Source organism: Oncorhynchus mykiss, chromosome 8 (genome assembly GCF_013265735.2).
Source record: "Oncorhynchus mykiss isolate Arlee chromosome 8, USDA_OmykA_1.1, whole genome shotgun sequence".
Taxonomy (NCBI): domain Eukaryota; kingdom Metazoa; phylum Chordata; class Actinopteri; order Salmoniformes; family Salmonidae; genus Oncorhynchus; species Oncorhynchus mykiss.
Genome location: NC_048572.1, coordinates 24,912,397 through 25,056,575, shown reverse-complemented (window position 1 = coordinate 25,056,575; position 144,179 = coordinate 24,912,397). Strand labels below are relative to the sequence as shown.

At 42.0% G+C, this 144,179-nt stretch overlaps 2 protein-coding genes across 2 annotated transcripts; one reads left to right on the top strand and one right to left on the bottom strand.

Moving 5' to 3' along the window:
* Positions 1-46,276: 46,276 nt before the first annotated feature.
* Positions 46,277-64,041, top strand: LOC110529665 (opsin-5-like). Its single transcript, XM_021612083.2, has 6 exons — positions 46,277-46,417; positions 51,774-51,893; positions 58,284-58,454; positions 58,631-58,965; positions 59,132-59,376; positions 59,583-64,041. Exons 1-6 carry the CDS (start codon positions 46,285-46,287, stop codon positions 59,647-59,649), a joined length of 1,071 nt encoding a protein of 356 aa, XP_021467758.1. The 5' UTR covers positions 46,277-46,284; the 3' UTR covers positions 59,650-64,041.
* A 13,090-nt stretch (positions 64,042-77,131) lies between these two features.
* Positions 77,132-114,490, bottom strand: LOC110529664 (patched domain-containing protein 1). Its single transcript, XM_021612082.2, has 3 exons — positions 113,041-114,490; positions 110,126-110,606; positions 77,132-82,648 (listed from the first exon to the last, which is right to left on the bottom strand). The coding sequence occupies exons 1-3, from the start codon at positions 113,638-113,640 to the stop codon at positions 80,967-80,969; spliced, it is 2,763 nt and encodes a 920-aa protein (XP_021467757.1). The 5' UTR covers positions 113,641-114,490; the 3' UTR covers positions 77,132-80,966.
* Positions 114,491-144,179: the final 29,689 nt, after the last annotated feature.

Below are 144,179 nucleotides of genomic sequence, written 5' to 3'. Positions count from 1 at the left end.
TAGATCTGAATGAATGAAATATTCTTATTAAATACTTTTTTCTTTACATAGTTGAATGTGCTGACAACAAAATCACACAACTTATCATTGGAAATCAAATTTATCAACCCATGGAGGTCTGGATTTGGAGTCGCACTCAAAATTAAAGTGGAAAACCACACTACAGGCTGATCCAACTTTGATGTAATGTTCTTAAAACAAGTCCAAATGAGGCTCAGTAGTGTGTGTGGCCTCCACGTGCCTGTATGACCTCCCTACAACGCCTGGGCATGCTCCTGATGAGGTGGCGGATGGTCTCCTGAGGGATCTCCTCCCAGACCTGGACTAAACATCCGCCAACTCTTGGACAGTCTGTGGTGCAACGTGGCGTTGGTGGATGGAGCGAGACATGATGTCCCAGATGTGCTCAATTGGATCCAGGTCGGTGGAATGGTCGGTGGGCCAGTCCATAGCATCAATGCTTTCCTCTTGCAGGAACTGCTGACACACTCCAGTCACATGAGGTCTAGCATTGTCTTGCATTAGGAGGAACCCAGGGCCAACCGCACCAGCATATGGTCTCACAAGGGGTCTGAGGATCTCATCTCAGTACCTAATGGCAGTCAGGCTACCTCTGGTGAGCACATGGAGGCTGTGCGGCCCCCAAAGAAATGCCACCCCACACCATGACTGACCCACCACCAAACCGGTCATGCTGGAGGATGTTGCAGGAAGCAGAACGTTCTCCACGGCGTCTCCAGACTGTCACGTCTGTCACATGTGCTCAGTGTGAACCTGCTTTCATCTGTGAATAGCACAGGGTGCCAGTGGCGAATTTGCCAATCTTGGTGTTCTCTGGCAAATGCCAAACGTCCTGCACGGTGTTGGGCTATAAGCACAACCCCCACCTGTGGACGTCGGGCCCTCATACCACCCTCATGGAGTCTGTTTCTGACCGTTTGAGCAGACACATGCACATTTGTGGCCTGCTGGAGGTCATTTTGCAGGGCTCTGGCAGTGCTCCTCCTTGCACAAAGGCGGAGGTAGCGGTCCTGCTACTGGGTTGTTGCCCTCCTACGGCCTCCTCCACGTCTCCTGATGTACTGGCCTGTCTCCTGGTAGCGCCTCCATGCTCTGGACACTACGCTGACAGACACAGCAAACCTTCTTGCCACATCTCGCATTGATGTGTCATCCTGGATGAGCTGCACTACCTGAGCCACTTGTGTGGGTTGTAGACTCCGTCTCATGCTACCACTAGAGTGAAAGCACCGCCAGCATTCAAAAGTGACCAAAACATCAGCCAGGAAGCATAGGAACTGAGAAGTGGTCTGTGGTCCCCACCTGCAGAACCACTCCTTTATTGGGGGTGTCTTGCTAATTGCCTAGAATTCCACCTGTTGTCTATTCCATTTGCACAACAGCATGTGAAATTTGTTGTCAATCAGTGTTGCTTCCTAAGTGGACAGTTTGATTTCACAGAAGTGTGATTGACTTGGAGTTACATTGTGTTGTTTAAGGGTTCCCTTTATTTTTTGAGCAGTGTATTTACTCATCAGTAAATGGAGACCGAGTAAGAATACTGACACAGCTGAATTGATCGGTCCACATCTTATTATAACGAGGGAGTCTATCGGATGAATCAGGGCTGACTGATAACATTTTGATTTGATTTGAACACCTTATAGGGAAGATGGATAGGAAACTGAGTTCTGCAATGACAGGAAACGTATTTTACGCGTGTGCATTCTCTACGGATCGTTAAGCATGAGCCTGACAGAACCATACGCTACCTGCATATATGACGACATTGGACAGGTCGAACCTAGTCAGATGTCAGTGTTGGCCCTTGGAACACTGCTGTTCTGCAGAGAGAAAAAGTGTGAGAGACTTACTCTGTCAGAGGCTAGAGTAAATTTCACTGAACCGTCACAATAACATCATATGTCTTAGCACTGCCAGAATGGTAATTTCCTACACCTTTTCGCAATCTGAACTTTGACTCCTCTGTCTCTTATGAAAGCATTTTCTGCTCTCTCATCATTCAAGGATGATGTAAAAGATTGTCTAAATATGGTGGTCAGTGCAAGGAAGGTCAGTGAGGGTGACGCCTAATTGATGCAGTAGAGTGGGTAGTAATTGTAGCTTCACTTCCAATTGGCTTGTTGACCATGGAAGAGACATAGTCACTTTTGCCATAGTGATTCATGAGCATCAAGATGTGGTTTTACAGTGCGATGGTCAACGGCCTTCTAAGTTCTGTTGATTAGTATATTGCGATCTACAGTTGAAGTCAGAAGTTTACATACACTTAGGTTGGAGTCATTAAAACAAGTTTTTTAACCCCTCCACAAATTTCTTGTTACAAAACTGTAGTGTTGGCAAGTCGGTCAAGACATCTACTTTGTGCAAAGTAATTTTCCAACAATTGTTTACAGACAGATTATTTAATTTATAATTCACTGTATCACAATTCCAGTGGGTCAGAAGTTTACATACATTAAGTTGACTGTGCCTTTAAACAGCTTGGGAAATTAGAAGCGTCTGATAGGCTAATTGACGTCATTTGAGTCAGCTGGAGGTGTACCTGTGGATGTATTTGAAGGCCTAGCTTCAAACTCAGTGCCTCTTTGCTTGACATCATGGGAAAATCAAAAGTAATCATCCAAGACCTCAGAAAAAAATGGTAGACCTCCACAAGTCTGGTTTCCTTGGGAGCAATTTTCAAATGCCTGAAGGTACCACAAATGCCTGAAGGTTCATCTGTACAAACAATAGTACGCAAGTATGAACACCATGGGACCACGCAGCTGTCATACCACTCAGGAATGAGACTCGTTCTGTCTCCTAGAGATGAACGTACTTTGGTGCAAAAAGTGCAAATCAATCCCAGAACAACAGCAAAGGACCTTGTGAAGATGCTGGAGGAAACAGGTACAAGAGTATCTATATTCACAGTAAAACGAGTCCTATATCGACATAACCTGAAAGGCTGCTCAGCAAGGAAGGAGAAACTGCTCCAAAACCGCCATAAATAAAAGCCAGACTACGGTTTGCAACTGCACATGGGGACAAAGATCGTACTTTTTGGAGAAATGTCCTCTGGACTAGTGAAACAAAAATAGAACCGTTTGGCCATAATGGCATCAGTCAGGAAGTTAGAGCTTGGTCGCAAATGAGTCTTCCAAATGGACAATGACCCCAAGCATACTTGAAAAGTTGTGGCAAAATGGCTTAAAGACAACAAAGTCAAGTTATTGGAGTGGCCATCACAAATCCCTGACCTCAATCCAAAATTCACCCAACTTATTGTGGGAAGCTTGTGGAAGGCTACCCGAAACATTTGACCCAAGTTAAACAATTTAAAGGCAATGCTTCCAAATACTAATATAGTGTATGTAAACTTCTGACCCACTGGGAATGTGATGATAGAAATAAAAGCTGAAATAAATCATTCTCTCTACTATTATTCTGATATTTCACATTCTTAAAATAAAGTGGTGATCCTAACTGACTTAAGACAGGGAAATTTTACTAGGATTAAATGTCAGGAATTGTGGAAAAACGGAGTTTAAATATATTTGGCTAAGGTGTATGTAAACTTCTGACTTCAACTGTACTACTCCGATATTTCGATGAAAAATACTGCCCAAAAAATTGGAACGTAATGTCTGCCAGAACACTAACATCATAAGATACTTGCAATTGACTGTGCCATTTGACTGTGATATTTGTCATTTGTACAGGTTTTTCACCGAATACAATAATACCATGTTTGGTCGCTCTCACCACTCAATAGATTGACATGGTAGTTAATTGAACAGACTTGTTTAATTTTCTAAGGTGCCCATAGAAGTGTTGCCAGCCTTAACCATCTGTGTTATTGATATTTCATAACAAGCAGCCTGTTTCATAACCGGTAGCTAATGCTCTATGGAAGAGGAGGCTATTATGATAATTGTCAGCCAGGATTAAGCTGGGTGCAATTTCTTTCATTCTGAACACGGTTGTGGGCATTCATTTAGAGAAAGAGGGTCATGTGGGACAGTGTGCAAGATCTAACATGACATAACTTGTTAGGTTGAATTACTAAGAAAAATGTTGAATAAGTCATTGTAAATAATAAGAATCTTCTTATCAGGTTTTGTTTTGAGTTGTTTCTCCTTTCTAGCTCATAAACAGTTGAGTATCATTTAATTGTCTTTTTGATGTTACAGTAGAGGCTGAGCCGACTGCTTTCCACATGTTCCATGTTGTTCCTGTGAGAATCAGCTGACATTACATTTGATAGACCCTCTGGTTCAAAGCGTGTCACTCCACTGTTCTTAGCAGCATGGTCACTGCACACACTGACTCAGAGCACCACCCCGCTGCTTGGAGAGTGCATGCTGCTACCTCTCAGGATTGAGTTATTGGATTTTGGAGCTTTTGTCCATAAACAGAATAACTCTTTATTCCGCCAGGACTGAAGTTCACTGAATCTCAGCCCGGTCATCTGGAACAGCTGTGGAGGAGTTCGTATTATGTTCATGCCAACTGTTGTTCACTAGGTTTGCCTCAGTTTGACAGTTTCTGATGAAGTGTTTGGGTGTACAGGGTTCACAAACAGAGGGCTGATTGGTCTCTAGCCAAGGGACACCGTTGCCTTTCAAGGCCAACCCATTCTGTTATAAAATGTTTGGATTGCCTGTCACTTCTCATTAGTTCAAGTTCATGCAGACAGATATAAAATATGAAATTCTACTTTTAGCTCTCACAAAGAATGCAATGTTTCTGTCTAACTGTAATGATAGAGTAGCTCGATGTTATAGGGATGTCTGTAGGCCACGTTGTGTATGTGTGTAATCTGTTCACTACCATATTGTCTTGTTCTAGTTCCCCTTTGAAACATTTTATTCAAATGTGTCCCTCTGGCCTGGTGTGTGACCAACATGTTTTCTTATCTGGGCGATCATACAAGAGCAAATTTCACTTTTAACATTCGCAAAGGATGTCATGTTTCTCTCAAACTGTACTGTTGAAGTGATGTGTGTATGTAGTGTGTTTATCTCATGTATGTCATTTGTTTTCTAACATACAGTCTCACATTATAGTTCTCCCTTTTGCTCTAATTACCCCTCTGGCCTAGTGTGAGTCTGGACATCATTGTTTCCTATCTGGACAGACTAAATATGTCATCCCCTTGGGGCCATTTCAGTCAACCCCTTTTCTTCAGTCTTTTCAACCCAGTTCCAGCATTTCGAAAAGGATGACAAGAAGATTGAGGATATTTATACAGTATATTTATTTCCGGCATCCTTTGCTAAGTCGTGTATTCATAGCTGTATGGAGAGCTTGAAGGTTAGTTAGATTGAGCAGAGAGTTGACGAGAGGTGTGTTACTTGTAGCAGGCAGTTTACAAAGTGCATATGATGGATGTTGTCCACTCCATATATTCAAGGGAATAGAACAATGTTTGACGTATGTGATGTTTGACTTATGCATGTGTCTATTTCTTGATAGTTTCTTTGGATTTGTAGAAGGCAATCTCTTGGAGTAAAATGTTTTTCTTCGAGATGATTCCACCCTCTCACCATCCGCTCCACCCACCTGGTCCCAAGGCCCGACTCCACAATGTCCTTCATGTTTTGTATCCAGTCCTTGAAGTCACAGCAAATACTTGTCTGTGTATGTTCGTTACTTTATTTCAGCTTTAAATAAATAATCAAGCATAAATGCAACCCCCGAAAGGATTGCGTTTGAATTCATCACTTTTGCAATGTGTTCCATTATGTGACATAATTGAGAGATTAATTGATTTTGTGACAGACATTCCAAACTAAACTCAGGGCCTATCCAACTGTTACAGACGAATAGGCCCTGTGGTAACCTGTGTCTTGTGTTTGCTACGATAAGGTGTTGCACCGAAGAAAAGAAGACAGAGCACGTGTTGGAAGTTATTTATTGGATGATTGCTTTTATAAAAACAGAGGAGTACTGGGATACAGTCCACTGTAAATCTAAACGCATGAAACTGGATTCAGAGCTGGTGAGATAGCAGAGAAGTTTGAATAGACTCAAGTCCTTAACCCCTGAAGGACACAGAGATATGTTTACACTCTTACTCTGGTGATGATGATGATGATGATGATGAGTTTAGGGCATCCGACCTCCATGTTGTGTGGATGTACAATAACAGTCAAAAGTTTAGACACACCTACCTACTCATTCAAGGTTTTTTTATTTTATTTTTTATTTTTTTTACTATTTTCTACATTGTATATGAAGACATAAAAACGATGAACTAACACATATGGAATCATGTAGTAACCAAAAATTGGAACAGAAAAGTGTTAAACAAATCAAAATATATTTTATATTTGAGCTTCTTCAAAGTAGCCACTCTTTGCCTTAATGACAGCTTTGCATACTCTTGGCATTCTCTCAACCAGCTTCACAAGTGTGCCTTATTTAAAGTTAATTTGTGGAATTTCTTTCCTTCTTAATGCGTTTGAGCCAATCAGTTGTATTGTGACAAGATAGGGGGAGTATACCGAAGTTAGCCCTATTTGGAAAAAGTCCATATTATGGCAAGAACAGATCAAATAAGCAAAGAGAAACAAGCAAAGAGCAAATAAACAGAGAAACATAAATAAGCAAAGAGAAACATAAATAAGCAAAGAGAAACATGAAGGTCATTAAATCTGGAACATTTCAAAAACTTTGAAAGTTTTTTCAAGTGCAGTCTCAAAAACCATCAAGCGCTATGATGAAACTGGCTCGCATGAGGATCACCACAGGAAGGAAGACCCAGAGTTACCTCTGCCGCAGAGGATAAGTTCATTAGAGTTACCAGCCTCAGGAACTGCAGCCCAAATAAATGCTTCACAGAGTTCAAGTAACAGACACATCTCAACATCAACTGTTGAGGAAACTACATGAATCAGGCCTTCATGATCGAATTGCTGCAAAGAAACCACTACTAAAGAACACCAATAAGAAGAAGAGACTTGCTTGGGCCAAGAAACATGAGCAATTGACATTAGACCGGTGGAATTCTGTCCTTTGGTCTGATGAGATTTTTGGTTCCAACTGCCTTTGTGGTTCCAAACTGCCTTTTTTTGTGTTTTTTTTTTGTGGTTCCAACTGCCTTTTTGGTTCCAAATGTCTTTGTGAGACGCAGAGTAGGTGAACGGATGGCCCCCTCCAGTGATATGAGCAGAAGCCAAGGCAAGGCATGCAAAAATATGCAAGGTGTATTTGTCTGTTTAGGGACGGCCCCAGGCTGCTTATCAACATGAAGGATTGTAGTAAGAGGATGATATGTAGAACAACACGCAACATATTGCGTACAATATTATGCTCCACTTCCTAGTTGAGTAACTATTTGTAGACAACAATATATAATACATAGACTACACAGGACAAGATATTGGTAAGGGATATTGATGATTGGTGATTATATTTGGCCCTCATGTTTTCTGAGCATTTTCAGTACATAGAATACTGTAAAAACTCCAGGAAATGAGCTCCAAGTGATTTTAAAATAGGAAATCTGGTCCCAAATATTCCCACACATAATAGACACGTGATCGTATACCAATGTAAGCAAGGTTTGAAATTATTATGTTTTAGTCAAACATACAGTGCCTTGCGAAAGTATTCGGCCCCCTTGAACTTTGCGACCTTTTGCCACATTTCAGGCTTCAAACATAAAGATATAAAACTGTATTTTTTGTGAAGAATCAACAACAAGTGGGACACAATCATGAAGTGGAACAACATTTATTGGATATTTCAAACTTTTTTAACAAATCAAAAACTGAACAATTGGGCGTGCAAAATTATTCAGCCCCTTTACTTTCAGTGCAGCAAACTCTCTCCAGAAGTTCAGTGAGGATCTCTGAATGATCCAATGTTGACCTAAATGACTAATGATGATAAATACAATCCACCTGTGTGTAATCAAGTCTCCGTATAAATGCACCTGCACTGTGATAGTCTCAGAGGTCCGTTAAAAGCGCAGAGAGCGTCATGAAGAACAAGGAACACACCAGGCAGGTCCGAGATACTGTTGTGAAGAAGTTTAAAGCCGGATTTGGATACAAAAAGATTTCCCAAGCTTTAAACATCCCAAAGAGCACTGTGCAAGCGATAATATTGAAATGGAAGGAGTATCAGACCACTGCAAATCTGCCAAGACCTGGCCGTCCCTCTAAACTTTCAGCTCATACAAGGAGAAGACTGATCAGAGAATCAGCCAAGAGGCACATGATCACTCTGGATGAACTGCAGAGATCTACAGCTGAGGTGGGAGACTCTGTCCATAGGACAACAATCCGTCGTATATTGCACAAATCTGGCCTTTATGGAAGAGTGGCAAGAAGAAAGCCATTTCTTTAAGATATCCATAAAAAGTGTTGTTTAAAGTTTGCCACAAGCCACCTGGGAGACACACCAAACATGTGGAAGAAGGTGCTCTGGTCAGATGAAACCAAAATTGAACTTTTTGGCAACAATGCAAAACGTTATGTTTGGCGTAAAAGCAACACAGCTGAACACACCATCCCCACTGTCAAACATGGTGGTGGCAGCATCATGGTTTGGGCCTGCTTTTCTTCAGCAGGGACAGGGAAGATGGTTAAAATTGATGGGAAGATGGATGGAGCCAAATACAGAACCATTCTGGAAGAAAACCTGATGGAGTCTGCAAAAGACCTGAGACTGGGACGGAGATTTGTCTTCCAACAAGACAATGATCCAAAACATAAAGCAAAATCTACAATGGAATGGTTCAAAAATAAACATATCCAGGTGTTAGAATGGCCAAGTCAAAGTCCAGACCTGAATCCAATCGAGAATCTGTGGAAAGAACTGAAAACTGCTGTTCACAAATGCTCTCCATCCAACCTCACTGAGCTCGAGCTGTTTTGCAAGGAGGAATGGGAAAAAATGTCAGTCTCTCGATGTGCAAAACTGATAGAGACATACCCCAAGCGACTTACAGCTGTAATCGCAGCAAAAGGTGGCGCTACAAAGTATTAACTTAAGGGGACTGAATAATTTTGCACGCCCAATTTTTCAGTTTTTGATTTGTTAAAGAAGTTTGAAATATCCAATAAATGTCGTTCCACTTCATGATTGTGTCCCACTTGTTGTTGATTCTTCACAAAAAAATACAGTTTTATATCTTTATGTTTGAAGCCTGAAATGTGGCAAAAGGTCGCAAAGTTCAAGGGGGCCGAATACTTTCGCAAGGCACTGTATATGTTTGGGTTTCTTGCAGTCAATATGCAGTCTACAAATGATTTGTAATTATTAACTGGGTGGATCAAGCTCTGAACGGTGATTGGCTGACAGCCGTGGTATATCAGACCGTATACCACGGGTATGACAAAACATGTATTTTTACTGCTCTAATTATGTTGGTAACCGGTTTATAATAGCAATAAGTCACCTTGGGGACTATATACCATGGCTAAGATCTGTATCCAGGCACTTCGCATTGCGTCGTGCATAAGAACTGCACTTAGCCGTGGTATACTGGCCATATACCACACCCCCTCAGGCCTTAATGACCATCCGCTCAAGAAAAACATCTGCCCGTGGCTGAATCCCTGTAATAGGTCCACTTCTGACCTCTGGCAGTCTATTGCTTGAGCTGTTTGCCTGTGGCTGATCTTTGACCTCTATACTTATATATGTAGCGAATGAGGAGGAATATCCAGGAATGGGGTCTGGAACCAGTGACACTATGTGGGTTTACAGGTCAAGCCCACCATGCACCACAAAGGTCAAGATCCCTTGGCAAAGGTGATGTTTATTATTTTCATGGTTTACTGCCATCCCCTAACCTTCGCTATGGAAACACTTGAAAATAAGTCTCCCACTCTCAGAAAAAGCATTGCACCGCTTTAATCTCAAGACTCCTGTGGTCTGTTGGTAGTTGGCGGCAGGTTCCCCAGGGGTTAGAGTGTTAGGCCAGCAAGGTAGCTAGTTTCAATCCCTAATGCAACAAGGTGAACAATCTGTCAATCTGCCCTTGAGCAAGGCACTTAAAACCAGTTAGAGCTCTAGGGGCGCTATTTCATTTTTGGATAAAAAACGTTCCCGTTTTAAGCGCGATATTTTGTCACGAAAAGATGCTCGACTATGCATATTCTTGACAGTTTTGGAAAGAAAACACTCTGAAGTTTCAGAATCTGCAAAGATTTTGTCTGTAAGTGCCCCAGAACTCATTCTACAGGCGAAACCAAGATGATGCATCACCCAGGAATTAGCAGAATTTCTGAAGCTCTGTTTTCCATTCTCTCCTTATATGGCTGTGATTGCGCAACGAATGAGCCTACACTTTCTGTCGTTCGCCCAAGGTCTTAGCAGCATTGTGACGTATTTGTAGGCATATCATTGGAAGATTGACCATAAGAGACTACATTTTCCAAGTGTCCGCCTGGTGTCCTGCGTCGAATTCGGTGCGCAATTGCCAGCTGCTTCTACTTTACCATTTGATTCAGGGGAGAAAGCATGTGTCCAAGAACGATGTATCAATGAAGAGATATGTGAAAAACACCTTGATGATTGATTCTAAACAACGTTTGCCATGTTTTCAGTCGATATTATGGAGTTAATTTGGAAAAAAGTTTGCGTTTTGAGGACTGAATTTATGGATTTTTTTTGGTAGCCAAATGTGATGTATAAAACGGAGCTATTTCTAATACACAAGGAATCTTTTTGGAAAAACTGAGCATCTGCTATCTAACTGAGAGTATCCTCATTGAAAACATCAGAAGTTCTTCAAAGGTAAATGATTTTATTTGAAGGCTTTTATGTTTTTGTTAATTTTGCGTGCTGGATGCTAACGCTAATGCTAACGCTAAATGCTAACGCGAAATGCTAACTCTAGCTAGCTACTTTTACACAAATTATTGTTTTCCTATGGTTGAGAAGCATATTTTGAAAATCTGAGATGACAGTGTTGTTTACAAAAGGCTAAGCTTGAGAGATGGCATATTTATTTCATTTCATTTGCGATTTTCATAAATAGTTAACGTTGTGTTATGCTAATGAGCTTGCTGATAGATTTACACAATCCTGGATACAGGGTTTTTTTCATAGCTAAACGTGACGCAGAAAACAGAGCGATTTGTCCTAAACAAATAATCTTTCAGGAAAAACTGAACATTTGCTATCTGAGAGTCTCCTCATTGAAAACATCTGAAGTTCTTCAAAGGTAAATTATTTTTTTGAATGCTTTTCTGTTTTTTTGTGTAAATGTTGCCAGCTGAATGCTAATGCTAAATGCTACGTTAGCCATCAATACTGTTACACAAATGCTTGTTTTGCAATGGTTGAGAAGCATATTTTGAAAATCTGAGATGACAGTGTTGTTAACAAAAGGCTAAGCTTGAGAGCTAGCATATTTATTTCATTTCATTTGCGATTTTCATGAATAGTTAACGTTGCGTTATGGTAATGAGCTTGAGTCTGTATTCACGAACCCGGATCCGGGATGGGGAGATCAGAAAGGTTAACCTTAACTGCGTCAAAAACATACTTCCATTTCATACCTCATAAATCTACAGGTTACACACATGCAGTAAAACAGGACAAATATAAGCACCCACAATTTTAGTTAAGGAGCAAGACGTCAGAGCAATATGTTTAGGAAATACCTTTTTGTGTAAGAAAGCCATGAATAGTTGCCAATTGACTATGTTGTTGTGTTCATCTTACGTAAGGAAGATAGCACCTTGTTTTTCCTTTGTTGCATTTGTTCCTCTCTTGTTTTTTGAAGCAGGACATGTCCGATGGTACTGAGAGAGGAGAGTATATCCCTGTGGCATGAATACTATTCTGCACCACCAGGAGTTGTTTACTGAAGGAAATTGGTCCTCACAAGTCTATTCATTATTTTGGTTGTACCCTTATTTCATGGTCCACCTCTGACCTCTGACAGTGTGTTGCTTGAGCAGTTTGACTTGTTATTATCTTATACACTGCTATTAGATAATACATTATTGTTGTTGTTATTATTATTATCACACTGGGTGCATTTAGTAAAATACAGATGAATCTTCAATTGTGATTTAATTGAACTCGCCATCTGCCTCTAGTGTGTGTGTGTGTGTGTGTGTACGTACGTACGTGCACGCGTTTGTGCTGATTTTGATAGCGAACACTTTGGATATGCTGTTAACAAACAGTCATTAAAAATGCAAATGCGGCTGGCACCACATATGCTTGCTTTGTCTCTTTCCTTAGTGTAATTATCATTTCAGAACAGTTCATGTTATCTGGCCAAATGCTTTCAACTGTAGCGCTGCCAAGGCTGGACTTGGGGATTGTGTTTAGCTACCATGAAACATATCAGTCAGCCAGTATTCATACGCCTGAGTAAATGGCATGTAACTGAATTCCTCCATGGGTATGCACTTCAGTCAGATCCCCTTGAATGCTTTATAATCCTGTCCAGTGTTTTGGCATATAATGTATTTTACAAGGGCCTCCAGCCAGCTCACCTTTAGCTTTGATGTTGAGGAAATGTAGGTCATATGTAAATAGCCTTCGCCAATTACAGGGTAGATATGGAAAGTTTGAAAGACATTTTTATGGAAACTATGCACCAGTGTGACAGAAATCTACTCTAGCATTCTAGCATGATGAGAGAAATCGACATTTTAATGTTTCATGTCTGTTTTCATCGTGAATCATTGGTATTCATATTGTTATGGATGATGACATGTTGAGACCTCGGTGTTCTTTCCTCTCTTTCTCTTTGCCCTTAAATGTTATTTTTTAATCAATCCCGACATCGCTGGTGAGAGCAACCGGAAATTCAAACTGATGAAATAATACTTTACCTGATAACTACAATCATTTATTGCGTATACCAGAAGACGAAGACTGTCATTGCCATATCAACCTTTCATATCCATACTGAGGAACCTGCTAATGTTCCTCCTGCTGGAAGAGAAACCTGCAAAGCCATATGCATGTGATGAATGCATGCCAACCACACACTATACCCTTATCTCCGACACTTTAACTTTCTCTCTCGCTCTTCCACTGCACACACACACCTTCAGATATGATGTGTTTGTTTCTTTTCACCTTAAAGTGACTGTTATGTGGATGATGTTAACAATATTTGTTGGTCTGATGTGATTAATAAGGAGCATCCAGATGCTGTACTTGATGAATTTATGAAATTGCTTCTTCCAATTATTGATAAACATGAACCTGTTAAGAAACGGACTGTTAGAACTGTTAAGGCTCAATGGATTGATGAGGAATTGAAAAACGGTATGGTTGAAAGAGAAGGGGGAAAAGGAGTGAGTAAAAAGTCTGGCTGTACATCTGACTGGCTGACTTACTGCAAATTGAGAAATTATGTGACTAAACTCAACAACAAAAAAATAAGAAACTGTATTATGAAGCCAAGATCAATGATATAAAGTTTGAGGTAATTTAAATTAAATTATGGGCAGAAAGACATTCAACTCTATCTTTTATCGAATCAGATGGCTTATTCATCACAAAACCATTTGATATCGGCAATTATTTGAATGATTACTTCTTTGGCAAATTGGGCAAACTTGGGCAAGAAATGCCAACAACGAAGAGTGAACCATCGTATTCATGCATATAAAAACAAATATTGAAAGAAAAGCATTGCAAGTTTGAATGTTGTAAAGTTAGTTTGGGAGAGGTGGAAAAAGTATTGTTAAAGATCAATAATGACAAATCTCCTGGCATTGACAACATAGATGGAAAGCTACTGAGGGTGGTACCTGACTCTTAAGCCACTCCTATCTGTCATATCTTCAATCTGAGCCTAGAGGAAAGTATTTGTCCTCAGGCCTGGAGGAAAGTCAAAGTAATTCTGCTACCCAAGAGTGGTAAAGCGGAATTTACTGGTTCTAACAGCAGACCCCTAAGCTTGCCGCCAGCTCTTAGCAAACTGTTTGAAAGAATTGTTCGACCAAATGCAATGCTATTTCTCTGTAAACAAATTAACAACAGACTTTCAGCATGCTTATAGAGAAGGGCACTCAACATGTACTGCACTGACACAAAAGACTGATGAGTGGTTAAAATAAATTGATAAGAAGATTTTGGGAGCTGTACTGTTAGATTTCAGTGCAGCCTTTGATATTATTGACCAAAACCAGTTGTTGAAAAAACACACTACTGATCAAAAGTTTAGAACACCTACTCATTCAAGGGTTTTTCTTTATTTTTACTATTTTCTACATTGTAGAATAATAGTGAAGACAAACTATGAAATAACATATGTAATCATGTAAAAACAAAAATTGTTTAACATAGACACTCTAATGTACTTGTCCTCTTGCTCAGTTGTGCACCGGGGCCTCACACTCCTCTTTCTATTCTGGTTAGAGCCAGTTTGCACTGTTCTGTGAAGGGAGTAGTTCACAGGGTTGTACGAGATCTTCAGTTTCTTAGCAATTTCTCACATGGAATAGCCTTCATTTCTCAGAACAAGAGTAGACTGACAAGTTTTAGTAGAAAGGTCTTTGTTTCTGGCCATGTTGAGCCTGTAATCAAACCCACAAATGCTGATGCTCCAGATACTCAACTAGTCTAAAGAAGACCACTTTTATTGCTTCTTTAATCAGGACAACAGTTTTCAGTTGTGCTAACATAATTGCAAAAGGCTTTTCTAATGATCAATTAGCCTTTTAAAATTATAAACTTAGATTGACCAACACAATGTGCCATTGGAATACAGGAGTGATGGTTGCTGATAATGGGCCTCTGTACACCTACAGTGCCTTGCGAAAGTATTCGGCCCCCTTGAACTTTGCGACCTTTTGCTTCATTTCAGGCTTCAAACATAAAGATATAAAACTGTATTTTTTTGTGAAGAATCAACAACAAGTGGGACACAATCATGAAGTGGAACGACATTTATTGGATATTTCAAACTTTTTTAACAAATCAAAAACTGAAAAATTGGTAGTGCAAAATTATTCAGCCCCCTTAAGTTAATACTTTGTAGCGCCACCTTTTGCTGCGATTACAGCTGTAAGTCGCTTTGGGTATGTCTCTATCAGTTTTGCACATCGAGAGACTGACATTTTTTCCCATTCCTCCTTGCAAAACAGCTCGAGCTCAGTGAGGTTGGATGGAGAGCATTTGTGAACAGCAGTTTTCAGTTCTTTCCACAGATTCTCGATTGGATTCAGGTCTGGACTTTGACTTGGCCATTCTAACACCTGGATATGTTTATTTTTGAACCATTCCATTGTAGATTTTGCTTTATGTTTTGGATCATTGTCTTGTTGGAAGACAAATCTCCGTCCCAGTCTCAGGTCTTTTGCAGACTCCATCAGGTTTTTTTCCAGAATGGTCCTGTATTTGGCTCCATCCATCTTCCCATCAATTTTAACCATCTTCCCTGTTCCTGCTGAAGAAAAGCAGGCCCAAACCATGATGCTGCCACCACCATGTTTGACAGTGGGGATGGTGTGTTCAGGGTGATGAGCTGTGTTGCTTTTACGCCAAACATAACGTTTTGCATTGTTGCCAAAAAGGTCAATTTTGGTTTCATCTGACCAGAGCACCTTCTTCCACATGTTTGGTGTGTCTCCCAGGTGGCTTGTGGCAAATTTTAAACAACACTTTTTATGGATATCTTTAAGAAATGGCTTTCTTCTTGCCACTCTTCCATAAAGGCCAGATTTGTGCAATATACGACTGATTGTTGTCCTATGGACAGAGTCTCCCACCTCAGCTGTAGATCTCTGCAGTTCATCCAGAGTGATCATGGGCCTCTTGGCTGCATCTCTGATCAGTCTTCTCCTTGTATGAGCTGAAAGTTTAGAGGGACGGCCAGGTCTTGGCAGATTTGCAGTGGTCTGATACTCCTTCCATTTCAATATTATCGCTTGCACAGTGCTCTTTGGGATGTTTAAAGCTTGGGAAATATTTTTGTATCCAAATCCGGCTTTAAACTTCTTCACAGCAGTATCTCGGACCTGCCTGGTGTGTTCCTTGTTCTTCATGATGCTCCCTGCGCTTTTAACGGACCTCTGAGACTATCACAGTGCAGGTGCATTTATACGGAGACTTGATTACACACAGGTGGATTGTATTTATCATCATTAATCATTTAGGTCAACATTGGATCATTCAGAGATCCTCACTGAACTTCTGGAGAGAGTTTGCTGCACTGAAAGTAAAGGGGCTGAATAATTTTGCACGCCCAATTTTTCAGTTTTTGATTTGTTAAAAAAGTTTGAAATATCCAATAAATGTTGTTCCACTTCATGATTGTGTCCCACTTGTTGTTGATTCTTCACAAAAAAATACAGTTTTATATCTTTATGTTTGAAGCCTGAAATGTGGCAAAAGGTTGCAAAGTTCAAAGGGGCCGAATACTTTCGCAAGGCACTGTACATGGGGCATGCACATTTCTAAGCACTTGCATATCACTGTCTGATGTCATTGATGGATGCAATGTGACACTTATTGAAAAAAGAAGAAAAGTCTGCCATGAGGAGGAGGAGGAGCAGGAGGAGGAGGAGCAGGGGGAGGAGGAGCAGGGGGAGGAGAGGAGGTGGAAGACCGAAGAAGAGGGGGAGGAGGAGGTAAGGAGAGAAGAGGAGGTAGAGGAGAGGAGGACCGGAGGTGGAGGGGGAGAGGGGTTTGAAGAGAGGAGGAAGAAGAGAAAAGGAGGAGGACAGGAGGAGGAGGATGCACATTTTCAACTATTGTGGTGGCAGCATCATGTTACGGTTATGCTTGTCATCAGCAGGGACTGGGGAGTTTGTCATGATCAAAAGATATATGAAAGGAGCAAAGCCCAGGTAAAAAGTTAGAGGAAAACCCGCCTTAGTCTTCTGAAATCCTAACCCAGGATATAGTTGTATTTTTCAACGGGATAGTTACACAATTTGAATGCCAAAGACACACCAGAATGGCTTTCCAATAGGTTGTTAGTGTCCCTGAATGGTCCAGTCTCAGTCCTGACATAAATCTGTTTGAAAATATTGCTTTTCATCAATAATTCCCAACCAAATTTACTGAGGTTGAGCATAAGAGTTGTGCAAGGTTGGTAGAATATTTTTCAAACTGATTCACAGCTGTAATGGCTGCCAAATGTGCTTCCACCAATCAAGACATCTTCATGTTTTACTTTTTATAAATTTGGAAAATGTTCTATAATTTTTCTTTCACTTTGAAAGTGTGGAGAAGGTTGTGTAGATTGGTATACCTTCACAATTATTTGGCAATCATTTATTCGAACAACACAATTTCCATCATTGTTTGTCTCAAAAAAGAACGTTTTACAAAATAAAAATCCACCCCTACAGCTGTCCTTTTCCATTACATATGTCGCCACTTTGTGTGGCAACGTTGCTTTTGTTGAATATACCTTGGTCAATGGAAACCTGCTTTTGTACAGTTTGTGTGTCGCTTCTTTGGCCTGAGCTATTGTTTGAATTCGAGACCAGATTTCTCTCAATTTGTCAGTGTCAGAGTAGCCACTCATTTCGATCAATTGTGAGGTATTAAAAAATATTCAGCTAATATTCAGTCTTCTGCAATGCAAATTACATACATTTGCATGAAATTCATTTTTTAAATTATGTTTTTTATCCAGACCCTGCTAAAAAAAAAATCTCCATGTGTGGAAATCCTAAAATCGCCTCTGCTGTACTATATGAGGGGCATACGGTAGGATATTATAGTGTGCTGGGAAGGGGACCTGATTTGATGACAGCCTTGAGGGATTATGTGGATGAAAAGTCCTACGATGCATTCACCTTAGTGGAAGGCTTTTTATAAAGATGCTTGAAGAGACTATTTCCATTATTGGTAATGTCGGAGGGTTGAGCCACTTACAAAAACATCCCACATAATGCACTGTAAGTGCACATACCGTTGCTATAGCGCCTCACTGTATACTTTTCACAGATAACAGCCAAGGGATAAGTATACTGTCTAACCGTGACTGACACTAAGTACAATACTTAGAGAACAAAAATATATGCAACAATTTCAATGATTTTACTGTTACAGTTCATATATGGAAATCTGTCAATTGAAATTCATTCATTAGGCCCTAGTCTATGGATTTTACATGACTGGGCAGAGGCGCAGCCATGGGTGGGCCTGGGAGGGCAAAGGCCCAGCGTGCCAATTCAGCGTGCCAATTGTGTGACATTGTGTTGTGCGACAAAACTGCACATTTTAAAGTGGCCTTTTATTGTCCTCAGCACAAGGTGCACCTGTCATCAAGGCAAAGGGTGGCTACTTTGAAGAATCTAAAACATCAAATATATCTTAAGCAAACAAAAGGTAGTAGGCCTGTGCTTTTTGCTATTTAATTTAACAGAAGGTAGGCCTATGGCATATGCATACCCTCTCATAACCCTTCAATTTGAGTCCTGGTTTTAACTTCACTGACACAAAGGTAGATTATTTAAAGAGTGGATGGTGGGTACGGAAATTGACCAACAAAACTATGGATAGCATCCTAGCCTAATTTCATCCGCCAAAGAGGTAGTCCTTCCTCTTATTTCTAATTTGGGAAGAAATAGGCTCTAACACAAAGTACCAACAGAAGTCCCAACACCGTATCACTGTTACACCTGACGATCAGCAGAACATGGGCTTTTCTTACAGTATTCTCCCTTTACACCAAATCAGAACCGTAGGATAAATAAAAGGGGCATATAAGCAGACAACAAAACCTCTTACAATAGTCGATGATGACATTTCTCTAAAACAGGCTATAAGCTACATGTGCAACACCAAGTCAGAACAGTAGGCTAAATTATGAGGGGAAAATGGACCAAATTTTTAGGGTGAGGCACATTGGCTACTAACAGCTTACTACACAACATACACTTAGTATTACTTTCTTAGCTACTGTATACATACAGTTGAAGTCGGAAGTTTACACACTTTATGTTGGAGTCATTAAAACTTATTTTTCAACCACTCTACAAATGTATTGTTAACAAACTATAGTTTTGGCAAGTCGGTTAGGACATCTACTTTGTGCATGACACAAGTCATTTCTCCAACAATTGTTTACAGACAGATTATTTCACTTATAATTCACTGTATCACAATTCCAGTGGGTCAGAAGTTTACATACACTAAGTTGACTGTGCCTTTAAACAGCTTGGAATATTCCATAAAATTATGTCATGGCTTTAGAAGCTTCTGATAGGCTGATTGGCATACTTTGAGTCAATTGGAGGTGCACCTGTGGATGTATTTCAAGGCCTACCTTCAAACTCAGTGCCTCTTTGCTTGACATCATTAGAAAATCAAAAGAAAGCCCAGAAAAAAAAAGACCCCAGAAAAAATGGTAGACCTCCACAAGTCTGGTTCATTCTTGGGAGCAATTTCCAAATGCCTGAAGGTACCATGTTCATCTGTACAAACAATAGTATGCAAGTATAAACACCATGGGACCACGCAGCCGTCATAGCGCTCAGGAAGGAGACGCGTTCTGTCTTCTAGGGATTAACGTACTTTGGTGCGAAAAGTGCAAATCAATTCCAGAACAACAGCAAAGGACCTTGTGAAGATGCTGGAGGAAACAGGTACAAAAGTGTCTATATCCACAGCAAAACGAGTCCTATATCGACAAGTTAAAGCTTGGTCGCAAATGGGTCTTCCAAATGGACAATGACCCCAAGCATACTTCCAAAGTTGTGAACAAAATGGCTTAAGGACAACAAAGTCAAGGTATTGTAGTGGCCATCAAAGCCCTGACCTCAATCCTATAGAAAATGTGTGGGCAGAACTGAAAAAGCATGTGTGAGCAAGGAGGCCTACCAACCTGACTCAGTTACACCAGCTATGTCAGGAGGAATGGGCCAAAATTCACCCAACATATTGTGGTAAGCTTGTGGAAGGCTACCTGAAACGTTTGACACAAGTTAAACAATTTAAAGGCAATGCTACCAAATACGAATATAGTGTATGTAAACTTCTGACCCACTGGGAATGTGATGATAGAAATAAAAGCTGAAATAAATCATTCTCTTTACTATTTTTCTGACATTTCACATTCTTAAAATGAAGTGGTGATCCTGACGGACCTAAGACAGGGCATTTTTACTAGGATTAAATGTCAGGAATTGTGAAAAACTGCACACAATACCTTTTTGGACTCACCTTGTTGTGCTGTGCTCACTTGAACAGGAAGGTGTCGCGGCTGTCCTTCCTGGGGAAATATTGTCATCAAACTTTTTCATCAAAGTCTGGCATGGCATTCTCTGGATTTATGGTGTTTCAAGACAACTGGGAACTCAGGAAAAAACAAGGTCAAATTGTGACGTCAGTGTATTTGGTCCCATGTATTCCTAGTATGCTATGACTACATCAAGCTTGTGACTCTACACACTATGATCTTTGTCTCTCTGTATACTTTCTCATGGTGCATTCCACTTTAATGTAGATGTGTTCAAAAACATCTTCCATTCTTACTTACTTCCTTTCCTAAGTCTCTTTCTTCCTTCCTTCCCTAGCTTCCTTTCCTCATTCCCTAGCCCCTTTCCTCGCTTCCTTTCCTTATTTCCTTTCCTCGCTCACATTACTTTTTTAGACAGTCAACTGTATTCTTAGTCAGCCTCTTTGCTCTTGTCAACCTCTAGTCCACCAGATTCCTCAAGACCATGCAAGACCTTGGCCCCACAAAAAAAATAATTCATCAGACGCACAATTGTGTGATGGGGAGGATGTGTCCATCTGACACCAAGGATAGACACATCTTCCTTGTCTTTCCTCCTTCTCCGGGTGGGCAACAATACCTCACTCACTCATGTTTCAGTATCAGCTGGTGGTGAGAGAGATGGGGAGGATGTGTCCATCTGTTGCATAGGAAAGACATATTTTCCCTTTCTCACCTTCTCCTGGTGGGCAACATTATACACATACCTCACTCTAATCCACCTTTTTGTGTAATAGTGAAATGCCCCTTAAAATGTCTTTCAGCGCTAATTTGGGAAATGCTCACCAGGCAACAAAAAAATCCTGGAACAGCAAACCCTCATCCTAACCCTCATAGCAGAATGCTGCAGAGTATGTGATCGAACAAGGCCTACTGCTGTTGAAAGATCAACAAGGTCTCCAGAGCCTGGAAACCAAACTTCAGGGGTCTGACTTCAAACTGAAACTAGCGAATTTCATTCCACTTTGTATCCAAAGCTCCTTTGGAGAGATTCAATTTCACAGCATTACATTCACCCTGTTGCTACTGCACTTTCACATATTTGCTATCACTTGTGCTCTTGTTCATTAGCTGCTGTCCGGAATAATCTGAATAACATCTAAAGCGCCCGACAGCGAAGTGGAGTAGATCATGAAGAGGTGGTTGCAGCAGGCAGCAGACCGGAAAGGAGAGAGAAGGAGATGAGCCAGGGGTGTGGAGGCACTTGTGCCATGATAGACATGGGGAGAGGGGTTTATTTTGAGGGTGGATAATGGTATGGAGTGAGTATGTCCTAGCTGGTGGAGGGAGAGATGGGGAGGATGTGTCCATCCATTGCAGAGGAGCGACACAAATTTCCTGTCTCCCCTTCTCTTGCGGGGAATCAATATACACTTACAGTACTTCACACATCTAGGGAGATGGAGAGGATGTGTTCACCCAACAATGAGGATAGAAACATCTTCCCTGTCTCTCCTTCTCCTGCGGGGCAACAATAACTCACTCATTCATGCTTTATTACCAGCTGGTGAAGGGAGAGATGTGGAGAATGTGTTCATCTGATACTGAGGATAGACATCTTCCTTATCTCTACTTTCAGCAGCTAGGAAAATACACACTAACCCAACACCAGGTATAATGTTCAGATTTTGGCCTCCTGTTGCTTAAGTGTCATTTGAGTATGTCTATCCCTTCTCCCCTTCCTACTGGGATCACAAGTAGGTAATACGACACAACAGTGCAAAAGTCCTAATACAGTAATATATTTTTTATTTCACTAGGCAAGTCAGTTAAGAACAAATTCTTATTTACAATGACAGCCTACACCCGCCAACCCGGATGACACTGGGCCAATTGTGTGCCGCCCTAGCCCAATCATGACTGGATGTGATACAGCCTGGATTTGAACCAGTGCCTTAGACAGCTGCGCCACTTGGGAGCCCAAGTTAAAGGGAAAGTTCACCCAAATGCCCATACCCTGTAAGCAGTCTATGGACAAGGTATGCCAGCATACCTTACTTTGGTTTTGTTTACCTGGCCACTGTTTCAAATGTAAACATTTTAGCATTTGTGGCACCAATCCAATGCAAGTCAATAGTACCTATATTAGAATTGTTTTGCACTTCATGTCAGAAACGGTCTGTTTTTCTATGCTTCATGTTTTTTGTTGCAACTTTTAATAAACCAGTCTTTATTGCTACTGCTCTTCTCTTTTGTTTAAATGCAGCAATTAATAGCAAAGTATTTTAATGTAATTTGGGGAGTGGCTGGTTTAATGTAGCCCCATATCAGATCTGAGTGGCAGCCTGTATCTGGCCCACCTTTGGATAGGGGACCTACACGGGAACTCAGCCGTAACTTTCTGCAGTATGTGGGCCAAACCTTTACAATCATTTTGCACTATAGCCCACTATATCAGAGCTGGCCACACAGAGCTGGGCTTTTTTCTAATTTGATCGGTCTGCAGTGTGTGGGGCCAGATCTGGGCCACTCCATTTGAATCTGATGGTTATGCAGTATGTCCACCAGCTTCGGGCCAGGGACATAGGGCCAGAAAAACACAAAGTATGTGGCCCACATCAGAGCCCAAGTAATTTTGCTAACTAGAATGTAAGGGAATTTTGTATTTTTTCACCCAACTTTTAACCTAAATCCAATGACATGGTGACATGTTTTATTGATTTCTTGCTGAATTCATGTTATTTGACAACTCAACCAAATGAAAAATCAAAACTTAACGTTTTGATCAGCAAGAGTAGAGCAGGGCCCGATTTCCCGATAGCGTTGGTACTCAGGCGAACCAGTGTTTTAAGGATGCATCTTTCCTACAAGTGCCGAAAACATGTGGTTTAAGCATGTGTTGATAACATAGAAAATGATAGAGGCCTCTAGTAGAGGTTGACAAGGAAGTGAAAATTCATTCATTCCTGTCCAGTCTTGTCCTGTCAATTATTTTCCTGTACTGTCCTGAATTTCTTGGCCTTTCCCAATAAAAATCACCCCCGTCCCATGCTCATTTTTGCGCACAGAAATATATACTGTAGGTTATTGTGTTTGTTTAGGAAGTATTGAAATTTAATTCAGCAATGCAACATGTGACTGTGATATGTGGTTGCCTTATCTATGATCTTAGTTATATGTACTGACTTTAGGCCAAGTCACTCTGGATAAGAGCATATTCTAAATGAACTAAATGTGTACTAAACAAAATAATGAGGAGTATTTCTGTCTGTAATAAAGCCTCTTTGTGGGGAAAAACTTATTCTGATTGGCTGGGCCTGGCTCCCAGGGGGTGGGCCCATGCCCTCCCAGGCCCACCCATGGTTGCGTCCCTGCCCACTCATGTGAAATCCATAGATTAGGGCCTAAGGAATTTATTTAAGTTGACTGATTTCCTTCTATGAACTGTAACTCCGTAAAGGTTTGAAATATTTGATTGTATTTTCGTTCCATGTAGATTGATTAAGCTGAAGGGTGAGGACCTAGACTCCAGCAGATTGGTCTGCTCAGAACAGCACTGGCATAAAACTGTAGCCTACAGCTGAGCTGTGCGCAGACATTAACATTTAACAACACATTAACATTTACAACGTTAACATAATTATTATTTATTTTTTAAACTGTGCTTCAGTACTGCATAAGTCAGTCTATTTTTTTTCTTTTTTTCTCTTCAGCTCAGATGGTAGGGGTTTAGTTAAATACACAAACAATTGGGTTTGACAGTAAAGTTGTTTGGAGCAGAGCAGCTATGCCGCTTCAGGCCGCTTATCCAGCTCTCCGGTAGGTAGCCTATTTGATTAAACCGCAGCATGGAAAAAATAGGGGTAGGATTGTAGAGAATCGAAGGACCATGAATGTAATGAGAAATGTTAGGTGCTGGCTTAAGGCCGGTAGCAACCACTACAGATGACCAGTCAGAACAAGGATGAGGTGGATGTCCAGGTTAAGGGGAGTTTAATTTGAGACTCTGCAACAGGAGCTGGTTGAAGCACAGCTGTGGGAGTGGCGAGCTAAAGCTCCATGGCAGGAGCCGGTGTAGTAGGCCCCACTACTAACTTAAGCTCCATTGTCGAAACAGACTGGATCTGCATGCCTGGGGTTGGCTGGAGCACAGTGGTAGGGTGCTCCGCCAGGGTGAGCTCCAGTAGCTCCTCTGGCCCTGGAGAAAGTTGTAGCACCGCCGTGATGGACTCAACAGCATGGGTCCGATCCGAGAGACAGGGGATAATGGTGAAGCTAATGTGGAATGGCTCTACGTCTCGAGCATCTTCTGATGTCTGGCGTCAATGAGCTGGTCACGATGGTGCAGCAGAACATAATTCTGGCTTATCTGTTGTAGTATCTGTTGCATGACGATCTCTGAGATGAGGCCATCAACTTATTGGGCAGCTTAGTTGCACATGTCTCTGCTCTCCCCCTCTAAGACGTCTTTCAGTTGCAAGAGTAGAGAACTGTTGAAGGACTGGGTGAGACGGTCAGACTACAACTGGCAGTGTCCATCAGGTAAGTACTGGGGACGGTGGTCAGGTGGACTGTAGGAACCTTCCATCTTCCGGACTGCTTCAATGAGCTCATCAATCTCGTCACACTGGCTGTGTAAACGCAGTGAGACCTCTCCGGTTATCACTGGCAGTCCACGCTCATGTCCATGCTGATCTCGGTGATCTCTGGTCGAGGTTTAACACTGATCCTGAGTATTTCTGGTCGAGGTTCGACAGTGATCTTGCCGATCTCTGGTCGAGATTAGCCTGAGGTGGGAACCCTGTGAATTAGCAACCAATGAAAAGGCTAAGGCTCTGTACTCTATTCTGCTGATCAGCCAGGGTGGTGACTTGGACCGGTGATGAGTTGTTGAAGAGGAAGAAGGCCACTTTAACTGCAGTATGTCCCATCTCAAGTGATCAAGAAAACCCTCTAACTACTCTCCCTCATAGGAGTGGTATGTGGATGTGTGTGGTAGTCTGTGCCTTGACTCGTAGCCATCGCCGTAATTGTCGAGATATTTTGGCAGTTGAGATGGTCGGTGCGGACGGTCCACATCTTGTGGAGAATCTTTTATGTTAACTGGCATGCTTGGGCTGTAGCAGTTACTGGATCTGGCTCGTAAAGACCATGAAAAATAGGGGTAGGTTTGTAGAGAATCGGACCATGAATGTAATAAAAAACCTTAGGTGCTGATTTAAGGCCGGTAGCAACCACTACAGAATGTCCGGTCAGAACAAGGATGAGGCGGATGTCCAGGTTAAGGGGAGTTTAATAGAAGAATATGTCCACATTCATACACACATCTGGCCACTCATTGTTCAGATAACTGAGAATCATGTCCGGTGTGACAACCCTCCCACTCTGTCTGCCGTATTCTCTCTTTGTTCTTGTTTCCTTATTAGGATGCTGGTGGGCGGAGTTGGGAGAGTCGTCAGCTACATGGGAAACACCTGGGCCTGGTGTGTCCCAGGATAAATACACCACTTCCCCATTCATGGAAGAGACTCTCTCCATGCAGACACCTTTATAGATTTTGTTGTGTATCTTGGTGGTTTTTGGTTGTTTGCTTTGGCACTGTTCAACACCCTGCATTATCACATTAATGCATGCAAAACACTCACTTACACTACTGATTACACACACCATTGTATATTGTACTTAGTTGACTTTATTTAATGATTACTTCCACAGTATTCCCTCCTGTTGACTGAAAACCCCTGTCCACGTTGTCTCCCTTTTGTTACGGGCTTTGACCCGGTTCGTGACACCGGTGAGAACTAACATTAATTACGTTTGTTTAGATGCACGCACAATTAAACATCAGACAAACAGGGGTTCAGTCAACAGGAGGGAATACTGTGGAAGTAATCATCAGGATAGGGAAAGCATCTTTCTGACCACACAGCGTGTTGGGGTCATAGACAAAATTAAACTGAAGTCCCGGGAATCAAGGCCACTGATGTGGTGATAAGTATTTGGTGTGACCTTGACTATTAAGACACCAACAAAAGTGTGGGTCCTCTGAAATGGGAGACTAAGCTGCCCGACTAGAACTAACCAGAAGGGATGGCTAGAATTAGCTGACAATCTGGTCGTTTTAACAAGCCATCTACTCGGTTTCTTTATTGTCAAAGACAACTCCAGCTACTTTTGCTAATATATCCCTCTTTCCTTGGCTCTAATATTAATGTTAGTGATGGGTCCTTGGCTGCAACAAGACATTGCAATTCCTCTATTGAAAGCTCCATTTGGCCTACTGACATAGATTGGCATCTGTTGTAACCTATAGTGACTGGCTACAACTGGAGCAAGGCACAACAACAGCCTCCACTCTTCTGGGAAGGCTTTCCACTAGATGTTAGAACATTGTTGCTGGGACTTGCTTCCAGTTGGCCACAAGAGCATTAGAGGGGTCCGCAATGTTGGGCGATTAGGCCTAGCTCAGTCGGCATTCGATTGGGTTTGAGGTCAGGGCTCTGTGCAGGCCAGTCAAGTTCTTCCTCACCGATCTAAACAAACCATTTCTGTATGGACCTTGCTTTGTGCACGGGAGCATTGTCATGCTGAAACAGGAAAGTACCTTCCCCAAACTGTTGCCACAAAGTTGGAATCACAAATGTCTAGAATGCTGTAGCGTTAAGATTTCCCTTCACTGTAACTAAGGGGCCTAGCCTGAACCAATAAAAACAGCCCCAGACCATTATTTCTCCTCCACCAAACTATACAGTTAGCGCTATGTATTGGGGCAGGTAGTGTTGTCCTGGCATCTGACAAACCCAGATTTGTCCGTCAGACTGCCAGATGGTAATGCGTGATTCATCGATCTAGATAACATGTTTCCACTGCTCCAGAGTCCAATGGCGGTGAGCCTTAAACCACTCCAGCCGACGCTTGGCATTGCACATGATCTTAGGATTGTGTGCGGCTGCTCGGCCATGGAAACCCATTTCATGACACTCCCAAGGCAGTTTGGAACTTGGTAGTGAGTGTTGCAACTGAGGACAGCTGATTTTTACGTTTCCACTTCACAATAACTGCACTTACAGTTCACTGGGGATGCTCTAGCAGGGCAGAAATTTGACACGCGAAATCGAGTGCTGTTTAATGTGCCAAAGTGGTTTTTGCGATAGTCACATCCATCCACTGAGGAGGACAGGCAGCATCTCTGGTGCACTGGTGCTACAAACATAATCCTAGTGATCATTGGAGATGTATGTGAAGATTCCACACTGATATCACAGGCTTGGTTCACAAGCAGACAAATAAGGGGGAACATGGCGACATCACTCTTCATTTCCACCTTATAAGGCCTACGCTACAAGGAGGGTGGAGTCTGAGTGATACAGCATTGTGAAAATGACTCAGTCACGTCACAAAAGGTGATTAAGGAAAGCTCTCTTTCATCTAAGCTTCATCTGCTAAGCATTCAAATAGATCGTTTTTTCTGCATGCATGATGTTTTTAGAGGGCAAATCCACAATAACGGAATTGCACTGAGACTCAGATTTTTCAACTTAAAATGTATGCCAAACAAAAACCATTGATTTTAAAGTTTAATAAAACATACAACTCTATGCACAAGGACTACTTTTAACAATTTTACAATGAACATTTTGCAAAAACACATTTACTGGAAAATCTGTGCAGATGCAAACTTTGGTAACAGAATTTTGGAAAAATCTCCCTCCGTTTTTGATGTGACCATGTTTTTCCAAAACTCTGTTTAATATCTGCTCTGAATTAAGATGTCTGCAGAAACAATGGGTGTCAGCTCTGACATGACACCTCGATTTTGAAAACATTGATTTTAGTTATTGAACTTCAGTAAGTGAAGTGGTGACAGAATCGCGGTAACGGAATTTAATCCTGGGTCCCTGATCTGTACTGCACAGAAATTCATAATTATGGATATGAATGTCATTCTATTAATAATGGTGATGTATCTTAAATAGTTACACAAAGGTAGAAATATGCAATATCCTCCTTTGCATATTTGGGTATTCTTCTGTTTTAATGAGCTCCGACACCAAACAAGACCAACTTTGGACTGGACAAAATCTGGAAAAAAAAAAAAAGTCTGTGTTTCACATGTTTGGACAATCAACAGTACAGTACAGCATAGTACAGTATAGTTCAGTACCGTACATTAGAGGTCAATACAGTAGAGTACAATAAAGTTAAGTATAGTTCAGTACAGTAGGTCCATACAGTAGAGTACAATAAAGTTAAGTATAGTTCAGTACAGTAGGTCAATACAGTAGAGTACAATAAAGTTAGGTATAGTTCAGAACTTTATCGTATACTAAACTCTCGTGTGCTCCATTGTGTACTGTACTGAACTCTACTCCACTCTATTCTACTCAACTGTACAAAACAGGACTGTACTGTACTTTACTCTACTTCTCTTTGCTGTACTGTATTGTACTCTACTGTGCTCTTCTGTACTGTAATGTTTTGAACTATAGGTTACTCTACTTTTCATGACTGTGCTGTACTGGGCTGTACTGTACAGTGCTGTCCAAACTTGTGAAACATAGACCAGTTTGGTAACTGAATTTCGAGTTTTAATGACTTAATAATTCATAGTTGACTTCTCAGACCATGATACCTCCTCTGGGAAGTTTGAATACATGTGTTTTTGTTTACTTGATGCAATGATGGTTATGCTTTCTGACTCTGCTTCCTTGAGCTTAGTGCAACATCTAAAGTAGAACTTGGTTGATATGATGGTTAAGAAAGTGTAAGAAATGGGTCAAGTGAGCTCCATGCAGCATTGAGAGAAATGTCATGTGCCTCTTGTTTGTTTCTATGGCCTCCTTGCAATATCCTATATCATATGTGAGCACCTGCTGTATGGTACTTCATATAGCCTGCTCTTTTTTTTTTACATTACATTGGCTGAGTGAGATGGGTGGTGCTCAACCCATGCTTAAATGAACAGACTTCAGTGTGCATTCAAGTATGTGGCATAACTTGGAGCTGCTTGGATAGGCTACTCAACTCATTCAGAGATTAATGAATGAAAAAATCTTCGATTGCAACTTGATTCACCTTTTGGGATTATATAGAGAATACACCTAATGACGCCATATTTTATCTAGTTATATATATGGATTTCAATGGCATCCAAATAGGAGCCTGCGCGATTTCCTGTTAGCCCAATCGAGATGCGATGTGTTGAATTCCGTAATGAAGTCAGCACATGTCACTATTGTAAATTGCGGAACGCAATGATTCTGCTGTGGTCGATTTACTCGCCGCGGTAGTTTGCAGGCGCATCACCAAAGCGCTCCACTGAGGATCCCCGCCACTGACTAGTGGAATTTCTGTCCATCGGCTATATTATCACAAGAACATTTACAAAGTTTTTTCATTTTTTTTATTGGTAATTTTGTGGAAGGAGGCAGTCGGACAGTATTATTTTGATGGAAAGTGAACAAAACTAAAGGGATGACTGAACACTTGTAAGGTAAGTAATTTCAAAAAGACTCACGTTGTTATTTTTATTCTATATTATACGATTATGGTTGCGTGTCTTTGTGGAGAACTTTGATTTATTTTCAAAATCAGAATTTTGACAAAATATTGACATGAATGTGAAATGTAGTCAAGGGTAGATATTACATTTCCGCTAACAATGTTGTACTGTAACGCTGGTATAAAGGATTTGGAGACGGGCCAGAATACACAATAGGGGTTTTTAATACACCCAAAACAAACACGTATCCTGGGCTGTACCCAAACGAAAGAGCGAGGGTAACCTCGTTGAACGACACCCGTAAAGCACGTAGCATAACAGCGGCACCAACACATAGGTACTCACTCACATGTACAACGGACATGGGAACAATAATCGACAGGACAATGGTGAACAAAGGGCACACTTATACAATTAATAATCAACTGGGAATAGGGACAATGTGTGCGTATTGACAGTTCCGGAGGGATCCGTGACATGAACAGTAGGCCTAGGCTACGCCTAGATCAGACCGACAGTGAGGCGTTTTGGGTACACCAGAAGAACATTCATTTCCAATGGACCATTGCGTTTGCCTTCCAGAATTGCGTAGCAGAGGGAGTTGCAGTGCGTTCTGTGTTCTGTGTGATGCATATGCATATGCATCAACTTGTATGCGTGGACGTGATAGAAATAGTAGCAAAAGGTGAATGTTCAACTTTTGTTGCACACATAACAATTTTGAATTACATAATGGAAAAGTTTGACTGCATAATTTACTAAGCAGCGTTGATGCAGTTGTTTTGTCAGTCTGATCGAGGAATATCATTGCTCAATGCGCTGTCAAGAATCGGGGAATGTGTTGCATCGATTTAGGCCACATCATTATCACTTCTGCAACTATCTCTAGGCTAGTCTAATAACACCATATGAGAGCAAACAAGGCATTTTATAAGCTATAAGCTACTATAGTATATCCATTGGGATTTATGTCATCGTGCATAGGACTATCCCACTGGGCACAGACATCAGTTCAATGTTTAGTTTTGGTTAAGTTGTCAACTAATGAGAATTTAGCATGAAATCAACAACAAATGTCACCACATCATTGGATTTAAGTTAAAAGTTAGCAAAAAAATATATGAAATGACCTTACATTGATGACTGATTGTCAAACAAATCACTTCAAAAAGTAAGCTACCTGTGCATGTTCATCCACTCCAAAATAATTCCAGTGTTCGAACAGTGCACTGTGCACCAGCCTTTTGATGAATGGAAAGTCACATCTGTTACAAAATAGCAATTGTGATTAGGTCTACACTCCTCTGGCCTGAATTACTTAATGCGTCTCGCTGACAAATTACCTTTTTTATAGAAATAAAAATTGGAACACCTGAAAAGGGGCAATCCATCCACTATATACAACAAAATAATCACGCTACACGTTAGCACCTTCGTTCTGATACTGCTTGGAAAAGCAATGCAGAAGTTGGAGAAATCCAACGCATGAGACACACTGCATGCACGGCAACCTAATCCAGCAGATGAGTCGCAGTGGTGCAGAATCCCTCCCATTGAAATGAATGGACTTCCACCGGAACACATACAGTTTGACGCAGTCGGTGTGCTTGAGACTTATACATAATGCATTCATGCATAATACATTGCAGATGGAAGACCAAGGCCTAAAGTACATGATGTATGCAGTGTACACATGATTCTGGAGGAAAAGTTGATGCAGAGCTGCAGGCTCATGTTTGGAGATAAGTAAAAAAAAGTGCTGTTTTAACTATCAGCTGTGGCCACAGACACAAATCTGATTAGATAATACTCACTCATATCTACATTTTCGTTTATCTTCAGAAAATATCTGAACCGAGGAAATTGCATTGTTTGTAACAATGTAGCATTAGTGAGATGTGAATATATCTTTAAATATTTTAAGTTGTATATTAAAGAGTTTAACCTCTCTGGGATTGTTCGGGACGTGAGCGTTCCACCTCGCCAACAGCCTTTGAAATTGCAGGGCGCCAAATTCAAACAACAGAAATCCCATAATTAAAATTCCTCAAACATACAAGTATCATACACCATTTTAAAGATAAACTTCTTGTTAATCCAGTCACAGTGTCCGATTTCAAAAAGGCTTTACGGCGAATACACACCATGCGATTATGTTAGGTCAGCTCCTAACCACAGAAAACCATACAGCCATTTTACAAAAAAGGAGAGGTGTCACAAAAGTCAGAAATAGCGTTAAAATGAATCACTAACCTTTGATGATCTTCACCGGATGGCACTACCAGGACTCCATGTTAGACAATAAAGGTGTGCTTTGTTCGATAAAGTTTATCTTTATTTCCAAAAACCTCATTTGAAATTGGCGCGTTATGTTCAGAAATGCATTGTCTCAAACAAACATCCAGTGAAATTGCAGAGAGCCACATCAAATTACAGAAATACTCATCATAAACATTGATGAAAGATACAAGTGTTATACATAGGATTAAAGATAAACTTCTTGTTAATCCTGCCACAGCCACAAAACACACCATGCGATTATGTTAGGTCAGCGCCTAGCCACAGAAAACCATACAGCCATTTTCCAACCAAGGAGAGGTGTCACAAAAGTCAGAAATAGCATTAAAGTTAATCACTTACCTGTGAGGATTTTCATCTGATGGCACTCCCAGGTCTCCATGTTAGACAATAAATGTTTGTTTTGTTCGATAAAGTTCATCTTTATGTCCAAATACCTCCTTTTTGTTCCGCTTTTAGTCCAGTAATCCAAATGCACAAAGCACGGGCACAAAGTCCAGACGAACAGTCAAAAAAGTTCCATTAAAGTTCGTAGAAACATGTCAAACAATGTTTCTAAACAATCCTTAGGGTGTTTTTATCATAAATATTCAATAATGTTTCAACCGGACAATACTGTTTTCATTAGAAAGGAAATTAACCTCGCGCTCACGGCCACGCGAGGTTCAAAAACTAAAGGCTTTCAGCCTGACTATTCGCTCCCCTTTCACAATACAAGCCTGAAACAACTTCTAAAGACTGTTGACATCTACTGGAAGCCTTAGGAAGTGCAATTTGACCCAATAGACACAGGATATTGGATAGGCAATCACTTAAAAAAACTTCAAACCTCAGAATTTCCACTTCCTTGTTGGATTTTTCTCAGGTTTTTGCCTGCCATATGAGTTCTGTTATACTCACAGACATTATTTTAACAGTTTTGGAAAATTTAGAGTGTTTCCTATCCAAATCCAAATATGCATATCCTAGCTTCTGGGCCTGAGTAACAGGCAATTTACTCTGGGCACGCTTTTCATCCAAACTTCCCAATGCTGCCCCCTATCCCAATGAAGCAATGTAAAGGGTTTGCATTCCAAATCACATTCTCCTGCTGAGAACAGAGAAATCTGTCATAGTACACAAGTACAGTGCCTTGCGAAAGTATTCGGCCCCCTTGAACTTTGCAACCTTTTGCCACATTTCAGGCTTCAAACATAAAGATATAAAACTGTATTTTTTTGTGAAGAATCAACAACAAGTGGGACACAATCATGAAGTGGAACAACATTTATTGGAAATTTCAAACTTTTTTAATAAATCAAAAACTGAAAAATTGGGTGTGCAAAATTATTCAGCCCCCTTAAGTTAATACTTTGTAGCGCCACCTTTTGCTGCGATTACAGCTGTAAGTCGCTTGGGGTATGTCTCTATCAGTTTTGCACATCGAGAGACTGAAATGTTTTCCCGTTCCTCCTTGCAAAACAGCTCGAGCTCAGTGAGGTTGGATGGAGAGCATTTGTGAACAGCAGTTTTCAGTTCTTTCCACAGATTCTCGATTGGATTCAGGTCTGGACTTTGACTTGGCCATTCTAACACCTGGATATGTTTATTTTTGAACCATTCCATTGTAGATTTTGCTTTATGTTTTGGATCATTGTCTTGTTGGAAGACAAATCTCCGTCCCAGTCTCAGGTCTTTTGCAGACTCCATCAGGTTTTCTTCCAGAATGGTCCTGTATTTGGCTCCATCCATCTTCCCATCAATTTTAACCATCTTCCCTGTCCCTGCTGAAGAAAAGCAGGCCCAAACCATGATGCTGCCACCACCATGTTTGACAGTGGGGATGGTGGGTTCAGCTGTGTTGCTTTTACGCCAAACATAACGTTTTGCATTGTTGCCAAAAAGTTCAATTTTGGTTTCATCTGACCAGAGCACCTTCTTCCACATGTTTGGTGTGTCTCCCAGGTGGCTTGTGGCAAACTTTAAACGGCACATTTTATGGATATCTTTAAGAAATGGCTTTCTTCTTGCCACTCTTCAATAAAGGCCAGATTTGTGCAATATACGACTGATTGTTGTCCTATGGACAGAGTCTCCCACCTCAGCTGTAGATTTCTGCAGTTCATCCAGAGTGATCATGGGCCTCTTGGCTGCATCTCTGATCAGTCTTCTCCTTGTATGAGCTGAAAGTTTAGAGGGACGGCCAGGTCTTGGTAGATTTGCAGTGGTCTGATACTCCTTCCATTTCAATATTATCGCTTGCACAGTGCTCCTTGGAATGTTTAAAGCTTGGGAAATCTTTTTGTATCCAAATCCGGCTTTAAACTTCTTCACAACAGTATCTCGGACCTGCCTGGTGTGTTCCTTGTTCTTCATGATGCTCTCTGCACTTTTAACGGACCTCTGAGACTATCACAGTGCAGGTGCATTTATACGGAGACTTGATTACACACAGGTGGATTGTATTTATCATCATTAGTCATTTAGGTCAACATTGGATCATTCAGAGATCCTCACTGAACTTCTGGAGAGAGTTTGCTGCACTGAAAGTAAAGGGGCTGAATAATTTTGCACACCCAATTTTTCAGTTTTTGATTTGTTAAAAAAGTTTGAAATATCCAATAAATGTCGTTCCACTTCATGATTGTGTCCCACTTGTTGTTGATTCTTCACAAAAAAATACAGTTTTATATCTTTATGTTTGAAGCCTGAAATGTGGCAAAAGGTCGCAAAGTTCAAGGGGGCCGAATACTTTCGCAAGGCACTGTAGACACGTATTGGGCTAAGATACATTTGATTTCTAATGCAATATCTTCAGTGAAGGGTTCAGGGAACTTGACTCAAACAACTTTCCTATTTGCATATCACACACACATTTCTCCCATGTATTTAATTCTGCCCTTTATGTACACTTGCAGAAGCATTAAAGGGAAAGTGGAAGTGTAGTCATTGTACTCATGAAAAGCTTGGCCTTTCAGATTGCTGCATCAGCCACAATCATCATTCAGAATCTTCATGTCATCCCTCCCCTCCTCAGCAAAATGCAGCCCTATCCGTTATGTTTTTCCTCTTATTCTTCTTGTAAAAATACCAAATTGTATGAAAATCAATGATTATCCACCTCACAGAAGATCATTAGACCTGACATTCGATAGACCACAATACTCTCAAACAGAGTAGTCATTCCCTCTGCAATGCAATCAAATAAGCAAAATGTCAAAGTCGCAATTCAACTACTCAGACATGTGTATGTGGCAGGGTCTACAGACAGGGTTTGCATCACGGACAATCACTGACTTCCAGACAAACTAAACACCTTATTTGCCTGCTTTGAGGATAATACAGTGCCACCGACGCGGCCCGCTACCAAGGACTGTGGACTCTCCTTCTCCGTGGACAACGTGAGTAAGACATTTAAACGTGTTAACCCTTGCAAGGCTGCTGGCCAAGACGGCATCCCTACCCACATCCTCAGAGCATGCACGGACCAGCTGGCTGGTGTTTATACGGACATATTCAATCTCTCCCTATCTCAGTCTGCTGTCCCCACATGCTTCAAGATGTCCACCATTGTTCCTGTACCAAAGAATGCAAAGGTAATGGAACTAAATTACTATCGCCCTGTTGCACTCACTTCTGTCATCATAAAGTGCTTTGAGAGACTAATCAAGGATCATATCACCTCCACCTTACCTGACATCCTAGACCCACTTAAATTTGCTTACCGCCCCAATAGGTCCACTGACGATGCAATCGCCATCACAAGAGGAATACTTATGTAAGAATGCTGTTCATTGACTATAGCTCAGCATTCAACACCATAGTAACCCTCCAAGTTCATCATTAAGCTTGAGGCCCTGTGCAATTGGGTCCTGGACTGCCTGACAGGCCGCTCCCAGGTGATGAAGGTAGGAAACAACATCTCCACTTCGCTGATCCTCAACACTGGGGCCCCACAAGGGTGTGTGCTCAGCCCCCTCCTGTAATCCCTGTTCACCCATGACTGCATGGCCATGCACAACTCCAACTCTATCAACAAGTTTGCAAACGACACATCTCACTCAACGTCAACAAAACAAAGGAGATGATCGTGGACTTCAGGAAACAGCAGAGGGCCCTTTATCCACATTGACGGGACAGCAGTGGAGAAGGTGGAAAGTTTTAAGTTCCTTGGCATACATATCAATGACAAACTGAAATGGTCCACCCACACAGACAGTGTGGTGAAGAAGGTGCAACAGTGCCTCTTCATCCTCAGGAGGGTGAAGAAATTTGTCTTGTCACCGAAAACACTCACAAAGTTTTACAGATGCACAATTGAGAGCATCCTGTTGGGCTGCATCACCGCCTGGTACGGCAAATGTACCACCCACAACCGCAGGGCTCTCCAGAGGGTGGTGCAGTCTGCACAACGCATCACTGGGGCAAACTACCTGCCTTCCAGGACACTTACATCACACGATGTAACAGGAAGGCTGAAAAGATCATCAAGGACAACAACCACCCGAGCCACCCGAGCCACTGCCTGTTCACCCCGCTAACATCCAGTCAGTACAGGTCCATCATAGCTGGGACCAAGAGACAGAAGCTATTTATCAATCTCAAGGCCATCAGACTGTTAAATCCCTCTGAAACATCCTGCATTAAAATAATTTATGTGCCGACTGCCCTCAGTCTGTAGTGTCTAACCCCTAGATTAAAGCTCTCATATGCAGTAGCCTAGTTTAACAGTGATAGGGAGGTTCATTAACGATTTTTTCAAATATAATCACTGGGAAGAACTACGGTTTGAATACAACGTAGCATTCATTTGCATTTGCTCAGTTGTCTTCGCTTAAGTCACATTGGAAAATATGTCATTGGACTTGTGTCCCTTCTCTTTGTTGAATAGCTCCTTAAAGATACATTATTTTCTCACAGAGGTTGAATGATTTCTTGTCTGCATGACAAACTGTGGATGCGCTATAGATGTTTGGAACTACACTGCTCAAAAAAATAAAGGGAACACCAAAATAACACATCCTAGATCTGAATGAATGAAATATTCTTATTAAATACTTTTTTCTTTACATAGTTGAATGTGCTGACAACAAAATCACACAAAAATTATAATTGGAAATCAAATTTATCAACCCATGGAGGTCTGGATTTAGAGTCGCACTCAAAATTAAAGTGGAAAACCACACTACAGGCTGATCCAACTTTGATGTAATGTCCTTAAAACAAGTCAAAATGAGGCTCAGTAGTATGTGTGGCCTCCACGTACCTGTACGACCTCCCTACAATGCCTGGGCATGCTCCTGATGAGGTGGCGGATGGTCTCCTGAGGGATCGCCTCCCAGACCTGGACTAAAGCATCCGCCAACTCCTGGACAGTCTGTGGTGCAACGTGGCGTTGGTGGATGGAGCGAGACATGATGTCCCAGATGTGCTCAATTGGATTCAGGTCTGGGGAACGGGCGGGCCAGTCCATAGCATCAATGCCTTCCTCTTGCAGGAACTGCTGACACACTCCAGCCACATGAGGTCTAGCATTGTCTTGCATTAGGAGGAACCCAGGGCCAACCGCACCAGCATATGGTCTCACAAGGGGTCTGAGGATCTCATCTCGGTACCTAATGGCAGTCAGGCTACCTCTGGCGAGCACATGGAGGGCTGTGTGGCCCCCCCAAAGAAATGCCACCCCACACCATGACTGACCCACCGCCAAACCGGTCATGCTGGAGGATGTTGCAGGAAGCAGAACGTTCTCCACGGCGTCTCCAGACTCTGTCACATCTGTCACATGTGCTCAGTGTGAACCTGCTTTCATCTGTGAAGAGCACAGGGCGCCAGTGGCGAATTTGCCAATCTTGGTGTTCTCTGGCAAATGCCAAACGTCCTGCACGGTGTTGGGCTGTAAGCACAACCCCCACCTGTGGACGTCGGGCCCTCATACCACCCTCATGGAGTCTGTTTCTGACCGTTTGAGCAGACACATGCACATTTGTGGCCTGCTGGAGGTCATTTTGCAGGCTCTGGCAGTGCTCCTCCTGCTCCTCCTTTCACAAAGGCGGAGGTAGCGGTCCTGCTGCTGGGTTATTGCCCTCCTACGGCCTCCTCCACGTCTCCTGATATACTGGCCTGTCTCCTGGTAGCGCCTCCATGCTCTGGACACTACGCTGACAGACACAGCAAACCTTCTTGCCACAGCTCGCATTGATGTGCCATCCTGGATGAGCTGCACTACCTGAGCCACTTGTGTGGGTTGTAGACTCCGTCTCATGCTACCACTAGAGTGAAAGCACCGCCAGCATTCAAAAGTGACTAAAACATCAGCCAGGAAGCATAGGAACTGAGAAGTGTTCTGTGGTCCCCTCCTGCAGAACCACTCCTTTATTGGGGGTGTCTTGCTAATTGCCTATAATTTCCACCTGTTGTCTATTCAATTTGCACAACAGCATGTGAAATTTGTCAATCAGTGTTGCTTCCTAAGTGGACAGTTTGATTTCACAGAAGTTTGATTGACTTGGAGTTACATTGTGTTGTTTAAGTGTTCCCTTTTATTTTTTTGAGCAGTGTATAAACAAACAATGCACTAAAATTGTTCATTTCAACACACTCCATTGATCGTGGACTACAGGAAACGTAGGACCGAGCATGCCCCCATCCACATCAACGGGGCTTTAGTGAAGCAGGTCGAGAGCTTCAAGTTCCTCGGTGTCCACATCACAAAGGACCTATCATGGTCCAAACACACCAACACAGTTGTGAAGAGGGCACGAACACGCCTCTTCCCTCTTGGGGATCTGAAAAGATTTGGCATGGGCCCTCAGGTCCTCAAAAGTTCTACAGCTACACCATTGAGAGCATCTGGACTGGCTGCATCACCGCTTGGTATGGCAACTGCTCGGCATCCGACCACAAGGCGCTGCAGAGTGTAGTGCGTACGGCCCAGTATGGGGTTGAGCTCCCTGCCATACACAACCTCTATATCAGATGGTGTCAGGCCTGTGAAATGTTCAAAGACTCCAGCCACCCAAGTCATAGACTGTTTTCTCTGCTACCGCACGGCAAGCAGTACCGGAGCACCAAGTCTGGGAGTAAAAGGCTCCTGAACAGCTTCTACCTCTGCTGAACAGTTAATCAGATGGCTAGCAGGACTATTTACACTGACCCTCTTTTTTTCACTATCTCTATGCACACACTCAAACATTCTACACTGACACACACACACACACACACACACACACACACACACACACACACACGCACACACGCACACACGCAAAGCCACCACACACACATACCCACACATAGGCACACCTTCACACTCTTTCACACAGTAATCAGACCCCATGATTTATTCCACATTTTGTTACGTTGCATAACATTGAGTAAATTTATTAAAAATAAAAAACTGAATTATAATTTTCACATAAGTATTCAGACCCTTTACTCAGTACTTTGTTGAAGCAACTTTGGCAGCGATAACAGCCTCTAGTCTTCTTGGCTATGACGCTACAAGCTTGGCACACCTGTATTTGGGGAGTTTCTCCATTCTTCTCTGCAGATCCTCTCAAGCTCTGTCAGATTAGATGGGGAGCGTTGCTGCAAAGCTGCAGGTCTCTCCAGAGATTTTCGATCAAGTTCAAGTCCTGGCTGCCACCACAATGCTTCACCGTAGGTATGGTGCCAGGTTTCCTCAAGATGTGACGTTTGGCATTCAGGCCAAAGAGTTCAATCTTGGTTTCATCAGACCAGAGAATCTCGTTTCTCATGGTCTGAGAGTAGTTTAGGTGCCTTTTGGCAAACTCCAAGCGGGCTGTCATGTGCCTTCTACTGAGGAGTGGCTTCCATCTGGCCATTCTACCATAAACGCCTGACTGGTGGAGTGCTCCAGAGATGGTTGTCCTTCTGGAAGGTTCTCCCATCTCCACTGAGGAACTCTGGCGCTCTGTCAGAGTGACCACTGGGTTCTTGGTCACCTCCCTGACCAAAGCCTTCTCCCTCGATTGCTCAGTTTGGCTGTGCGACCAGCTCTAGGAAGAGTCTTGGTGGTTCCAAACTTCTTCTATTTAAGAATGACGGAGGCCACTGTGTTCTTGGGGACCTTCAATGCTGCAGACATTTTTTGGTACCCTTCCCCAGATCTGTGCCTCGACACAATCCTATCTCGGAGCTCTACGGACAATTCCTTCGAGCTCATTCTTTGTTTTTGCTCTGACATGCACTGTCAACTGTGGGACCTTAGATAGACAGGTGTGTGCCTTTACAAATCCTGTCCAATCAATTGAATTTACCACAGGTGGACTCCAATCAAGTTGTAGAAACAGCTCAATGGAATCAGGATGCACCTGAGCTCAATTTCGAGTCTCATATCAAAGGGTCTGAATGCTTATGTATATAAGGTATTTCTGTTTATTATTTTCATAAATTAGCAAAAAATTGTAAAAACCTGTTTTCACTTTGTCATTATGGAGTATTGTGTGTAGATTGATAAGGGGGAAAATTATTTAACCATTTTTAGAATAAGGCTGTAACGTGACAAAATGTGGAAAAAGTCAAGGGGTCTGAATACTTTCCGAATGCACTGTACGCTGCTGCTACTCTGTTGTCTATCCGGATTGCCTAGTCACTTTTACCCCTACCTACAGTACATGTACTGGACATATTACCTTAATTACCTGAACTACCTCATATCCCTTCACATTGACTCGGTACCACTACTCCTTGTACGGTATAAAGCCTCATTATTGTTATTTTATTGTGTTCATATTTTTGTATTTTATTTAGCACATAAAAAAATGATAAAAACGTTAAAACTTTTTATTGTTGGGAGAGAGCTTGTAAGCATTTCACATCTACACCTGTTGTATTTGGCGCATGTGACGAATAACATTTGATTTGATTTATTTTTCTATTTTACTCCTCAGTATTTGTATTTGTAATGATGTTTGACCGAATTCTCAAAGCCCATCACAGTCAATACTAACAGTACAAGGCCTTATTATTTTTTGGAATACCAACAATCATCTGTAACTTCAGATCAAGAAATGTATAGAGCAGGCAGGCAAGCGGAGAAAAATCCACAAGGCACATTTTACTAACATGTTCTTAACTTGTAAGCTCTGCATCGAATATTATGGAATTATTCATGAATTGAATGTATTAAAGCACAACAAATGTATTTCAAGTCAGCCACGGTAGCCTACAGGGGAGAGCACCAAGTTGACTGTCTTATGTTATTTCATATATTATCTTAACCTTATATCACTATCATTCCCTTGAAGGCATGTGCATTTGCTGTCATACTGAATGTCTCACTTTTTTTTATGGTGTTAGATTCTGCTACCCCCTTTCTTGAGGTCATACAGTTCTTTATCGGGATGTTCTCTCCTTTCAACATGTTCATTGGAATATCTTCTATAGAAGAAGTCCTGCTGTACAGAGTCAGACCCTTCTGCCTATGGCATGGACTGCAGAATTTCAAGTTACATTTTAGTTACACTCAAACAGTTCCAGTAACTATTTTTTCAATAGTAGCACACACGTCTTGTAGCCATATGAAAGGATTGTGTGAAACCCAGATATTTCATTACATTTAATTAACTATTCATTCAACTTTTACATTTTAGTCATTTAGCAGACGCTCTTATCCAGAGTGACTTAGTGATTATATACATTTTCATACTGGTCCACCATGGGAATCAAAGCAACAACCATGGTGCCCTGGTGTTTCAAGTGCCATGCTCTACCAACTGATCCACACAGGACCATAAAGGTTAATTATATTGTGTGGTTGTTTTGTGGTGTCCCTCGGAGTCGTCAAAAATACGGAAGTTTTAGGACCTGCCAGTGTTTTACCGGTGATTGACAGACGTTGGGCATACATTGTGGGGAGTCATAATAATCTGATACTGGAAGTATCCCCTAAATTCGCTTCTGAAATCCTTTTTTTCTGAAATGATTTGTTTTAAAAGCCTTTTTTTTATTTAAAGAAACCAAATATTACCAATGTGACTGTTCACAGATCTCCTCATGTGTCCCCGACTCACTTTATGTAGGCCTACACCATGACTTGTCAAATACTAAGAGAATAATAAAGTGAGAGATGATGTGACTGTGCAAACTTCTGTTAGAATGTTTTAGTATTCCTCAGAGAGTGTGGTACCTAGGCTGAATTGCAGGAAACTGCACTGCTGGAAACCTGGAGCATGGAAAAAATAACATTCTCTTCGCATAGAGAACATCTCAAAACTTTTATTGTGATTTTGTTTCATCTGGTAGACTTTGATGAAGTGTTTTGAAACTGACAAATGCTATTTTGGGGTGTGTAATGTGGTGGCTTCGACACAATGGCGGAATGATTGGCTCGCACATGGCCTTTAGAGTTATAGAAAAATCTAACCTTTTGTCTGACTTGTTGGGAAAGGTCAGCTGTAAATGGACGATTACTGGCTGGCTGCTGGTTCTCATAGCTGAGACACACCTTCAGAGCTTGGGGGTGTCTGCCATAGGATTCACTGCACTGATACTGGCCACAACAAACAAACTCCCCAGTCCACACGTACAGTGCCTAGTGAAAGTCTACACACCCCTTGCACAATCTTCACATTTGCCTACTGATGTACATAAAATACTCCACATTTCTAAATTGAATGAAAAACTATAGAACATTTTCCAAATGCATGAGAAAAAAAAGTATTGATTGTTTATGTCTTCACACCCCAGAGTTAATACTTGGTGGCAGCCATTATAGCTGTGAAACATTTAAAAAAGATTCTAACAACTTTGCACAACTGCTAAGGAAACATTGCTAAAAACATTGTCAAAATTGCTCAAGCTCAGTAAATTTGTTTGGGAGTCACTGATGGACAGCAATATTCAAACCTTGTCTCTGAGTGTCGAGCAGATTTAAGTCAGGACTGAGACTGGACCATTCAGGAACACTCAACACCTATTGGAAGGCCATTCGGGTGTGTGTTTGGCATTAAAATGTGTGTAATTGTCCCTCTGAAAAATACAACTCTATGGCAGGGTTAGGTATTTAGAAGACTATGGCAGGGTTAGGTATTTAGAAGACTATGGCAGGGTTAGGTATTTAGAAGACTATGACAGGGTTAGGTATTTAGAAGACTATGGCAGGGTTAGGTATTTAGAAGACTATGGCAGGGTTAGGTATTTAGAAGACTATGGCAGGGTTAGGTATTTAGAAGACTATGGCAGGGTTTGATATTTAGAAGACTATGGCAGGGTTAGGTATTTAGAAGACTATGGCAGGGTTAGGTATTTAGAGGACTATGGCAAGGTTAGGTATTTAGAAGACTATGGCAGGGTTAGGTATTTAGAAGACTATGGCAGGGTTAGGTATTTAGAAGACATTGGCAGGGTTAGGTATTTAGAAGACTATGGCAGGGTTAGGTATTTAGAAGACTATGGCAGGGTTAGGTATTTAGAAGACTATGGCAGGGTTTGATATTTAGAAGACTATGGCAGGGTTAGGTATTAAGAAGACTATGGCAGGGTTTTTATCTGGGCTTTGCTCCTTTTGTATTTATTTTCATCATGACAAACTCCCCAGTCCCTGCTGATGACAAGCATACCCATAAAATGATGCAGCCACCACATTATTTGACTTAGGCTATACGCTTTGGGCTACAGATGAAAAAAGGTATGATGAACTTCACAGGGTGGTGAAAGTGCATGGTATGAGTTTGATGCTTCTTTCCAATAAAATGCCAAGGGTCTTATTCTGGTGACATGATGATCGATGCTTGGCTGCCATTTGACAAATAAAAATGAATGTAGCTATTTTGTCCATAATAATATCATCATGTAGGCTATACCTGCATATATATCTGGCTAAAGTGAACGTGCCAAGACTAGAGTGGGTACATTCTCTATATAATGTAACAGTTTTTTTGTGACAAAACCATCAGTAGAGTTGAAAATGAGACGGAAACCCATTTAACTTGCCATTTTTATTCGGTGTATGGGAATTTACTGTAAAAGCTTGTTTTATGTGCACTACCTCATCACGCACAGCCTTTCATCCACAATATCTCCATTTGATGAAAACACATCTCTGGTGAGAAAATGTGCATGTTGTTTTTGTGCGGATTTTAGAATATTCAAATGAAAATATGTAACCAATTGGATGGGAACTTAGCTTAATGACTCCCAAGCAAATTTACTGAGCTTGAGCAATTTTAACAAAAACAATGGATACATGTTTCCCTAACAATTGGGCAAAGTTGTTGGAATCATATTCAAAATGATTCACAGCTGTACTGGCTGCTGAAGGTGCTTCCACCTAGCATTGTCTCTGGGGAATGAACACATGCAATAATACATGTCATTTTTGGGGGTGGGAAAATGTTATAGACATTGTTTTTACTTTCTTTTTTTTTAACTTGGAGTCGGTTGTGCAGATCGGTAGGTGAAAAATCCAATCAATTCCCTTTTGAGATTTAATTTGAAGGCAGATAAATGTGAAGGCTGTGCAAGGCGTGTGTAGACTTTCAATTAGCTGGGCTAACTGTTTATGTTGGATGTGGTGCAGTGGTTCTGCAGCAAGGCTCTGGATCTATAGCTAGTTTATGGGGTCTGTTAAGATGCTGGTGAGCTTGGATGTTTATGTAGGTGGCACAGATGAATGATGATTATGGTGATGAAGATAGAGAAAGAGTTGCTGTTGTTGATGATGATGAGGATGATGATGATGAAGATAATGATTGATTTGATGTAACAAATGTGAAGAAAAACCATGTTGTTGACAGGTCAGGGTCAAGCCATCAATCTTGTGCCAGGGGTAATTGTTTGCCAACTATTCTTCTCTTTTGAACATTAGCCTGGAGTAAGAATATGTTTCATGCTCCAAAATCTGTCATTGCTGTCCAATTGTATGTCCGTGTCAAATAAGTTTCATATAGAATGGCCATAGCAAAACATAATTGTGTATGGTTGCAACAATTAAGGTTGTGTCCAATGGTTTGCTGACATGTTTTTATGGACTGGTCCTGACAGTTCCATACTCCACTTTGCAACAACAACAACTGCTGAACACCTCTACAATGGAAAGCCATTACTAAATTACTATGTAACAACATGTTGTTGATACCAGAGTAGCTACAGGTTTATTACACAGGTATAAGACTAACTTATTCTGTAGTCTGTTGGCGAGGTTAACTTGCACATCAACAGCAATAGAATGATATCTGTCTCCTGTTGTGTCTTTCAGTTTAGAATGTCAGTGTGAACTCTTTAGAATCAACGGTGATGTCAGAGCTGGAACAGAGCTGGCCCTTACAGGCCACTGCATGCTGAAGGACCTACTATTCAGCGGAAAGACATTTCGCAAAAGGATTATAGTGTTTGATTGTGTGTGTGTGTGTGTGTGTGTGCGTGCTTGTTTGTGTGTGTGATTAAACTTTAACTCTTGTGGACTCATGAATCCCATGCAGCAGTCCTTGTATGACCACCAGAAAATGGAGGTTATCTGTTTTCACAAATTACTGTGTTTGTGTGCGTGCATTAGGGTGTGATTTGGTGTCTGGTTTGGGGGTGTTTGTGTGTCCAGTTTCTGCATTTTAACTCAAAAACAGTGTAACTAAAACACTAAAGAAAATGTTTATAATCAGATTTCGATGTTAATTTAGTCTCTGGCTAAAGTTATGTGCTTCTTAGTTTAGATTGAATTTCCAAGAAAGGGTCAGTCTAACCCTTGCTGCTGTTGTGTCGCTTGATTGCACGTTCTAGAAAACAGGTGACAAACAAACCTACCTGTCCAGTCTCTCCAGGATTCTGCAATTCTGAGTTCACCATTTTTTTTGTTGCAAAATCAACAATTTCCTGCATATCAGAGGAGACTGGTGGGATGAGCTATAGGAGGACGGGCTCAATGTAATGGCTGGAATGAATTAATGTAATGGAGTCAAACATGTGTTTGATGTGTTTGATACCTTCCATTTATTCCATTTCAGCTATGACAATGAACCGGTCCTCCTTTATCTCCTCCAACCAGCTTCCACTACTGCATATTCTGCGAGGGCTCGCAAATTTGACCAATCACTGCGCTATTTCCACATAAAACAGTCAAACCCATCACTGCAGCATAAAAATAGGCCTCACAATTTCAACCTGTCCCGCACGTTTACCGCATAATGTGGTTCAGTCAAGCCACACGGCAACTAACTTTTACCCTTGTCAGCGCATTTTTGCGACAAATTGCCATGCAAAATGTCAGAATTGCTGTAGAAAAATATCACCTCAAATCTTTGCAAAATCCTGGAGATCTGAAAGTATGTGTCACCAACACAAATGTATTTCTGACTGTTTCAGTGTGGACACATTGTATTCAACAGGTTCATTTTGCTTTGGCTGCCCAGGAAGCGGTTGACACCTAAGCATGGCTCTTACGGGGAATGAGACCTCAGCTCGCCCCGATTATGTCCCCCATTATCTCCTGGAGGGTGATCCATTTGCCTCCAAGCTGTCCAAGGAGGCCGACATCGTGGCTGCCTTCTACATCTGCATCATAGGTAAGTGTCAATAAAGTACATAGAGATACACTGCATAGGGAAGTAGACTCATCAATACACTCCCTCATATCCTCTGCTCCACCATCTCTCTTGAGGCATAGCCTAACCATTCTTCACTGTAAGGAGAAATTCTAATTCGATTACGTTTGCATTCAGTTCTGATTCATCAAGGTTGCCCATTGATGTAAGAAGTATTCAAAATGTATTTGAAAAGGGTTTTGAATAGAAGGTCAATAACTCATCCCATACTGTAAAATATGGTGGTGGATCTTTGATGTTATGAGGCTATTTTGCTTCCACTTAACTTTGTTAAGATCAGTTGCACAATCATGAACTTTACCAAGGACCAGGACATTTCAGCCAAAACCTGGTTGTCTCTGCCAGGAGGCTGAAACTTGGCCGCAAATAGATCTTCCAGCAGGACAATAACCCCAAGCACACATCAAAATCCATAAAAAAAGTATTAATTGACCACAAAATCAACACTTTGCAATGGTCATCTCAGTCTCCGGACTTGAACCCCATTGGAAACCTGTGGTTTGAATTGAGGAGGCCAGTCTATAAACGCAGATGAAGGACATCAAGGATCTGGAGGAATGGTCTAAGATCCCTCCCAAATGTTCTCCAATCTCATAAAACATTTTAGGAAAAGGCTCAGTGTAGTTATCCTCTCAAGGGGAGGGTGCTGGAGCATTTAAAATGGGGGATCCAATCATTTTACACTTATTTTCTATTTGTATTACTTGTTAAACAAATTCTCTTTCTCTGAGCAATAAAATAATATATATTTTCAATCCTTTTGAGCATACAATACAGCTCACTATTGTATTATTTATTTTAGAGTATTTTTTGCTCATCTTTATCAAGGGTGTCAAAAATGATGAATCGCACTGTACATCCTACTTTGAAAATGCAGCTCTGCATCGGCATTTTAATGTCGACATGATCTTAACCCCCAGAATAGCTTTAGGGATGAAAAATGTGAATTCAAGCAAATTCCATCTCTTTTGTCCTCATGTTGGGGTTTTCTGCTGTACAGTGCCTTGCAAAAGTATTCATCCCCCTTGGGGTTTTTCCTATTTTGTTGGATTTCAACCTGTAATTTAAAGGGATTTTTATTTGGACATGTAATGGACATGCATAAAATAGTCCAAATTGGTGAAGTGAAATTTAAAAAAAATACTTATTAAAAAAATTATACAAAATAAAAAACGGAAAAGTGGTGCATGCATATGTATTCACCCCCTTTGCTATAAAGCCCCTAAATAAGATCTGGTGCAACCAATGACCTTCAGAAGTGACATAATTAGTTAAATAAAGTCCACCTGTGTGCAATCTAAGTGTCACATGATCTGTCACATGATCTCAGTGTATAGATATATACAACTGTTCTGAAACACCACTAAGCAAGCGGCACCATGAAGACCAAGGAGCTCTTCAAACAGGTCAGGGACAAAGTTGTGGAGAAGAAAAGATCAGGGTTGGGCTATAAACAAATATTAGAAACTTTGAACATCACACAGAGCTCCATTGAATTCAATATTTAAAAGATGTAAAGAATATGGCACCACAACAAACCTGCCAAGAGAGGGCTGCCCACCAAAACTCACGGACCAGGCAAGGAGGACATTAATCAGAGAGGCAACAAAGATACCTAAAATATCTCTGAAGGAGCTGCAATGCTCCACAGCGGAGATTGGAGTATCTGTCAATAGGATCACTTTAAGCTGTACACTCCACAGAGCTGGGCTTTACGGAAGAGTGTCCAGAAAAAAATAAGCAAACACTTTTGGTGTTCTTTTGGTGTTCCCCAAAACGCATGTGGGAGACTCCCCAAACATATTGAAGAAGGTACTCTGGTCAGATGAGACAGAAATTTAGCTTTTTGGCTCTCAAGGAAAACGCTATGTCTGGTGCAAACCCAACACCTCTTATCACCTCGAACACCATCCCCATAGTGAAGCATGGTGGTGGCAGCATCATGCTGTGGGGATGTTTTTCAGTGGCAGGGACTTGGAAACTGGTCAGAATTGAAGAAATGATGGATGGCGCTAAATACAGGGAAATTCTTGAGGGAAACCTGTTTCAGTCTTCCAGAGATTTGAGACTGGGATGGAGGTTCACCTTCCAACAGAACAATGACCCTAAGCATACTGCTAAAGGGGAAACATTTAAATGTCTTGGAATGGCCTAGTCAAACCCAGACATCAATTCAATTGAGAATCTGTGGTATGACTTAAAGATTGCTGTACACCAGCGGAACCCATCCAACTTGAAGGAGCTGGAGCAGTTTTGCCTTGAAGAATGGGCAAAAATCCCAGTGGCTAGATGTGCCAAGCTTAAAAAGACATACCCAAAGAGACTTGCAGCTGTAATTACTTCAAAATGTGTCTCCCAAAATGGGGGTGAATAGTTATGCACGCTCAAGTTTTCAGTTTTTTTGTATTTTTTCTTGTTTCACAATAAAACATATTTTGCATCTTCAAAATGGTAGGCATGTTGTGTAAATCAAATGATACAACCCCCCCCAAAATCCATTTTAATTCCAGGTTGTAAGGCAACAAAATATGAAAAAATGCCAAGGGGGTGAATACTTTTGCAAGCCGTTGTGTATCCATGACTGAACTGTGCATTTACAGTGACTCAAATCAAGTGAGTGGATAAACACAAGAATATATTGATTTATAGAAATATACAGTTATGCAATCTCTGTCCCTGTGCTATGCTCACCTTCGTACAGTAGTACAACATTGGGGTAACTCAGGATTTATTTTCCGGTCTGTCAGATTATCTGTTTCTCTACTTGAGGCTGTGTACCTGTCACTAATATTTTCTTGTTATTTAATCTCGCCACAACTGTGTGTGTTCAGATTGTTTTTCATAGCAACTCAGTATTTTCTATTTTACACTGTGCTGAGCCATTTGCAAGCCATGTAATGCCCTGTTTAGTCTAACTAACGTCCTGACCCAACAAACCAATGGTGGTGAAGATGTCTCATGCATTTTGATGCGGCTATTCAGTGAGATATATGGATACTGTGGTGTCTGTCTATTAATTGATTCATGTCCTTTTTGAGAGGACACACTCTATAGGTTACCAAATTAATTTAGTATTAACTCGATCCATTCACTGTGTGTTTGTTGTGTTTTCAGAATGTATAAACATGTTTTGCCTGTTTGGTTTAGCTTAAATCTGTTTTTTGAGAGACTTTCAAACTCTGCTTGAATTCCTCTGTTGAGATCCTAACGGTCTATCTACGGTATGCTGGTAATTTAACAAAGTGACTGGAATTCTTGGTAATTTGGGTAATTAACAGAAAATCTATGGCAATCTTTGTCAATTTTGGTAATTTATTCTTGAATAAGTGTAAAAAAAAATATATGAATACATAGTATTAATGTATTATATCTGTGTTCATATTGTCCATGGGTTTCCAGTAGAGACCATTTGGTTCAAGAGAAAATAGCCTAATTAATGAAAAAAGCATCTACGTATACAAGAATGGCATTGTTTTCAATTAACTCTGCAAATCTTCCAACTATTCACTTTTTTTCACAACTGCAACCAGTTTGATGCCGAAACATTGACAACAAATACATATTAGCATTGTAAAATAAATAAAACATGGTAAAAAAAATATATATAGAGGATATTTGATGCTGAGACAAATGGTATTCACTAAGATGATGGTTTATGTTTTACATCTTTGTCATTCTATTTGTTTCTTCATCTTATTCAGTTATTGTATATATTTGACATGTGACAAGGCCACACATAGGGCCAGAGATACTCAAAGTACTCAAAAGTGCCACTAAATGTTTTGTCATATATTACATAAAGTTACATAAATATGACTCCCTTTTTGAACCCTAACTGTGCATCAGGTTTGTGGCGATGGGAAAAGAGAGAGAGGCAGGCAGCAGTGAACGGGGACATCCAAGTATCTTCTACAGAGAGAAAGGAAATGTTTTGACATCAAAGTGATGAGGTTTACAAGGACGTTCAGGGCGTACAGTAAATGACATATAAGATCAGGTCTGCTTGGAATTTCCTGCTGACCTCCCAGTCCCACGAAACAAGTTCAGGACATTCAAATGATCATGAGCCAAATACAACATGAGCCAAATACAATCTCACCTTACCGTGAAATGCTTACATACAAGCCCTTAACCAACAATGCAGTTTTAAGAAAATAGAGTTAAGAAAATATTTACTGAATTTAAAATATGTATACTAAAAAAAGTAACACAATAATGTTTCTTCATGCCCCATATACATAACTAGGCAAGTCAGTTAAAAACAAATTCATATTTACCCTGTTGACTTACCAAGGAACAGTGTGTTAACTGTGTTGTTCAGGGGCAGAACAACAGATTTTTATGTTGTCACCGCTGGGCCCAACACTCTAACCACTAGGCTACCTACCACCCTAAAATATATACATACATATCTACATATCCTGTAGATGTATACATATACACATACATCTATTTGAAATGGAATAAGAATTGGATTTTACTCCAAGATGTTCAGTCCAGATGATATGCCCACCTTCATCACTGAAAAAACGAACAAACTGGAACCTCATTTGATATTTTTTTCTAATCTGTTTATCATATGATAGAAGTCAAATGAAAGAGATATTTCATTTATCTTTTCTTTGAATTTCTCTCAATAAATTGCTTTGTGTGTGAAACAGGGTCATTCAGCTGATGCAGTCCAGAGTGAATGGGAGAATGAGACACATTCACCAGAGAATGAGCACTAGAGATTCTGCCCTTCATACCGTATCCACTCATATCACCTAGAATAGAGCAGAGGATACGGCCTGTCTACCACTGATTCCAGTCCAGTAAGGGGACAGGGACCATGGAGGAAGGTTAAGCTGTTATCAACAACGAAGCAACAACGACGAAGAGCATCAATAGGAATACAAATAAGTTGTCATGTGTAATCGGAGTCCATTCAATGTGTTGTCACATGTAATTAGCACAACTTGTGTCACACACATAGTGGGTGTGTAGACATGAGTCAAAGCAGAGGTCATAGAGATGACATGATTTATTCCTTTCTTTTGTGCATGGATATCAATTACTTAAAAGCATATTGATAATTTCAGACTGAGGGTGGATCATGCATCATTATCATGTATCAAGGCTCTAGAGATAAACACACACAGGGCAAAATCTCACGTATTAATAGGGATAGTATTACGACATTATAATTAAACCAAGTAAACCTTATAATTAAACCAATTATGCCATAGGCCTAAGTATGTAAATTAACCAACTTGTAGGTCAGGTTGCATTTTTACAACTTGTCATGTATTCCTCTTGTCCTCTGTTTTCTCTGCAGGGATCCTGTCTGCCACAGGAAATGGCTATGTTATATACATGACCGTCAAACGCAAGACAAAGCTAAGGCCACCTGAGCTCATGACAGTTAACTTAGCCATCTTTGACTTTGGCATATCAGGTAAACCATTCCGCAGGCTTTTCATAAAGTATGTCCATTTACAGTGAGTCTCTGCACAGAACATTGTCCGGTGGATTAGTCCCGTGTATTCTGTGTATTTAAATTCAGAACAGCATGTATATGAGCAATGTTAGCGCGGCATTAACATTCTCGGCTGTACATCCTGACACATGGGAATGGTTGTCATGGATGGAAGAAGATGAAGTGGTGGAATATAATGACAACAAAGAAAGAGAAATTAGGGAGAGAGAACCACAGAGTTGTTTTAAAATCATAGACATCATACAACTGACATCATTGTTTGAAGTCTCATCATCTGATCCCAGGTCTGTGGGTGGATGTCAAAAACCTCCACACCTAATATCCCAGTCTCTCTCTGTCTGAATCACCATTGTTGAACTATATTACATTGATATTTCATTGTTGGGTGTGGAGTGCCTAATTACACTCCTGTCTCTCTTTGAGAACTATTGATGCATGTTCCATCAATTCCTTGAAAATTAATATTAACGTAACAGGCCAATATTTCTCTCAATCATTTACCTTTTTAGGCATGTTTGATAACTCAATACTAGAGAATTCTAAATTGTGGCTAAACCTGAAATTGGTCCTTTATCGCCACCCTATGGATATTAGAGGAACGGCATCACGTTAACGCCAAAGTTACTCCACATGGCCTGTTGATCACAACACATCGATAGACTAGGCCTTTGATGTACAAGAGATTTAGTTCCATTGCAAACAGTCGTCTTAGTTAAGAAATGTAGTTTCAAAAATAACATTTATTGTGAATATTTTAGCACCTCAATAAGTCATAGCTGTGACCCAGCCAGAAGCAGAATTCACAACAGTGTGTCGCTCTGTCTCAGAACAAGTTCTGGCCAGCTCTCTGTGCCTCATACAACCACAGGATTCTCACTTGTTTATCTGTGTCTGGGCCAACTACGTTCCTCTGTATGAGACGTTCGTATTGCTCTCTAGGATTAGAACCATTGTCCACAGAAGACAACAGGCATAATCTATTTGTGTCTGCCAGATTTGCATCTTGGGAATATCAGAGGTCCAGAATGTTCCAGAATGACCTAGAATGGCCCAGAAGGTCCAGAATGGTTGAAAGTCCATTTTGTTTGGTAGTCGTTTTAACCTGATACTGTAGAAATCATGAACTGAGACAAAGAGTCTATTGCTAACTATGAGAGTTGGTAGAGAGTACAGCTTTACTTGCTGGACCTCTGTGGCGTCAGACGGGTGCAGTGAGGATGTCTCTTCACACAATGATGGGAACGATATAGGGCACTGGGAAACACTATTTATGATCAGCTCTTCTGTCACATGCTTTGCCTCAGGATTGTTAATATACTGTATCTGTTTCAAGCAGACCACCATAATCCCTGTGCCCAAGAACACTAAGGCAACCTGCCCAAATGACTACAGACCCATAGCACATGTCCGTAGCCATGAAGTGCTTTGAAAGGCTGGTAATGGCTCACATTAACACCATTATCCCAGAAACCCTGGACCCACTCCAATTTGCATATAGCCCAAACAGATCCACAAATTATGCAATCTATATTGCACTCCACACTGCCCTTTCCCACCTGGACAAAAGGAACACCTACATGAGAATGCAATTAATTGACTACAGCTCAGGGTTCAACACCATAGTACCCTCAAAGCTCATCACTAAGCTAAGGATCCTGGGACTAAACTCCTCTCTCCTGGACTTCCTAACGGGCCACCCCCAGGTGGTGAGGGTAGGTAGCAACACATCCGCCATGCTGATCCTCAACACTGGAGCCCCTCAGGGGTGCGTGCTCAGTCCCCTCCTGTACTCTCTGTTCACCCACAACTGCGTGGCCAGACACAACTCCAACACCATCATTAAGTTTGCCGATGACACAACTGATCACCGACAACGACGAGACAGCCTATAGGGAAGAGGTCAGAGACATGGCCGGGTGGTGCCAGAATAACAACCTATGCCTCAACGTAATCAAGACAATGCAGATGGTTGTGGACTACAGGAAAAGGAGGACCAAACACGCCCCATTCTCATCGACGAGGCTGTAGTGGAGCAGGTGGAGAGCTTCAAGTTCCTTGGTGTCCACATCAACAAACTAGAATGGTCCAAACACACCAAGACAGTCGTGAAGAGGGCACGACAAAGCCTATTACCCCTCAGGATACTAAAGATTTGTCATGGGTCCTCAGATCCTCAAAAGGTTCTACAGCTGCAACATCGAGAGCATCCTGACTGACTGACATGACTGGTTGCATCATTGCCTGGTACGGCAACTGCTCAGCCTCCGACTGAATGGCACTACAGAGGGTAGTGTGTACAGCCCAGTACATCACTGGGGCTAAGCTGCCATCAACACCAGGCGGTGTCAGAGGAAGGCCCTAAACATTTCCAAAGACCTCCGCCACCCCAGTCATAGACTGTTCCCTTTACTACTGCATGACAAGCAATACTGGAGCGCCAAGTCTAGGACCAAAAGGCTTCTCAACAGCTTTTACCCCTAAGCCATAATACTCCTGAACAGGTAATCAAATGGCTACCTGGACTATTGGCATTGTCCCACCTCCCAACCCCTCTTTGACGTTGCTGCTACTCTCTGTTTATCATATATGTATAGTCACTTTTAACAATACATTCATGTACATACTACCTCAATTAGCCCGACTAATCGGTGCAACCGCACATTGGCTACCCGGACTATCTACATTGTGTCCTGTCACCCACCACCAGCTAGCTCCTCTTTTACACTACTGCCATTCTCTGTTTATCATATATGTATAGTTACTTTAACCATACCTACACTTACATACAGTTGAAGTCGGAAGTTTACGTACACTTAGGTTGGAGTCATTAAAACTTGTTTTTCAACAACTCCACAAATTTCTTGTTAACAATCCTTTGTTTTGGCCAGTCGGTTAGAACATCTACTTTGTGCATGACACAAGTCATTTTCCCAACAATTGTTTACAGATAGATTATTTCACTCATAATTCACTGTATCACAATTCCATTGGGTCAGAAGTTTGCATACACTAAGTTGACTGTGCCTTTAAACAGCTTGGAAAATTTCAAAAAAGGATGTCATGGCTTTAGAAGCTTCTGATAGGCTAATTGACATCATTTGAGACAATTGGAGGTGTACCTGTGGATGTACTTCAAGGCCTACCTTCAAACTCAGTGCCTCTTTGCTTGACATCATGGTAAAATCAAAAAATGGTAGACCTCCACAAGTCTGGTTCATCCTTGGAAACAATTTCCAAACGCCCGAAGGTACCACGTTCATCTGTACAAACAATAGTACGCAAGTATTAACTCCATGGGACCACACAGCCGCCATACCGCTCAGAAAGGAGATTCGTTCTGTCTCCTAGAGATGAATGTACTTTGGTGCGAAAAGTGCCAATCAATCCCAAAACAACAGCAAAAGGACCTTGTGAAGATGCTGTAGGAAACAGGTACAAAAGTGTCTATATCCACAGCAAAACGAGTCCTATATCAACATAACCTGAAAGGCAGCTCAGCAAGGAAGAAGCCACTGCTCCAAAACCGCCATAAAAAAAGCCAGACTATGGTTTGCAACTGAACATACTTACTTACATACGTACTTTTGGAGAAATGTCCTCTAGTCTGATGAAACAAAAATGGAACTGTTTGGCCATAATGACCATTATTATGTTTGGAAGAGAAAGGGGAGGCTTGCAAGCCAAAAAACACCATCCCAACCGTGAAGCACGGGGGTGGCAGCATCATGTTGTGGGGGTGCTTTGCTGCAGGAAGGACTGGTGCACTTCACAAAATAGATGGCATCTTGCGGATGGAAAATGATGTGGATATATTGAAGCAACATCTCAAGACATCAGTCAGGAAGTTGAAGCTTGGTCGCAAATGGGTCTTCCAAATGGACAGTGACCCCAAGCATACTTCCAAAGTTGTGGCAAAATGGCTTAAGGACAACAAAGTCAAGGTATTGGAGTGGCCATCACAAAGCCCTGACCTCAATCCCATAGAAAATTTGTGGGCAGAACTGAAAAAGCTTGTGCGAGCAAGAAGGCCTACAAACTTGATTCAGTTACACCAGCTCTGTCAGGAGAAATGGGCCAAAAGGCTACCCGTTTGACCCAAGTTAAGCAATTTAAAGGCAATGCTATCAAATACTAATTGAGTGTATGTAAACTTCTGACCCACTGGGAATGTGATGAAAGAAATAAAAGCTGAAATATATATTTCTCTCTACTATTATTCTGATATTTCACATTCTTAAAATAAAGTGGTGATCCTAACTGACTTAAGACAGGGAAATTTTACTATGATTAAATGTCAGGAACTGTGAAAAACTGAGTTTAAATGTATTTGGCTAAGGTGTATGTAAACTTACGACTTCAACCGTACTACTACAATTTGCCCGACTAATGCCCGCCTGTATACAGCCTCGCTACTTTTATAGCCTTGCTACTGTATATAGCCTCGCTACTGTTATTTTTCACTCTTTTTACTGTTGTTTTTATTTTTTTACTTATCTATTGTTCACCTAATACCTATTTTTTACTTAAAAGTTGCACTGTTGCTTAGGGCCTGTAAGTAAGCATTTCACTGTTGTATTCGGCACACGTGACAAATAACCTTTGATTTGATTTGATCATTGACGGATCTGAAAAAAACAGCACTTGTTTTCTGTGAAGTGGATGAAGACGATGGTTTTCATTGTGATTCTCATACATTCTCATGACTACTACATTACTGTACATGCATACTATACAGTACCAGTCAAAGTTTGGACGCACCTGCTCATTCAAAGGGTATTTCTTTATTCTGTTTCCTACATTGTAGAATAATACTGAAGACATTAAAGCTGAAATAACACATGGAGTCATGTAGTAACCAAAAAAGTGTTAAACAAAACTAAAATATATTTAAAATGTGATATTCTTCAAAGTAGCCACTCGTTGCCTTGATGACAGCTTTGCACACTCTTGGCATTCTCTCAACCAGCTTCATCAGGTAGTCACTTGGAATGCATTTCAATTAGCAGGTTTGCCTTGTTAAATGTTAATTTGTGGAATTTCTTTCCTTCTTCATGCATTTGAGCCAATCAGTTGTGTTGTGACATGGTAGGGGTGGTATACAGAAGATAGCCCTATTTGGTAAAAGACCAAGTCCTTATTATGGCAAGAACAGCTCAAATAAGCAAAAAGAAATGGCAGTCCATCATTACTTTACGACATAAAAGTCAGTCAATCCCGAAAATGTCAAGAATTTTGAAAGTTTCTTCAAGTGCAGTCGCAAAAACCATCAAGTGCTATGATGAGACTGGCTCTCACGAGGACCACCACAGGAAAGGAAGACCCAGAGTTGCAGAAGATAAGTTAATTGGAGTTGCCAGCCTCAGAAATTGCAGCCCAAATAAATGCTTCACAGAGTTCAAGTAACTGACACATCTCAACATCAACTGTTCAGAAAAGACTGGGTGAATCAGGCCTTCATGGTCGAATTTCTGCAAAGAAACCACTAGTAAAGGACACCAATAAGAAGAAGAGACTTGCTTGGGCCAAGAAACAAGAGCAATGGACATTAGACTGGTGGAAATCTGTCCTTTGGTCTGATGAATCCAAATGTGAGATTTTGGGTTCCAACAGCCGTGTCTTTGTGAGATGCAGAGTAGTTGAACGATGATCTCTGCATGTGTGGTTCACACCGTGAAGCATCGAGGAGTGCTTTGCTGGTGACACTGTCTGTGATTTATTTAGAGTTCAAGGCACACTTCACCAGCATGGCTACCACAGCATTCTGCTGTGATACGCCATTCCATCTGGTTTGCGCTTAGTGGGAGTACAATTTGTTTTTCAATAGAACAATGACCCAAGACACACCGTGTAAGGGCTATTTGACCAAGAAGGAGATGGAGTGCTGCATCAGATGACCTGGCCTCCACAATCACCCGACCTCAACCCATTTGAGATGGTTTGGGATGAGTTGGACCGCAGATTGAATGAAAAGCAGCCAACAAGTGCTCAGCATGTGTGGAAACCCCCTCAAGACTGTTGGAAAAGCATTCCAGGTTAAGCTGGTTGAGATAATGCCAGGAGTGTGCAAAGCTGCCATCAAGGCAAAGGGTGGCTACTTTGAAGAATCTTAAACATAAGATATATTTTGATTTGTTTAACACTTTTTTGGTTACTACATGATTCCATAAGTGTTATTTCATCGCTTTGATGTCTCACTATTATTCTACAATGAAGAAAATAGTAAAAATAAAGAAAAACCCTTAAATGAATAGGTGTGTTCAAACTTTTGACTGGTACTGTACATTCCCATGTCTTTATAGCACACAGTGATCATCTGAGGTGGTAACGTCTCTGTGTTTCCTTTTGAAGTCACAGGGAAACCGTTCTTTGTGGCGTCCAGTTTCTCCCACCGCTGGCTGTTTGGTTGGGAGGGCTGTCGTTTCTATGGTTGGGCTGGCTTCTTCTTCGGTGTTGGCAGCCTCATCACCATGACCGTAGTTAGCCTAGACCGATACCTCAAGATCTGTCATCTCAGATACGGTACAGTGGGCTATGCTCTCAGTTTGTGTTAGATTTACAGTAACACAAGACCTTTATTAGAATGAATAATTAGCACTTTTGAGTGATCTGTGATATCTGAACAGTTTGAATAAACACTTTATTGTGATAATGAACCAATAAATGATCAATCCCTCTGCCCAAAATTCTGCCCACAGGTACTTGGCTGATGAGGCACCATGCCTTCCTGTGTCTGGTGTTTGTCTGGCTCTACGCAGGCTTCTGGGCCACCATGCCCCTGGTGGGCTGGGGCAGCTACGCACCAGAGCCATTTGGCACCTCCTGTACCCTGGACTGGTGGCTGGCCCAGACCTCCGTGGCGGGCCAGAGCTTCGTCATGGCCATCCTCTTCTTCTGCCTTATCTTCCCCACCGGCATCATCGTCTTCTCCTATGTTATGATAATCTTCAAGGTCAACTCCTCAGCTAAAGAGATCTCCCACTTTGACACCAGGAACAAGAACAGCCATAGCCTGGAGATGAAACTGACCAAGGTGTGTGTGTGTGTGTGTGTGTGTGTGTGTGTGTGTGTGTGTGTGTGTGTGTGTGTGTGTGTGTGTGTGTGTGTGTGTGTGTGTGTGTATACACGGAACCTTACCTCAGAGATGCTTTTACTATTGTGGAACAGACCTGTGATGTGGTTCTACTTGTGTCCTCCAGGTGGCGATGTTGATCTGTGCTGGTTTCTTGATAGCGTGGATCCCGTATGCAGTGGTCTCAGTGGTGTCTGCGTTTGGCGAGCCCGACTCAGTGCCTATCTCTGTCTCTGTGATCCCCACTCTGCTGGCTAAGTCCTCTGCCATGTACAACCCCATCATCTACCAAGTTATTAACCTGAAACGCTCCTGTGCAAAATCCTCCTGTTTCCAAGTCCTGAAGAAGTGTAGACATTTTAAAAAGTCAAGGTATTATTACTTTCTCTTCTACTTTCTATTCCTCTGAACAGATTGTAGATCAACAGTTAAAACGGTGTAGTTTACGTTTATTTTGTTTCACTGGTTACTAGTTTGAGGTTAAACTGCATAGTTTAACATTTATCTTGTTTAACAGGTTACTTGATCAAGAGTTAAAACTGCATAGTTTAACTTTTCTCTCGTTGTATCTCCCATAGGATTTACACCATTTCTGGCTCACTTAAAGACAGACCATCCGTAAAAGAGTCTCACAGTGAAATGTGAGAAAAGGACAGTGACTCTCTTCTGTGAAATGACTCTTAGTTTTTCCCCCTCACCAGTCCAATCACAACCCTGCTATCAACTGCTAAGACATGGACCACCGCTCACCACCCAGACCTACGCATCCCAGCCTTGCGGTATCTATGTTCCTGCTCCAAACAGCTCTCTGTACCCTCCTACTTCATGTCCCTCTCTGTGTTTACAGCTCAAGGCTGGCGCCAAAATGTTTTTTTTTACACTTTGTACAGATTATTTTGTATTGTGTACTCGTGCACCTGTGACTTGCATAGTTTGAAGACATTTAAACCTTTATGTGCACCTGTAAGATCTAAAGCGCTGTTCAGAAAGAGGTATGATATACTCTAAAGAGAGCTGGAGGGACTGTGGTGTTGGCGTTTAGCGTTGTCCCCGGCTTCAGGCAGGTCTGACTGTAGCAGCACTTTTCATCAACGATCAAAGTCATCATAGGATTCTTACTGTCCCTCTATGCATGTTCACAGATGCCGTTGACGTCACGAAACGAAATACCATTTTAGATCATACACAAACTGCACGGTCCACTGCTCCGTAGCAGCCAGTGGATGAAGTGGTTGGACCAAATAATGAAGGAAAACATCACAGCAAAGTCTGTTAAAGGAGTGGCTATGTCTTACAGCACTGTGTTCCTGTCACTGTTAACCATTCTGTATGCACTGATGTCAGTCTTAGTTGAGATCAATGATGGTAGTAAAGGTTTAACCCATTCAAAGTGAAGTATATTCACACACAAGTAGTCAGAAATCCTTCACTAACAACAGTTACCAAAAATGTACACACAGCACCTTAGCTGGAGTCCTTCATGGGGAAATTGCCACGTCCGTTTGCGATATTAAAACAACAAAGAAGTTACTGCAAACCATAAACACTGTTTCTTTATTCTCTCAGACGTCATTGCGAATGCAATAGAACAGCAAAACATGTACTGCAATTGTTTTTACCACGTTGGCCGACGCTCCTAACTCCCACTTTGTCAACAAAACAAAAACAAATATACCTAAGAGACGCAATGAACAGGATCAGTTGGATAGCAACCCAAGGAAATGACGTTGAACCAACATGGAATAGACATTGAATTGACGTCTGTGACCAGTAGGAAAACAAGCAGTCTAGCATGTTGGAACTATTTCACATTGTCTAATGCAGACGAACCAAGTCCACTTGATCAATAGTTATTGCTCTAGTATCCTATGGTGCCACTGGTGCCAATGACATCTATAGTCCCTCCAACTGGCCTGGTGCAGCCATTTAAAGTTGCAGTGACTTTATATAGAGCCCCACACTGGAGGTGCCATAATACCCATAAAACCTACAGGGAAATGGTTTCAATCGTTTTCCCACCATTCACTACACAAAACACAGCCCTTATTTGAAGTGTTTCTAAAACCCCCTATTGGAAATGGTGGAAAAATGTTTGGAACCATTTCCCTGTTTGACCGCTAGGTTTTATGCGTATTATGACTTATACGGTGGTACTCCATTCACAAAGCTTCTAAGAACACATACATAATGTTTACATATAAAATTGTATGGCCCCATGTTCATCGGTTCAGTTCCTATAGCCTCTAGTGGTGTAGCGTGGCTGACTTTGAATGCAGAAAGTAATCATTCTCAAATTCATTACAGGTTAATTCATTGAGTGCATATACCAAATCTGGAGTCAATCTGATTCATGAGAATAAGATTTGTAAAATATTTGAAGCATTAGCATCTGTACGAACATGTACTGTGCGTACATATCGGAATGCAGCAACATTTCAAAACCATTAACATTAACGACTGATGTAATGAGTCTAAATACAAAATCTGGAGTAATTGTGAGATATAGTTCACAAGGAGAAACCATTGCAGATCATTTTGAGCATTAGTGTTACATACGCAAATCATTTGTTAATAGTTTCCTTGTTTTTGGAGATAGCAATTCCAAATTCTGTCAAGGTATATCTTAGGGGCGATGACACATTTCAAGTTTATAGACCACTGTGGAGTGGATTTACAATGGTTTAAATGGACACATGAAATCAGATTTTTGTACATTCCACATTTTCTGTCATTTGGTCCTATGGTTCATCAGCAGAAGATTAAAAAATATATTTTTTAGCATATTACCAAATGTGCTAACCTGCATCTACTGGTATAGTGTGGCCATCTTTGAAAGAGTTCAAATACCAACTTTTGGAGTAAATCTGACTTTTAGTCCATGAGAAGAAGATTTTTTATGATTATTTTAAGCATTAGCTTTACGTAGTCAAAAAAGTGAATTGTTCATAGTTTTGTTATTGTTTAAGATATCAATGCCAAATTTAACATGGTTCATCATGGTAATGTCTTTGATGAGTATAAAAGTTTCAAGTGGCCATTGTGAAGGGGATTTACAATGGTTTAAATGGACATTTAAAATCTGATTTCCTGATTATCAATAACTCAGCCATCTCTTAACCAATCCCGTAGCCTTCCTCAAACTACGTTAAGCGATGTACCATGGGCCTACATACCGAAGTTGGTGTTATTTGGTTCATGAGAATACGTTTTCAAAGGTTTTCCAAAATGTCTAAGATGGAGGCAAATTTGTTCAGCATGAGAAAAGACACCTCATTCCAAGGTTTCTCTTGATCAAACAAGGTGGAGGAAATTAGGGTTTAAGTGGGACTGCTTATAACAGCGCCATCTATAGGCCATCAGAACCATTCTTTTTGACCAAGTTACTCAAGGCATTTAGTTTCTGTGCACCAAATTAGAATGAAAATGACCAATCCATGTTTGAGTTATTTGGCCATCTAAAAAATATATATATATATATATATATATATATATATATCTAAGAATAACGATAGCTTTCACAGCTTTGCTGGGAGCTCCTAATAACAGCGGCCTTGGGCGGACAGTGGCGCTGTTTCCCCTACTGTGTCTTTAACTCACATCTTTAACTCACATTGAGACAGGCTACAAGGCAACTTCTGAGAGTGTTCTCTTAATCTACTCAAGAGCTGGAACTCTGATTAAAGTGTTTACATGTTCTAATAAATCGAAAGATTGCTCAGAAGTCTGAGTGTTTTAATCAGTTTATGCTTACTTAATAATGTTTATTAAAAGTATTTTACATGATACTGTGTGCGGGTGTGTATGGGGTCCAGGCATATGCAAGAAAACCATTTTTTGAAAAACATCTAAATATTCAGTGGAAATAATTATCTTATTGGTTATTATAAAATGTCATACTGTCAATTTTTGTATTTTGAACTGTTCATCTCCACTCTAACTGAGATGGTCAGTAAAAACACAAGTATGGCTGTGTTGGGATGTCCTGTCAAGGCCTGAAACATCCACAGACAGTGGGTGATAGCGGTTGATGTGTTGAGAGGACCAGGTCTCACTGACCTCTTCAGAACAATGGAAAGGCAGAAGGATCAACACACCTGCACTCAGCCCAAGGGCCTAACATTGGCAAGAGGCATCAACAATATTTATTTGACAGTATTTATTCAAACGCAATATCTCCTCTCTTAGTGTCTTAGTAGAGTTGTGTTTTTGTTGTTTGTATTCTTTTCAGTTTGTATTCTTTCAGTGTTTTGCTGATAATCGGATTTTATTTGTTTATTATTTTATTATGTTACATTTTGAATGATAGTATTAGGAAAGTTGAGTGATGTCACGTTCTATAATGTTAAGTAATTTTCTTAAATGTTTGAGATGTTAATCTGTAAAAAAAAATACATGTCAACCAAGAGGTTCGTATTGATGTCAGAGGTCATACGTGTATTTGCATATTTCTCATAGAGTGAACTGTAATGCTTACCTGTTATCACATCTTGTTAACGCACAAAAATGATGAATGAGGAAGGAGATAGCTAACATGTCGTTATTTGATCTCAGGAATAGGTCAATTTCTTTCCTTAGTGGACTTTCTGTCCGTCTCCACTTCACAGTATTAGTCTCGTCACTTTATATGCCTCTGTTTTAATGAGGATGCCCTACTGTACTTCAACAGGGTTTGATTGTGTCTCAGGAAAGAAGGATCTAATTCATTGTATTTTCCAAACAAAATATTTGAAATTATTTGAATGTTTTATCATGAAGAACATGGTCTGAAGCAGCAAGGATAGTGGTCCAGGAGGAATATGTAACATTGCTTATTGTCATGCACTTTGTGTTTCCTATGAGCATGTGTAATATAACTACTTTCATACTACCTGTAGTTTTCCTTCAAGTTCCATATGTCACACCTTATACTTCATTCCACATTCTTTATGAGGAATGACTTTTTGTTCCTTTATTTTGTAAAGAAAAGTACAGCATTCGATAGCATATCTGTTGTGTTGAAAAAAGATACGTGCAAATAAAGGTGCATTTATGCACATATATTTAGTTGGTATATATATTTTATTCATTTTTGAAAAGGCAGCCTCATGAGGCATCCTACACCCTCATAAGGAGAGAGTAGAATGGTGCACAAATAATAAATAATCTGGCTCCTATGTAACTGAGTCCCATGACACTTCCACTGTAAAGCATATATATATATATATATATATATAGCAGCATTTTAACGGAACATTTATGAGGGCACAAGGCGAGACCCAAATGCAGACACAGGAGGCAGATGGTTGAGATCCGATATTTATTATAACAAAAGGGGTAGGCAAAAGGCAGGTCAGGGACAGGCGAGAGTTCATAAACCAGGTCAGAGTCCAAACAGTACCAGGCGATAGGCAGGCTCGAGGTCAGGACAGGCAGGGGTTCAGTGATCAAGTCTGAGTCCAAACAGTACAAGGGCATAGGCAGGCTCGAGGTCAGATCAGGCAGAGTGGTCAGGCAGGCGAATTCGGCATCAGGACAGGCAAGGGTCAAAACCAGGAGGGCTAGGAAAAAACAGAGACTGGGAAAAAGGAGCTAGGTAAAACTGGTTGACTTTGGAAAACAAGACAAACTGGCACAGAGAGACAGGAAACACAGAGGTAAATACACCAGGGATAATAAGTGACACCTGGAGGGGGGTGGAGACAAGCACAAGGACAGGTGATTCAGGGCGTGACAACATTTCTATGCTTTTGAGCGAGCATGGACCAAAACCTTTATATTATCAATTCTAGTGTGTCTTAGCATTCTGACTCCTCATCATCAATCATCAAATACATTTTATTCTTATAGCACTTAATACAAAGTAATTCGTCATAAATCAACTTAAAAGCCCAAACAAAACCCAAGATAGCAAAAACTGACAACGAAAAACTCCCTTAGTAAGGAATAATCTTTCAGGCCCTATAGAGGGAGCCATCCTTCCAGGCTTTGAAGTAACTGAACACAAGCACTGCTTTTCACTCTGACTTGATGAGATGCGTTGCCATTCCAATTATTCCAAACTTTTAGATTTCATCATTCAATTCTGCATGGTGGTGTGGAAAAAACATGTGGTGTTAAATAAAGAAATATATAGTGTTTTGTAGAAACAGCCAAGTGACATTTACCTCCAAATCTCCAGTGCACTGCTACTAGGAATAGCTGGCTCCCCCTCAGCAGCAGACGCCTGCATAAGGACATCACTGGCGGTCGGTGCCATTTAAGATGAGGGAGGATTTTTTATTTTTATGAGCATGGCCTTATTTCTATTACAGCGTATTGGATGACTGTCATTGATATTCCATTCACCTAGCTCAATTTAACATTGATAGGTTTAGGCTACTACATGATACTGTAATTTTCCCTATATCCCATCATGAGGTTGCTACAACCTAGCCTTCGAATGGAAGAATACATTGTAGGTGCACAGGTCGAGAGAAAAATTGGAGTAAACAAGGTGACACATTCAATACCGACTTGCACACTCTTGCCTGTATCTACGTGATCTAAGGCGTGATGTTCATGTTCATCCCAGTTTTGTTCAGTTTGCTTTCGTTTAAGAAACGTTTTTCAACAGAATCGGCCAAATCACATGCACTTTTATAGCAGCCACATAGAAACAGCATGATCACTTCGCTCGTTGAAGAATTCCTTCTTGCATCTACGTGCTGTCCTCCTCTCACCTTTTCCCTTCACTGGTGGACTTCATTGCACAACACAACAGCTGTCTGTGAACAAGCCGAACCTTCATATCATAACTGCTAACAACTGTACACAGCCTACATCGTTGTCACCATATTAGCTAACGTCATAGTTAACATAGCTACTAGAACTAACACATTAGTAATCCCACTATAAACATGCAGTACAGTGTACAGCAAGCAGTTTAGCGGTTCCACCGGCGGGACCCGGTGGCAGTAAATTAATACAACCAAAAGCTTACCTTGACTTGGAAGAAATCCAGTGTTGAATAGCCATAGCCAGCTAGCTAATATAGCATCCCTCTCTGTTTGAACCAGGCTAAGTAGGCTAAATTAGCTAGCTGCATTCGCTAGCTAAGTAAGTAAAAGCTTCTCCTTCATTTTATAAGGAATGTATTTGTTCAAAACTGTTCAACTATTGTCTTTCTCTCTCTTTGAGTCAACAACTCATCACATTTTATGCACTGCATTGCTACCTAGCTGGAGCTTATGCTTTCAGTACTAGGTTCATTTTGTTACCCTTGGGTTGATTGGGTGGACAACATGTCAGTTCATGCGACAAGAGTTCTGAAGCTCTGATAGGTTTGAGGACATCCTCCGGAAGTTGTCATAATTACTGTGTTATAGTCTATGGAAATGGGTGAGAACCATGAGCCTCCTAGGTTTTTTATTGAAGTCAATGTACCCAGATGAGGATGGAAGCTAGCTGTCCTCCAGCTACACCATGGTGCTACTCTACAGAGTCCTGTTGAGGCTACTGTAGACCTTGATGTGAATATATTTAGTATAATTGTATCTGAAAAGGATAACTTGTTTAATGCTTCACTATTTTTATTTTTCTGATATTCACTGAGGAGGATGGTCCTCACATTACTCATTTGAGGAGCCTCCACTGCTGGACATGCATTCATTCATTAGCTGTCTCACTGAGACACTTTTGCATTTATTCTGGTCGAGGGATGGAGGGAGGATAAAGGTTGCCATTGCCAGGGCCATGTGTGAACGCAGAGGGGCACGGCTGTATCAAATCCTGGGATTCATTCAGTTCACTTGAATGTTTGCTACGTTGCGGAAGGGTTTGTACTGAACTAGGTTTTCCCAAAACGTTCTTGAACAGACTTTGCTCCGTTCAGTCGGGGTGCTGCTTGAAGCAATGAGTGACATATTTAAAGGGCAGCAGTACATTTTGAACGCCGTTTTTCAACTGGTCGTTCAGTTCAGCACCGCTTCCGTTTTATAATTACCACATTTTAATACATTTTGAAATTGTCATTATTCTCTGTGTAACTGGTGTGAAATGACTAGCTAGTTAGCGGTGCGCGCTAGTAGCATTTCAATCGGTGATGTCATTTACTCTAAGACCTTGAAGTAGCTGTTTCCCTTGCTCTGCAAGAACTGTGGCTTTAGTGGAGTGATAGGTAACAATGCTTCAAGAGTGACTGTGGTCAATGTGTTCAGAGGGTCCCTGGTTTGAGCCCAGGTTGGAGCAAGGAGAGGGACAGAAGCAATATTGTTACATTGGTGCCAAGACCCAGATCACTCAGTTGGGCTCTGACCTGTGGAAAAGGAGAAGAAAAAGGTCAAAGGGGATGACTGTAACCGATGTAAAATGGCTAGGGTAGTTAGCGATGTGTGCTAGTACGGTTTTAATTGGTGACGTCACTCGCTTTTGTGGAGCAATATGTTATGATGTTTCGAGGGTGACTGTTGTCGATGAGTTCAGAGGGTGCCTGGTTCGAGCCTGGGTTGGGGCAAGGTGAGGGACACAAGCACAATACTGTTACATCTGTATGGCTAGATGTGCCAGGGAGATTATTTGCTGTAAGTCTTATTGGTGTAGCAGGGATCTGGTGGCTGATCTGGTTCATTGGAATGCATAAGGGAGAACCTGGGCACTAGTGTTTGTGTGGAGTAGCTCAAATATCGGGTCCTGTCAGTTGATTAATATAATTCTTCTAGCCGTGATCCCCATGTTAATTAAATGTAGAGGGGAATAACATGCTCCAGTGTGGAAAATGATTGAAAAATGGATTGATAATAAACCATTCATTTCCTCTGCACTTCCACAGGCTTAATGGTAAGAGTGTGTGGAATGATTTTGTAAACAAAGATATTGGATAATGAATCTGGCAGGTTTGATTGAACCCCACCTTCACAATTCCATTTGAAACATTATTTAAACTATAGTGCCATTAAATATGAATTCATCCAAGCCCTCATTGTAGCTACACACACAGTGAATGGGAGGCAAACTGAACTGTAGGAGTGCTATGCATTGGGAATTGATTGACGTTATAAATATTCCCCGCCTTAGGCAATACTAGTTCACATACATCAGAGGTGTGGGCCAACCGCAGCCTGTCATCACATCCTCAGGACGGACAGTGACAGATGGACGTGTTGGTTTGGACCGCACATGGAACAAACAAAGACACAGAGACTCCGGGGTTTGTTTGAGTGAATGTGTGTGTGTGTCCTGGAGGCAATGGGTCCATTTGTGTGTACATGCAGCACACGTTTATCCCCAGTCTAAGGCCTGTAACAGTATGCGTACGTGTGTGTCTGCGTGTGTGAATTCAGTCAGTCCCCTCCATACTCTGCGATGCTGTTAACTTAAGGATCGGACCCGTTTTTTAAAAACATTTTCACCTAAAATGACATACCCAAATCTAAATGTCCGTAGCTCAGGACCTGAAGCAAGGATATGCATATACTTGATACCATTTGAAAGGATACACTTTGAAGTTTGTTGAAATTAAAGTAGGAGAATATAACACATTAGATCTGGTAAAAGATAATACAAACATAAACATATGCATTTTCTATATTTTTTGGGGTTCCATCATCTTTGAAATGCAAGAGAAAGGCCATAATATCATATAGGAGTTTAGGCCGCAATTTCGGTTTTGGCCACCAGATGGCAGCAGTGTGTGTGCAAAGTTTCAGACTGATCTAGTGAAGCATTGCAATACTTGACAACATTTTCTATCAAGTCTGCCAAAATGTGACGAATTGGTCAGTTGATACATTTTCAAGTACATAACTATAAAGAACATTCAAAAATGATATGGTAATTCAAAATGTAAGTTTACACACTCCCAGGAATGTCATGCATGATGCATAATTAGCTTCCCTTCAGAAAAAACACTAACCTTCACACATCTATATGGCCGGGCAGAGTGGGTGTGGGGCCAGAGACAGCAGGGGTTCAAACTGTAGAACCCAGTTCCTACATTTGAATATAAAAATGGATTTTATCAAAACAAAACTAGGCTATCTCTGGGACCCTCAGGATGACAAATCAGAGCAAGATTACTGAATGTAAGTACATTATTTCCCTTCAGAGGTGAATGTATCAAACTAGCTGCCGTGATAATTTTTTTTTGCTGTTGTGCACTCTCTTCAAACAATAGCATGGTATTTTTTCACTGTAATAGCTACTGTAAATTGGACAGTGCGGTTAGATTAACAGGAATTGAAGCTTTCTGCCCATATAAGACATGTCTATGTCCTGGAAAGTTTGCTGTTACTTACAATGTCATTCTAGTCACATTAGCGCACGTTAGCAACAACCGTCCCGGTATAGGGACACCAATCCTACGGGATCCTTAAGAGGTTTTTAATACACACACATTGTTCAGAAGAGCAGAGTTACTGTCTGGGTTACTGGCACAGCTCCAGTCTATAACAGAGACTGATGTGGAAATGTTTTGGAAACAGGTTTGGTTGCCTTGTAACGTTATAAAAATTATATCAAGACAAAAGGATGAGTCAGGCAGTACGTGTGCAGAGAATACGGGCTAATTACTCAGAGCAGAAACTGGTCTATCAAATGAGCGCTAAATGATTTGTGTGAGGGACCTTGTTGTCTGCTGTGTAATAGGAGGTGATTGTTGACAAATACTAAAGATGAATAATTTTCACTTGTAGTTTATGAGAAATAGGTTGAGGTTGAGAGTAAAGAATCACAGTAAGTAGAAAAAGACCAAGGTCTTTCATAGACAGTTTTTCATAGACAAAGGTTTTAATGAAAATTGTATTTTTCTGTTGTATAAAAATGTCACATATGCATACTATTTATAGCTTCAACATAGCAGGCAGTAGAAAATAGCTTACATTGAAAATATTCATAGCATTGAAAAGCATACTTCTAATAAATTCAGACTGAAACCTTCCTTTACATAATCAATTCACTATGGTTCTATTTTTGGCTGGTCAGGTTATTATACTGTTCCTCGCTACAATTTAAATGTAAAGATGTTCCTGGAGTTGGATCCCTTCAATTCAGCCAGACGCCTGCATACTGTATCTAAACGTTTATCTACACAGTACGTCAGGTGAGATGAACATACTGTATGCTGTCCTAAATATCTTCTCTGCCATTTATTACGCTGATTACTGGATTTATGGAAGACTGTTGTTCATTTGGTGCTCTGACCATTTTGTAGTATTTTGCTGAAGCAGATATATCGTTGAAGAGTAATGCAACATGTGTTTTCAAAAACATCAAATATCACCTATACTCTTAAAGTAGTTATTCAACCACCACAGTGCAGAATGTGACCTTGAATATCAGGTGAAGGAACACAAACACACACACACACACACACACTGCACAAGCTGAGATGTCATAGACAAAAACGTTTGTTAACTCATGATTAGTTTAAATGCAACTCACTCTAACCACTGTCATCATCCAGCCATAGTACCAACACAGCACAGTGAAACATAAATCAGAACATTGTCTGATCACAACAAGGCTCACTCATACTATATTCTCTATACACTCCTAAACGGTCCATTCTCTGCCCAGAAACACAGTGTTCGGCTGTATTAACACCCAGTGGCGGACTTACCATTAGGCAGAAGAGGCAACTGCTTCAGGCCTCACATCATCAAGGGGCCTCATGATCTGGTCACAATTAAAACAAATAATACTAGTAATCATTTAAAAAATATGTATAAGTTCTCCCCTTGAGGCCCCCCTATGCTCCGCTCCCCTGACAAATGACCCACTGTCGTGGGCTGCTCAGCTCATCGCTCTCATGCTGTCCTGCTTCAGCATGTTGGTTCAGCAACAGCAAAATCTGAGGGACGCTTCAAAGTTACAAAATAAATGGGGAGGGAAGGGGGTTTTGCCTGGCTACTGTGTCCAGGTTAATGAGACCACATTGTTCATTATAGATCAATTATTTATTTTCCATAAATACAGTGAGTTCCAAAAGTATTGGGACTGTGACACATTTCTTGTCAAAGTGCAGACTGTCAGCTTTAATTTGAAGGTATGTTCATCCATAATCGGGTGAACCGTTTAGAAATATAATCCCTTTTAGTACATAGTCCCCCCATTTTAGGGGACCAAAAGTATTGGGACAAATTCACTTATACAGTATGTGTATTAAAGTAGTCAAAAGTTAAGTATTTGGTCCCATATTCATAGCATGCAATGACTACATCAAGCTTGTGACTCTACAAACTTGTTGGATGCATTTACTGTTTGTTTTGGTTGTTTCAGATTATTTTGTGACCAATAGAAACGAATGGTAAATAATGTATTACGTCAGTTTGGAGTCACTTTTATTGTAAATAAGAATAGAATATGTTTCTAAACACTTCTACATTAATGTGGATGCTACCATGATTATGGATAATCCTGAATGAATTGTGAATAATGATGAGTGAGAAAGTTACAAAGAAATAAATATCAGTAGAAGTGTTTAGAAACATATTATATTCTTACTTACATTAAAAGAAACTCCAAAATGACACAATACAATATTTACCATTCATTCAACAGAACCGAAACAAACAGCAAATGCATCCAACAAGTTTGTAGAGTCGCAAGCTTGATGTAATCATTGTGTGCTAGGAATATGGGACCAAATACTAAATAAACTTTTGCCCACTTTAATACACAAGCAAATTTGTCCCAATAGTTTTGGTCTCTTAAAATGGGGGGACTATGTACAAAAGTGCTAGAATTTATAAACAGTTCACCTGATATTGATGAAGATATCCTCAAATTAAAGCTGACAGCACTTTAACCTCATAGTCATTGCATCATTTCAAATCTCAAGTGCTGGATTACAGCGCCAAAACAACAACACAATTGTCACTGTCCCAATACTTTTGGACTTTACAGTGCCTTTTGTAAAGTATTCAGACCCCTTGACTTTTTCCACATTTTGTTAGGTTACAGCCTTATTCTAAAATAGATGTTTTTTAAATTCCCCTCATCAATCTACACACAATAAATCATACTGACAAAGCAAAAACAAGTTTAGAATGTTTTGCTAATTTAAAAAAAATAAAACTGAAATATCACATTTACTTAAGTATTCAGACCCTTTACTCTACTTTGTTGAAGCACCTTTGGCAGTGATTACAGCCTTGAGTCTTGGGTATGACGCTACAAGCTTGGCACACCTGTATTTGAGTTTCTTCTCTGCAGATACTCTCAAGCTCTGTCAGGTTGGATGGGCAGAGTTGTTGCACAGCTATTTTCAGGTCTCTCCAGAGATGTTCGATTGGGTTCAAGTCTGGACTCTGGCTGGGCCACTCAAGGACATTCAGAGACTTGTCCCAAAGCCACTCCTGCGTTGTCTTGGCTGTGTGCTTAGGGTCATTGTCCTGTTGGAAGGTGAACCTTCGCCCCAGCCTGAGGTCCTAAGCACTCTGGAGCAGGTTTTCATCAAGGATCTCTCTGTACTTTGCTCCGTTCATCTTTGCCTCAATCCTGACTAGTCTCCCAGTCCCTGCCGCTGAAAAACATCCCCACAGCATGATGCTGCCACCACCATAGGTATGGTGCCAGGTTTCCTCAAGATGTGACACTTGGCATTCAGGCCAAAGAGTTCAATCTTGGTTTCATCAGACCAGAGAATCTTGTTTATCATGGTCTGGGAGTCTTCAGGTGCCTTTTGGCAAACTCTAAGCAGGCTGTCATGTGTCTTTTACTGAGGAGTGGCTTCCATCTGGTCACGCTACCATAAAGGCCTGATTGGTGGAGAGCTGCAGAAATGGTTGTCCTTGTGGAAGGTTCTCCCATCTCCACAGAGGAACTCTAGGGCTCTGTCAGAGTGACCATCGGGTTCTAGGTCACCTCCCTGACCAAGACCCTTCTCCCCCGATTGCTCAGTTTGGCCAGGCAGCCAGCTCTAGGAAGAGTCTTGATGATTCTAAACTCCTTCCATTTAAGAATGATGGAGGCCACTGTGTTCTTGGGGACCTTCAATGCTGCAAAAAAATGTTTGGTACCCGTCCCCAAATCTGTGCCTCGACACAATCCTGTCTCGGAGCTCTATGGACAATTATTTTGACCTCATGGCTTGGGCTTAGCTTTGACATGCACTGTCAACTGTGGGACCTTATATAGACAGATATGTGCCTTTCCAAATCATGTCCAATCAATTGAATTTACCACAGGTGGACTCCAATCAAGTTTTAGAAACATCTCAAGGATGATCACTGGAAACAGGATGCACCTGAGCTCAATTTCGAGTCTCATAGCAAAGGCTGTGAATACATAGTTTTTATTTTTAATACATTTGCAAACATTTCTAAAAACTTGTTTTCACTGTCATTATAGGGTATTGTGTGTAGATTGCTGATTGGCATAGCGTCGTCCGGGGTATGGAGGGTTTGGCCGGTAGGGAAATCCCTGTCTCATCGCGCACCAGCGACTTCTGTGGCGGGCCGGGCGCAGTGCACGCTAACCAATGTTGCCAGGTGCACGGTGTTTCCTCCGACACATTGGTGCGGCTGGCTTCCGGGTTGGATGGCGCTGTCTTAAGAAGCAGTGCGGCTTGGGTTGGTTGTGTATCGGAGGACACATGACTTTCAACCTTCGTCTCTCCTGAGCCCGTACGGGAGTTGTAGCGGTGAGACAAGATAGTAGCTACTAAACAATTGGATACCATGAAAAAGGGGTAAAAAAGAAGAAGAAATTAGGCACTTTCAGAGCGGGGCAGAGAAAAGAAAAAGATAGAAAGAAGATTTAATTTTGACAAAAAAATGTCCTAAGTCATTTCTTTAGTAAAAAGACAGGTGCTGCTGCTAATACTGCCATTGTAATTGAGGCAGAGGACATGTACTGTATGTGTACCCCATGTATCTGATGCTGTTTGGCCAAAAAGAGTATGGCATGCCATGTATCTGATGCTGTCTGGCCAAAAAGAGTATGGCATGTCATACTCTTTTTGGCCAGACAGCATCAGATACATGGGCTACATATAGTAAGACAGAGGGGCACTGTTTCGCTCGCTCTAATGCTTTCTCTGATGAGATAGTTTCATCGACTTGCGATTGAAGTGAAGTTGGCGGGTGCACAGTGTACTGTTTATTTAGGATTTAATTATTTTGGCTGTACCCTATATTTTTTAAGTGATTTGTTTGAGAATCAGATGAAAACATAATGACTGGTTGTGTTCATGGCACATTAAAAGGTAATACATTTTTACAATTAAATTACATCTTTACTATAAAAACCTCAGACTAGCCTCTGCCCTGGGGCCTCCAAATCACTAAGTCCACCCCTGGTGACACCCTTTGAAGAAAGGGTGGAAGTGAGTGGGAAGAAATCACTGCAGATAGCTTATATAACTTGGTAGAAGCACTTCACCACCATCAGTGTAGAATCGGAGCAGTTCATTGAATCAGCAACCTACAAGCTGTAGTAGCCAGACCGGCCCATGCAGACAGATAGACAGACAGGCCAGTGATGAGGGAAAGAGAGCCAGAGCCAGAGCGCAAATAAGCCCAAGCAGAATCAAGACAGGATTATGACATGGAAGAGGAGCCAAGAATATCCCTCTCAGCACACAGAACAGTAAACAGACAAACCAAACACATAATACAAACCACCCTTCATTCTGCCAACTTCTCCTCTCAGATAAAGTCTATGGTGAAAAAACAAGAGTGTGTGGAAACTCTGGGTGTTTGGATACAACTCTACAACATTAGGAGTAAATATGTTGCGGGTTGAGAGTCATCCTGCAGCTGCAGTAATGAGACAGCTTGCAGTCATCTTCTGTAATGACTATCACAGTTTCTTGCCTGCTCTAGCTACTAAAATCTTTTGAGATTCAAATGAGGGCTTACCTCTCCAGTTATCTGAATATTTTAAATATTATCATGCTGCCACAGGATAAGGAAAGAGGGAAAGAGAGAGAGGGGATTGCTGCCAGCCCCAACAGCTATAACCTACAACAGCACTGGAGCCTAGGAAAGCCCATTCAGTCAGAAATGATGGTTCTACACTAATGGCCTGGTCTGAAGGCTCCCTTGCCTATGCTACTGATTAGGAAGGAACATTGTGGTCATCACAGTGTCATTAGCCAGTGTTCCTACAGAATCGTTCACTTCACACCCCTGTCTCCCTCCTCCCTGCATCCTTCCCTCTATGTTGGTCCGAGGCACAGGTTGACGTTGTTTGTCATGAATCTTGCCCTGGAGGCAGAACTAAGTGATTTCTGCTAGATGGGCCAAATGCAAAGACAATATTGGTTGTACCTTAACATTTCATGAAAACAAAAGTTAGCTTTTTGGTTTTAATTTATGGTTAGGGTTAGGCATTAAGGTTAACAGTACTGTTAAGATTAGGGTTAAGGTTGGGGTTAGGTTTAAACTATGACTTTGTGGCTGTGCCAGCTAGTGACTAGTCTAAAGAGCCCCCTCCAAGGCAAGATCATTGACAGTAAATGCCAACCTACGTCTGAGGCAGGGAGTAAAGTTTCTCCGAACCATGAGAAGACCTAATGGGTGACAGGCCATTTTTGCACTACAGTACATTGATTACATTTGGGTTGATTATACATTGAGAAATCCCCGTAGTCCCTTTATACCATGATTTAAACAAAAAATAATAGGATAAGCGAATTAGCTAAAACATGCACTTAAAAAATAAATAGATAAAGTGTAATTTTATGGATTAGGGTGTGTTAACTACACAAACAAGAGTTGTTGTCATAACCACATCCTTACACCAGCTGCTTGATTAAATTCTATGTATATCCAACATAACATTTAATCTTGACTGTCACAATCACAATCAACCTCCAAACAACATGTATTCACTGGTATACAGTCCGCTCAACCCACCACCAGTTCTTAACTCTGTCGGACAGTTTGATGACAACAGCATCGACAGCACATTCAACACAATCCAAACAGTTTCTTTGTGTAAAAGACACACAAAGCATTGAAAAGTAAGGCAATGCAGCCAGGCCATTTTGTCAAATCAAGAGTAATTCCATTCTAGATGAATTGTGTGCATCTATCCTGGACCCCATATGCTTATGAATTTATAACGCGCACACAGCCATGTAATTTAGAGATTATGACACATACACATGTAGGATCTTCATTCGGTCACTCTGTTGCACAGAAACCTCCATAAAATGCAGGAAAAGTAAAACATGTAGTGTATTTTAGGTTTAAAAAGGCTTCTGAAGTTTGAAATTTCCACATTCAAATTTCAGAAATGATCAACCCCTACAAAAATGTCTATTAATTATAATCCACAAAATAATTGACATTTCCTGCTGTTGCAGGATTATGTTCCTGCTGTAGCAAACTGGCTCAAATGAAGTGCCTACATCTGTACATAGCCACAGTACTTAGGGCTCAGACCTTGGCATTTTCATTTTCAAACCTAATCCAGACACTTCCCCCAAATACATCCTCATAAATCATTCTCCCAAGACTTTCTATCTTTCCCACTGAGCACTTTGTCTCCATGCAGTCTCTGACAGATGCCTAACATGCATGTTCACTATGTTGGTAGCATTGTGGTTAAGCTGCCCTAGCACCAAACGGCACACAAGTCCTTATGCAATAGTTTTATTTTTCCTTCTCTCTTCATGTAAAGGGGGAAATCCTACTGCAGTAGTCAAATGTTGACATTGTTGTGTGGTGTGGAAACGCTGTATGATCATTTCAAATATAAACGACAGAATTGTTGAATGAGCAGAGATTGCCTGGGCTAGAACCATTGAAGAAATGGATAACAGACAATACGGCATGGGTGTGTTCTTGCTGCCTTAACATTTCTGATGTGTGCTTTTGGAACAGTATGCCTGTTCAACCACAGTTTAGAATTGCATAATCTTATTGCAATGTGTGTATGTTGTTGTGTTGTGGTCAACCTGAAAACGCAAACTTAACTATGCTGGTGTATCAAGTGGGGGGGATGGGGGGGGGGGGGGGGGGGGGGGCTTTAGTTAATCTGCTGCTTGAGATATTCTGACTTCGCTATGCAATATTCTAAATCAGTCATCATGTTCATTGGTTGTTTCACACATGTTCTTATTACATTGTTTTCCTGGCAACTGCATCAGGTTTGAAGCCCATCCTTTGTATAAACGTGAGGTGAAATAAGAACAAGTCGCCTATCACCTGCTACTCGTTAACAGTGTTTGGGTTTTTATATTCACACACAGAGCATCAGACACCACATCAATACCAAACCTCAGACAATGACCTCATCACTGATGTCATCAATCAATGACCATGTTCTGATCTGAACAGTGAGTTGACACTCAGACTCACTGACAAAATTACAACCTACCACACATACAATAAGCATCAACAGATCACTGCATTAGACAGCCTGATTTAAGAGTTAGACAAAACCATGAGCAAGGGGTTTGGTAAATGAAACACTGGAGGAGGTAATGACTTTCTCAGTGGAGCAGACAGTGAAGTGTTAGACAAGTGATGGTCAATCGCACGTTAGAACACATACTAGACTCAGAAAGACAGCATTAAATATAGCTTCGTCAGAGATGGCTTGTATACAGCAAGTACAGCAAGCTGAGTACTTCAAAAGATGAATTGACTATCCTGTATCATGAGTGTCTAGCAAAAAAACATTGAAAGTTATTGGAGGGTTAAGCATGTTCATGGATCATGTATAATGATATTGTAATCTGAAAATTAAAAAGTAGTTATGTAAGTATGGGTCATAACAGCACAGCAAACCTTTTAGCTCAGTTGTTTTGCATACTATTCTGATAGAAAGAAAATAACCACAACCAAGCTAAACAAAATTGCAGTGTAGTAAAAAGAGGCTGTAATATCTCCCTGTAATATAATGGCCAAGTAGTGAGGAATGAACGAAATAAAGAAGGAAAACAAGCAGAATCCACAGTCTCCCCATAGAGAACGTATCACATTTGTTGATGCACCACAAACATTTAGGTCCACTGGAGGTGCAACAAGTTGATCTACTCAGTTTACTGTTGACATTCTGCAGTTGATTACTGGCCTACTGTGTTCAACCCTTTTTTCCTTTATTGCTTTTTTATAAGAACATTTCAGCTTTAAAAAAATCTAATATCATAGAGTTTTTTTTATAGAAAATCTTTAAAAAAAAAATCATATACAGTTATATTACACATGTGATCCTCTGGCTTCTGTTTTGTTGAACATAAAGGACATTTTGTTACTTTGTTGCACAAAATGTTATAGAATATGCATTTAAACAACAAACATGGGTTCACACAGCGTTGCAAAATAAGGATACACAGACTAAATATACAGAAATCAAATACATGCGTCAATACATTACAGTGCCATGCGTACACAGTCATTTTGGGAAGTCAATGATTTCAATTGGCATTTGTCCCCTTTGTATTAAATGTTCAAACCTTCTTACTATACATACATGACATGGCTTTTACAAAAATGCAGTGACACCAACAGTTGCAGGTTTTGTAGCTAGCCTATACCCATCACTTTGGAGTAACTATGTCTGGTTAAAGTTATGAGATTCTCTCTTGCTATTTAGGCTTTAACGCTTAGGATTAATCATCACCACGGATAAGAGATTTGAGAATGAAATTAGGGATTTACCTTGTCATTATTTTTTTACGTGAGAGATTCATTCATTGCTAACTTTCAGACAAAATGGCCGTCATTAGTCTTTTGTGAGGAGGGTGATTTCTTGCATGAGGGAGAGAACCCTTTTCATCCCATTTATTTTACTAAAGGAGGAGTGTGAAAGCCCATGAGCAGGTAAAGGCATTATCTTGATAACTAGCGATCTACTGTTTCATACAGAAGCAGAAACTGCTTTTCGCTTCTTTACTTCAATATGTTGCTTTCAAGATGGTTAATTGTACTGACCATTTTACTCCTGCAAGCTTCTCTAACTGTTGGTCCAAACACACATAAAGTTGCTTCAGCTGCCCTCATAGCTTTTATTGCCTTTTTTGAGAGGTACTTTGTCCCTTTCAAGCAGCATATAAAGACAGCAATGCTCTCTCAAGGTCATAACGTTCAATTAAGAATAACCTACGGACAGCCACATCCTTTTACATGAGAGGCATTCTGTTACATGCCACAAACCACCCTAAGGTGACGTATCAGAGGTCAGTGATGACTATCTCCTGCATTCTGACCTTGAGAGTGTCTGCCCTTACAGAGATCTTATCCAGCATCATCAGACTTAGCTTGATAATGCGCTTGGCTTTCCGACGGGGAGAGGGACTCCACTCTGGCCATTCTGGATAGCAGAGAGGCTACTAGAGGAGAATATTGATGTTCTCTGGAGATTTCTAAAGTAGATCAAGCAATGGTCCATGAAAGCCATTGGAATGCTAATATACATCACCAACGGTTGTTTAAACACGCATCATTGTGATGTATGGCATTACTTTGAGGTTTGAACCAATAGGATGTCTTTTACATCATGATTTGATTTGACAGAATATCCACATGTACCACCAAATCGGCACCCATATTTTTTTCCCCGCTCTAATTATTTGGCACCACAGTCTTTCACACAAACAAAAAGAAACAATGTATCTCTGATTAAATTGTGACCTGTCGTGTCCAACCCACCCAATCATTTATTTTGTTCATGATGATCCATAATCACCTCTTAATCATGGGACACTGAAACGTGTTAAACAGTGAAGATGCCTTGCCAACTACGATGTTCAGATGATGTCTCGAGACACCTCATATCTTAGCCCAGTTAAAAAGGCAGTATGATCTTCAACCTCTGCAGTACTTCCTCCTTTTGGTTTTACTAGTTCAGAGTTACCTTTTCCCTCCTAGTTAAGCCATCTGCTATGATTTCCTGAACACGCCTAACTCTATTAAGGGATCTGTTCAATCCGTATCGCAGAAGTTACAGCGTGATTGGAATTGAAAGTCAATGTTACCGCGTTAGCGGAGACTGCATTCACAATAAAACGCTGCATATGTCAGCTCAGTCTGAAATGACCTTTACATTTCTATGGTGCAATCTGTAACACTTCAGGGATACAGACTGAATGAAGCCCTAGATTATGTACCTTGCTGCAGTTCTACTCTAATTGTTGGCTAAGAACAGATGTGAGAATGGAAATAAAGCAGATATATCTGTCTTCCTGTAAAATTAACCTTGACAATTGTATCCACACAATGCAATGTGCAGGATAATTCTTCATAATGGACACAGTGTACGCCATCTGCCCAGTTCAGCTGTTCGCTCGGGTGTTTACCGGAAAGAAAGAATGGAATCTACTGTGGGTATGCTTTATTTCTGTGTACTCTCAAACAAATTCAAATGTATACATCCTTCTGTCTGTCTGTCTGTCTGTCTGTCTGTCTGTCTGTCTGTCTGTCTGTCTGTCTGTCTGTCTGTCTGTCTGTCTGTCATACTAATCATACTATAATGGGGTCTTTGTGATGGGGGTAGTATAAGCCTGTGTAGATGGTAAAAATATTTAATATGACAAATTGTAGAAAACAATTTAGATAACTTTGACCACCATCCTGGAGGTAGACATTGCTATCATTCTTATGCTACCATACTTTCCTCACGATACTGTAGATTTACAATTGTTAGAATAAGATATATTATCCCCTTACACATTACACTGTAAGTAAATGTATGATATTGTAGTTTCTTCCTGGTTGTGTGAGAGTGTCTGTATGAACAGCAGAGGGAACCGTTTGCAGACTGTGCAGATAAGATACACTGTCCCATCCAGTCTGAAGGAGTAGCTGATCTATGGGTCTGATCTGGTCTGGTCTCTACTCTAGACAGCATGGCTGCTGGCTGTCTAGCTGGGTCATGGCTGCTGGTCTATATCTCCCTCCCTCCCTCCTCCTTCTGAGGACTGGTCCTTCTGAGGACCCCTCTGGCCCTTTGAGGGGCTACAACACATGGCCACCCTCGCTTTAGGACATGCTTCCAACACCTCACCCAACAATCACTGAAGACTGTCCCGCTGCCGCTCACCGACACACGGCTTCTCAGACGTTAGTCACATGATCAGGGTTCTCCCTGACTTCAATGCACTCTATCTCCTCCCTCTCCCTCACTCTCTCCCTCTCCATCATCTCCCGCTCCCTCTCCCGCTCTTTCCGTTTTGCCCGTTTTTTCTTCTTGTGCCTTTTTTTTGATGGGGGAAAAAACGTTAGAAACACAGGCAGGATGACAAAACAGTGCAGCACTGTGCAGCCTGCGGTGAGGAGGGAGCACTTGAACAGCGTGTAGGTCAGATTGGAAGGCACAAACACCAAGGGCAACATCCCGATAACGAAACAGCAGGCGTTTTGCAAAATGGCCGCCCCGTGCTCCTCTAACGAGATCTTAATGCACTGGGTCCTGGTGTGCTCCGTGGCCAGTACGAAGGTGTACAGGTGGGGTGCACAGTGATCCATGGCAAAGTTGAGAGTATAAATAAGGCACAGGATAGAGATGCTGTCCATGTGTACATTCCAGAGGGTCATGAGGCCCAGGACCCCCAGCTCTACGGAGGTGACGGTCAGGATCAACCAGAAGTTCCCCAGAGGGTTGATGACCAGGAAGAAGGTGAGGATGAGGATGGTGAGCACGCTGAAGGCCGATGTGAGGATGGGTGAGACCACGGAGGAGCTGTAACGGTCCATGTAGACGAAGGTGGGGTTGAAGACGATGAACTTGATGTTGTTGATGAGCGAAAGGGGGCGGAGCCTCTCCAGCAGTTCCACCACCTCCTCCCGTGTCTTCTCCGTGGTCCGCGCCACCAGGTACATCCTGGACGCGATGATCTCCATTTCATCCCCATCTGTCTTGGACAGAATGATGTCCTCCATGAAGTGCTGATACTCCGGGCTGCGCAGGAAGGAGCCCTGCAGGATGGTGATGAAATCACTTTTGGTCGAGGCGCTCACATTCACCACCTTCAGATACTGAAAGTAGTTATCCATCCAGGAGATCTTGTTGAAGCCGTGGCTCAGCGTTGTGAGGTGCTCCTGCACCGTGGAGTTCCAGTACTCGATGGGCTCATAGATGTAGAAGCCGATCACGGGGCTGTAGTTACTGAAGTACTTCTGCTGAGTCGTGGCATAGGACACACTGGGCGTGTTGCTGGCTAGGAGGTTGACAATGTTGGATCCATCACTGATTTGTAAACATCCCATGAAGGAGAAGGAGGCGTAGATCAGGTAGAGGATGACCACGAAGGGCTTGACATAGGTGTTGGTGATCCACTCCGTGTAGTGCTCCCTCAGGAAGTGCTGGATGAAGTGGTTGTGGTAGGGCACGACCTCGTGGTGCGTGACATGGTCATGGCCGTCGCTCATCATGGTCTTGAACCAGGTGGGCTGACGGTCCAGGTACTCCACTGAGGGGATCTTACAGCAGAACACACTGTGGTAGCGGTTCTGCTCCAGCTGACCAGCGAACACCAAGCAGGAACCGTAGAAGGAGAACACGTAGAAGTAGTTGACCAGGACGGCCACGCACATGCTCTGGCAGAAGATCTTCACCGACTCAATGTTGGTGAAGGGGCTGGCACCCATGCCAAATGTGATGATATAGAGGGAACTGGTCATGGTATAGCACACCATCACGTCGGCGAAGGCGTCTGCCACGCGTTCCTTGAAGGGAAGGCTTTCTCGAGTTCTTCGCCAGCCCGCCAGGAGCTCAAACACTCCTTTGGTTCCATGACCTGAAATGACAGGAACACATACTTTGTCAATGCCATTGCCCGTGAATACACATTAGTCCATTTCTGTTTATCAGTTTTAAAATGATACCATATAGCACATGCATTGTAATACTGAAGTAAAATATTTAAAGCAGCAATCAGCAGATAAAATAATAAAGCGTTATTTCGCCCGTTTCAGTAAAAAGCAGATGGACGAGGCTGGAGATATCTAACCACTCTCAAATTCTTAAAAACGGCTATGGATGCAAGAATGAACCATCCATGAGATCAAAATGATAGTTTTAACCATGTTTTGATGCTATAAAGCATTTGTTTACATTTACTTTTGTAGGCTCGACCCTAAACTCTGTTACCTGGTAATACATGGCAAATGGTCCAGGAACAACAAGGAAAACATAACGGACAACGCCCAAGGACTAGTCAGCCTTTCCACCTCTGAGGGGCCACAATGTATCTCTCTGTTTCAATAGTCAGTCCTCTGGATACTGTATGTGTGATAGAAAAGTACTATAGTATTCATGTCTGGTATCTATCTGAAACGTGTTCACTGAGGATAACTCTGATGCTATGTATGATCTCTGTGGTAACTTATATTTCTGTACAGGGTGAACTCTAAATGACTCTATAAAAAGGAATCCTGTCTTATTTCCATTGGTCTCGCCCCCCACACAAGCCTTTAGATGCTGTGACACCCTGTGGAGATTGGGCCTTGGTGGTCAGGTTACTCTAAACTTGGTATTGTTTGATTGGTCAATGGTTGTGGGTTTTGGGTCAAAAAGGTTACACCTTTAGATGTTATAAATGGAATTAAATGCCTTTGTTCTGTCTCTTATACTGTGTCCAGTACATGGAGGAAGGTTGTATGATCAATTCTCATTTCCTAGGCTTCTAGGCATCTGGCCTAGTAGACATCTCTCGGATCATTCTTAGAATAATGCCTAGTAATGCTTGTTAATGCTTTGTAACTTAATCTTTATGCCTTGTATGTGAATTCATTCATTTGACAAATTATTTAAAGACACTTGTATTTAGAATTAAATTCTCAAACATTTCTTGATTGCCTATTACTGCAACTCAACCATAGTCTCCTTGCATTTTCCTATTTATTTTATGTAATCGGATAAACATTTCAATACGCTAATTGCTTAGTCTTATTATGAGTCGCATGTGAGGTGTATATAATATGCATATATGATCATTATTACCCCCACTACTCTTTGTTTACAAATATTGGAGCAAAACAAGCTTATATTTGGGGTTCTGATTGGGTACGACAGTTGAACTTAGCTCATGAGATATTTCTAAGTTATATTCTTAAAAAATCAATTGGTACATATCATTAACTAATCCAAAAATTGATGTAGCAACTTCAGATTGCCCCTTTAAATGCAAAAATACACAAGTTAGATCTGTGGGATTGCTCATGAGCTGTAAAAAGAGCCGTAAATAGACGCACTCAGGGGATGTGCTCCATATTCACCCCCCCCCCCCCCCCCCCCACACACACACACACACACACACACTGTAGTGACGGGTCACAGCCATATTACTGTCTGGGAGCTGCCTGCCGTGAATGTGTTGGCTTTTGAACAATATAATAAATGTAACACTTTTCCATCTCCTAAATATTTCAGTGGGAGTGGTTGATTTGGCCCATCTTCATGATGTGTTCCACACTGTTTAAAATATTTCCTCAAAAATCTCCATGGTTGGGTCCTTGCTCTCAACGGCGTCATACATTTTGACTAATTTGACAAGGGGGGAAAAAAAACGTAACAATAAAGGATTACGCCGAAATAATGAGTGAGGTGGATTGAATTTGCTTGCTTTTAGATTTACTAAGCTGTGGTACAAGTCAATGAATTATTGTCAGTTCATTTAGAAGGTGTGTGTGGGAAATTCAGGCTGCATACAGTACATGCAGCAGTTATCCAAAAAATAAATAAATGGGCTGTGTCAATGCAAATAGTCCAGGTGGCCATTTGATTAATTGAAGTGGGTCTAGAGTTTCCGGGTGATGGTGATGTGAGCCATGACCATCCTTTGAAATAACTTCATGGCTACCGACATGAGTGCTACGAGAAGGTAGTCATTTAGACAGGTTATCTTCGCTTTCTTGGGCACAGGGACTAAGGTGGTCTGATTGAAACATGTAGATATTACAGACTCGATGAGGGAGAGGTTGAAAATGTCAGTGAAGACACTTGCCAGTTGGTCCGCTCATGCTCGGAGTACACATCCTGGTAATCCATCTGGCCCCATGGCCTTGTGTATGTTGACCTGTTTAAAGGTCTTGCTCACATCGGCTACGGAGAGCGTGATCACACAGTCGTCCGGAACAGCTGGTGCTCTCATGCATACTTCAGTGTTGCTGCCTCGAAGCGAGCATAAAAGACTGGGCGGCCATTTGAATAATTGTTCAGCAGGCTTATGGCTTGGGGGTAAGAACTGTTAAGGAGACTTTTGTAACTACACTTGGCGCTCCGGTACCGCTTGCCACGAGGTAGCAGAGAGACCAGTCTGTGACTTGGGTGACTGGAGTGTTTGACAATTTTTCGCTCCACTACAGCCATGTCGATGTGAATGGGTGCGTGTTTGGCCATCCTTTTCCTGTAGTTCATGATCAGCTCCTTTGTCTTGCTCACATTGAGGGAGAGGTTGTTGTCCTGGCACCACACCAGGTCTCTGACCTCCTCCCTATAGGCTGCCTCATCGATAGTGTTAGAATCGTGCTTGCCCACACAGTCATGGGTGAACAGGTAGTACAGGAGGGGACTAATCATGCACCCCTGAGGGGCCCTCATGTTGAGGATCAGTGTGGCAGATGTGTTGTTGCCTACCCTTACCAACTGGGGGCGGTCCGTCAGTAAGTCTAGGATCCAGTTGCAGGGGGAGGTGTTTAGTCCCAACGTCCTTAGCTTAGTGATGAGCTTTGAGAGCACTATGGTGTTGAACGCTGAGCTGTAGTCAATGAACAGCATTCTCGCATAGCTGTTACTTTTGTCCAGGAGTGAAAGGGCAGTGTGGAGTCAGATTAAGATTGCGTCATCTGTGGATCTGTTGGGGCGGTATGCAAATTTAAGTGGGTCTAGGGTTTCCCAGATGATGGTGTTGATGTGAGCCATGACCAGCCTTTGAAAGATCTTCGTTGCTACCGATGTGAGTGCTACGAGGAGGTAGTCACTTAGGCAGGTTAACTTCGCATTATTGGGCACAGGGACTATGGTGGTCTGCTTGCCTTGAAGCAAGCATAAAAGGCATTTAGCCCATCTGGTAGGCAGCTGGGTTTCCCTTTACATTCTTTAATAGTTTGTAAGCCCTGCCACATCTGACAAGCATCAGAGCTGGTGTTGTAGGATTCAATCTTAGTCCTGTATTGAAAATATTCCAGTTTGTACTAGCAAAATAGTTCGGTAGCGTACCATCTGCGTCATCTGACCACTTCCGTACTGAGCGAGCAACTGGTACTTCCTGCTTTAGTTTTCGCTTGTAAGCAGGAATCAGGAGGATGGAATTATGGTTAGATTTTCCAAATGGAGGGCTAGGGGGAGCTTTGTATGCCTCTCTGTGTGTGGAGTAAAGGCGGTCTAGAGTTTTTTGCCTCTGGTCGCACATGTGATATGTTGGTAAAAATGAGGTAAAACAGATTTAAGTTTGCCTGCATTAAAGTCCCCAGACACTAGGAGGGCCGCTTCTGGATGAGCATTTTCTTATTTGCTTATGGCTTTATATAGCTTGTTGAGTGCGGTCTTAGTGCCAGCGTCGGTTTGTGGTGGTAAATAGAAAAAAATAAAAAATATAGATGAAAACTCTCTTGGTAGATAGTGTGGTCTACAGCTTATCATGAAATACTCTACCTCAGGCGAGCAATACCTCAAGACTAACTTAATATAAGACGTTGCGCACCAGCTGTTATTGACAAATAGACCACCACCCCCACCCCTCGCCTTACCGGACATAGCTGTTCTGTCCTGCCGATGCACGGAACACCCAAACAACTGTATATTATCCGTGTTGTTGTTCAGCCACAATTCGGTGAAACATAAGATATTACAGTTTTTAATGTCCTGTTGGTAGGATAGTCTCGAATGGAGCTGATCCAGTTTATTCACCAGTGATTGCACTTTGGCCCACTCGCCGACAAATTCTCACAAGGCACCCTGATCTCCGCCCACTGTATTTCCTTATTTTCTTCATGCAAATAACAGGGATTTGGGCCTTGTCTGGGAGCAACATTATATCCGATGCGTCAGACTCATAAAAAAACCCATCTTTGTCCAGTTCGAGGTGAGTAATCGCTGTTCTGATATCCAGAAGCTCTTTTCGGTCATAAGAGAAGGTAGCATCATGATTATGTACAAAATAAGTTACAAACAAAGCGAAAAGACACAAAATAGCACAATTGGTTAGGAACGCGTAAATCGGCAACCATCCCATCCAGCGCCTTTCTTTATTTCCTGCATATCTGGCGCCATTTCCTACATATCTGACATGAAAACACGTGGCATTTCTGGGTATGATTGGAAAAACCCTGGGTTACATTAACGTGATTTATGAGTTGCAGGTGGGGAATGGAAGATAGTGTTGGACCCATCTGGTAAAATATCCCCAGATAATATCTCCACTAGAATGACTGCGAAAACAAACTCTGTTACCAAAGCCTTGGTCTGATGTCACCAAAGACCTGCCAGAAAAATACATCATTTAAAAACACGTTTTTTTACAGCACCTTTGAAATTCTCTTTGTAACAAAAAGCACTATCTAAAATAAATATATTATTATGTGCATATACAACATACAAAATCAGTCAGGCTGACAGGGACAGGATTTCCACTCAGACACAATAAAAAAATTATATAGTTAGGGCTATTTTGAATTCGAGCTGTACGGCGCAGAAATTCATGCCTACCATGAATATATGAATACTAGGTATATACTGTACATTGAGATTACATGACAGAGTTTGTAGGCTAGAGTCTCTGAGGCCTAATACCCAGGAAATAGCCTGCAGGTACAGACAGGATCTGGCTAATCCTCTGCATCATCATCAGGGGCATCCCTGGGCTCTCGCTCTCTCTCTTAACAGAAATGGGACTGAATGAGCCTCCATACACAGACCAAAGTGACACACTTTCCACTCCACTGAACCCCTGACAGGTCCTTTATCATTAAACTCCAGTTACATGAATGATTGGGTTAAATAATACACGTGCAGAGAGGCATTAGAAGGCGCAGTATAAACTGGTGCTTGTGACTCAGCCGGTCGGTCCTATGCAACAACAACATCAGTCAGAAACAGAAGCGGCTCTGATAAACACAGTGTATGTTATCACTCCCCTCAGATGCTGCTAAAATGCTTTATTCGTTAGCTACTGTAAATGTGAAGTAGGCCATAAGTAGGCTTGAGGACACAAATGTGTTTGTCTCCTGCATGGATCTATGAATCACTGTTGCATTCTAGTAGTGCCAGGCTGTCCGAGGTCAGGATCACTGTTGCATTCTAGTAGTGCCAGGCTGTCCGAGGTCAGGATCACTGTTGCATTCTAGTAGTGCCACGCTGTCCGAGGTCAGGATCACTGTTGCATTCTAGTAGTGCCAGGCTGTCCGAGGTCAGGATCACTGCTGGCTGCTTCATTCATACAAGTCTGCTGCTCTGCCTCCTTCTGACACCATGCCTGCATGCTCACTGGGGATTTAATCTTTTTTTTTTTTTTAAGTTACTCGCTCTGAGGTATGGTGGTATCTGTCTTCGCTGTTTGAAACACAGAATGCAGGACTATGGAAGCTGGTACAAGCATTTCGCTACACTCGCAATAACATCTGCTCACCATGTCTGTGTGACCAATACAATTTGATTTGATAGCTCACCAGTAACATAGGTTGTAGGCAAAATATGATAAATAATTGAGCACATGAGGAATTGCTCTCCTTTTGTTTCTCATCATTCTGTACAGGTAGACTTATGAACAAAGTGAAGAACAAGACCCTTTTGGGATTGCATTCCATCCATTTCTGCCTCTGGGCAAAAACTTGATCGTACTGATATAATACTGTTTAATGAATACACACTTGGAAGATTACAGTTTCACCTTGACTACTTTGAGGCTTACTTTGAGGCTACTTAAACCCTTTACACTTGTGGGAATTGGCCTATATGGATAGGGCTAAATGGAAATATCTCTTACAGAAGAAACATGAAAAGCATATGCATAAGAATGGTATCAATTGAAAGGGAAAAGTTTGGAGATTATAGATAAATTATTAGACCAAAGTTGAGGACACAACAGTTCACCTCACACAAGATCCAAACATCACACTGTTGATTTTATGTGTATTTTACATGTATTGTGCTTTACACAGCATTAGATAACAAAATCGGATACATTCAGTAATATGATGAGAATATTCCAGGAATAGGTGTGGACATAACACAAGACAAAACAATTGCAAGGGTTTGAGTAAGAGGACTTACTGGTGTCTCCAAGTGGCCACACACCTCTCCAAAGTGTGCACAGTTCCTAAGTCATTTCAATACACTTTTATGACTCAAAGAAGAGTCTTCAACTATAAGGTGCTTTTTGGAGCTCTCCTAGCTGTGCTGTTGAGGAACTACAGCAAGCACACTTGTAGTTGTTTTGTTTGGAAGACAACTCTGCTGCATGCATGCCATCACACAGTTACTTCTGTTGTTTACGCAATCCAAAAACTGCCCGTTATAAATTGCAATCTGTGTGACGTGGGCATCATTTGAAAGCTTGTTCGATTGTCAACACGACTAGCTAAGTTCTAAAATACAATCTGACAGTGCGGGGGCAACCTCTCTCCGCACGCGGTGCTCACGTTCAGAACGTCTGTCAGTCAAAACCCATACAGCGCTGTGAAGCGTAGAGCCAGAGCTCTGACATCATTTATAGCCGCTGCGTTCCAATTTAGGTGCTTATCAGTGCCCAAATCTGCCATTTTCAACCAGAATACGGTTACGAGTGTAAACGGCTAGCGAGAAACAACATAGTAAACAGGGAATGTAACAGAATTCAAATTAAGGGATGAGAGAACTTTCAGCAACAACATATTCATGACTGTGATCTTCATTCAGGCAGAGCAACCTTGAATAGTTCAGGAGACACTTTCACATTCAATATGCAAACAATGTCTGACAAGCAATGTCTGAAAGAACCCAAACTCTTCAATCAAACATGAGGTGAAAAACCAAATACACAAGTCTGAAACCATGACTGTTCAATGCTATATCAGCTTTCCCCTAGACAGAGAACGTTATTCTCAGACGGTTCAAAACTGAAAAGCCAAATTGTAGCTTACAGCACGCTTGCAACTGCATACGCTTCAGAGAGAGGACTTGATTTGCAGTCCACAGGCCTTCCCAGACATGTCCCTCGTGGGCTGTAGAGCCATACTGTTGGCAGAACATACAGTACAGTATGTGTGGAAGGCCTAGCATGGCTTCTGCCAATAAAACAATAAAGCAAAACCAGTGCCTCTTTATCCTTCACAATCTCATTTTAATGACTGGGACAGACAACCGCTAGCCATACAGTCGGACACATTGTGATCGTCAGGACAGCCATCTCAGTACATTCAGAGTCAAGAGGAATAGGCTACAGCAGGGATGGGCAACCCTTTTGTAGGCCTGCGGACCAATACAATTTACTGTTGAGAGTTAGACTAATAGAATACACAAGGTTCAATTTCAAAATTTGGTTGTGCATTATCAGTCACTTAATTGGCCTATGTCAGCAAAAACATTTCATATTGGTAAGTTAGTCTAGCGGCCAACTATCGATCATCAGTTACCCATTGATCATCAGTTATCATATTAAAAACTGCAAACATTTGCCTCCACCCTATGGCAAAATGTGTAGAATTGCAGGGAATTTGCTGTAAAACTGTCTCCCACCCCCATCAAAGTTGCCATTCCCTGGGCTATAGGGAGGCCCACCTGCCATGCTCTCTCAGGAGGAGACGGGCACTTTATGTTGAAAACCCAGACATTATCTAAACGTCCCATTCTCACGATGCTGCCTGGCACCGTACATTCTGTTCCGGATGGAGAGAGGACATTCACGTTAAGAATAAGATCACTTTATTTGTCAATTGTCAGTTCAAACTGAAATGTGACTTCCACTTTTAGCCCAACCCCTTCGAAAGACACATACAGGTTTTTGGTTAAGTGCCTTGCTCAACTGCAAAACTTCAGGCAATGGTATCTAGGATTTGATAATTGCAACCCTCCGGTTGCCAGCTCACTTCCTGGCAGAATTTTCCTTCCGGACGCAGGATTCGAACTGGCAACCCTTTGCTGGCTTGCCTCTCTAACCGCTAGGCTACCTGCCGTCCCCGATCTCCGAAGCGGAGCAGCGTGCCATGCGGCAGTAGCCAACGGTATCTCAGGAGGAGGCGGTTAGATGAAAGGTTGTACCTCATTTCCACTGCAGCTCCCAGACAGGTACAACATCCCACTGAGCTTGAGGGGGCCGTTTGTCAAAGGCCTCTGGTGGACCATTTCAGGCACGACAAAGGACTTGGAACAATTATTGGCAGGAGGGAGGCCTCATCCCCGAGCCGGAGTCGCATCAGCCCGAGTCATTAAACCAAATTACAGCTCTTAAACTTCAATGGCATACAGGCAGAAAACACATCGATCTCAGATGAGGAAAACACCTCGCCATTGATTTTTTATTCGCATACATTTTTCACAGGTGACGTGACAGAGCAAACATTGGAAAGATAGTTCTGCCTTCTTCGAATGTATCAAACTTGATAAAAAGACAGATGAGTAGTGGTATGTAATAGAGAATGTGGCTTTGCAGAGTACAGTTTACCTACATCGAAGTAAACTAACGTCAAATCAACATCCTGACAAAATCTAAAATAAAACCAGGTGTTTAGATAATGACCAACTTTATAATCGGTTTGTATCATTTTATTTCCCTCTGAGCAACAAACTAGCTCTTGCTAGACTTTTGAAACATGTCTTTCAATAGGAATTCGTTAAGCTACAGATACTGATTTCCCAATGCTGTCTACTCTGAAATGTACATTTTTTTTCCAAATCCTGGCCTAGTTAGCAGCAGTCGTTCTCTCTGTAGGTGAGCTAATCCCTCTGCAGTGGATTACAGATGCAATGAGTATAGCCTACAATACTATATAAATGAGAGAGGGAAGCCCCGATAACAGACACACAAACACAAGTCAGCCTAGCTAGCCTACACATTGGCATCACATGTGGTTCCAGACAGCATAGCAGAGCACAGCCTAATCTACCGACTGCCTGCCCTGAGGCATGGAGAGGGGAGGCCCAGCCATCTGGAGAAACTCACTGCTAATGGTCAGAGGTGGAAGGATGTAAGAGACACACACACACATACATATAGGTACTAATACCAGTCTATTCCTTAAACCTGCAGCATGGTGGAAAACACATGAAAGATATGAAAACACGTGTCACCCGCTGACTGTAACAGCCACCATGGGTAAATAAAGATATGAGCTTTCACTGCATTTGGTTCGTCAATCATCTACAATTCCCAATTCCTTTGCTAAAATGTACAAGATACAAAAGACAATCTGAGAATATTGTTTTATTTTGTGGCTCTTTTGGTTTCTTTCTGTTTGTCCGTTGAGAGCTAATCTAAAAACCCAAAGGTGGCCAAGTTTGCTCAGCTGGGAACTATATTTCTGCAGTGAATCTTCAGATTCCTAATAGGAGTGTGATGGGTCCTGCATTTATGATACTTCAGGAATGCAAAGGAAATCATGAATTACTGTCGGAGTTTAAATGGGAGACGAATAAAAACAAATTAAATGGAAGAGGGAAAAAAATAGGTCCCCTGCAAAACTGCACGATTTGGCTATGGAACTTTATTTGAGTGAGAAACAACATTAGAAATGTATGATATTCATCATAGTGTTGAACTGGGGTGTTAATTAACAAGGCAGAACAAAATACAAATAGTAACTGTCTCATTGTAATCAATGAATTAGTTCTATTGATCTGACTGAGACTGCTTTTGATGAACATAGAACTGCTCTATAACATGACATACTGTATATGGGGCAGAATGGTGGATCTCTGTCTATGCAGATCTACATGTATCTGTCAAACATAGATACAGTTATAATCATTATTTCTCTGGATGGATCAAATCCATTTCATACTTATGTGGACCATGATCCATACCCAGATCATCCTAAATCAATTACTCTGACTTGTGCCTCTGAGTTTGATTAAAGGTGATAAATTATATTTACAAATGTGAGCACACACATGAGCCAGATCAATCCGGTAAAGCCAGTTATGTCATTTCAGTAATACCACCAGGAGTCGTGTTCTGCAGAAATTTATTCTGAAACATTCCAAGAGAAATGGAACAGCTAATTTAGTCATTTGCATTTTGAAGTTTCTCTTCCTGGAAAAACACTACTTAACATTAATTGTTTAAGCCTTGTGTTCCTGGCTGCTGAATTAGAAATTCACAGGAGGAGAAGAAACCCTCTTTACTTTGGGTCTGTGTATTTGTGTGCAATTAAAAAATATCTCAGTATCTGTGCAGTGGGTTATTACATTCCTGAGGGAATACAAAGTATATCAGTTTCTATTTAAGCAATAAGGCCCGAGGGGGTGTGGTATATGGCCAATATACCACGGCTAAGGGTTGTTCTTAGTGATGACACAACGTGGAATGCCTGGACACAGCCCTAAGCCGTGGTATATTGGCCATATATCACATATCCCGAGGTGCCTTATTGCTATTATAAATTGTTTACCAACATAATTAGAGTGTTAAAATGAAGTGTTTTGTCATACCCGTGGTATACGGTCTGATATACCATGGCTGTCAGCCAATCAGCATTCAGGGCTCGAACCACCCAGTTTCTAATGGACATTTGATTCCGGTAATTTCATTCCAGCCATACACCAATCCAGAAACAATTGAATTGTGAGAGTGTGTGAGGGAGTGAGTGAGTGTGTGTGTGTGCCTGTGTGCCTGTGTAAATGACCTATCTGATAATTTTATGGTAAGACAGACAATCACCTTAAATGTGCAACTATGGGTCATAGGATGGCATTACAGTAACAGTGACAATATCAGCTAAGCATCAAACCTGATTAGGATAATGGATAATGGACCATAACACACAAAACAGTTTCTCACTTGTAAACATTTTATGGAGCTACTGAAAAAAAGTAGTCCAGTTATGGGCCATTGGGCAGAGTGTTTGGGTCATATACATTTAAGAGCAATTCATTGGATTCAGTTTGATTGAAACTGGTGCTCTAAGATTTCATACTGCACTGCATGGGGTGGAGAGTCTTAATGATTGCCTCAGCAGTCTCTGGTTACATTACTGCTTTTAATTTAAAGCTTCCACTTCTGAGATGACCAAATAAAGGAGCTATTCAGACATATCCACAAGAGATGACACGATTTTACCACAGCAAGTGACATGTGGGAACAATGGGGGATTTAAGATGACTTGTTTGAAACGTTCTCAAAAAAGTAATTGGTGAAACCGACTATAAAACGTACAGTATCAACATAGTTATTTGTCTAGAATAGAATGGAACAGAATACAACTTTATTATCCATTGACATCAAGACACAAAACATGGAAGCTGTTGTCTTGTGAACTTGGCAATCTGTCTTGAGAGGCCAATAGAACTATAGACCTGGAAGGAACAGATCTGTGAAGTCAAAGCACATTTCCTGCTAACAGTTCAATTAAAGATGGATTACCCTAACATACATACCACTGCATTGATTCTCATCTATAAAGTCGCTTCCTCCCCAGTCAATACTCGCCTTCTCACTTACCACAAAGCAGATCACTTAAAAACAGCATCTGGCTAATTCTTACTGCTGTAAACTGGAGTAAATGGTAAGAACATACAGAAAAGAGACATTTGACAAACTGCTCCTCTCTCTGAGTTTATTATGTATTTAGACAGGCATAAAACCAAAGTTAAGATAGATGATGTGAATAAATTTGGGCAAAACATACAGACCCAAGTACTGTATTGGTAAAAGTTCAGGTAGAGGAAAGTATGCATCATCTAACCATATTGCATGGTGAGTGGTTTCTCTCTCTGCCTGGGTGAACATGGAAATGCCATTCTAACTTAGGTTGCTGCCACATTGCCCTGAAATCTCTCTGCTTCCTGGTCCAACACGGCAATGGGAAATGAAATAGCTGCTAGCTTAATGACATGTAATATGTCATGCTTGAGGACATTAGTGATAAGCAGCTCTATCAGAATGTATCTAATGTCTTCCTGAATATTTTTCGCTCCCCTTGCAGCAGATCAATAGGTTTTGTTCAACACATACACTTTCCTATCCACTAAATGTATATATTTTGGTTTGCTTTGCAAGATAAATTAAGTTTGTGTGAATCTTTCTCTGTGTGTATGTGTGTGTTTTTGTTTGTGAGAGTGGAAGAGAGAGAGAGTGTGTTCATTGGTTTATTCAGATCCCCAGCTTTTGCCAAAGCAGATGCTAATTCTTCCTGGGGTCCACACAAAACATAAAACATGACAAGTAACAAAACACATATATACTGATAGACAAGGACACACACATTCATTAATAGAACACTATAAAAACAATACAACAACAACAGAAATAATAGTACAAACAATACAACACCAGCTAAATAATGTGTTTGTGTGTGTGTGTGTGTGTGTGTGTGTGTGTGTGTGTGTGTGTGTGTGTGTGTGTGTGTGTGTGTGTGTGTGTGTGTGTGTGTCCTCCCAGTCCCTGCCGTTCCATGAAATGTTGTTTAATCTTTTTTTTAAGGCAATTTTGCTGTTTTCCTGAGTAATTGGAGATGGAAGGATCTGTATAATACTGTGCATTCCCGTGAATTCCCTTTGGACTTGGGGCCTGTGAAGTCCCTGGTGGCATATATATGGTTGTCTGAGCTGAATTGTGTTTGATTATGACAATCTGGAAATTTCATTTGAGCAATACTTCTCATGAAAACTAGAAGAGAACAGTTCATCTCTCGTCAACCCTCAACCAGGAAAGACTGGCATGCATGTTGTTGATGTTCTGCACGTGCAGTTAAGGGCAAGGCGTGCTGCCCTCTATTTGAGGCAGCTGCAGCTCGGTCTATTCTTTGTTGCACTTGACCATATTACTGGACAGTAATCAAGATGGGACAAGACCAGAGCCTGAATAACAGACATACCCCTCCCAATCTTCACCACAACTTTGTCAATATGACTTGACCATAATAATTGATCATCCAATGTTGTAGCTAGGAGTTTAGCTTCCCCAACTTGATCAATGCTCACACCCTTTATGTACAACTCCAGCTGAGGTGTAGGTCTTAGAGAATGTTTTGAGCCAAATACAATGCTTTTCGTTTTAGATTAATTTAAGACCAGTTTATTATTAATCACCCATTCTGATACTGACTGTAACTCCTTATTTAGAATTCCAGTTAGCTCACTGGCTTGGGTGGTGACATATAGAGTGTGGAATCATCTGCATACTGTATATACACCATATATACTTAAGTATGTGGACATCCCTTCAAATGAATGGGATTCGCTATTTCAGCCACACCCATTGTTGACAGGTGTATAAAAATGAGCACACAGTCATGCAAACTCCATAGACAAACATTGGCAGTAGAATGGCCGTACTGAAGAGCTCAGTGACTTTCAATGTGGCACAGTCATAGGATGCCACTTTTCCAACAAGTCAGTTCGACAAATTTCTGCCCTGCTAGAGCTGCCCCGGTCAACTGTAAGTGCTATTGTTGTGAAGTGGAAGCATCTAGGAGCAGCAACAGCTCAGCTGTGAAGTGGTAGGCCACACAAGCACACAAAACAGGACCGCAGTGCTGAAGTGCGTAAAAATCTTCTGTCCTCGGTTGCAACACTCGCTACCGAGTTCCAAACTGCCTCTGGAAGCAATGTCAGCACAATAACTGTTTGCCGGGAGCATCATGAAATGGGTTTCCATGGCCAAGCAGCCGCACACAAGCCTAAGATCACCATGCACAACGCCAAGCGTCGGCTGGAGTGCTGTAAAGTTCGCCGCTATTGAACTCTGGAGCAGTGGAAACACGTTCTCTGGAGTAATGAATCACGCTTCATCATCTGGCAGACCAATGGACAAATCTGGGGTTGGCAGATGCCAGGAGAATGCTACCTGCCCCAATGCATAGTGCAAACTGTAAAGTTTGGTGAAGGAGGAAAAATGGTCTGGGGCTGTTTTTCGTGGTTCGAGCTAGGCCCCTTCGTTCCAGTGAAGGGAAATCTTAACGCTACTGCATACAATGACATTCTAGACTATTCTGTGCTTCCAACTTTGTGGCAACAGTTTGGGGAAGGCCCTTTCCTGTTTCAGCATGACAATACCCGCATGCACAAAGGGAGGTCCATAAAGAAATGGCTTCGAGATTAGTGAGGAAGAATTTGACTGGCCTGCACAGAGCCCTGACCTCAATCCCTTCGAACACCTTTGGGATAAATTGGAACACCGACTGCGAGCCACGCCGACATCGGCCAACATCAGGACCCCGACCTAACTAATGCAAGTCCCCGCAGCAATGTTCCAACATCTAGTGGAAGGCCTTCCCAGAAGAGTGGAGGCTGTTATAGCAGCAAAGGGGAATCAACTTCCATAATGTCCATGATTTGGGAATGAGATGTTAGACGAGCAAGTGTGCACATTCTTTTGGTTATGTGGTATAGTAGTCATTCTAGCTTTGTGTATGAGGAGTGTATGACGAGTGGCAAATAATTTGTAAAAAAAAAATAGAGAAGATTAACGCCCAAGGCAACTTCGCTGAGGAACAGCCCACTGTATCTATCTGATAGAGAAGCTGTGTGTGTATGTTCGGTATGTACAGTGCCTTCTAGCCAACCAGCGCTTTTATAAGCCCAGTCATTGCGCAGTCATTCTTAATGCAATCATGTGTTAAAAATATTTCTGGGGCCTCGATTAATTGCTAATATTTGTATTTCTCAACTGGTAATTGGAGGCAGTATGCTGGAGGCAGTATGCATTTTGAAAACATATAGCAACTTAATTGTTTGAAACCTGAACGTTTTGCTACATATTATGAGTCATGTTTTACTTTACGTCAAAGTCGCCAAGGCAAAATCCTACCATATCGGTGGAGGCAATTATTTATTCAGACGTCCATATGCCGTTGAAACCAGTAGTTTATTTCTCTCATGTTCTATTGGTTTTCAACTTTCATTGTCCGGTAGCCAAATGCACATTCCTTCGTAGCCTACTGCCTTGTGCGCATTGCTACGCTAATAATGATAGTTTATCTGTTGCATCAGATTCATCGATTATTAATGATTTATTTTATGTAGTCTAGGCCTACTGGTTGTATCAATTTGGGATCTATTGTACTGTTTGGGATATTTCTTTCTCGAAAAGCTGACCAATAAAATAGGTCAACTTTTCTACTATGGGGTATAGCAGATTGACATAGGCTCATAGGCGGCGCGGCGCGTCTATAAGGCTTGCCATAATTATATAACCTAATTAGCCTACTCCTGGCTATACATAAATAAATACAAAATAGGCTACTAAAGCATGATTTGGCCACAGAGGATCGTTAGCTTCCCCTAGCCTTAAAAAATGGCATTGTTTTAAATCACATTGCCTACAGTCAGAAGGAAAGGCTGCACGGAGCAAATACCAAAGAGATTAGTGTTGAGTTGCTACTGTCAGTGAAAAGTAGAGAGGCCCAGGTGTTTTGCAATATTTCAAAATAAGAGAAGACAATGAAAAATAAGAGAAGACAATGAAAAGACTCCAATCTGTCTTTTAGTTATCAAAATGCTCACCTTAATTGAGTGAACAACACTAGGCATATGGCCTATCTTATTGGTACCAACCGAGCTCATCGGCCATGTCCCCAGTGAGTGCGCACCACGCATATACACTTTGTCATTGTTGGGTCAGTGCCACTTAAAAGTTTGTTTTTGGACAATAATTTCCTTTTCCAGTTTAGATGGACATCATATTCTATTAGTGTCTCCCCTTCTCGTAGACCTATTATATGGACAATGTCGTCAGGAGAGTAGGCTACCCTGTAATTTGTTGGGTTAAAAAATATTCTGCTAATGTCTCCAGTCATATAAAGTGCAGTAAAATTGCATAAATGTGTTTTTCCAGTGCTAAGAAAGAATAAAGAATGAACAGATCTGATATTGCCCCTATCCCAGCCTCTACACTATATTCAGCCATGCATTGAACGGTCTTGCTGCGAACAAGAATTGAGTTACTATCCTAAATTATGACTATCAAATCTACTCATCACATTACGAATAGAAGGCTATTTTACATTAATCTGAAAATGTGATGCATGGAATGCTTTATTATAAAGGAGGATTTTTATGGTGAAAATGTGCTTCCTCAAACTTGAAACTCACGCTCCGCCTATGCATAGGCTAGTGATTTTGCTGTTCATCAGTCGTCTTCTTGGATGAGGAAAAGTGCGCGGTAAAAGCACACCTCATTGCCTCTTCGACTTGCATGTTCTGCTAAGATTAATTACCATAATCTAAATGTGATTTCTGTCATTCTGAGCACCGTGGGTGGACGCCCTAATCAGGTTATGCACCCAATGCATATGGGTCCGGTACATTTCTCAAATGTCTGGTAAATTTAAATGCCTCCGGTTAAATGTCCCGCCACATTTTCATAACGGAAACCCTGCTCCAAAGTATTTTTCCATTGTTTTATGACATGTATCTTGGTTTGGGAATGTAATTGATCCAATTTAGTCAGTATGTCAACAATATGTCAACCAATCAGCTGAGCAGCCTGACTTGTTTGCATAATTTCTTTGAACCATACAATTTTTATATTTATCATCAATCAAGAGGGCTCTAACTGTTCTCGCAGTTCATTTCCTTAACAGGCACATACTTGGCAACAATTGTCATGAATACTTTTACAAATACTTCCAGTGCTGCATCTGGATTCACTTCCTCACACACATCAGACCAACATACATTTTCTTCAACAAAAGAGTCATGAGGAAACGTTTCATATGAACTCTTATAAATGACTTTAAGCTCAATCTTTGGCACTTTGGCTTTCCATGTTATTGCCACATTGTTATGGTCTCTACAGCCAATAGGAACTGATATTGCTTTGGAGCTAAACTCTGCAGCCTTAGTGAAGATATGATCAATACAAGTGGATGTCAAAGATCCAATAGTACAGGTATGCACTCTAGTTGGATGAGTGATAAGTGTTAGCACTTGGTGGCATATAGCAAAACCCTAAAATAATAGGCTTTAGATGAGGCAGGTGAACCTGCAACTAAAACACTTCAATAACACTTGACATGAGATCTTCTAGTATGAGCTATTTTTTTGTAATTTCCTGGGAGATAGACACAACATTATTCACAGTCCATCAACCAGTTGATTCCATTCCTTTACTTAGATTTGTGTGTCTTTGGTATATGTTGTGAAATTGTTAGATATGACTTGTTAGATATTTAAATGTAATTAAAAAATGTAACTTTTATTTAACTGGGCAAGTCTGATTTACAATGATGGCCTAATCCAGACACTTGTCATCTCCTATCTGGACTACTGAGACACGCTGTTGGCTGGGCTCCCCACTTGTGCCATCAAACCCCTGCAATTTATCCAGAATGTTGAAGCCTGCCTGGTGTTTAACCTTCTCAAGTTCTCCCATGTCACCCTGCTCCTCCACACACTCCAATGGCATCCAGTCAAAGCTTGCATCCACAACAAGACTATGGTACTTGCCTACGGAGCAGCAAGATGAACTGCCCCTCCCTACCTTCAGGCTATGCTCAAACCCTACACCCCACTTCGTTCTGCCACCTCCGGTCTGTTGGTCCTCCCACCTTTAGCGGAGGACAGCTCCGCTCAGCACAATCCAAACTCTTCAATTGTGGATTTCCAACTTCCCCCTGAAGCTAGGATCCCCCCCCCCCCCCCCCCCCCCCCCTATTACTAGCTCTGACTTTGCTGATAGCTACTTTATTGAGGAAAAATGTACTTACTATGACTGTGAAATGTGGTTGTCCCACATAGCTATCTTAACTGTGAATGCACTAACTGTAAGTCACTATGGATAAGAGCATCTGCCAAATGTCTAAAATGTAAAACAACCAATAATGACAAAGTGAAAACATGTTTTTAGAATTTACATACATGTTCACAACCCTGAGTCAATACTTTGAAAAGGCACCTTTGACAGTGATTACAGCTGTGAGTCTTTCTGGGTAAGTCTCTAAGAGCTTTCCACACCTGGATTGTGCAACATTTGCCCATTATTATTTTCCAAACTCTTTCTTTGCTCTGTCCAATTGGTTGTTGATCATTGCTAGAGAACCATTTTCAGGTCTTGCCATAGATTTTCAAGTAGATTTAAGTCAAAACTGTAATTCGGCCACTCAGGAACATTCACTGTCTTCTTGGTAAACAACTCCAGTGTAGATTTGGCCTTGTGTTTTAGGTTATTGTCCTGCTAAAAGGTGATTTAATCTCCAAGTGTCTGGTGGAAAGCAGACTGAACCAAGTTTTCCACTAGGATGTTTTAAAATGTTTTATTCTGTACACTCTGTCAATTAGGTTAGTATTGTGGAGTAACTACAATGTTGTTGTTCCATCCTCACTTTTCTCCTATTACTACCATTAAACTCTATAGCTGAAGTCACATTTGGCCTCATGGTGAAATCCCGGCAACTGAGTTACGAAGGACGCTTGTATCTTTGTGGTGACTGGGTGTATTGATACACCATCCAATGTATAATTTATAACTTCACCATGCTCAAACAGATATTAGATGTCTATTATGTTTACCCATCTACCAATAGGTTCCCATTGTATATGTATATGTATATATATATATATATATATATATATATATATATAGATAGAGATATATATAGATATATAGATATGGGCACCTATTGGTAGATGGGTAAAAAAAATATATATATATATTTTTTTAAATCTCTGCCCCACATGCCCTGAAAGATGGGTCACGACTGGTGTGTATGTGTTTGTGTGTCTCTGTGTCTGTGTGTGTGTGTGTCTTCGAGGCAATAGGTCCATTTGTGTGTACATGCAGCACACGTTCATCCCCAGTCTAAGGCCTGTAACAGTAATGAGTTGGATCAATGAGCTGATGTACTGAGGAAGAGCTTTCTGGGCTGCCTATACTAGCATGATACACCCACCAAGTGTCTGTCTGTTTCACACTCATCCTGGATGAGGCGACTGACTCAAAGTTGGTGGCAGCAGTAGCACAGCACTGAATACGAATGACTTGTCTTTGACGCAACAGCACTGACAAATTAGCCCAAGAAGTGAAATAGCTGCCTAGAAACCTACATTATTATATTGCTTCCACTGCTCTTAGGAATTAATGTGTTTATGTGGAATGAGTAAATGTGGTGGCTCTCTTTAGTGGTGTATTCATACGGGACATATATTCATTAATTCCATGGACCTTTTGATCATGAATGATAATAACCACCACACTACTAATAAAAATCACTCCTTAACCAGACATGCGACAGTGTTATTCCCTCTTCTCTGTAAATCCCACTTTCACTCATGGTAATTAATCAGTGTGATCATTAGGAACCAAACACATTAGCTGTAGCATTTCCCACTGCTTTCTTCTCCATTCTCATTGGTCCTGGTGGACTGGCTTTTTCCATCAAAACATATATCTTCCGTGTCGCTACTCGAAAATTAAAATGATTCTAACTTGACTATATACTGTAGATAGAACAACCAACTGTCTGCATTGACATACATTGCTTAAATAAATGACCATCCCCTCATCCTGAAGTTATTCACCATGGGGTTCTCTCAGAATGTTTCTCGTAACTATTTCACTATCTCTGATTGGACATCTGTTCCGGGACACTCATCTGAGCACAATTAATTGGTTCTTGTTAATCAAGGCCTAACGAATATCTTATTCCATATGGCAATAATCACAACGGCTATGAAGTTGTCACATGTCACATCATAATAATCATCCTACATTCATGACAATAATATTTATGAATGTGTCATCAGTTGTTCCAGTCCATCAGCGGCCGACTGGGTCCCAGAGGAGCCCTGTTCACCACGTTGTGTGAACAGCCGTGTCCAGTGTCACTATTCATCAGAGCCTGCGGGATAAAATCAATGCCTCCAGAATGGTGTTGCCCAGAAAGGAAAATGCAAAACACTGTAAATCAGAAAGGACCTCCTGTAGAGAACTATTAACTGTGATTGATCTGACTGTGGACTATGGAGAGGAAGCATGGCGTGTGCAGGGGAGCACTTTCAAAAAGAAGATGGGAATGAGATACGAGTGGGGCTGTGGCGGTCAAGAAATGTTGTCCGCTGGTGATTGTCAAGCAAATAACTGCCGGCCTCACAGTAATTGACCGTTAATTAACATAAACATGTTTAGCATCTCCTGGCTTCCATGCATAGCCTACAAGCCACTGATGCAGACTTTTGGAACATCTACATTTGTGACCGAAAGCCTCGATTTGGACTTATGTAGCAAAATTTGAAGTTGTGTTTTTTACAATGGATAAAAGTAGAGACTCAGAGCTAGAAAATTGTATATCATACACTGCAGTTGAGGAACAATGGAAAAGTAATTGTGCTTTGAAAGTTGATAAACTCGTAACACCACTTTTAAGAAAATGGCCCTTGAATGTTTTGGTACCCCTACTGGAGAGCTCTTCTTTGTCTACACCCACTCAGAATCGTTCACACCTTCTTAAGCATTAGCCCCAACCATCTCTTTAAGGATTCACATGTGAGGCCATGTGGTAAACACACCCTATATCAAATAAAATCTAAGTTTATTTATCCCATGCACAGGATACAGAAGGGGTAAATGGTACAGTGAAGTTGTTACTTACATAGTTGCAATATCAAAAAAAGAAAGCGTAAAGATTATTAGATGACGCTTATCCAACACACTTGTCTAAATTGATAGTTAATGTGAAGGAAATTCTATAACTACCCCCAAGCCACATCTAGCTAACATTAGGCTATAACTAGCAATGCAAATGGATTTCTGATCCAAATAATATTACTACACAGATCATACATGTAACGTTAGCTAGCGAGCCAGCAAGCTAACGTTTGCTAGCTAACTAACGGTATGCTTTGACTTGCAATAATAATGACTTTCTGACAAAATGAAAAACATATATCTGAAAAGGTAGCTACTGTAGACTCTCACCCGTATAAATGGATGACGGCAGACTGGAACCATTTAACTGTTTGTAGCTACAGTTCATCTTCTTTTGCCAGCATTGTGACAAATCACTCCGGTTCACACTGACGGGGGTGTGGGTAGAAAGCAGCCTGTTAAATTTTTCAAACGGATCTGTCGACAGCACCTGCTACATTCAAGGTATCAATGTTGTTGAGAAAAGTAGCACAACTTTTGTAGATCTCGATGGCTAATGTTATATCTTTCAAAAACATCACGGTAGAAAGGACTGTCAACACACACCGAACAGCTCACGTTATAGACAGAAGCATGTTACATGGCAGACTAATCCAAACTTATCTCCCAGAATGTCCAGACTATCCAATATCTTTGTATCTCTGATACAAAAGCTAGCTGGAAGGTTCCTCGCTTTTTCCATGGCTAAACTAACTAGGCTAGAAATGTAAGAATGTATTAGTATTTATGGATGGAATACAAGTTTTTATTAAGGCACATAAAAGTTCACATGTTCCAGAAAGCATTTTGATAAAAAATAAACGTTTATGTTTAAATGCTGCTCCTATGATGTAGTGACGTGCAACATTCGCCTAATTTCCTGAAATGAGGCACATTTTAAAAAGCCTAATAAATCCATTTGATATAGCCTACACCATCACAATAAATTCATTATTTATTCTGAGGTCTGAAGAAACATGATATGAAGAAAATGTAGTCTATTTCAGAAGAACAGAATAGCACACTCTGAGTTCTCCTTATGTTAGGCCCTGATCTGGCAATGCATTGTGGCTGTAGACTGCACTAGTTAATTTAGTAGACAAGATTTGCTTTGAATTCCGTGGCATTATTTTTCATTATTTTGTAGGATGAAGAATACAATCGAACATAGCTGAATGAAATAGAAAGGATATTTTCTCCAAACGATTTCCAGGGAAGTGCATACATGCGGCTATTCTGCTTTGAGCAGTTATCAAAGGAACAGGTCCTCCTGTATGCCTAATTTAAAGTTATTTATGCAACTTTAGTTGTGATACAAAAGTTGTGCTATATGTTTAGATTTTTAATACATTCTAAGGCTGCATGATGAAACTCTAATGATGATTAGAAAAAAATTGCATGAAAGGCATGAGCTCTGATTTGATTCTTGTGCATGCTGCACACACTTTATCAGTCTCTCATTCACAATTTGACAAGCACTTGATAATATTCTCACCAGGCCTCGAATTTCCCGGCAGCATCCCCCTTGTGTGGCCAAAGTGGCCGTTGTGCCCTTGGGCTGAATATAATAATTATAATACCTTTCTACCAGCTGATGTGCTCTGGAGCACCTCTCACTCACATGGCTCTCTCAGATATCTAAATTCTTATTAGCCAATGCCTGTCACGTGATTGGGTCCTTCTCACAGCTAAGAAGTAGGCTACGAGTGAAGACAGAGACATCGGGGACACAACTGTGAGCGTACCTCTTATCAAATTCCGAGGCGCATATTGAAGATGTTAGAAGAACTGTCCGTCAGGCAACAAGATGAGTAGGTCTAACGAACAGCAATAGCACTAGCCTATGTCAATCTACTATCCCCTGTAGTACAAACGTTTATCTATTCTATTAGTCAACTTTTCCTTTTGTGCAAGATGTAAATTGGGCTCCCGAATGGCGCAGCGGTCTTAGTGCAAGGGGCGTCATTGCAGTACCTGGTTCAAATCCAGGCTGCATCACATCTGGCTGTGATTGGGAGTCCCATAGGGCAATGCACAATTGGCCCAGTGTTGTCTGCGGTAGCCTGTCATTGTAAATAAGAATTTGTTCTTAACTGACTTGCCGTTAAATAAAGGAATAAAAAAATTCCAAACAGAGTGACGGAAAATGTGTCCGAAAATGTGATAATGCATGTAATGCTTTAGTATAAAGGTGCATTTTTATGGTGAAAATTATCTTCCCCAAACTTAAACCAGTTAGATTCTACACCGGTTGTAAAGTAGAATAAAGTTCTTAATTTTAAGAAGTTATCACATATCAATCACATATCACAGTAGTTGTGATACAAACCGTATCAAAGCATATAGGCCTACGGGCTAAGCTACATGAGATGTGCAACTATGATTCTAAAAAGTTGCAAAAAAAGGTATGCGCTGTTTCATGCCTTACTGCACACGAAGGTCATCATTCACAAGTGATAATACACACTATAAGCACATTCGTGAAAAAAGCACTGTCGTTGCACCAATGTACTTAACCATGAACATCAATGCCTTTCTTAAAATCAATACACAATACACAAGTATATATTTCTAAACCTTAATATTTAGTTAAAATAAATTAATGTTAGCAGGCAATATTAACTAGGGAAATTGTGTTACTTCTCTTGTGTTCTGTGCAAGCAGAGTCAGGGTATATGCAGCAGTTTGGGCCGCCTGGCTCGTAGCGAACTGTGTGAAGACCATTTCTTTCTAACAAAGACCGTAATTAATTTGCCAGAATTTGACATAATTATGACATAACATTGAAGGTTGTGCAATGTAACAGCAATAATTAGACTTAGGGATGCCACCCGTTCGATAAAATATGGAATGGTTCCGTATTTCACTGAATGAATAAACGTTTTGTTTTCGAAATGATAGTTTCCGGAATTGACCATATTAATGACGTAAGGCTTGTATTTCTGTGTGTTTATTATATTCTAATTAAGTCTATGATTTGATAGAGCAGTCTGACTGAGTGGTGGTAGGCAGCAGCAGGCTCGTAAGCATTCATTCCAACTGCACTTTCCTACGTTTGCCAGCAGCTCTTCGCTGTGCTTGAAGCACAGCACTGTTAATGACTTCAAGCCTATCAACTATAAATATATACTGTATATGTAAATACCAGCCGATTAATCAGTATCAGCTTTTTTTGGTCCTCCAATAATCGGTATCGGCGTTGAAAAATCATAATCGGTCGACCTCTAGCCTCCCCTATATCTGTCACTTCCTGATATTTCTTCCCTGTGTCGGCATTCATGTTGTTTTGCTCCCCCTGTTCAGACGCTGTTCTTGTTTTGTTATATGTCCGTTTATCCATTAAATCTTCACTCCCTGTACTTGCTTCTCGTCTCCCAGCGTCTGTCCTCACAGAATGCAGACACCAATATTGGAAGCATCAGGGAGTTTTTTTTTTGGGGGGGGGGGGGGGGTGACGTCGGGTGCGGGTGCCGCTGCCGAAGGAACCGGGGGTGCCTCAGCTGGCTTGTTGCTTCCATTTCCATGCCTTAGCTGGCTCGAGAGTTTATCTTGCCTCGGTTGGCTTGGCAGGCTCCCATCCCATGTCATACCTCAGACGGCTTTTCGGGCTTCCACGCCTCAGACAGCTCATTAGGCTTCCATCCCACGTCATGCTTCAGACGGCTCATCGGGCTCCCACGCCTCAGCCGGCTCGTCGGGCTCCCACTCCTTAGCCGGCTCGTTGGGCTACTACGCCTCAGCCGGCTTGTCGAGCCACCACGCCTCAGCCGGGTTTGTCAGGCTCCCACGCCTCAGCCGGCTCTTTGGGCCTCCAAGCGTCATCCGGCTAGTCGGGCTTCCACGCTTCAGCTGGCTTGTCCAGCTTCCACGCCTCAACCAGCCCGTCAGGCTTGACTAGGTGGGACGCCGGGTGACGCCCCTAGAGGGGGGAACTGTCACGCCTGCTCCCGCTCCCCTTACGCACACCTGTCACCATCGTCTCCCAGCGTCTGTCCTCACAATAATATACTGTATGTGTGAAATTAGTTTGATCTATAATGGACCATTCTCTTGCACCTGTCTTGGAACAGGGGCATTGGAAAAAAATATGTCTATGCACTTAAATAGCAAAATGGAGGACCTTTTCCCTTGGTTCATTTTCATGCCAGCCAGGTAGGCTATACTTCTGTTGTAAATCAAAGCAATATGCTTAATATTAGGAAAGTTGATAAATAAATACAGTAGGCCTAGCCTATACAAGCTGATGGGATCCTCCTCTTTTTAATAGAGTCCATCACTGTTTTCTCATGCAATTGCATAGACTATAGAAATGTTGCGCAACATGAGCTCATGAGCTCTCATGAAGTGTTTGAATTGATTTTGGAAAACATTTGCATCGCTATCAGAATGATTAGAGGGACAATAGAGTGCTGAGTACCCGGCAGTTTAAAGTTTGGTTGGCTACGAATGACCATCAGCAGTATCAGAGCTTGAAGAAGCCTAGTTACCACGACTAAACAGTCACGTGGAATTTGACTGCGGTCATGACCCGTGACTGCCGGTGAGGCGGTAATACAGTCACCATAACCGCCCTAAATACAAGTACTAGGTATAGGAAATGACTAAGGCCACGTTTTTCCAGGGTGGTGTTCAGTAGTCATGAAACGGGAGAAATGACATTGAAATGGAGTGAAACTCCCACAAAGGCCACTGTGCATGCCTGCAGAACCATTCTGTTTAGCATACACACAGCGTCAACATATTTGAATTTGCTCCATTAAAAAAAACATTCTTGATATGATTTATGTTCTAGGATTGTGAGTCAACTCTTTCTGGAAGATAAAAAATTCCATATTTTCCAGCACAGAGGAATCATTAGAAGAACTGCAGAAAGTAAGTACTCATTTACAGTGCAGTAAATTAAATAGTGTGTGGGAGAGGTACAGCATACAGTAGGTGAGGGTCGATATCCACAGCTCATTTGGAGCAGAGAGATAGAATGGGAGGCAGTGCCCTGCCAATGTGTCTGTGTCATGTATGTTTCATTAGTCCTGGTACAAAGCCCACTCCCTGTTTTCCACCAGCTACCCAGGGAGAGGAGAACTGACAAGCTCAGCGCTACAGTAATTGGCTTCACTAAGATGACATCCCAGATATACATAGTTGGGGAAAGACATGAAAAGGTGCACTGTGTTAAGACTCTGTCCGGCTGTCTCATCTTACGGTTGTCCACTGGCGTGGTGAGAGTTAACTGCCAACCTGTAGGTTTTTATCCCAGTCCAAAAAGTATTGTTGAATGGTTGAGGTCTGACTTTCTATAGGATAAAGTGAAATTGGTTCAAGTACAATTTGTCAGATTATTTAATATTACAGAATTAAAAGATAATTTTGGACTTTGAGTCTGTTGATAATTATGTTTTATTAATTTTGAGGATAACTACAGGATGGACTCAAGTACAGTCTTTACACTATAGTGTCATCACAGGAGGTGGGTGGTGGACATCTGTCGTCTCGGAGGACCTGTCACATGTATTTAAGTTCCTCCCTGCCTATGTTCGTCCTCCTCCATTCCTCCCTGACTCTGTCTCCTTCCCTGGTGAGACACAACCGAGGTCACCAAGATGCCTTTGCCTCCTGTTCCTGCTTCTTACTTAGAGTAGTCTCAGCCTGCAGGGCTTGACTGACCTCTGAACCTTTCAGACTGGGAAAATAGGTTATAAGGCAGAAGCCACGTACACAGGAGATCTCCTCGTGATACTGTGGCTTTGAATGGTTTGAGTAGAAATTAGAGGACAACTCTGCTGGGAAACGTTTATACCCTCCACCGACAATGGGACAATTGTGATAGTGATGTTTGTAGAGGTAACAGGTTTGAACTGTTGAGATTTGTTGTTCTTCAATGTATTTTCCTCTCTGCAAGTCCCAGGTTTGCCTCGTTGTAATTAAGGGCGTAGGACAGGTATAAATGCTTGTCTATTTCATTCAGGGGATCCCCCTACTACAGTATGTGCAGGCTGGGATTCCTTGGGAGAACGGGTGTGGCGACTGTGGCCTAAACCAAAGTGATGACAATGGATTGTGAGTATGTTTATGGCAAGGTTGCCCCTAACCACTGGTACCGTTCCCCTTCTCCCATGGCATGCGTCCCTAGGTATGCATTTTGTGTGTTGGAAGAATATTGATTAAAACGTAATACATTGATTGATGATTGAATGCCTAAGTGCTGATGAAACTCTGAGGATGATAGCAGTAATTGTACGGAGTGCTAGGAGCTGAAGATGGTGTCCATGAGAAGCTTTCTGATTGTTTGGGAAATATCAAGCTTGTTATACTGTCCTGAAGGATGTGCTGTAAGACACACACATATGCAGGCACACAAACACTTGCAAATTTACAACACACTGCAACAACAAACCGAAAACAATCAGCGTAGCACAGGGTGCTCCTCTTTGAGGAAGCCCACAACAGCCAATTATCCTAATCCCCTCCCCAATAGGCAATATGGCCACTGCTGATAAGGCTAAGCAGCTTCACACTCACCCATGGAGAAGAATGGGATCCCCAGCAGCGTGGAGTTAAACTTCCCGTCGGAGATGAAGAAGATGCCAGCGGAGGTCACGTTAGCGATGGCTATTGTGAGCACACCCAGCAGACCCAGGAAGGGCTTTCCCCTCAGGCAGTCCCTCATTGAGCTGGAGATGGTGGCCGCCAGCAGAAGGAGCACTAGGCTGACCAGCACCTCCCCTTTGGCCAGCACTCCCGTCTGGTGGAAGTCCCTCCACAGGCTGAAGGAGGTGAGAGACTGGATGTGCAGGTCCTCGCTGAGCGTGGACAGGCGTGTGATGAGGGTGCAGAAGGCATTCTCCCACTTCTCTGCGATGACGTCCTGCACCACGGGGCCATGGTTGCGAAGGTAGTAGGTGATCTGGATGGCCCGGGCAAACTTCACCTGCTGGTCTCGGCTGTTGGGCGAGAAGGCCACTCCACCCAGCTGGTGGCCAATGAAGGACACACGACCATCCTGGGGGAGGGAGCACAGCAGACAGGTTACTATCAGACACACTGAGAGAGGGATCTCAAGTCCCTACAGGGCATAGCTGGAGATATGCTGTTTGGTTTCTGTTACCTGATATTAGCAACAGTTGTAATTTGTAGTTCATTGTGGATTATGGTTAAATCATGTAAATGATTTGAACACAGTGACCCACCAATCAACCATTACAATATGCATGAATTCCCATATTTGATACATTTTACGTTAAGATAAATGCTATATCATACTTACCAAGCAATAGTAAATGGATGCTATGGCAAACTATTCCCATTATTTCTAATATAGTAAGTTGAATTGTGTATCTTGGAATTCATGCTTGAGAATGTCCCATTACTACGGCTACTAAAGAATCAGACGACATGCACTGTACTGCATGATTATTTAAACACTGTTGAATAAAAAAATGCATTAAACCAATCACTGGCTTCCTAGTTGTTTTTAGACGGGCATATTGTAGGTGTCCTATTAGATCGGAGCTCCACTAGTATAGCGATGCAGTGACAATAATTCTCCCAGAAGGTGAATGATATGTGGAGATGAGATATATGACACCACTTGACTGCCCTCCAGAGAAGATGGATCTCTTGGACAAGTGGATGAACAGCTAACTTGTCAGTCAATAGTGAAACGATGCAAATGTAATAAAGCATTGTTTGTTCATTTCAGACAAGGGCCCTAGCTGGCCTGATTTGATCTATGTTTGCAGCTATTGCACTGTACTGTGGCCTACTGTACTGTACAGCCAATAATGAATCTCTTCAATGCAATGTTTTATGTTGATTGTACAAGTGTAACGTCAGCAAGTGTGGGATTCCATGGGGTATTGTAATTAAATATCACTTACACTGTCAGCACAATAGGGAATTGCATGATATCATTGCCATTTATTCCCTATCATTATCATGTAAATGGAATATTCAGTAACACTGGGCCTGAACATTCATAGTATCAACCCTACACCACAAGGACTCCTCATACGAGCAGAAGCCATGAAATTCTGACATAACATTCAGGGATTTAACATTAGTAGTGCAGTGCTGTGGCTTGGGTTAGCATCAGACTAGTAAACAAATTAATAAAGCCACCAGCTGACATCAAAGCACTGAATGAAGAGCAAAAAAACATGTCAAGACAATCTGCACAGACAGACGGGGAATATCAATGATGCAGGCGACACAACACGGCGAATGAATGGCGCTGTAGAAGTATCTGCCAAGAGGGGTGGAAAAGAATGTCAGTTTATTCTAACCTTAAAGTGGGAACTTGGGGGTTGGTGTCAAGGGGCGCACAAGGGCCAGAGCCATAGGGAATGAGGCAACTGCCTGCAATCAAAGTGAGTGAAGACAGTGGCCTTGGATGTAGAGTAATGAACAGTGGTAGGATGTGCAATCTAGAAGTGATTTAGGGACAGCCCAGGTTGAATGAAAAGAGCAGGCCCAGTGCATTACTCACAGCTAGGCCTGGTGCAGGAGGATTAGCTACCTCCCACTAGAGATTATCTTATTGGAGGATATACAACACTAGCTAGATTTGTGCCTGACAATTTAAGATACTCTGAGAAGCATAGACCTAATTTAGCACAGAACAGTTTTCAACTCAGTAACGAGCCATGTCACCCACTATAGTGAGTCTTACTCAAGGCAGATCATACACAATATTCTACTTTCCACACTCATTCACTACATGTGCTCAATGTGTCATGGTATTATCAACAGATCTGGTCACCTGTTGTAAAATTAGGCTACCTGTTGTAATTGTGTAACATCTGATTAAAACATTAACCTAATTTATAGCCTACTGTCTAAAATGACATGAACAGAGGTAGCCTAACAGCCTTGCTATACGTCTGCAGAGGGCTGCACCACAGCACACACTTAGGAGGCATTGCAACATCTTACAGGGGAGGAGAGGATGCAGGCTCCATACTAGTCGATCAGCAATGTCATTATATATGTGCAGGAGAGGGAGAACTACACTGCATCAAAATAAGAAGGGGGACATTCCCTCTATATTGGAGCAGAGCGGGGCCATGCAGCCAATTCACAACCTGCAGCTAACAACTAGCCTACATTGGCTGTTCAATCCATTCAGAGTATTTCCTTGCCTTGCCTGCCTGATATACGAAGACATCCGCAGTCTACATAATAGGCTGAGTGAATACAACCACTGCTCATTGAGAAATGAATGCAGGCTTCAGACAGTAGGTTATGGTCTCATTGCAGATACATTGTCCCACTGCTAATCCAGGTCATTCGGAGTTTGGGGTAGCAACGCACGTCGGTCATGTTCTCTTTAAGGGTAACTGTCACCACATACGATACTCAAATCGGTAATTGATGCCCGCGGCCGGCGGAAACATTGTAGACTATCGTGTAATACAACTAAATCCTCGCCGTCTTACCTTTAATGTGGTATTTGGATAGGTCACGGGCACCTTTGAAAAAGTGTGATTCGATAGAATGGCTAAGCGGATATCTTCGAATATCGTAATTATATCATCCAAGAGGCATCGCTTATCCTGATGGCTCAGGACACAGAGATGAGCGAAAGTGTAATTGAATCCCTTGTAATTAACCCGCAAATCCAGCACCTGCTTGTGAACCTGCAGGACCTGGTCGGCTAGCTCCAGTATATTTCCCCCAGACTTGGCCAGCAGAATCAGTCTGCCATATCTGCCGGGGGTGTGCAGGTCGGAATACAGCTTGTTTTTTGACTGGTCAATGGGGAAAAGGCTGTTCGCAAGACTCCGCTCTACTTTAGCAAAGCTGTGTGTCGGGGCAACCAGTATCTCGATGTCCGTTTCGGGCTTGAATCTGCTCAGGACGGTAGATCCGAATATTATGGTTAAGACTGCGGGAACGGTGAGGAAAAAAACCGGATGCCTACTAACAAATAAGCCCAGCCAGTAGAAAGAAGCTTTGAGCCCTCTGTGTATCATTTGCCGCAGCATCCTCCTCCAGATCCAGCTTGCAGATGCCCAGCTTCTTCCTATGAAGCACATGTGACATGAGGCTCGGTTGCCCAGTTTAGTCAATCCGAATGAGAATACACTACACCTATAAAAAGAGCACTGCAGCAATTTGCAACAAGAACTGTCATATACTTATCATCTCTGCTTTTTTGGTTTCATTTCAAGCCATTCCCCTCCTTTTACTACCCGCGGACCAGTGACTATTCCTATTGCTCCTGCTGCAATAGCAGCAAGCCGCGGCCGTCTGATGTGCATGTGTTCCTAGTTCTAAGTACACTATCGGTGGCGCCTGATTTATGTAGGCTACTTGACTGTAACCATGTGCTGGGATTAAGGGGGAAGACGGGGTAATGCTGATGGTGGGTTATTTTAGAAGCACACACAATAGCCATATGAGAGTCGTGAAATATTAACTGGTGGCACAATGGCCAAATGCACTTCCTGAAATCACTCCCACCTCATGAATGGGGAAACCATACAGTTGCGCGTAGATCTAATAGCCAGTAACCCAGGTTAGCCTCTTGAGAGAGGGTGACAGCGGGTCCTACACAGCCTTTCAAAGTCATGGGGAGTTTACTGATAAAGTACTTTTTGCACCCCAGGAGATTTATGCTTCAAAGTCAAGTAAAGACACACTAGATTGCCTCTCAATGCGACACTTGTTTACATATGCCACCCAACCTGGGACAATAGTGTCAGTGACATCATTGGGTTACAGTAGGCTAGCTCACTTTTATCTGTTGGGATTCAGTGACAAAGGGCCTCAAGTCATCGTCTGGGGTCACATTTCTACAGTAGCCTAGGTCCTACACCAATGTAGCGTTTATATATTGTAAGTATTTGCGTTGTTGGGAATTTTTGATGCCTCACAATAAGTATTGTAAATCGTCCGATGTAAAAAAAATAATAATAATAAAAACTAGCTAATAGAGGCGATTCGGAACCACTGAAGTGGACAGCAACGCAATCGGAATTCGGAAGTTCAGCACCAGGACAGCAACAGTCTCTTCGCTCATGGGGCGTTTAAGTCCTTAACAGAGCCTGACAGGCAGCCTGTCTCCCAGCCTGCATTCCCGCCCCCTAGACCAGAGCCAATCGCATATGCAAGAAACAACTAGCCATCAAGCCACATTCAAACAGAGCCAGAAAGCCGAAGCCTAAAGGAAAAAGGTAATATAGCTAGCATCTTTCAAAATTAAAGCAGCTTTATACTGATATATCACTGATATTAAATCAGAGTGATTTGTTGTAGATATGCAATATTTTTGTGTTTGTTAGCTAGCTTGCTTAGAAGGGCTGCTTAGCATACTCAGAAAAGGTAATTTAGTCCAAAAAAGGTAAGCATAACAAGGAATAAGAAGAAGGGTCTAAGATCTGAACTGTACACCGTTGGCTAATAAGACAAGACGGGGGGAAATGTTAGGGATCTATCAGCAAGGAACGCTGTGATAAGAGGAATGGTGTCTCTGAAGCATTACGGTACAGTAAGTTATGCATCTGATATTGTGTAACACAATATTGTTTCAACTTAATAGTGCACTCCTTAGTCCTAATATAAACATAACGGTAGGCCTGCCACATGATGCTGAAGAATGAGGTTGGAGAAATGTTTACCTCTCTCAAATTCATTTTTCAAAATAATCATAGTAGCCTCACATGGCCACCCTGAACTCGTGAGCTCGACTCTGTTTCACTTGCAGTTTCAAACTATGAGTAGAACAGTAGAAGCTCAAGAGATTTCAGGTCAGTCTTACTCTTATGAGGTTATAGTCATAGTTCTAGACTGCTCAGAATGGCCACCAGTGACAGCCCATTGGGAGTTTTGAATGTACTCTGAAGCCATAAAATATGTATCTGTCATTGAGAGGTTTGTGTGTGTTTGATACATGCAGAATTTTGGGGGGGAGAAATTGCCCCCAATGAGGAAATAAATGCTGATGTGATTGTGACACACCTGACTAGTTCAGCAGAGGACCGAAAGTCAAAGTGATAAGCCATTTGAGAAGGCACGTTAACAGTAGATGTATTCATACCCCTTGACTTATTCCACATTTTGTTGTGTTACAGCTTGAATTCAAAATGGATTACATCTTTATTTTCTCTCACCCATCTACATACAATACCCCTTAATGATGATGTGAAAATATGTGTTTAGAGATTTTAGCAAATGTATTGAAAATGAAATACAGAAAAATCTAACTTACGTAAGTATTCACACCCTGTCACGCCCTGACCATAGAGAGCCTTTTTATTCTCTATTTTGGTTAGGTCGGGGTGTGACTAGGGGGGGGGGGGGGGGGGTGTTCCTAATATAGTTTTTTTTTTTTTTTTTGTTGGCCTGGTATGGTTCTATGTTGGCCAGCTGTTTATCGTTGTCTCTGATTGGGGATCATATTTAGGCAGCCATTTCCTCACTGTGTTTTGTGGGATCTTGTTTTTGTGTTGTTGCCTGTGAGCACTCCTGAACACGTTTCATTTGTTCCTTATTGTTTTTGTGCTTTTCATTGAATAAACATGTGGAACCAATATCGCGCTGTGCTTTGGTCCGAGTATGCTTACGACGATCATGACAGAAGATCCCACCACAACAGGACCAAGCAGCGTGCCCGGGAGGAGAGGGTATCCTGGACTTGGGATGAAATCATGTCAGGACACGAAAGCCTTCCTTGGAAGCAGACGCAAGGAGAGAAGGGAGGACAGCGACGACGCTGGGGTTCGGCGACCACATAGAAAGCCCAAAAGACAGCCCAAAATGTTTTTTTCACAGGGTGGTCGGTGGAGCCAAGGAGTGAACCAGAGCCAGTCTGGGAGAAGAGGGAGAAATTGGAGGAGAGTGAACAGAGAGAGTCGGAGACCGTCAGTGAGTTGATGGAGAAATTGGAGGAGAGAGAAATGAGGGAGTTGTTGTGTTGGTGTATGATGCACGACATTTGCCCTAAGAAGCGTGTTATCAGTTTGATGTCACCTGAGTCAGCTCTCCGTACTCATCCTGAGGAGCGTGCTATCAGTCTGGTAAAAACTGTGCCGGCTCCACGCACCAGGTCTCCAGTACGTCTCCACAGCCCTGTACGTCCTGTACCAGCTCTCCGCACTCGGCTTGAGGAGCGTGTCATTTGTCCTGTACCATGTGTGCCGGCTCTACGCACCAAGTCTCCAGTACCTTCACAGCCCAGTATGTCCTGTGCCAGCTCCCCGCACTCGCCGTGCGGAGTGTGTCATCTGTCCGGGACAATATGTGCCAGCTCTACGCACCAGACCTCCAGTACGCCTCCACAGCCCAGTATGTCCTGTGCCAGCTCCTCGCACTTGCCCTGAAGTGTGTGTCACCAGTCCGGTACCACCTGTGCCGGCTGCACGCACTAGGCCTCCAGTGCGCCTTCCCAGTCCGGTACATCCTGTGTCCATCCTCGCACTTGCCCTGAAGTGTGTCCCCAGTCCGGTACCACCTGTGACGGCTCCACGCACTAGGCCTCCAGTGCGCCTTCCCAGTCCGGTACATCCTGTGTCCATCCTCGCACTTGCCCTGAAGTGTGTGTCACCAGTCCGGTACCACCTGTGCCGGCTGCACGCACTAGGCCTCCAGTGCGCCTTCCCAGTCCGGTACATCCTGTGTCCATCCTCGCACTTGCCCTGAAGTGTGTCCCCAGTCCGGTACCACCTGTGACGGCTCCACGCACTAGGCCTCCAGTGCGCCTTCCCAGTCCGGTACATCCTGTGTCTCCTCCTCGTACTTGCCCTGAAGTGTGTGTCCCCAGTCCGGTGCCACCTGTGACGGCTCCATGCACTAGGCCTCCAGTGCGTCTTCTCAGTCCAGAGCTTCCAGCGACGGTCCCCAGTCCAGAGCTTTCGGCGACAGTCCCCAGTCCAGAGCTTCCGGTGACGGTCCCCAGTCCAGAGCTTCCGGCGATGGTCCACAGTCCGGAGCCTTCTACGACGGCCCACAGTCCGGAACCTCCTGCTACGGTCCACAGTCCATAACGTCCTGCTACGGTCCACAGTCCAGTCCAGTCCAGGCACGGCGTCCAGTCCCGCTCCAAGGCCGGAGCCTTGTGCCCAGTCCGGGTGGCCAGTCCGGGTGCGGCGTTCAACCCAGCTCCATGGCCGGGGCCCTCATCTGCGCCGAGGCCCAGTTCTACCCGGTGTGACTAGGGGGGGGTGTTCCTAATGTAGGTAGTTTTTTTCTATGTTGGCCTGGTATGGTTCCCAATCAGAGACAGCTGTTTATCATTGTCTCTGATTGCAGATCATATTTAGGCAGCCATTTCCTCACTGTGTTTTGTGGGATCTTGTTTTTGTGTTGTTGCCTGTGAGCACTCCTGAACGTCACATTTAGTTTGTTCTTTATTGTTTTTGTGCGTTTCATTGAATAAACAAGTGGAACCCATATCGCGCTGTGCTTTGGTCCAAGTATGCTTACGACGATCGTGACACACCCCTGAGTCACCTTTGGCAGCGATTACAGCTGTGAGTGTTTCTGGGTAAGTCTCTAAGAGCTTTACACACCAGGAATGTACAATGTTTTCACATTATTCTTTTTAATATTCTTCAAGCTCTGTCAACTTGGTTGTTGATCATTGCTGAACTGCCATATTTAAGTCTTGCCATAGATTTTCAAGACGATTTAAGTCAAAAGTGTAACAAGGCCTGGAACATTCAATGTCGTCTTGGTAAGCAACTCCAGTGTATAATTTGGCCTTGTGTTTTAGGTTATTGTCCTGCTGAAATGTAAATTTGTCTCCCAGTGCCTGTTGGAAAACAGACGGAACCAGGTGTTCTTCTATGATTTTGCCTGTGCTTAACCCTATTCTGTTTCTTTTTATCCTAAAAAACGTCTTAGTCCTAGCCAATGACAAGCATACCTATGACATGATGGAGCCATCACCATGCTTGAAAATATGATGAGTGGTACTCAGTGATGTGTTGTGTTGGATTTGCCCCAAACATAACACTTTGTATTCAGGACATAAAGTTCATATCTTTGCCACATTTTTTGTAGTTTTACTTCAGTGCCATGTTTTGGGATATTTGTATTGTGTACAGGCTTCCTTCTTTTCACTCTGTCATTTTGTTACGGTGAGTGAATGAGGACCCAAAAGCGAACTAACTTAAACAGAGCTTCTTTAATAACCAAACATAGGTAGGCTCAGATAGACCGGCAGATTCGGACAGGACAGGACAAGGTTACAGCAAACATGACGATAGTCTGGCTCAGGCATGAAACACAACAAACAAGAATCCGACAAGGACAGGAACAGAAACAGAGAGAGATATAGGGACCTAATCAGAGGGAAAAAGGGAACAGGTGGGAAACGGGGTGAATGGGTAGTCAGAGGAGACAAGGAACAGCTGGTGGAAAGCGGGGGAGAAAAGGTAACCTAACAACGACCAGCAGAGGGAGACAGGGTGAAGGGAAAGGACAGAGACAAGACACAACATGACAGTACATGACAGTACCCCCCCACTCACCGAGCGCCTCCTGGCGCACTCGAGGAGGAAACCTGGCGGCAACGGAGGAAATCCTCGATCAGCGCACGGTCCAGCACGTCCCGAGAGGGAACCCAACTCCTCTCCTCAGGACCGTACCCCTCCCAATCTACGAGGTACTGGTGACCACGGCCCCGAGGACGCATGTCCAAAATTCTACGGACCCTGTAGATGGGTGCGCCCTCGACAAGGATGGGGGGGGGGGGGGGAAGACGAGCGGGGGCGCGAAGGACGGGCTTGATGCAGGAGACATGGAAGACCGGGTGGACGCGACGAAGGTATCGCGGAAGAAGAAGTCGAACTGCGACAGGATTAATGACCCGAGAAATACGGAACGGACCAATGAACCGCGGGGTCAACTTGCGAGAAGCCGTCTTAAGGGGAAGGTTCTGAGTGGAGAGCCAAACTCTCTGACCGCGACAATATCTAGGACTCTTAGTTCTACGCTTATTAGCAGCCCTCACAGTCTGCGTCCTATAACGGCAAAGTGCAGACCTGACCCTCTTCCAGGTGCGCTCGCAACGTTGGACAAAAGCCTGAGCGGAGGGGACGCTGGACTCGGCGAACTGAGATGAGAACAGCGGAGGCTGGTACCCGAGGCTACTCTGAAAAGGAGATAGCCCGGTCGCAGACGAAGGAAGCGAGTTGTGGGCGTATTCTGCCCAGGGGAGCTGTTCTGACCAAGACGCAGGGTTACGAAAAGAAAGACTGCGTAAGATGCGACCAATAGTCTGATTGGCCCGTTCTGCTTGACCGTTAGACTGGGGGTGAAAGCCGGAAGAGAGACTGACGGAAGCCCCAATCAAACGGCAAAACTCCCTCCAAAATTGAGACGTGAATTGCGGACCTCTGTCCGAAACGACGTCTGACGGAAGGCCATGAATTCTGAAAACATTCTCGATGATGATTTGTGCCGTCTCTTTAGCAGAAGGAAGCTTAGCAAGGGGAATGAAATGAGCCGCCTTAGAGAACCTATCGACAACCGTAAGAATAACAGTCTTCCCCGCTGACGAAGGCAGTCCGGTGACAAAATCTAAGGCGATGTGAGACCACGGTCGAGAGGGAATAGGAAGCGGCCTGAGACGGCCGGCAGGAGGAGAGTTACCGGACTTAGTCTGCGCGCAGACCGAACAAGCAGCCACGAAACGACGCGTGTCATGCTCCCGGGTGGGCCACCAAAAACGCTGGCGAATGGAAGCAAGCGTACCCCGAACGCCAGGGTGGCCGGCTAACTTGGCAGAGTGAGCCCACTGAAGAACGGCCAGACGAGTAGGAACGGGAACGAAAAGAAGGTTCCTAGGACAAGCGCGCGGCGACGGAGTGTGAGTGAGCGCTTGTTTTACCTGCCTCTCAATTCCCCAGACAGTCAACCCGACAACACGCCCCTCAGGGAGAATCCCCTCGGGGTCAGTGGAGGCTACTGAAGAACTGAAGAGACGAGACAAAGCATCAGGCTTGGTGTTCTTAGAGCCCGGACGATAAGAAATCACGAACTCGAAACGAGCGAAAAACAGCGCCCAACGCGCCTGACGCGCATTAAGTCGTTTGGCAGAACGGATGTACTCAAGGTTCCTATGGTCAGTCCAAACGACAAAAGGAACGGTCGCCCCCTCCAACCACTGTCGCCATTCGCCTAGGGCTAACCGGATGGCGAGCAGTTCGCGGTTACCCACATCATAGTTACGTTCCGACGGCGACAGGCGATGAGAAAAATACGCGCATGGGTGGACCTTGTCGTCAGAGAGGGAGCGCTGAGAAAGGATGGCTCCCACGCCCACCTCTGACGCGTCAACCTCGACAACGAACTGTCTAGAGACGTCAGGTGTAACAAGGATAGGAGCGGATGTAAAACGATTCTTGAGGAGATCAAAAGCTCCCTGGGCGGAAACGGACCACTTAAAGCACGTCTTGACAGAAGTAAGGGCTGTGAGAGGAGCTGCCACCTGACCGAAATTACGGATGAAACGACGATAGAAGTTCGCGAAGCCGAGAAAGCGCTGCAGCTCGACGCGTGACTTAGGGACGGGCCAATCAATGACAGCTTGGACCTTAGCGGGATCCATCTTAATGCCTTCAGCGGAAATAACAGAACCGAGAAATGTGACGGAGGAGGCATGAAAAGTGCACTTCTCAGCCTTCACAAAAAGACAATTCTCTAAAAGGCGCTGGAGGACACGTCGAACGTGCTGAACATGAATCTGGAGTGACGGTGAAAAAATCAGGATATCGTCAAGGTAAACGAAAACAAAGATGTTCAGCATGTCTCTCAGGACATCATTGACTAATGCCTGAAAGACAGCTGGAGCGTTAGCGAGGCCGAAAGGAAGAACCCGGTATTCAAAGTGCCCTAACGGAGTGTTAAACGCCGTCTTCCACTCGTCCCCCTCCCTGATGCGCACAAGATGGTAAGCGTTACGAAGGTCCAACTTAGTGAAAAACCTGGCTCCCTGCAGGATCTCGAAGGCTGAAGACATAAGAGGAAGCGGATAACGATTCTTCACTGTTATGTCATTCAGCCCTCGATAATCTATGCAGGGGCGCAGAGACCCGTCCTTCTTCTTGACAAAAAAAAAACCCCGCTCCGGCGGGAGAGGAGGAGGGGACTATGGTACCGGCGTCAAGAGCTACAGACAAATAATCTTCGAGAGCCTTACGTTCGGGAGCCGACAGAGAGTATAGTCTACCCCGGGGGGGGGGTGGTTCCCGGAAGGAGATCAATACTACAATCATACGACCGGTGTGGAGGAAGAGAGGTGGCCCTGGACCGACTGAACACCGTGCGCAGATCGTGATATTCCTCCGGCACCCCTGTCAAATCACCAGGCTCCTCCTGTGAAGAAGAGACAGAGGAAACAGGAGGGATAGCAGACATTAAACATTTCACATGACAAGAGACGTTCCAGGAGAGGATAGAATTACTAGACCAATTAATGGAAGGATTATGACAAACTAGCCAGGGATGGCCCAAAACAACAGGTGTAAAAGGTGAACGAAAAATTAAAAAAGAAATGGTTTCACTATGATTACCAGAAACAGTGAGGGTTAAAGGTAGCGTCTCACGCTGAATCCTGGGGAGAGGACTACCATCCAGGGCGAACAAGGCCGTGGGCTCCTTTAACTGTCTGAGAGGAATGTCATGTTCCCGAGCCCAGGTCTCGTCCATAAAACAGCCCTCCGCCCCAGAGTCTATTAAGGCACTGCAGGAAGCTGACGAACCGGTCCAGCGTAGATGGACCGACAAGGTAGTGCAGGATCTTGAAGGAGAGACAGGAGTAGTAGCGCTCACCAGTAGCCCTCCGCTTACTGACGAGCTCTGGCCTTTTACTGGACATGAAGTGACAAAATGACCAGCGGAACCGCAATAGAGACAGAGGCGGTTGGTGATTCTCCGTTCCCTCTCCTTAGTCGAGATGCGGATACCTCCCAGCTGCATGGGCTCAGCACCCGAGCCGGCAGAGGAAGATGGTAGTGATGCGGAGAGGGGGGCGACGGAGAGCGCGAGCTCCTTTCCACGAGCTCGGTGACGAAGATCAACCCGTCGCTCAATGCGAATAGCGAGTTCAATCAAGGAATCCACGCTGGAAGGAACCTCCCGGGAGAGAATCTCATCCTTTACCTCTGCGCGGAGACCCTCCAGAAGACGAGCGAGCAAGGCCGGCTCGTTCCAGCCACTGGAGACAGCAAGAGTGCGAAACTCAATAGAGTAGTCTGTTATGGATCGATTGCCTTGACATAGGGAAGACAGGGCCCTGGAAGCCTCCTCCCCAAAAACAGATCGATCAAAAACCCGTATCATCTCCTCCTTAAAGTCCTGATACTGGTTAGTACACTCAGCCCTTGCCTCCCAGATTGCCGTGCCCCACTCACGAGCCCGTCCAATAAGGAGAGATATGACGTAGGCGACACGAGCAGTGCTCCTGGAGTAAGTGTTGGGCTGGAGAGAAAACACAATATCACACTGGGTGAGGAACGAGCAGCATTCAGTGGGCTCCCCAGAGTAACACGGCGGGTTATTGATTCTGGGCTCCGGAGATTCGAAAGCCCTGGAAGTGGCCGGTGGATCGAGGCGGAGATGGTGAACCTGTTCTGTGAGGTTGGAGACTTGGGTGGCCAGGGTCTCAACGGCATGTCGAGCAGCAGACACTTCCTGCTCGTGTCTGCCTAGCATCGCTCCCTGGATCCCGACGGCTGAGTGGAGAGGATCCGAAGTCGCTGGGTCCATTCTTGGTCGGATTCTTCTGTTACGGTGAGTGAATGAGGACCCAAAAGCGAACTAACTTAAACAGAGCTTCTTTAATAACCAAACATAGGTAGGCTCAGATAGACCGGCAGATTCGGACAGGACAGGACAAGGTTACAGCAAACATGACGATAGTCTGGCTCAGGCATGAAACACAACAAACAAGAATCCGACAAGGACAGGAACAGAAACAGAGAGAGATATAGGGACCTAATCAGAGGGAAAAAGGGAACAGGTGGGAAACGGGGTGAATGGGTAGTCAGAGGAGACAAGGAACAGCTGGTGGAAAGCGGGGGAGAAAAGGTAACCTAACAACGACCAGCAGAGGGAGACAGGGTGAAGGGAAAGGACAGAGACAAGACACAACATGACAGTACATGACACATTTAGGTTAGTATTGTGGAGTAACTACAATGTTGTTGATCCATCCTCAGTTTTCTCCTATCACAACCATTACACTCTGTAACTGTTATAAAGTCACCATTGGCCTCATGGGGAAATCCCTGAGCAGTTTCCTTCCTCTCTTGCAACTGAGTTAGGAAGGAAGTCTGTAACTTTGTAGTGACTGGGTGTATTGATACACCATCCAAAGTGTAATTAATAACTTCACCATACTCTAAGGGATATTCATTGTCTGATTTTTTTTTTTTACCCACCTACCAATAGATGCCCTTTTTTGCGAGTCATTGGAAAACCTCCCTGGTCTTTGTAGTTGAATCTGTGTTTGAAATTCACTGCTCGACTGAGGGACCTTACAGATAACTGTATGTGTGGGGTATAGGGATGAGGTAGTCATTCAAAAATCATGTTAAACTCTGTTATTGCTCATACAATTTATTATGTGACTTGTTAAGCACATTTTTTCTCCTGAACTTATTTAGGCTTGCCAGAACAAAGGGGTTGAATACTTAGACTCAAGACACTTCAGCTTTTAATTTTTAATTCATTCGTAAGAAATTCTAATAACGTAATTCCACTTTGACATTATGGGGTATTGTGTAGGCCAGTGACACAAAACCTCAACTTAATCCATTTTAAATTCAGGCTGTGCCACAAAAAGTCAAGGGGTGTGAATACTTTCTGAAGGCACTGTATCTGTAGATGCATGGACAGCAAGTTATTTGACTCTATTTCATTTCAATCTCCATGTTCTTTAGGTGGTAAACGTTATGCCCGAGGGTGAGGAGTCCAGAATGAGAGTTGAGGGGTGAGAGGAGGCTGAGAGGGGCACAAGGCGGGTCATCCCCGGGGAATGTAGGACCAACCAAGAGGAGCACCCACAGCAGTACTCCATCCAGAAGTAGGTGGAGACATGGATTTCTTGCTTCATCACCTCCCAGGCGAATGGTTTTCGTATGAGCTTGAAACTTTCGTGCTCACGCCAAACTTTTTATTGTTCATCGCCTTGTAAAAAAAATAGTCTTATTATATGGACCAGCAGTGAGACAGTGATTAACTCTACCCCCACTGATGTTCTCCATAGGCCAGCCTATTATGCAGACTCTGACCGATGGGTCCGAGGGGGGAGAGGGGAGAGGGGAGAGGGGGGAGAAGAGCATAGAGAAACATAGATACTACAGGTAGCTTCAACCTGAGGGGTAAGGGAGAATATGAACACAACAGCGGAATGTGAGTGCTTATCAATCTTGCGAAAGAGATTTGTACACTTGGTGTACAAGTCATGTGTCATCCTTGTTTACCACATGGTAAATGTAAAGTTGTTTTCCTGTCTTTCAGAGGCATCTCCTGTGAGAAGAAGAGAATGGGCCCGTGGACCCTTGAATTGGGGCTATTTTCAATACCCTGTAGCCATGGGGTGAGTACCACATTGAGATAAGTTACAAAAGTAAACATGTGTTTTTAATTATTTTTTGATTATAAGTCCTAGTGATATGATGGATGGTTTAGCATGGTTACGGTCTCCTGAGGGCAGCCAACAGCCAGTGGAGATGGAGGTGGAGAATCAGTGAGTCACACACACACACACAGAAGAGATAGATGGGAGGGGGGGTACAACACACGCACATACCACAACACAACAATTTTGGGGGTTAATAACATTGATTGATACTGGGAAGATGCAAAGTGCAACAGGTGTATAATTAATTACATTTTTAGTAGTGGTAATGTTTGTATTATATATCCCTCCCATTCATCACAGACCATCAGATGTGGAGGGGGAGGTGGTGGTCCAGGTTGCCATGGAGATGTGTCTGGACGAGTGGAAGGCCATGCAGGAGCTGAGGCACAGTTTAACCTCCATAAGCCAGACAACATGATGCCCTCTAAGGACACGGTCCAAACGCATTGAGGTGAGTGACCCCTTCCGATTATAGCTGCGGAACTTGATCTTTGGCAGGACCCATAAACGGATAAACAATTTGGCATTTAGTTGTGTTAAAGTTGATGTGTTTCTATCCTTGTTCATATCTGGTAATTCATCCCCTAGAACAGGAAGGGGGAGTCTGTGGAGGAAGAGGACAGCCACTTCTCCAGTCTGCACAGGTCTGCCAATGACATCACTTCCCGTCTGGCAGCCTGTAGCTCCCCAGTCTTTTGTATTATTGTATTATTGGGACAAGGCAGTTGAGAGAGAGAAGGGGGAACGAGTAGTTTCCCTGAGAGAGCAGCGAACACTCAGAGGGTAGGTGTCCTCTCCTTTATATGATGCTGGAAACCGACTACATTAGAGTAGAGGGTTTTTATATTTGTTTTATAGAGAGCAGACCAGTTGTATTTTTATGTGAACATGGCTGGTAAAGTTTTTTTTATAATAAAAAAATACATATATTAAACGAAATACAGTCAAGACAATAACGATAATGACAAGACAACCATAAAAAAATCTGACCATATTGTGAGGTGAAGAAACAAAATCAATATTAGAATCCTATCCTATCCCTAACACCACTTTTGTTCATGTCCTATTGTACTTCTCTCCAGAATGATGTCCTAGCCTTCTGTTTACATTTGCCTCCTGGTGAAATGGGTTGCACTTTAACTCTTATTTAAGCAATGTCGTTGTTTTTTTGTTGCTATTTTATAACACTGGTTCTTGTGTACATTTTGGTGTCATTTCTCCTCCTGGATTGTGTTATGATAGAACTGTGGAGGCAATGTTCAGTTCGGAGGAGGCTGGTGAGTGGCGTTATAGGAGGATATGCTATTGTAATGGCTGGAATGGAATAAATGAAACGGAGTGAAACGTGGTTTCCATATGTTTGATGTGTTTGACACTGTTCCATTTATTCTATTCCAGCATTTACAATGAGCCCATCCTCCTATAGCTCATCCCACCTGCCTCCTCTGGTTCAATTAGACCTTTGACAACAAATGCACTGTTGAACATGATGGCTTGTCTCGTCTTACTTTGTTCCCTATGAAGGACATGACAGACCAATCACTTACATCAGCCTTGCACAGCGGCTGCACAGCCTCAGACCACAGAATATTGACAGTAATTTCAGATAATTTCCCAATGATTCTACATGTTGAATGGCCACTGTTCATCGACACCCAGCAAGTGATCTTACTGCGCACAGCTGACATTCATGTTGGCCTGTTTTTTAATTTACACACTTGGGTCTTACCAGTTACAGTCAGGGGTGTTCTACATTATGTCCATCGGTGGTGACTTCATAGATGTACAACTGCAGACTCTGAACATTCAGACCACTCACCACAGTACACACTAGGGCTATGTTTACACAGGCAGCCTAAATCTGATCTTTTGCCCACTTATTGGTCTTTTGGCCAATCAGATCTGATATTTTTGCCAATAATTGGGCAAAAAAATGGATTGGGCTGCCTGTGTAGACACAGCCTAAGAACATGACATATGTACTCTCCTGTGATCAGCAACCACCATCCAGTTTCTGTTCTCCGTTGCGCTAACCTAGCACAATTAAGTAAGTTTACAAGATTAGACGAACAAAGCTCGGAAAATCGTGATTAGTGAATGGTGCTAGCGAGGGGTGTTTTTTACAAATTCATTTAAAATTAATTTCTGAAATGTCTTGAGTGAATAAGTATTCGACCCCTTTGTTATGGCAAGCCTATGGCAAGTTCAGGAGTAAGAAATGTGCTTAACAAGTCACATAATAAGTTGCATGGACTCACTCTGTGTGCAATAATAGTGTTTAACATGATTTGTGAATGACTACCTCATCTCTGTATCCCACACATACAATTATCTGTAAGGTCCGTCAGTCAAGCTGCACGAAATGTGGCAAAGAAATGAACTTTATATCCTGAATACAAAGCGCTATGTTTGGGACAAATCCAACACAACACATCACTGAGTACCACTCTTCATATTGTCAAGAATAGTCGTGGCTGCATCATATTATGGGTATGTTTGTAATTGGCAAGGACTAGGGAGTTTTTTAGGATAAAAATAAACAGAATAGAGATAAGCACAGGCAAAATCCAAGAGTATAACTGAGTTCAGTTTCTTTCCAACAGACACTGAGAGACAAATTTACCTTTCAGCAAGACAGTAACCTGAAAAATAAGGCCAAATATAAACTGGAGATGCTTACCAAGAAGACATTGAATGTTCCTGGGTGGCCTAGTTACAGTTCTTAAATCAGCATGAAAATCTATGGCAAGACCTGAAAATGTCTGTCTAGCAATGACCAACAACCAACTTGACAGAGCTTGAAGATTTTTTTTAAGAATAATGCAAATATTGTACAGTCCTTAGAGACTTAAGCAGAAAGACTCACAGCTGTAATCACTGCCAAAGGTGCTTCTACAAAGTATTTATTCAGGGGTGTGAATACTTATATAAATTTGATATTTCTGTATTTCATATTCAATACGTTTGCAAACATTTCTAAAAACATGTTTTCGCTTTTTCATTATGGGGTATTGTGTGTAAAAATCTATTCAATCCATTTTGAATTCAGGCTGTAACACAACAAAATGTGGAATAAGTCAAGGGGTATGAATACTTTATGAAGGCACTGTACATCTGAAATGGCACTCTATTCCCACTACTTATGGTCTTATGGTCAGGACTAGTAGTGCACCCTACAGGGAATAGAGTGTCATTTTAAGACACACACACCCTTTACGTTATACTTTAGTTCCATGATATAAATAGTGAAATATATAAAATAAGTGCCTAGCTTGTGACAACAAGGGTTGGCAAATGAATTCCATATGTTTTACATCTTAATCATATCTGATAAGTCGTTCTTCCAATTCACAGTTTGAGACATCAGATTTCCATATCAACATCTACCCTTAAACTATTCACTGGACTGGTTTGGTTCAAGTAAAATAAACCCAGACCCGCTTTCAAGAAATGAAAACATCATCTCCATTTGCAGCAGCTGTAGGTAGACTGGACTCTTATAGAACTCCTTTACAATTCCAGAACCACAGGCTAAGCACAGTAGAGGAGCACTGGCTTTGTGTATGGTGTGACTGAAGGGACAAAATGCACACAGTTACACTCAGGAAGAGAAATATGAGACATACGGATAATACACCGCAAAACCTTAATAATACTACATTGGGTGTTTCTCAATATCCCTACTACCTTGCTGCAATACATTTGAGAAGCACTCGCACTCCCTTACTGAATTACCTCACGCTTCACTTCCCCATTCACTGAACCTTCTTCCAGCCAAGACAATGGCAAGAATAAACAAAACAAGATATACACAAAGCAAATGTTTTACTTCACAATTATCAGCTAGATATATGGATTGTAATAATCTAGTTAGCCAGCTAGTTAAACAGGTAAAATGACCTAAAACTAATGTTATGCAAGGTAGATGTACATTTTTTTTGAGGGTCGCTACCATTTTTTTGTGGCTAGATAACTAGCCAGTTAGCCCTATTGACTTAAAACTATGGACTTACAGTACCCATTCACTGAACCATCTTCCAGCCAGGACAACAATGGCAATAGAGATGAAACAAGATACAAAACAAACGTTTTACTTCATAACAGCTAGCTATATGTGAATCATCAAAATAATGTAGCTAACCAGATAGTTTAACAGGAAAAAAACATTATTATGTGATTCCCCTTGTAGAACAATGATTCACAAGCAGCCAATAACAGGTTGCCGGTGTCTGGAAAGCAATGAGACACAGTGTGAGAAGTAATGTCGAAAGAAGCTATAGCCAGTCGTACCCCTGAATCATCCATTCCAATAGAACATGCAGGCATGGAACATGCAGTCATAGAACATGCAGGCATATGGAACCATAGGGAGCGTAAAGAGCTGGAGAGTGTTCAAGTATTTGAGCTTGAGTGTTGAAGGGAGTTTGAAAGTGTTGAAGCCTACTGTAGCAGCAGTACAAATAAAGATAGGTGTTTGCTTAAGTGATTATAAAAACTCAGTCACCTTGGTGTGTGGGGGACCTACAGAGTAGAAGAGAGTGAGGTTGAGCCCAGAGAAAGGGGTTGAGGAGGGGCTAGGAGGGCTTGCCTTCTAAGGGGCCTGCGGCATGTTTAGGTTGGGCAGGTTGCCTGTACTGACTGGGCTACGTGTGTTTACTGTGTTGTGTGTCTCTATGGCAGCCACTGGGCTCACAGCACTCTCGCTCTCTGTCACTGGCTGCTACATGCATGCTGCCTAGAGACCTGTCTAGTCTGGCATAGTGAGCTGGCAGACATTGAACCATGAATAGCAGCATCCTGACTTTTGAGCCTCTGAGGCTGCTATTGACTCTGATCAGCCTTTCAGGAATAGAGCCCACCCACTGGATCAGATATGCATCAGCCTATAAGGCACTTTGACTGCTAATATGCCTTCAAGGAGCTTTGCTTATGAAACAGCCTACAAGGCAGCATCATGACATCCTGGCTATTGAATCTGATCAAGCTCTGATGCTGAAAGCTAATCTAATCTGATAATTATACACATATCAGTTATGCAAGCTAACAAGCAGCATAGATAACTAGCTAACTAGCTAGCTAACTAGCTAACAAGACTACCTAGCTAACTAGCTAGCTAGCTTACAAGACTAGCTAGCTAAGTGAGCTTGCTAAGCAGCCGCATGGGCAAGCTAGCTAACAAACACAAAACATTTGCTTATCTACAACAAATCAGTCTGATATAGCAGTGATACAATATATCAGTATAAAGTTGCCTTCATTTTTAACCTCTTGAACCTATGGGGGCTGTATTTCATTCTTGGATGAAAAACGTTCCCGTTTTAAACAAGATATTTTGTCACGAAAAGATGCTCGACTATGCATATAATTGACAGCTTTGGAAAGAAAACACACTGACATTTCCAAAACTGCAAAGATATTGTCTGTGAGTGCCACAGAACTAATGCTACAGGTGAAACCAATATGAAATGTCATACAGGAAGTGAGCCAGATTTTGAATGCGCTGTGTTCCAATGTCTCCTTATATGGCTGTGAATGCGCAAGGAATGAGCCTACACTTTCTGTCGTTTCCCCAAGGTGTCTGCAGCATTGTGACGTATTTGTAGGCATATCATTGGAAAATTGACCATAAGAGACTACATTTACCAGGCGTCCGCTCGGTGTCCTCCGTCGAAACTATTGCGTAATCTCCAGGTGCGTGCATTTTTCAATTTGGTTCAGAGGAGAAACCAAACTGCCTCGAGTGATTTATCATCAAATAGATATGTGAAAACACCTTGAGGATTGATTCTAAACAACGTTTGCCATGTTTCTGTCGATATTATGGAGTTAAGTTGGAAAAAAGTTTGCCGTTGTAATGACTGAATTTTCAGGTTTTTTTCTCAGCCAAACGTGATGAACAAAACGGAGTGATTTCTCCTACACAAATAATATTTTTGGAAAAACTGAACATTTGCTATCTAACTGAGAGTCTCCTCTTTGAAAACAACCGAAGTTCTTCAAAGGTAAATTATTTTATTTGAATGCTTTTCTTGTTTTTGTGAAAATGTTGCCTGCTGAATGCTAGGCTTAATGCTATGCTAGCTATCAATACTCTTACACAAATGCTTGTGTAGTTATGGTTGAAAAGCATTTTTTGAAAATCTGAGATGACAGTGTTGTTAACTTCTCTGATCTCCCAAACCCGGATCCGGTATCGTGACTACAGCCTCAAGCTCATTACCATAACGCTACGTTAACTATTCATGAAAATCGCAAATTAAATGAAATAAATATGCCATCTCTCAAGCTTAGCCTTTTGTAAACAACACTGTCATCTCAGATTTTCAAAATATGCTTCTCAACCATAGGAAAACAATAATTTGTGTAAAAGTAGCTAGCTAGCGTAGCATTTAGCGTTAGCATTAGCGTTAGCATCCAGCACGCAACATTTCAACAAAAACATAAAAGCCTTCAAATAAAATCATTTACCTTTGAAGAACTTCTGATGTTTTCAATGAGGATACTCTCAGTTAGATAGCAGATGCTCAGTTTTTCCAAAAATATTCTTTGTGTATTAGAAATAGCTCCGTTTTATACATCACATTTGGCTACCAAAAAAACCTGAAAATTCAGTCCTCAAAACGCGAACTTTTTTCCAAATTAACTCCATAATATCGACTGAAAACATGGCAAACGTTGTTTAGAATCAATCCTCAAGGTGTTTTTCACATATCTCTTCAATGATATATCGTTCATGGAAGCATGGTTTCTCCCCTCAATCAAATGGAAAAGTAGAAGCAGCTGGCAATTGCGCACCGAATTCCACGCAGGACACCAGGCGGACACTTGGAAAATGTAGTCTCTTATGGTCAATCTTCCAATGATATGCCTACAAATACGTCACAATGCTGCTAACGACAGAAAGTGTAGGCTCATTCCTTGCGCAATCACAGCCATATAAGGAGACAATGGAAAACAGAGCTTCAGAAATTCTGCTCATTTCCTGGTTGACGCATCATCTTGGTTTCGCCTGTAGAATGAGTTCTGGGGCACTTACAGACAATATCTTTGCAGATTCTGAAACTTCAGAGTGTTTTCTTTCAAGAACTGTCAAGAATATGCATAGTCGAGCATCTTTTCGTGACAAAATATCGCGCTTAAAACGGGAACGTTTTTTATCCAAAAATGAAATAGCGCCCCTAGAGATCAAAGAGGTTAACAAAAGGCTAAGCTTGTGAGCTAATATATTTATTTCATCTAATTTGCGATTTTCATGAATAGTTAACGTTGCGTTATGGTAATGAGCTTGAGGCTATAATTACGCTCCCGGATACGGGTTTGCTCGTCGCAACAGGTTAAAGAAGTAAGTTATATTACCTTTTTTCCTCTAGGCTTTAGCTTTCTGTCTCTGTTTGAATTTGTCTCGATGGCTTGATGTTCCTTGCATGCAATTGTCTCTGGTCTCGGGGGCGGCACGCAGCCTGTGAGACAAGGCTGCCTGTCAGGTGCTGTTCAGGGCTTAAATGCCCCACGAGGTCACTGCTCACTGTGGAGTCCCTGGCCAGGATACATTGGGAAAGGCCTATCCATGAAGGAGATGACTAAGCCTGGGAAGGTACCCCAATGAACTCTGCATCCTTGCATGACTGTAGCTATAACTACCTCCACTAGGCTACACACATTCAAAGACACATTGACATATTAAAAAGAAAATAGGAATATGGCACTTCATATAATTAAATTGGCTTTATTTGTATGGCATGTTCAATAGAACAACGATTTAAAAACGTTTATGTGTTTCGTCTCAGCCTGCTCTCATAGACTAAACGTAACATAGCGAAAGTAAATCCGGGACATACAAATTAGTATGATATGTTACGTTTGGTATGGTTATATAATAAGAAAGACAAGCATTTTAGCTAATTACCAACTTTGCAGCTACTTACTACTTTTCTGCTACTTTGTAACTACTTAGCATGTTAGCTAACCCTTCCCCTAACTGTAACTCTTTAAGCTAACTCCTGACATTAACCCTAACCTTAACTCCTAACCACTAGCCTAGCTAATGTTAGCTAAAATCCATAACATATCATACATACTGCAAATGTGTAACATATTGTACGAATTACAATTTATAACATGTCATACAAATAGTATTTTGTAACACATCATACGAAATGGATGGTGGACATCCACAAATTAATACCTACCATACAAAATGTAACATACAGTATCATACTAAATGGAGTGTCCTCAGATTTATGTACAGAATATTACGAGACCAGGTTGTTTGGCTGCATGGCCTTTGTCAGGGAGTACTCCCTAACGTGTTGGAGTTTTTAAAAAAAATGTTTAATTGAACATGCCATACACATAAAGGCATTTGTATTATATGAAGAGTGCCTTTGTCCACCTTTCTTTTGATGACATTTTTTCCTCCACGGAGCACCTGCTATCGACAAAGATCCACAAAGATGTACCCTTGCAGAGCTTCCCTTCTTTTTTATTCACATTGACATATTGTTGACCAGCCTAGTCTCATAGACTAGACGTAACATAGTAAACTGAAATCCAGGATTATCAAATTAGAATGAAATGTCATGTTTGGTTAGATAAGACAGAAGGTTAATTAACCTGTCTACGATATTGGTTCCCAGCTGGGAACCTACCCTCCCACGTTCAGCTGAAACGGCGGCGCATGGAACGCAAAAATATTCTTACAAATATTTAACCTCCACACATTAACAAGTCCAATAGCTCAAATGAAAGATAAACACCTTGTTCATCTAGCCAGCAAGTCAGATTTCTAAAATGTTGTACGGCGAAAACATAGCACATATATATGTAAAACCACCACCAGACACAGCTCATTTGAATAGCCAAAACATGCAATCAACAAACGCAGGATTAAAAAATAAATCGCTCACTAACCTTTTGAAAATCTTCATCAGATGACAGTAATATGACATGTTACACAGTACATATTTTTTTTTTTTCAATAATATGCCATTTATATTCATAAATGTCCATTTACAGTGAGTTCACGTTCAGAAATTACTCAAAAAGGCCCGCAGGAAATCTAGGTAGCGCGGCAAGATAACGTAAATAGACATCATAAACTTTGACTAAATATACATGTTCTACATATAGTTAGAAAGATACACTGCTTCTTTATGCAACCGCTTTGTTAGATTTATTTTTAACGTTACAGAAATCGCACACTATTCAATATGCTGAGACGGCGCTCAGTTCCAAGCTACATTTCTACGTAATGTTGGAGTCAACAGAAACACAGATTTAAGCATAAATATTCCCTTACCTTCGATGGTCTTCGTTCAGAATGTTCTGGAAGGCTTCATACTTACCCAATACATCGTTTGGTTTCAAGTCTTGCGTCTTTGTATTAGCTACTGCTAATAACATCAGCTGAAATGCACCCAAAACGTCCTCTGGTCCGGAAAAGTTGCGCATCAAAACTTCAAAATTACATATTATATGTCGACTAAACAGGTCAAACTAAGTGTAGAAGCAAGCTTTATGATGTTTTAGACACGCAAAACAAACTTCAATTCAATCGGCCATCGTCTGCCCTTCTCTTGAGTGCTGGAACAAAGGAATGGCTGGGACCAATTCGCGCCCCTACGCACAGCCTATTCTCTCGTGGCACGCACTAATTTCACTCCCATAGGGTCAATTCTCGCGGGATTTGAACGATTCAAAGCTCTACTGTACCCAGAATCATAACTGGTTGGGAAGGGTGGGGGCCATGACGTCAAAGTTGCTCCAACTTTCATGGCCACAAAAACTAGTTTGGAAGAATGCCTGCCCTGTGAGTTCTGCTATACTTACAGACATAATTCCAACGGTTTTAGAATCTTTAGAGTGTTTTCTATCCAATAATAATTTTAGCATATATATATATTTGCATATATTAGCAATTTTTGACAGATTTTTTTTTCAGTTTACTAGGGGTACCCAATCTCTCCAAAGGGGGCACATGTCTGCCATATCCTTAACAGGTTTTAAGGCAAAAACGAAAGAATGGTGGTTGGTCAGGTGGATGTATAACGCTAATTCTAGCAACCCAATAGTTGGTTATTCGAATCTCATCACCGACAACTTTAGCATTTTAGCTAATTAGCAACTTTGCAAATGCTTATCACTTTTTCACTACTTTGCAACTACTTGGCATGTTAGCTAACCCTTCCCCTAAAATTAACCCTAACTTTAACCATTAACCCTAACCCCTAACCTTAACTCCTAACTCTAACCCCTTAGCCTAGCTAACATTAGCCACAACAATTTGGAATTCATAACTTATACATATTGCAAATTCGTAACATAATGTACGAATTGCAATCCATAACATATCATACCAATTGTAATTTGTTACATGCAGTATCATACCAATTGTAATTTGTAACATATCATAAGAAATGGATGATGGACATCCACAAATGAATACATACCATACGTAACATTTATTAATTTCAGTGTGACAGATTTTAATTGACTATGTTACGTCTACCCCTGAGTCCAGGTCGCAGTGGCTAATAAAGTCATGTTTGTTCCTTGTGTGCTATGCATTGCATTGTGCACTGTGCCCTCTCCTTCGAGAACATATTCACTATTGTTCCCCTCAGTGACTGGCCAGACCAGTTCCTTGTTGCCTTGACCATATTGCCCTGAATATGTGACAAGTGTTTCCTGTAAAAATCATTCCCATCAAAGTCAGTGGGATGGTCACATGCACATTACTGTTATAATGAGTGAAAGGAAAACATCTCAAGTGGATAAAGTGTAAGCTTAATTCGCCGAGACCTCCCTAGTTGCTGCAATATGATAAAATATGTCATGTAATACCTGTAGGCTAATGTGAGCTAACTCGCCATTCATTCAATCCCAGTCCCGCCACGTCAACAAAGTAATGAATTGATTGTGTGAAGCTTTCTGATGAATGGTGTTGTGAAAGAGTGTACCACAATCCTCTAGCCTACCTTGCTTCACACTAATGACTCTTTTCATTCAACTCCTTTCATTCACACTTATAAGAGAAAGGATCAAATGTGGTGATGTATTCACCAAAGTCCACATTTAAAAAAAGCACGGCATTGAAAAGTGCAGCAAGGCATCCATCATGGCAGTGAAGTCATGCACCTGAAATAAACAGTCACAATAACATCAGAGAAAACGTTAATGCACAAACAAAACTGGGAAAGGGAGGGTTCTCCATCTTACTCTAAGAGAATTTAACCATATCGTGGTAGGAGTTGTTGCATGTTGATCTGCATTGGTTGAATGAATGATAGCAAGTCTTGCATATGGGTTTCTTACAAGGCATACCGATGCCATTCAAGGCAGCCAGTTGTAATTATGCAGTTATTGCAGTATATATTTTTTTACATTAACTTCTTATGGCTGCAATCCCGTTAACGGAATAATTTTCATCAACAACCGCTGAATTGCATAGCGCCACATTCAAATAATATTACAAAAAGTATTTATATTAATGAAATCACAAGTGTAATATAGCAAAACACAGCTTAGCCTTTTGTTAATCCACCTGTCGTGTCAGATTTTGAAAATATGCTTTACAGCGAAAGCAATCCAAGCGTTTGTGTAAGTTTATCGATCGCTCCACAAAACATTATGAACACCTAGCATCAAGTAGCTTGGTCACGAAAATCAGAAAAGCGATCAAATTAATCATTTACCTTTGATGATCTTCGGATGATTTCACTCACGAGACTCCCAGTTACACAATAAATGTTCCTTTTGTTCAATAAAGATTATTTTTATATCCAAAATACCTCCGTTTATTTGGCGCGTTATGTTCAGAAATCCACAGGAAAGAGCGGTCACGACAACGCAGACAAATTCCAAATAGTATCAGTGACAACCAGACCAGCTCCTTGTTGCAAGTGTTTCCTTTGATTTGAAACATATAATTGTTTTTTTTCTGCTTTATATTTCTTGTTGGAAACCAGCAGTGGGGTTTATTTTGTTCCTAGCTGTCCACAATGATCTTTGTTCAACGTAACACCCTGGGTCTGTAAGGTCTTGTTTGTCTGCGTTGTGTATTATTTAAATGGAGACTCTTTCAGAAAGTTATTTTCTGCCTCGGTGATCGTCTTCCACCCCCGTGATGGCCTGTAATCCCGTAAACCACTCTTAAGGCTCTCACAAAAAATCACCACTATTCATCAAAATCCCCACACACAGAGAGAGAAAGAGAGAGTGTACACACGTTTACACACTGAAGCACAGATTGTTCTCCTTTATTGTGGAGTTCTATGAAAGATGACAGTCACTCTCAAGAGGGAGGTTGGTTTTGTCAAGCATATTGTAAAGTACATCACAATGGTGTGTGTTGCGAAATGATTTTGCAGTTGTTCAACCACAAACGCGACACCATTCTTCCATAAGAAAATTCCACCATCAGGTGTTTTGTTGATGGTGTTGGAAAACACTGTCTCAGGTGCCTCTCCAGAATCTCCAATAAGTGTTCAAGGTGGTTTGAGATCTGGGGACTGACACACACACACACACACACACACACACACACACACACACACACACACACACACACACACACACACACACACACACACACACACACACACACACCCTATGCTTCTTAGAGACCCCTCTTTCAAAGTCACTGAGATCTCTTCTTCCAGCCATGGTAGCCAAAATAATGGGCAACTGGGCATTTTTATACATGACCCTAAGGATGACCAACTGAAGCATTCAATGAAAAGAACATCCTCTCTACAATCAATCATGGGTTTAATGCTGTGGAGTTGCTTTGCTGCCTCTGGTACTGGGGGCCTTGAGCATGTGCAAGAGATCGTGAAATCAGCAGATTTTTAAGGTGTTTTGAAGTCCAATGTTCAACCCAGTGTCGAAAAACTGGGTCTCCCTGGAATGGTTCAAAGAAGAAACGTTGGACTGTTCTGGAGTGGCCAGCGAATAGTCCATATCTGAATCACATCCAAAACCCATAGCGAGATCTGACAACAGCAGTTGGTGGAGGGCACCCCTCAAACATTGACGAATTAGAGAAGCTTGCTGCTAAAGAGTGGGACAAATTGCCAGTAGAAAGGTGCAGTAAGCTCCTTGTTAGCTACAATAAGCATTTTTCTGCATTTACTAGCTCCAGGGTGCCAATAATTTTACCAATGCCTCTTCTTCCAGCCATGGTAGCCAAAATAATGGGCAACTGGGCATTTTTATACATGACCCTAAGGACGACCAACTGAAGCATTCAATGAAAAGAACATCCTCTCTACAATCAATCATGGGTTTAGTATTTATTTTCTAAATTAAAATTGTAAAATGAAGTTTACAAAAATACAATTTGTTCTGCAATGTTAAATCAATTTAGAAGAAATAGTGAATCATTTTAGAAAAGTGCTAGGGTGCCAATATATTTGGCCGCAACTCTACTTACATACGTTGGAAGTACAGTACACACTGTTTTCCTCTAAAGGGGCAATATGCAGTTGCTGCATACATGTTTGGACTTTGAAATAAATGATATGTGAAAATGAAATTTTCAATATCAAAAATACCAGTAAAACCAAACCGAAAATCAAACCAATGACTTAGTTGAATGCCATCAAAATAGCAGTGTTAAGGTTTGAGCGCTTTATTTCAAGCGGATGTGGATTGGGATTTATTTTATAGAGAGTCAAGATGGTGGATTTACAGGAGTACCTGTGGATGGTGATCCTGGGCTTCGTCATAGCCTTAGAAACTGTCGTACCCCATCAAAACCCAACAGAGTAAATGTAAACAAACCCTGCATCCATAGCTTTGTCTATGAATTTGAGAGTGGCTACATTTCTCCACCCCATCCCTCAGCTTTTTACCGAAACAGGGACTTTGTTATTGTTTCAACTGCTGATTGCTGCCTTATTTGGAAGTGCAACATTTTATTCTGTGTATCTCCGGAAGCACACGACATCATCGATCCCCAAACGAATAATAGTACATGCTCAGCGCTTAGAGAAAGGGACGGACTGAGTCTCGGTAAAGAGAAATAGATAGAGCATATTGAGAGAGAAGGACTTAATGCATTTAGAGTGTTAAGTTCCACAATAACAAATCAAAAACCATCGCTCAACAGAAAAAAAGGCACTGATAAATAAGTCACTGACAAGCAAAAGGAAACAGGTGGGGTTTTGAAATGGTTTCTGAAATGCATCCATGGGGTTCCTACTGACTGGGTGCTGACCAAGCAAACTCCAGTTGGGTCTTAACACCCGCCATCAACACCCACTAGAGTTGACTGTATCAGACAAAAGGATAAGAAAACCTCCACCAACTTAGGTCAGGGAGTCAAACCAAACGTGGCACAAACCAAACAGGGGAGGCGCAAGATAAAAGGCATTGTTAACAATTTAAAGAGGAAGCGCTAAACAGTCATGTAGCTCATCCAACATCTCTCATGCCATTGGAGCATTGGCTCTACAACTCTTAAATCTCACTAACGACTGACTAACGAGGCAAAAGTTACAAGACGCCCTGCCCAACAAGGATAATTCAATTCAGTTCGCATCCACACCTATACACAACCAACCTCGAAATTTGAAATTGAAAACGAAAACCAAAGTCTGTAAAGTAAAGGATGTGATAGGGCCAGGACCAAAGCAGAGAGTGGAGGATTAGGCAGGAAGAGGACGTGGCTCGTGACAGGGGGCTCCATGGGTTAGGGATCCCTTCTCTGTGCAGGGATGCAGGGATGTTAATTGGATCTGAGCAGCCTAACGTAGCACTGATGCCAGGTGCTGCACTCTGGAGGCCCACTACTCTGCCTCAGAAACAGGGACCAGAGAATGACTCTCACATTCATAAATCACATTGCAAAAGACATAATCCACTATCACTACTGTCAGAACATCATTCCGCTTCATAACACTCAAATCTGCCCATGTCCAATGCAACAAATTGGCCTGACCTTCTATTGGAGGCTGAAAAGCAGGGAGTTGACAGTATATTGGATTTTCAATAGGACTGTACTTCAGTATGGGGTTATTAGATAAAGACTAGCTTATGGCATCCATAGGGCTTCCGTAGTTATATATGATATAAACATGTATGGCTATCGACTGATCTCTCCAGGAAGAAGAAAGATGGGGGTGTATGTTTCATGATTAACTACTCATGGTGTGATTGTGATAACATACGGAAACTCAAGTCCTTTTGTTCACCCAACCTAGAATACCTCACAATCAAATGCCGACCTTATGACCTCCCAAGAGAATTATCTTTGGTTATAGTCACAGCCGTGTATATTCCCCCTCAAGCTGATACAATGACCGACCTCAAAGAACTACACTGGAAACCACATATCCTGAGGGCACATTTATTGTAGCCGGATATTTTAACAAGATAATCTGAGGAAAAGGTTACCGAAAATCTACCACCACATTGACTGTAGCACTCACTCTGAGAAAACATTGGACCACTGCTACTCAAATTTTCGAGATGCCTACAAGGCCCTCAGCCGCCCTCCCTTCGGCAAATCTGATCACAACTCCATTTTGCTCCTCCCTTCCTATAGGCAGAAACTCAAAACAGGAAGTACCCGTGCTACAGACTATTCAATGCTGGTCTGACCAATCGCAATCTATGCTTCAAGATTGTTTTGATCATGCGGACTGGGATATGTTTGAATACACAGATACAGTGACTGTGTTTATCAGGAAATGTATAGGAGATGTTGTACCCACTGTGGCTATTAAAACCTACCCAAACCAGAAACTGTGGATAGATGGCAACATTTGCGCAAAACTGGATGCGTGAAACACCGCATTTAACCATGGCAAAGTGACTGGGAATATGGCCGAATACAAACGGTGTAGTTTTTACCTCCGTAAGGCAATCAGAGAGGCAAAAAGTCAGTACAGAGACAAAATGGAGTCGCAATTCAATGGCTCAGACACAAGACGTATGTGGCAGTCTACAGATAGTCTACTACAAAGGGAAAACCAGCCACGTCGAAGTCACCAACGTCTTGCATCGGGGTAAAATAAACACCTTTTTCACCCGCTTTGAGGATAACACAGTACCTCTCTGTCTGTCTGTCTGTCTGTCTGTCTGTCTGTCTGTCTGTCTGTCTGTCTGTCTGTCTGTCCTCTCTGTCCTCTATCTGTCTCGCTACGTCTCTCTCTGTCTGTCTGTCTGTCTGTCTGTCTGTCTGTCTGTCTGTCCTCTGTCCTCTGTCCTCTGTCCTCTGTCCTTTCTCTCTCTCTGTCCTCTCTGTCTCTCTCTCTCTTTCTCTGTCCTCTCGGTCTCTCTCTCTCTGTCCTCTCTGTCTCTCCTCTCTGTCCTCTCTGTCTCTTTCTCTCTCTCTCTCATTCCCTCTCTCTCTCTTTGTCTCTCTATCTTTCTCCATATACTGTTGTGAGCTAGTATGATGTTTAACAGAACCTATAAATGCAGTGTCACCAAGGACTGTGGGCTCTCAAGGACTGCTACCAAGGACTGTGGGCTCTCAAGGACTGCTACCTAGGACTGTGGGCTCTCATTCTCTGTGGCCGACGTGAGTCAGACATTTAAGTGTGTTAATCTTCGCAAGGCTGCCGGCCCAGACATCATCATCCCATCCTCAGAGCATGCGCAGACGAGCTGGCTGGAGTGTTTATGGACATATACAATCTCTCCCTATCCCAGTCTGCTGTCCCCACATGCTTCAAGATGTTCACCATTGTTCCTGACCCTAGAAAGCAAAGATAACTGAACTAAATGAATATCGCCCCGTAGCACTCGCTTCTGTCATCATGAAGTGCTTTGCGAAACTAGTCAAGGATCATATCACCTCTACCTTACTTGACCCCTATGCCAACTTAAATTTGCTTGCTGCTACAATAGTTCCACAAACGATGCAATCGCCATCGCACTGCACACTGCCCTATCCCATCTGGACAAGAGGAATACCTATGTAAGAACGCTGTTCAGTGACTATAGCTCAGCAATCAACATCATAGTACCCTCCAAGATCATCATTAAGCTCGGGGCCCTGGGTCTGAGCCCTGCCCTGTGCAATTGGGTCCGGGACTTCCTGACATGCCACCCCTAGGTGGTGAAGGTAGGAAACAACACCTCCACTTCACTGAATCTCAACACAAGGGCCCCACAAGGGTGCATGCTCAGTCCCCTCCTGTACTCCCTGTTCACCCATGACTGCCTGGCCATGCACACCTCCATCTCAATAATCAAGTTTGCTGACGATACAACAGTAGTAGGCCTGATTACCAACAATGATGATACAGCCTACATGGAGGAGGTGAGGGCCTTGGGAGTGTGGTGTCAGGAAAATAACCTCTCACTCAACGTCAACAAAACAGAGGAGCTGATCGTGGACTTCAGGAAACAGCAGAGGGAGCACCCCCCTATCCACATCGATGAGACCGCAGTGGAGAAGGTGGAAAGCTTGGCGTACACGTCACTGACAAACTGAAATGGTCCACCCACACAGACAGTGGGGTGAAGAAGGTGCAACAGCGCCTCTTCAACCGTAGGAGGCTGAAGAAATTTGTCTAGGCACCTAAAACCCTCAGAAATGTTTACAGATGCACAATTGAGAGCATCCTGTCAGGCTGTATCACCGCCTGGTACGGCAACTGCACCTCTCCAGAGGGTGGTGCGGACTGCCCAACGCATCACCGGGGGCTAAAAAGATCATCAAGGACAACAACCACCCGATCTACTGCCTGTTCACCCCACTATTATCCAGAAAGCGAGGTCAGCACAGGTGCATCAAAGCTGTGAAAAACAGCTTCTATTTCAAGGCCATCAGACTGTTAAATAGCCATCGCTAGCACATTAGAGGCTACTGCCCTGTATACATAGACCTGAAATAATGGAACACAAGTCACTTTAATAATGTTTAGATATTTTGCATTACTCATCGATTTGTGTTTATTGTGTGTATTTTTGTGAAATTGTTAGATATTACTTGTTAGATATTACTGCACTGTTGGAGCTAGAAACACAAGCATTTCGCTGCACCCGCAATAATATCTGCTCAACATGTGTATGTGACCATTAAAATTGGATTTGATCTCACTATGTTGACCTATAATTCGTCTGAGAATTTGTGATTGTTATTGTTGGTGGTAAATTGCTTTTAATTCTTATCTATTGATTGATGTTCTCTATACCATGGCAAAATATAAATACATGTTCATGTCATTATATAAAATGCAAGAATTCAAATCAAGCAGACGCTATATTGCCATACTTCTCTCTATGAATAGAGAAGTATTGACATGTGTCCTGGTTAGGAGCACACCAGCCACATGAGCTGACACTCATATGTTTAGATCACCACTGGGCCCACCATAACATCCCAGCTAAAATGAAAGAGCCTCCTTGATTAAGACAGGCATTGAGACAGAGCTTCTTCTTTAAGGTACCTGTGCAGTCAATACATTCATATCATATCAATACGAAACCTGCTGCATTATTTAATACTCTAGTTGTGTAATGTGGGGTGTGATCATATCTGTGTTCTGGAGATATTGGAAAAGTGTACTCAAACTGCTCTCTAGGCTATTTATTTTTTTCCTTTTAATCTTGACTGTCGGAGATCAACAACCCTCATTTGAAAGCGAGTCAACATTGCAGCGCAATACGATGTATTCAGCAATCAAATGTATAATGGCGTAATGTTTAATAGTTTGATTTTCTGCTACTTACAAAGGGGGCAACAGCGATTTGAGGGTTTTGAAATGATGTCTGTTATGGTCCAACGTGACAAGCTTTTATACAATAGGGTAATAACATCACTTGGGTGGCCAAGTGTGACACTGCATTTATAGGTTCTGTTAAACATCATACTAGCTCACAACAGTATATGAAGAAAGATAGAGAGAGAGAGAGAACGAAAGAGAGAAAGAGACAGAGAGGACAGAGAGAGAGACGGAGAGGACAGAGAGAGAGTGAGAGACAGAGAGGACAGAGAGAGAGGACAGAGAGGACAGTGAGGGAGAGAGA

Excerpts from the sequence above, each read along its gene's own strand:
- LOC110529665 (XM_021612083.2), top strand. The coding sequence starts at position 46,285 with ATGGCTCTTACGGGGAATGAGACCTCAGCTCGCCCCGATTATGTCCCC. Across the intron at positions 46,418-51,773 it reads CTTCTACATCTGCATCATAG|GGATCCTGTCTGCCACAGGA; the intron begins GTAAGTGTCAAT and ends TTTTCTCTGCAG. Across the intron at positions 58,966-59,131 it reads TGGAGATGAAACTGACCAAG|GTGGCGATGTTGATCTGTGC; the intron begins GTGTGTGTGTGT and ends TGTGTCCTCCAG.
- LOC110529664 (XM_021612082.2), bottom strand. The coding sequence starts at position 113,640 with ATGTGCTTCATAGGAAGAAGCTGGGCATCTGCAAGCTGGATCTGGAGG. Across the intron at positions 110,607-113,040 it reads ATCCAAATACCACATTAAAG|GATGGTCGTGTGTCCTTCAT; the intron begins GTAAGACGGCGA and ends TCCCTCCCCCAG. Across the intron at positions 82,649-110,125 it reads GATCCCATTCTTCTCCATGG|GTCATGGAACCAAAGGAGTG; the intron begins GTGAGTGTGAAG and ends CTGTCATTTCAG.